Source organism: Corvus cornix, chromosome 2 (assembly GCF_000738735.6).
Source record: "Corvus cornix cornix isolate S_Up_H32 chromosome 2, ASM73873v5, whole genome shotgun sequence".
Classification (NCBI taxonomy): domain Eukaryota; kingdom Metazoa; phylum Chordata; class Aves; order Passeriformes; family Corvidae; genus Corvus; species Corvus cornix.
This window is the reverse complement of record NC_046333.1, coordinates 81,108,755-81,251,830: the sequence shown is the minus strand read 5'-3', so window position 1 is coordinate 81,251,830 and position 143,076 is coordinate 81,108,755. Positions and strand designations below refer to the sequence as shown.

The following is a 143,076-nucleotide window of genomic DNA, read 5'->3' as shown; positions in this document are numbered from 1 at the left end:
GTAATGTTGCTGAGAGAGGAGTGAGCAAAAGGTGTTTACCAGGTGATGGGTAATGTTAGTAGAGTAGTTAAGTAGTGATAAAATGCCAGTGGGTGAGAAGAAGCTGGAAAAAAAGAGCTGGAGGTTGGGGAAGCATAGAAGAAAGAGTGTGTGCAGGAAAGGGTCTGAGATGAAAAAAAAAGATGAGATGCTAGACAGTATAGTGCTGGAACACTGCATTTTTAGAAGTTAGGAAGCCCCTGAGGGTGGAAAATGAGTTGCGAATGTTTCCAGCAAAAGACCAGGTTAAATGGAGGAAGGGATTATTACCAACACCATAATCCTGGGGATTGGAAAGAGGTAGAAAAGTAAGAAGGGCTACTAATCCCTAATTCTCTCTTTGCTACCCTTTTTCAGGATTAAAATGTGCACCTAGGAGGATATTGAGGATTAGGAGAAGTGTGTGTCTAAGAACAGGCTAAAGAAGTGATAGGAAAGGGGAGAAGGAAGATCTTCTAGAGGTGTAACCAGGCCTCTAAAAGAGCATGAAGGACATTGTCTTAGGACCTGAAGGCAATACAAGGGAAGACATGTGCTTGGGCTGGCATGAGATAACCTCAACTCCATAATCATTCCCCAGCCACATGCTAGGGTCTCCCCAGCCCCTCCACTCCACCAGCCCAAAGCCACCCTCCAAGGGTCCTGGTGTAGGCCTAGGCAGCATTCAGAGATGGCCCCTGCCTTGGACAGCTTGTCCTGAGATGGCTGCAAGTTCTGACATGCTCCCTGCTCTCTGACAGCAGGTGGGTCCCGCCAGGCATTTATTATGAGGGAAAAAGAGCCACACAGAGAAACACAAAAGTGCATATTTTGCTCTATTTTGAGACAAGGCAGGTGCTGCTGCAGCCTAAATAACTCCCTGGAGTTCCTGTGGCTAGGAGACAAGTAGATGCTTCACACACAGACAGTCATTTCCAAGAGAAAGGAGGCTCCAAGCTGTGTTTCAAACTCCATGGAAACAAAAAGAGGTGGTGCTGGGCAGCACTGAGTCATGGGATGAGGACCATCAGCTGGGGAAAGAGCTTGACTCTGTGGCAGCAGGGACAGTGCTGCAGAGAAGTTGCTCTCTGTGTCACCATAGCCTCTTCACGGCCAGGCCACCACAGTGCCCCAAACCCTGAAGCCCCTTGCAGGGTGAGACCCTCCTTCCCGCCTGCCATGGGGAGCAGGCTCTAGGACTTCACGGCAGCCTCCTCACTGCGCCCATCCTCCAGCCGCCAAGGGCAGTCGACGTAGCGCAGCACCCCGCTGACGGGGCCACGCTTGGCGGGATCCAGAGCCAGCAGGCTCCGCAGCATCCCGGCAGCCTCGGCTGTCAGGCGCCTCCAGTGCCGGGGCACGTCCTTTTCTAGGCCTGTCTCCTGCCACTGCATGAAGTCCTCAAAGAAAGGGTCCTCTGGCAGGCTCTGCTCCCAGGGGAAGTAGCCGGTCAGCAGGCAGAAAAGCAGCACCCCGAAGGCCCAGGCATCCATGCTGGTGTCGATGGGCACCCCCTGGGCATCAGCAGTGTTGCTCAGCTCGGGGGCAGTGTAGGGGATTACACCGGCCACCAGCTTGAGCTTGGTACCCTTGGGCCGCGTGAGCCCGAAGTCAGTGAGTTTGACGAGGCGGCAGTCGGGGTCGAAGAGCAGCACGTTCTCAGGCTTGATGTCGCGGTACACCAGCCCCCGGCTGTGGATGAACTCCAGCGCGCTCACCAGCTGCTTGGCACACTGCTTTGCGGCCGGCTCAGGGATCCCGTCCTGCGCAGGGAGAGAGACGGGCGGGATGGCACACGGGGCACCTCGGCAGCCCTGCCAGCCGGCCTCTCACCAGAATGCTCTGCACTGGGAAAGACCTTCGCGTTTCTTGCCTTGCAAGCCCACGGTTCCTTCAGTGCTGCAGACCCTAGATGGACCCACAGCCCATTGCCTTCACCTCCCTCCCTCTGACCCAGCCAGGCTTCAGAGGGGCCAAATGCTACAGCCCCAGTCCCCATGGCCTTGTAGCAACACTCACGCGGGGTTTGATGATAGAGATGAGGTCTTTGTGCAGCGCTGGTTCGTAGAGGAAACCATAGTATTGGCTGGACTCGATGGCAATTCCAAACATGCTGATGATGGCAGGGTGGGTGGCTAGGGACAGTGCTACACAATATTCATACAGGAAGGTGTGCAGCTTTGTACTGGCTTTGGGTAGCAGCTTGAGAGCCATAGGAGTCCCTGGGGATGGGAAGAGTGGGTTAGACTCCTCTGAAAGTCACTCACACCAAGGCAGGACAGAGCAGCCACAGATCTGGGCAGTCACAGCCACAGGGAGATCTCTAGTCCAAAGTTTGTGAGGGTATACCCTGTGGACACCAGGTCTGGGAACAGGCAATGCCACTGGTATGACTTTGGAGCCCTGGGCACACGCAAGAGCCCTGGGCAGAGTAGGGACATTCAGGAATGTGGGCCCATCAGTCTGAACTGGGACTGCTGGGGAAGAGCAGTGTCAGGGCACTCATATGGCCCACCCTTCATTCATTCATTCACACCCTCTGTCCATGGGCCTTAGGGCACCACTTCAGCCCAGGCTTGGGGCTCCACTCCCTGACTGAGCCCTGGGGTGGGACTGCTGTTTCCATCTATATCACATCTGTGCTGGTGCCTATCTGTGAACTCTCTTGATCCTGACTTGTGGATTAACTTCCCAGCCTGACCTTGCTCCTGTCTCATCACTATAATCTTGCCAGATGTTCTGGGCTGTCCCCTGGCATCACCTGCTCCCTGGCTGCATGTAATGGGATGGTTCCTGGCTGGGGAGGTCCCCATCCTGTTGGTCTCCCTGGGAATCCTCCCAGCCATGCCTGGTTCCTGGCCACGAGGTGCCACCAGCCCACCCCATGCCCTGTGCCTCGGTGAGTGGAGAGGAGACAAGGCACAATAGTTCACAGGGCGCAGTTAGTGCCTTACCTCTCTGCCTGTGGGTCACCAGCATCACGTGGCCATACTTGCCCCTGCCCAGCTCCCGAATAACCTCATAGTGCTCAGCCACCTCAGCGTGCACCAGGCTCTGAGCAGTGATCTCCAGGAGCTCCTCTAGCTTGGTAGGTGCTGCTCTCCCCACTGCTGCTGCAGTCACAGCTGAGCTCTCGGCCATCACTGAGTGCTGCAGAAACACCACCGCCGGAGTCAGGAACAACAGAGCATGCACAGGGAAAGCCAATAGGACACGTGGCACAACCATGCCATGGCAGGGCATATTTCTGCCACTTGGAGCCTGAGCACTCCTGCTGCTGTGCTTGAGTTGAACTTGCACTTTTATACAGAACATCTCTGGGCAAAGCCCCTCCTCGTAGAAAAGGTTTCTGTATTGAAGGGAGCCTCCTTCAGTCCTCTAATCCTTTTGCCCAATATTAGACAACAGGCAAAACATTAGCAGAATCCCAGATTTTCAAGCATGACCCAGCCACCCACCTTAGCTTACTGCAGCAGGACCTTGTCTCTCTGCTCAGAATCCCACCTCTACTGCTTATAGAAGAAAGTCCTTGTGGTAGCAGCTGAGACAGACCTGTCCCTTAGGCAGAGGCACAGCTAGCACATGAAAAAAAGGCAGAGTGCCCTGAGGAAGGCAAAGGGAGCTCAGTACCTCACATGCCTGATGACATTTTTGACCAAAAGTCACTCATCTGTGCAGCCTTATACAGGAAGTAAGCTAGAACATCAATGGCATTTTGAACTGTAGCCGGCTGCTTCAGACCTATTTCAGAGAAGTGTATTTTCACTTTCCCAAGAGAGTTACAATGCAGCATTTTAAGGCCTCTGTGTCAGCACTCTCTGCCTGTCTACCTCCTTGTGCTCTGAACAAGGCACCTTGGGCCTGGGAGTCCCTCCTGGTTTTGGAGCAAGGTCACATGATGGTCAAGGCCAGAAGGTACTTCTGGAGACCACTTACTGCAACCTCCTGCTCAGAGGAGGGTTAGCTAGAGCACGTTGTCCTGTGCCCAGCCCAGTTTTAAATATCTACAAGGATGGAGACTCCACAGCTGCTGTGGGTAACCAGTTCCAGTGTTCATTCACCTCTGTGGTAAAAAAGATTTTACTTATGCTTAAATAGAAGTTGTGTTTCAGGCCCACTGCCTCTTGTTCTGTCACTCAGTATCATCTGATGCTGTGATACGCCTGGCTGTGTGTTTTTGCAGGTATTCATAGGCATTGATCAGAAGCCTTCTCTTCTTGAGGCTAATCAAGTCTTAGCTCTCTTAGCCTCTCCTCCTATGAGAGATATTCCAATATCTTAACTGTCTTCACAGACTGGATTTTTTCCGGTATGTCCGCATTTCTCTTCTGCAAAGGAACTCCACTGCTGCTAAATCCAGTCATTCTTCAAAATAAAGAAATTTGGAAAAAAGAATTATTTAAACCTGGGAAATCTACAAAAGGGCTGGATTTGTACAGGATCCTGGGACTATTTGTGGGAAGGTTCTCCTTCTCTTCCCTTCTTTCTCTCCTAGACTGCATTTCTAAATCTTATCCAATTCAGAAGTGCCAAGTAAATGGCCCTACTTTTCTGTAAAGGCTTTGGCTTGCTGTGAGAGTCAACAGCAGTCAAATTTAGTACAGTCAGTAGGGAGTACAACAATGAACAAATGTTTGCATGGGAGGGAATAAATGGAAGGCTGGGGAGAACTCTGGGAAAGAGTGTCTGGGAAGTATTTTAGAGATTTTGCTTTGATGTCCTCCTGTTTGCTCCCCAGCCAACAGGGCTTGTGAAATTCCAGACAGCAAGGGCATCTCAGAACCCACAAATGGACCCACCCTGCCAAAATATTTCCAAACTGGTGCTTCCACATTTAGGTGTTATAGAGAGAAAAATTTAAGTTGAATATAGAGAAAACACCTAAAATGTAATAGGCCTGGGAAAGGCATAGATATTAGATAAGCTAAAGCCACATTAAATAGTGGAGTGGAACAATAGGAGAGATGTCCACTTGTCATTTGAAGAACACATTATATGAGTATTTGTGGAAAAAAATATCAAAATAGCTTTTCTGTGAGGCAGTGTTTCTTCTATATCAAATTCATGGTCATATACAAGTTCTTGTCAGAAAATGGTTCAGAGTCTTCTTAGATAGCTGAAAATCTCAAACGTGAGTCAGGTAAAATTTCTTCCGTTGTACGCTGGCCACTTGTTACTGCTATTTAGCCCAAAGGTTAGAATCTTCCTGTTGCATCAACTCTACGTATTATTCAATAGTTATGTACTTTTTAGATAGATATTAATTAATGTTTTATTTGTATTCCATTATTTATAACATGATTCATCCATTTTATTAGGTGCATTACTTCTCTCCTATTTACTATGCAAACACTTGCTTTTGTGAGTGGGAGGATATGTTTTTCTGTATATCCTTGGTTCTCAGTTCACTTCAGGGAGTCAAAACATTTCAGTCCATAAGCTTTTGCAATAAAAAAACCCAAAACCACCCAAATCCCAAAAACTCTTGTATTCTTCCACTCCACAGTTCAAGTGAACTGCAATATAGCTGGAATAGATCCATACTTCCATCTGTGGCCCCAATAGCATGGGAGGGAAAATGGTGCAGGCTCAGAGGAGAGCACTAAAGTGAATGAGCCAGCTTGGTAGGACAGATCATCAAGAGGATATGGGTAAAGTTTCTTGAGGGCCTGTGACCTGTGGGTCTGATCAGGGCTCCTTATGAAGGAAGCCCCAGCTGCAGTCACTCCAGAACAGTTTGCAGACTTTGGCCCTTGCTGCCCTTGAAGTCATTAATTGCAAGACAAAGTCCATACTTGAGAAAATAGCCGGCGTTGTCAGGTCTTTCTTTGAGACGCCACTGCGACTAGCTAGGAAGGTAAGTGAGGATCAAGTCTGGGTCACTGCTGAGTAAAGTGTGCCTGGGTGATCTGCACTACTTCTGATACCTTCTAAAGTGTCATTTTCCCTGTGCAGATTGACAAGCACTGAGGAGAAGGTCTCCAGGGCCCTGACCAGGATGCATTCACCATTTGGCTGTGCTGTATTGAAGGCAGCAGGCAGAGTCCTATTCAAAACTGTTCTTTCCTCCACTATTCTTTCTGTGCTTCACCCCTGCTAGAGGTCTTATTTCCAGCCTGCTGACTTGTGAGAAACTGTAATTCCTCAAAAGAATCTCTAATTACAGCAGCAAAAAGCTCACATCCTTTACACCATCACAGGATACTTCTGAACCACCTGAGAAGCTGAGGGGGATCTAGCCTATGGAGATACAATGTCCTAGTCCAGGTAATGTTATTCTGGTTCTTCAACCAAAATGATTAATGTATTTAGTGCAGAAAAGCACTTCATACATGTCAAAAGCCAAAGACAGTGTGATCTCTGTACAACAGAGACAGTGCCATGATGACAAAAACACAGAGGTGTTTAGGTTGGATGGGACCTCTTGAGATCATCTAATCCAATTCCCCTGCTCAAGCAACAGCAATTGAAGCATCTTGTCTAGGAAGGTGTTCAGCCAGGTCTTCAATATCTCCACAGATGGAGATTCCCACCAATGATCACTGCTTGGAAGAGTCTGGCTCCCTTTTCTTCATTCCCTCTCAGCAGATATTTATATACACCAATAAGGTCCCCTCTGAGCCTTCTCTTTTGCAAGCTGAAGAGTTTCAGCTGTTTCAGCCTCTTCTCATATCAAAGATACTCCATTAAAATTGGCCTTGAGCATATGGCATGTGGAGTCCACTTTCTTGTCTGACCTTCTGCAGAACCTTAATACAAACCAAATGACAAATAGCATCTGGGGCATCTCTTACAAAAAGTCATTCAGGCTTGATCCAATGACAATTGGTCAATTATAAATGCCAGTGTAAAAATTCTTGCTGTTACACATTTATATGATACCCTAATCTGAATTTACCTAACCTGCCCATGAAGTTCCTCAGATAGAGAAAATAGGTTTTTAATATCTGTTAAATTTCTTGGGACTCTTGGAGGGTTTATATGCACTGTGGTCAGAGGTATGACCACAGGCTATGAGAACACATTTGCAGTTAATTATGTTGACTAAAACTATCAGACTGAAGCTCAGGCTATGCATTTAACCAATGCTTTACTTAGGCTTCACAAAGCACCTGTCACACTGTGCTTCTGTAGTGCCTGCACCAGTTAGCTGAAAAACAGATGTGATGCTTCCAGAAGATGTGGTCACATTTTGAATTGAGAATAAGCATCTCTATGCTCTCTGATCAAGACACCCCTCAGTCTTCTTATTGGTTCAATGCCTTCAAATAACCTTCTGTCTAATTGTCAAACCAAGCTCTCAGATTGTCCAGCCCGATTGTCCAGCTCTCAGATCTGCTTCATGGCCCTGTTCTAAAGCCTCATCATTTTTCTCCTCCCATCCCCCATGTTAAAACCCTGACTGTCTTGGGGAGAATGTCTCCTGTCACACACTCAGCTAGAATTCCCCTCTGCCTCATTCTGTGGCCTCAAGATCTCCTTTTGTGGGAACAACACACAGGCTGTACTACCTTATATTTCCATTATGAGTTCAGAGTTTTTCCCAGTTACTGGGGAATGTTGGGGGAAAAATTCACTTCCTCTTCCTGTCCGTTTACGGGTGCTGCCTACCTGGTTTTTACCTGAATATTTTTGCACCATGTTTAGTAAAGCACATTTTGCTCAAATGGATTTAGTGTACCAAGTAATTCAGATCACTTCATTCTGTTGTTATAAAACTTCTGCTTAGGGGCTGTGTAAGGACCCCACCTGCAGGCACTTCCCGCCATCCTCTAAACTGTTGGTTTGAAGCAGTTCTCACGCTGGTATTGGTTCATATAGCACCTGCTAGAAATGTCCCATTCTCTGGTCGTTTCCTGGAAGTTATCTGTACAAATTCATCCTGGCATTGGTCTAAACCAAGAAGCCACACATTTTTAATTAATTTCTGAAAGCCCAGTATATAGTGGAAAATATCATATTTTATTGGTGTTCTTACCTTAAACAATTTTTTTTTTTTTTTTAAATCCTGACTCTGTTATAATACTTTTACCTTTGTCAATGATCTAGACAAAAACACTGAAATCATCCAGAAAATTTTTGCAAATGGCACAAAAAGGGTTTGGGTAGACAATGCATTGCTTCACAAAACTAGTGCATGCAGATACACACATACAAAAGTGTTTCAAAGGACCAAAGAAGTCAGGATTTTAGTCTGGCATTAGATAGGTGACAGGAAAAAAAAGTAATATTAATCAGACACATCTAGATTCTTCATGCTGCTTAATGGGCACTATGTAAATCCAGAAATGTAGATCTGGTATAGCCTCACTTCCCTTGCAGGCTTTAATACATTGGATGATACAGAATGGCAGTAGGAATAATCTGCAGTGATAGAGATACACATCTTACTGATACAGATACAAGTCTAAGAGCATAACAGTACAAGGGTTACTGATGTTGCAGATTCCACTTTTGCATTCACTTTGCTGAAGAGAATGCCCAAAAATAATTAGACACAGAAAACATCAGCAGTGAGAGGCAAACTAGCATTTTCCAGATGCTAAATTAAGAAGGTAAGCTTCACTGTAAACAAAAAAGAGACAGCTGTTCAGCTTCACGTAGGCTGAGATGATTGTAACAAAAGAAGAGATCTGTTCTGAGGCGATGTGCCTCTTACAGTGAACTCCAGTTTCTGCAGAGGTTCCTACATACAGATGCCGTGAGGCAGTCTGAAATTTAATCTCTGAAAATCAGCTGAGTTAGGGAAGCTGTATTTCTGAAGAGCTGGCCACCTGTTAACAGCTTCTTCTCTACAATTGAGAATATCACACACCAGTGAAATTTGTATTTTTATAATAAATTAATTTTCTCAGTTTGCTCTGCTTTGTATTCTTCTTGAATACAAATGTTTCTTGAAATGTTAAAAATATACCGATGTTTCTTGAAATGTTAAAAATATATTGATGTGAAGAAAGCCTTGGTAAATTTCCTGAACTCTTCTGGAGGGAAGGTGATAGATCAACAGAACCAGATACTGGATGTTTTCTATCTTTTTAATGATACTGGTGAGCCCACAGTTCAGCAAGCTAGCATTGGTGTCCCCAGTTTGACAGAAAAAGGACCAGAGAAAGTCATGACAATGACAACAGGGTTGAAAATTACAGGGGAAACTTCCAGGGGAGCTGTCTTTATAGCTTATCAAACAGATAGTGAAGAAGTTACTCATCACCTGTATGTACCTTCCCAAGTACTGGAATTTCACTAAAAAGGGCTCTCCCAATTAGGTAGAATCATTATAATAAAACCAACAGAAGACGCTGAAGTGAGGCCACTTCAGACCTCTGTTGTGGTGCAGATTTTGTGAAGAAGGATATTTGCCCCTAAAAGTCTCATCAAATAATATGGAAGGATATCCTTCCATCCCCCTAACTTTTGGCTCAAGAATGGCACTTTTTTTTCCTAAAAGGTCCACTCTGGTGCAAACCACGTTTAATACGACAAGGGATAAGAACAGATTATCGCAATGTTTGCTTCTGGCCTTATTACTGGTAGATTTATGAACTTCTTTCTAAAACTCGTCAGCAGGCTAGTGCTTCATCTCGCTGCCGAGCATGGCATGACTGTCCCGGTAGCAGAACTGTGTATTGCTGTTCTGGGGCAGAGACACTCAGCAGCCTCCCCGGAGAGCCCCGTAAGCCTCTCCACAGCACGCAGCACACCACAACCTCTGCACAGCAGCCTCCTCGGACAGAAACCGGCAGCAATCCCACTGGGACCAAGCCACATCACCCGTTTCTCCCAGCCAACCCGCCAGTACGGCAGCACCATGCGGCCGGACACGAGTGGACGCAAAGCAGCCTCCCAGGGCAAAGCCACCAACGAGCTCTCCATCAGCCCGCTGTGGGAAATGGGCGCGCTCCGCATTGTGCCGGCACACCACTCTCAAGCCTCCAAAACCAGATTGAGAGGGGTGGGTGCCCTTTTATATGCCTGTCCAGTGTCTTTCATCCTGCCACCGCTGCAACTTCCCTTCCCACTCTCCTTTCCCGCCTGTACTAAGCCTCTCACCTTCTCCAGCAGCGCAGGACAGCCAGCCAGTCGCGACTGCCGCGCTCCCCTCGCCGCAGCCGCCGGGCTCAGCCTGCGCCAGCAGCCGGAGGGGGCTGCCAGGCGCTACGGGGCCAAGCGTGACGCTCCGCCCCGTCCCCATGGCTCTGGACCTGGGGGCACACTGCCTCCCCGCTGAAGGTGACCTTCGGAAGGGAAGAAAAGAGGGGGAAAGGGGGGAGGAAAGGACTATCCATCTACCGTCTTAATGGAGCGGGATGTGTTTCAGAAGTCGGGGTGGGATTGTTTCTGCTCTAGCCATAGCATTGTAAACCCACAGGGACCATTGGCAGACCCGCCTTGTTCAGCTCTGTGCTCCAGCTGAGGGAGCAAAGCAGCTCCCTGGGCTGGAACGTGGTCCTTGCTCTGGGGCTGTGCCAAGTAAGAATCCGTTCCTGATGGAAGCGATCAGAACAACCGTGGACTGCCAGTGCTTGTCCTTGGCTACCAAAGGTGCCCATGCCAGTGAGCATCAGAGACCAGGCACAAACCATGGCTGGTTCAACGACCCCTCTTCAGGCCCAGTGGGTCAGGGTCCTCGCACACACCAGGGCTGCAGAGCGTGATGGTGAGGCTGAAATTATTAATGATAACTACGATGACTTGCAAGCATTTCAGCTGTTCTCAGTACCTGACCCCAGAGTATACTCCTGTGCCAAGGTCTTCCTTCTTCCACTTGAGCATGAAGATGAAAACATCTCCTGGGTGCATGGACACCATGCAGGTCCTATATCTTGGCTCTTAAACACTGTTTTTTTTCTCTCAAGGAAGTGGATCAGTTTGTGTATCTGAAGCAGTGGTGCATGCAGCTGTGACACAGGTGTGTCACAGCACTGGCCTCCCTGTTCCCTAGAGCCAGAGCCATGCTGGACACTTGTAGTGATGAGCCTCAGCACTCCCTGGCAGAGAATTGGGAGGAAGACTGGGAGAGGTGAAAGACAGTCTAAGAGAGGAGAGAAGAGCAGCCCCCATAAACATAAGTACTCTGGGTCTCCAGCACAGGCCTGAACCTTTTCACATGATCTCAGAAGGGAAAATAATTGTATGAAGGGCTGTCACTCAGTGCTTTGCCCCACACAGGGGCAGCGAGGTGAGATGAACTGGTCTGCCCATACAGGCCTGTGAAGAGCCAGTGTGCTGCCACTCAGAGATGGTGCAAATCAGAGGGCAAGAGGAGTAGCACAGTCAGGCTCCCAGCTGTCCCTGTGCTTCTGGATAAGAGGTGGGGTGTGAGATTGTTGTACTGATGACCCAAAGGTCTTGTGCCATTCAAGGCTGCTCCTTCACACCCATTCTGGAAGGTGTGACTGGTAACAGCCTTCATGTGCAAAGTCCCTACAGGCAGGAACATTACAGCTAAGGGTGATGTGAGTGTACTGAAGAAATATATCCAACATCCAAGAACTCAGCACTGGGATAAATGGGGTAGTGTAGCCACTGCTCTCCGGGAACAGGGACCCTGTATAACCTATAGTCTTCTGGTGGAAAGTGTGAGACTGTTGCCTCTACTTGAGAGACAAGCAAGAACTGAAGAATGTCCCTGGGGACTTGCTACAATTTACAGTTACAATGTAATGCTGGGAAAGCAGCCCAGGTTCCCTGACTCCCCCAGTCCCTCTCTCCTTCTCTCCAATCACGATCTTATACATGCTTCCAAATATAGGAACCAAATACAGTAGCCTTCCTTATTTTCCAGTTAATTTTTGAGAGACAGAATCCCTACATTATCTATTTCTATTGAGATGGGCACCTGCTGAGGGGTTTGGTTTAGAGGAGACACCTCTTCCACAGCTGTACCTGGAGTGCACTGACAAGTAGCAATTTTGCTGAGGGCTTGCCCCTGATCTGCCATTCATCTGACGCTACATCTGCAGGGCTTGCCCTGCATTCCTCATTAACAGGGAATATGTCACGTACCGTGTATCACATGTGTGTTTGAGAATCCCTGACCTCCATTCCCTGAGCACTGGGCACAGGACAGCTGTTGGAGGCCCTAGGGCTGCAGCACGACTAATGAAGTCCACACCGGTGCATTTCAGGACCTCCGTAATTTAACACCTACACCTCTCTCACCAACGCTGCACACATTTTGTCCCACTGGCAACCAAGATGTTGGTCAAAGTCAACACTTACAAAATATGGAAATATGATGTAACCAGAATTGCCTTCATGTCTTGGAAAGTTTGATCCCAGGCTATGGAGGAGGTAGAACTGGGAAGGAGAGAGAGGTGTGGGGAAGGTGTTTTTTTAAGGTCTTTACTTCTCATGATCCTGCTCTGATTTTTTTAGCAATAAATTCCATTACTATCTCTAATTTAAGCCTGTTTTGCCTGTGACAGTATTGGTGAGTGATCTCTCCTGGTCCTTATCTCAACCCAGGAACCTTTTGTTATATTTTCTCTCCCCTGTCCAGTGGTGGAGGGGGAGTGATAGAGAGGTTTCGGTGGGTGTCTGACATCCAGCGAGGGTCAACCCACTACAGTGACACACACAAGCATTAGGGATGGCCTCTGATATGTAACAAATACTGTATGAAAATGCATCCCTTTCCTCCTCCGAATTATGGTTGGTTTAGCATGATGAATATCCTGTCTCTTGCATGTCTGGCTCAGAATAGGCAGCACAAAGAAAAATAACAGAACATTAACATTTCCAAGAGCCAGACATGGCAGCCAGTGTCATAAAGTCATAGCAGTGACAACTGCATGAGAAACAGCAGGACTGAAGTAGCTACAGTAAAGGGACATAATCAAGAAGGGCTCTCCTTTCCATCCTTCTTTCTCTTCCCTTATCACTCATTCCCAGCATACACAGAGCAGGCTGTTTCACTCACATCAGAACAGCAGCAGTTCTTCAAGCACAGCCATACACAGCCCTAAAGGATCAGGTTTGATCACTTAATAGAGAGTCCTCTATAGTCATGTGATGCCAGATGTATGGTTGCAAAGGAACACTGCCCTTCCAAAGAGAAATCCACCATCCTCCAGCAAGGACCCTAAGAACCATGGAGGGAACTAGCTGTCCCAACACACTTTCAGCAGGACACAGTTTCTCAAGTGTGAACCCTTTTTCACAATATCCCTGGCTGATGACTCTGATCATTTCCACAGGAGTTGGGTGAGGAGGTCTGTACTCCTGTTTCAGAGTTACCCAGCCCCATAGGGCTCTTTAATTCCTGTTCTATATTATCAGAGGCACCGACAGCACCTAGGGGAATGGAAGATTTGATGCCATTTCAACCCAACAGAGCACTCTTTGGAGGTGTGGAGGCTTATCAGCAGGGGTATGTGTGAGAGAAATTTGCTGAAATATGAACATCAGGCTCTTTTAGAAGGGCCTAAAATGGCATTGCTCTTTTAATGCTGAAGTCTATGGCAATGCTCAGTTTGTCTCTGTATTTTCAAACTGACCACAAGCATTTACTCAGAACGTTTCTGATAGCAGCTTTCCAGAGCAGTCCCAGTCCCTTAGTTTCCAGCATTAAATTTTGCTCGGCCTTTTTCAGATCCAGTTTTGTGCCCGGCACTGGGGTGGGAATCACTCTCTGAGTTTCCCCACTGCCCTTCTGCTTCTTCCGTTAATAATTCTGTGAGCTGCCAACAGTTTCCTCCCCCCCAGCCTCAGCAGACAGGCAGGCAAGCCAATCTGCAGGGTACTACAAGGTGGGGCCCTGAGCTCTCCTTGGCACAGGCAGGGTGCTCAGAGGAGTCCACCAGCTGCACAGACCATTTGTGCTCTGAGGTCATTCAGTGCTACCCCATCACTGAGGAATCTGCTGGCTGCCTTCCTGACAATGCCGTACAATGTCCCACCTCACTTTCCAGCTAACACAACAGTCATGCTGAGCCCGGGCCCTGCCCCCCAGAAGTGCTTCCCAGCTATGTTCCCCATCTTTGTCAATACCCCTCACACCTGAAAGCTCTGGTCACCCACTGAACATGGCATATGCTTCAAAGCATTCTGCTCAGCCCCACTTCAACCTACTCCCTCCATGCTGCTGCTAGGTGCATTGTGGGCAGAATGAATGCAAGAGGCAGTGCTAATCCAATGGAATCCATGAGCACTGATGCCAGTGCCTCAGAACAATGCTGGGGCAGTGCCCTTCCAACCCAGCACACGGACAGGGATCCACAACTGCTGTATTTTTAACCTTCTCCATCTCTCCCATCCTGTCCTCCAGGGCTTAAAACAATATAAAATATCCAGTAACCATGGTGTACATCAGCCTTCTGCCTGAGACTTAATGACTTATTTGTGACCACAGGTACAGCTAGGGACTGTTCAGGAGGCAACTCCGCTTGCAGCTCCCACCTAGCCTGGTAAGATGGTGCCATTGCAGGAAGCTGAGTTGGCCAGGGCTCCAGATGGCTTGGTGACAGATACTGGGAAGGGAAGAGTTGTAGTGAAAAAAGGCTGGACTTGCAGAAGAGTGGGACTCAGGGCAGGGACAACATGTTTTACTGGGAAAGCTTTCTTCTGTCAGGGCAGAGAGGTAGTCCAACTGCTCCTAAGCATCTGGGATCCAGAAGACAAGGGAGAAAAAGCTGGCAGGACAAGGTCTCTCCAGCCAAGTCTTGTCCCAGTTTGCTACAGGGTGAGAGCAGGCAGGCCCAGGGAGAGACTCAGGTTCCTCTGATCATCAGATGAGCTTGTGGTGGCAAAGCAGATCCAAGGTCTAGCTGAGAAACTGGTTTGCAGGTCAATGTCAATCCTGGTGGTGGCAGTCAGCGCCAGTGATTGCCAGGCAGGTATGAGGTCAAGCCAGGAAGCCTGGGTTAAGACAAGGAAGTCATGCCAGGGTTCAGACAAACAGTGAATACAGCCAGGCATAGCTGGGAAAGATAGACCACAATACAGCTCAGGCGGGCACTAAAAGCCCAGGGCTGAGGTGAAATGGGTTTCCTGGCCCCATGGGAAGATGTTGCAGAGGGAGTCCCAGGAGAGGCTGGTCAGGGCCATCAAGACTTATCAGTACCCTTGGAGCAAGGCAAAATGATGGCTCTTGCCTACCTCTCAATTCTTCAGCAGCTTCTTGCCTGCCTCTAGTAGTGGTCTGGAAGGCAAAAGATGCTCCCACTCCCCGAGAAAGGCTGATCCCTTCTGTGCTACCCTAGCTCATTTTTCATAGCTTCATCTGCACAGACAAGAAGGCCAGCACCCTGCAAGTCATCTTCCACCAACCAGCTCCTAGGGATCACTGCTGCTGGGACACTGTCCCCAGTGTTGCTGTCTGTCTAATGTCAAGGCATTGGATGTGTCTCTTCTGGGGCTGTCCAAAAATTTGTGAGGAAGGGAAGCAGGGAGTTCAGTCACTCCCCTAGCTCATCCATGAGGATGCTGAATAAAACTACTCCTAGGAGTAGTACATGGGCTATTCTTGGAGGGAAAACTCACTGCTCTCTCCAGGTTCCAATAACAAAAAAACCCTCAACCCATAAAAACAAAAACAAAACCAACCAACCAACTGAAAAAAAACCCCCAACCATTGCAAAATAGTAAGACCTGGAATCCACTGTTAATTTCTTAAAGGATCTTATTTCCTAGACAATTCTAAAGACATTTTTTCAAAAACTGGGGCAGTGGGGGAGGGGGGAGGAGCAAGAAGGGGAGTAGGAAGGCACTATCCTCAGACTTTCTAAAACCACAGAGGTCAGTAATTTCTGGAGGAACCCAGAGCACCTAGAATGACTGTGTACCATTTCCCAACCATCTAGTTTCCTGAGACATTGCTGCTCTCCACCACTGTGCACAGTTAGTTCAGTACCCGCTCCTTTCTACTGTAAAACCTCATAGCACAGCAGCGCTAGCAGAGATCACAGGCTTGCACTGCAGGAAGCTGGTCTTCCCATGTGGGCACATCTATATAAGTTCATTTAAGGCATCCCTATCAGCATTAGCTGAGGTGAAATTCAAAGTGATTTTCTGCACAGCCCCTGACTCAGATTTGTGACCATGGCCAGCTATCAGTGATGAATCAGGATCTGAAGTAGATCATTTCCTCCACTAGGAAAGACACTGATCAAAGTCTCTTCCATAATAGCCACATAAACTCCTTAAAAGCCATCTCTTGGGGTTCCTGCACTATACTCTGCTCTTTCTTCAGAGGAGGAAATGTCTGGGGTGTTTGTGATGATCTGGCTGGACCATGAGAGTGGTGCCTGTGTAATGTTGCCCAGTGGCTCTTCGCCACAGCTTGGAAAGATGAACACTTTCCAGCTAATGCGTTATTTTATTTCCATGATCTCATGTTTAAAGCATCATTTCCTTAATCTTAGGCTCTCCCATGGGGTCAGTAAATTCCACATTCAAAGAAGATTTTAATTCCTTGGTGAGTGACAAGCTGGAATGGCGATTTGAGCCCTAATCCCTCTTTTGAGTGGTGAATGAAGCATCTTGTCATTAGTACATCAGCAGATGATATCAGAGATATCATGGGAATAGCAAACACCATCAATCTGAGCCAGCTGGAAAGCAATAAGGCTTGGAATGGTACCCTCTCCACCCCATCAGCCGGCAGGGATCTGCCAAGCCCTCCCCACCTCCCTCTTACTGGTGAACCAGTAGAGACATCTTTCTTTTCCTTTCTCTTCCAGCTCTTTTCCTGCCTTCAGACTCACCATTCCCCAATTTACATGGGGGAAAGTAATAATTAATTGTTCCACCTTATTCATTCCTGATTCGCCTCCTGCTTTGAATTGTTTTCCTTGACTTTCTACAGAAACATCCTGACATGTTTCTCTTCAGCCCCCCTTGCATGTACCACTTGGCATCAGCCCAGCAGAAAAGGTCATTTGGAGAGGCAATGCAACTAGGGCTCAGCAAGGGAAAGGGGTGGGTGACAAAAATCCCAGATGGCAATTTTCCCCAAGAAGCTTTTGTTTTACTGAGGAATAACTTCCATCATCTCACCAATTTTGCTGATTACTTCCTGACATTATCTTGAGTTGAGCAATTCCTGGAAATTTCACTTTGGACTTTGGCATATGATCTACAAATCACCCAGCAACAGCCATGCAGCAACACAAGGCCACCTGTCTCCTACAGTGCCATTGCTCACAGTGTGATGGAGAAAGGCTTAGTGACAGCAAGAAGTGTTTATCTCCTCAAATCTCTTGGGCACCCAGCAATAGAAATGTCCCCTGCCTTGCCTCTCCAGTGCTGACTCAGTGCCTCTCCTTTGAAGCAGATCTCCCTTTATCTCTCTCCACAGAGAGGCTCTACCTCCACTTAGTACTGCTGGATTTTTGTTCCTCTCCAACTGAGGCACCTCTACTAACATTATATAGTGCTCACTCAGAGCTGATTCCCGGCTCATTAAGTCAGGAAAGTGGAGCAGAGGCATGGGATATCTGTGACTTTCAGGAAACACCATCACTGCCAGTGTTTTTCCCCACATCTGCATTTCCTGCATTACCTCTCCCTTTCACTTTTCTGTTTTCTCTTCTATACCACCTTTCATTTGCTTATTTGATTTTTCAGCTGGCTGACCTCACAGAGACTTATTCAACAGATTCTTAGTAAAGCAAATCAGAACAGGTAGGATGGACATGGACTAGTGAAAGTGATCTTCAAGGGTCAGTCTCAGATCTTCTTTTCTCCTGCTTACAGTGTCACTTTTGCTTCTCGCTGAAGTTCTGGAATGCTCTACTTTTCCCACAACTCTGATTTTCATCAACCAACACCACTCTCTGCTCTCTTCAGTGCCCACCTTTGAGGTCCCAGTTTGAGACCCCAGGACACCACCTCACACATTTTCCCTTTCACAGCCAACTATGTGTTCCCTCTTCATCCCACAGGATAACTCTTCACTCTTTGTTCCAGCCTTATCAGACTCCTTCTGCTTCCTTCTTCTCAGGCCTACTGGAAAGATCCTAAAACTGTGCCATCTCTTCCTGTTCTGTGGTCTCTGCTGCTCTGCACAGATTCACTTGCCATAGGTAGCTGCTCGCAGGTATTTAATCTGCAAAAAGTGACAAATGTGAAAGAGTGAAAAGTTATGCAGACAGATAATTAGGTCTGGGCCTCAGCAGTGTTTTGCAGAGGCAAAAAATACAGAACTAGATGCTCTCTGCCCTATTGCCAGTCAGTGCAGTCCCAGTCCCACTTTGCTATGAATAATGATTTCCACCTGACATAATCTGCTGAGATTGTTTAAGCAAAGCACCCATCTGACAAGGCTATGCAGCTTTAGCCCAGCTCAGGCTGTGAGCAGAACAAGTTCATGGTTGCTTGCAACAGCCTTGACACAGTTAAGCACAACAGTGCTAACCTCTGCCTTGGTGTTACAAAGCACAGAGACATCAGCAAAATTTGGGCTGGAAATGAGCAGCTACAAATAATGTTGCTGCAAGAGTTTATTACTCCCATTTTTTCCAGCTTAGAGGGATTTTCTTGATGTGATTTCACAGTTATATCAGCACAAAAAGTTCCACCGTTTTACTTATTTTGTTTTTCTTACACTGTTTTTTATACTTCACTATAGAGAGAGAACATTCTTCTTATCACATCTGAAGATATGTGTGTGATATACAACCTGTACACATCAGGAACACCCCTGAGCAGGAGGCCAGCTCTACTTTACTTTGCGCTGTGGAGCCAGAAGTTAGTTTCATCTGTAGTGGATAACACATATGACTCAGCCTGTCCTTTTAATTTTCACCCAGGGTTTCTCTGTGTCTCAGAAAGAAAAATTCTGAGTGAAGTTGGAGCTAAACCAGCTGGGTGAGGAAACCAGGGGAAAGGAGGGACAATAGCAAGCTCTCATTCTATTCAAGCCATTCAACAGGATCAACTTACCTTGCACTGCTAACCTACCCTGAGCTGCTCCCCTACTGCTGTCCTACTGACAGGGAGAGCTTTCACAGCTCACTGCTCTCCAAAGCAACATCACAGAGCACTACAGACTATAGTTCTTGCAAATATATACAAAATGCGAGCTTATCCCTTCCCCCTGCATCTCTTTCTTCTTGCAAACACCCGTGCCTAAATTTACCTTCCACTTTTGCCTCAGAGGAGTCAGAGGAAGCAAAAATGTTTTTTCTTTACTGAAGGACATAGGTTTTTTACTTGGGGTTAGCCAACCATCTAAAGTATCTTAGAAACTTCCTTAATTTTATAAGGATTCTGGAAAAAAAAGAAATAACTTTAAAGAAATTTTCAACAATCTGTAAGCTCAACACCTGGAAGTAAAACTGAAGAACAGTTTATTAGTGCAGTTGGAATAACTTGCAATCCCCCTAACGAATAACATTAGCATAGCTTTGCTGAAGTTCTGGGCAAACTACCAGCCCAGATGCAAAATTTCCTCACCAGCTCTTAACATAGTAGTGGCAGGAAGGGAAGGAAAGGAAACGTATTTCCACAGGTGTCACCATCTGCTGCACTGATGGTCTGAAAGGGGAACTTTGTTTTGGAGCTTTATTAGCCCATTCCGCTCCTCACTTTCTGAAATTCAGCATTCTGTTATTCACTGGGCTTTGATAAACTTCAGTGCCTAACATGAGAAACCAGAAAATAAGTAAAATGTGCTGGAGGCTTCTGAAGTTAAAGAGGAGATAGGTACCAAATTCCCATTGCTCCTCCAATGGGAGCTCTGACTAAAATGCTTTAAGTGGGTCTACCTTTATTTTTTCTAGCCTCAAATAAAATGAAACTAGATTTTTTTGTGTCTCTGAAAAATTGTGTTCTCAGTGCACCTTTCTAGAGCCTAAGCTACCACTCCTGGCCTGTGGTGAAACACATTGAAATCTCATTAGTTAAAGGTATGGAGTCCAGTCTGATCACAACCTCTGTAGGCAACTACAGTCCTGAATGGAAAACATAGTATGCCTGTGAGTGTGGCCAAAATTAGTTACAACAAGGCATTCAGATGAGCTGTAGTTATCTACATTGTGTAGTCATCTCTATCACATCTTCCGTCAATTCCCCAAATTCCATCAAGTTCAACTTCTGGTCAGGCTTCTAGCCCCGAAGCCTCACTAATCCAGCACAGCAATCATTCAGTTCCTTCCCTAGGGCCTGCTCTGAAGAAAAAAATAAGACAAAAAAGCCCTTTCAAGACCTAGCAGCAGAGTCAAAGGTTGCAGCTGAGGAAGGAGAACTGCTCCCCATATGACTGCAGCTGACACTGTGCAGAGAGACACATTTTTAAAGCAAGTGCACAGTCTCTTATAATGTACCATAAAGCATAGATGCCCTCTTCCCTGCAAGCCAAAAGATGGAGGGCATTTTTTTATACTGACCAAGTGCACATTATTTTATGGGAATTTTGGCACTGTTACGTATGTATGCACTGGGGGGATGACGGGAGGGGGAATGCTTTTCTTTGTCCTTGTGTATGGCCTGTACACTGAAAGCCCATTCCTGTTTGGAGTTTAGGAGTCAAAGAAGGTGAGGAAAATTAACAAGCTAAAACAGTGACTGTCTGGTTTAAACACCACGGTAAAAAACCACCCAGCAATAAATGTGAACCTGACAGAGGGCAATGCAGAAAAAGGAACAGAGCTGAAGAGGCATTTTGTGTATTAAAAATTTTTGCCATAAAGATTAAACTGAAACCCGTAAAACAGCTCCCATTCGTCATGTAATAAAAAAAGTAATCCAATTAAGGAGTAGAAGTCAGCATAATATTAAACTGATTAAAGATAACAGATGCGACAAAAATGCTTGTGCCAGTGATTGAGTTTTCTGAGTTTTTCATCTTAGATACTGTATTTCACAGAATCACAAAATCACTGGTAAGGTTGGAAGAGACCACAGTGGGTCATCTGGTCCAACCTCCTTGCTCAAGCAGTCATCCTAGAGCACTGCACAGGATTGCATCCAGACAGTCCTGGAATACCTCCAGTGAGGGTGACTCCACAACCTCTCTGGGCAATCTGCTCCAGTGCTCAGTCACCTGCACAGCAAAGAAGTTCTTCTCATGTTCAGGTGGAACTTCCTGTACCTCAGTTTCTGCCTGTTACCTCTTGTCCTATTGTTTGACGCCACCAAGAGGAGCCTGGCTCTGTGCTCTTGACACCTGCCCCTCAGATATTTGTAGACATTCATAAGGTCCCCTCTCAGTCATCACTTCTTAAGGCAGAACAGGCCTAGCTTCCTCAGTGTCTCCTTGTAAGAGAGGTGCTCCAGCCCCTTAAGCATTTTTGCTGACCTCTGCTGGACCCGCTCCAGGAGCTCCATGTCTCTCTTGTAGAGAGGAGCCCAGACCTGGACACAGCACTCCAGATGTGGCCTCACCAGAACTGAGTAGGGGAGCAGGATAACCTCCCTTTACCTGCTGGCAATGACCTTTTCTAATGCACCCAATTTTTTTTCCTATAAAAGCAAATATATAATAAAATGCAACACCTGTCCTACACAAGTGACTCTGAATTCTCCAAGGAAAATGAATTTTGGCAAAATACTCCTCAGTTTCACAGTCTTTCCCTGTCTCAGAGAAAATTTGGCAGCTCTTAGCCCTTTTTCCTAAGACATCTGTTCAATCACGTAAAAAACCAAGCTGGACAGGTTTGCCAACCAAGGTATTACCTTCACAGAAACCAAGGCTCTTTTATTTAAAATCCACATGAGAAAATAATTGTAGAGCGTTTGATTTCATCAAGTCTCTCTGTTCTCATAGCAACCCTGATAAATTGGGCATGAATCCAGAGCTGGGAATTGAATTTGCACTTTATAGATTACCTGAACCACAAACCTACGTTGCTTCCTTCCAGGAAGGTTTGTACATTGTTGTTCCCATTCCCTAGAGCTGGACAGGTACACACGAGATGTGCCTTTGCCAGTGCATGAAGGTGTCTGTAGTCCTCTCATGTGAAAGTGTTTCTCTTCTACATGCTGAGAACAGAACCATGCCAGGACTGGCAGGAAGCACAGAAGTCTGGCCCTTCCCTCTGTCTGTGTCACTGGGAATCTGCACAAATCGAGCACAAGGGCAGGATCAGCAAGGGCTTTGTGGAACTTCTCACCTCCAGTGTGGAGGGACTATTTCTACCAACATGACTCATAGCAGCAATGCCCTGCAGACCTGAAGAGGCTTTCCCTGCACTGGTTGGACCCACTAAGAACTGAAGGCTCATCTCTCCTGAAATCATTAAGCAAGAAGATGGAAACACAATCTGCAGTGTTCAAACCACAGAACAGCAATAATCACTGACCAAGGGCATGAACCAAGGAGCAAGGGAAGATTCTGAACTTTTGTCTCAGAGGTCTGCATGAAATCTTTTTGAAAGATGGGAGATTTTCTTTGATATCAACTCAGTGTGGTGCAGAGAAAACTATTTTCTCATGGGACATATACAGTGTATTGCAGGAGGGAAGGAGTGATGTGAAGAAGGGGGTCGAAATGGGGATTTGGGGCCTGAGGTGGGATCCATATGGTGGGAGGCTCCAAAGCCGAGACACTGTGGAGTTCAGACACACATGCAGCTACAGCTCCACCACAGACTGCTTAAGACTGGCCTGGCACACGCCCCCAGCTAGGAAAGAGCCAAAGGGAATGTGATTTCGTGAGGGAGATGCCAGGCATGGCTGGCAGCAACAAACTCAAAAAGAAAAATGTTGTGGGGCAATGGAAACCATGGAGGGGCTGCAACTTGAAAGGCAATATTCTGTGAGAGCTCCCTGGGCTCACACTTATTTCACTGAGGGGAAAATGGGCAATGTTCAGTACAATATTTTAGCCACATCTATTCCCTCAGCATCACAGACGCAGGCAAGACCTCACCACATGGTTATTGGGAATTGCACTGGGAGAGTCCTAAGGAGCTGAAACATGGTAATGTTCCCCCACTCACCAGGAATGGGCTGTGCCTTACCAGTAACAGTACACAACTAAATCACAGCAGAGAGAAACCTGAGGATAAAGGAAAGATTTGTGGAGGTGAGGAGGTAACGTTGGAGGTTGGTTTAGATTCAACTCTGAATTAGGTTCAGTAGGTAGGGCAACTGCCTGAAGCCATGAGAGATGAAGGATTTGCATCAAGATGATGGTGAAATGATGTGATTTTCTCTAGTCTCTTCAGTCATGGCTCCCAAACTTTTGGAGTTCCCCTCAGTTCACATACATTGATTTCCACTGTCTTTCTCCTTCCCTTTTCTTGCTCTCATTTCATAAATTCTGAATAGGATATTCTGTTTCCAAGAAAATGACCCAGCCTTCCAACCCAGAACTATATTTACCTAAAAGCTGAAAATCTTGGAGCTGAAAGTCTCACAGCTAAACAACTCTAAACAGAGCTTTAAGGAGAGAATTTCTCAAGCGTGGTCAGAGTTTCAATGATTTTTAATCATGTTGACATTGACATAAAAAACTAAACTTTCAGGTGCCAGGAAATATGCCACACGATATTCTAATCATTTTAAGATACACAAGACCAGTGTTAAAAACCTTCTTTACATTTATAGCTTTCAACATTTGAAAAGCCATCTCTAAGCCCCTACTTAGAAGGTAAGTGCAAACAAGTAGTGTTATTGCAGAAGAGTTATACAAAATATTTTCATGGTTGTAAGAACATTTTAAGCAATATAGTCTGTATTATTTTCTCATTTCCTACGACAATTGATTCTGTTTGTTGACATTAATTTAACCTAAAGATATTTATTCAGCCAGTTGATCATATCCTTTCTTCCTTCCTCAATATAAGGTTTATCTTGAGGATTGATATCTTCTCTTTTCCGATGCACAAACCCATGTGTCTGTCCAGGGTAAATTTTAACTTCATAATCAACTTTACAGTTTTGTTTAAGCTTCTGCTCCAGCAACGTGACCTGTAACACAGAACATTCTATGTTGGCTGAGCACAAAGGTAAAAAGTTCTACATTTACAGTCCCCAAATTGTCCTCATTTTTTACTTTTCTGAAAGACAGACATAATTTATCCTTGCCACCGTTTTCTTTTCTACTAGTTTTATACCTAAATGCATTTCTGTTGCTGCACTTGCTTTATTTAACTAGGCTTTTTTTCCCAGTAAAATATCAGTATGTGACTGTATAAAATGTAGAAAAAAATTATATGGATTACAATATTAATATCTGTAAATGTAAAAAACCTACTGCTCAGCATCATGAGAAGGTTAGCATGTAGTGAGCACTGTATGAGTTGCTACTGATAGACACCTCACATAAAATAACTGGAGCAAGAGTTTGAATTAATTTGAGGTTGGGGAAGAGGAGCAGAGACAAAAATAGCAGTTCAAAGTAACTGGAATTTTTGCCAGGAAAATTAAAGCCAACATCACTCAATAAAAACATGTTTCTCTTGATCCCCTTGGCAGATAACCATCTTTCTCCAATCATTCTACATTCAGGTTCCAGAGAAAGGCTGTTGACTGAGTAATAGAAAGGAGAATCTCTGCAGGACAGTGGAAAAAGGAGAAGGATAGCCACAGGGTCTTTTTAATTTTCCTGCAACAAGTGATTCCATTGGTACAGGTGGGGAATTTCTGCTGATTTTATGGACCATCGGTATCACTAAAGAGAGCCTCCTATCTTAAACTTGTCAGGCTTTCTTTGGATTCTTGCTCTTTTCCTAGGAACTGATGAAAATCAGCCATATTTTCAAACAGGAACAGAAAATATTTTTAGTGTCATGGTAAAACTTTTTGATTTGGGGATAAGCAGCATACATTTGTGTAGAAGTACTGTAAGAGTTAGTGAAAGAGAAAGAAAAGTGCAAATTAGTTTTCTACTGTCTCTTCATTGAATACCAAGATACAAAAAAAACATGAAAAGCATTAAAAAGACGCATCTGTGATGGGAAACTCACCTGCTCCAATGGGATGATGTCATCCTTCTCCCCAAAAATGAAGAAGGTAGGATGCAGCAAACTGTGTTTGTCTGCAAAACGACTGATCACTCCTAAGGCAGAAGAAAACATACATGCAATGAGTTATGCTACCTAAAGTAGCTAAACCACTACAAAATCTACAAAAACTTCAAGACATTTTCATCAGCTAATGATGATCAGTTTGTAATGGGATTTAACACACTTTGCTTAAAAGTCCTTTTTGTTGTGGAAAATTTGTGATACCATTAAAAAGGAAAAGACCGGTTCTGTGGGAAAAAATCAGGGAAGAATTGTTACTCTTGTCCCATTTTTGTGGTTTGCTTTGAGCAACTGCTTCTGATCACTGTCAGAGACAGGATTCTGTGAAAGATGGACACTTAGGAACTGCTCACCTCTGGCTTGGGAAGGCCATTTTTAAGATAATTGTAAATACTCATCATTCCACCTACATGGTTATGACTTCAGTGTACATATATCTATACTGATACAATTTCATAACAAATTGACATTTTAATTTTAACTACTCCAATATATTTGAATTAAAGTTACAGTAAAACTAACCAGCTGCTACCCTAGATACTCTTTTCATTCCTGAGATTATTACAACAGAAAAAGTTAAAAAATTAGCAAGTAACATTGTTGAATTGACTCAGCTGATCAGCATATCAGTGCAGCAAAACAGTCCCAATAAGCTTTCTGGAAAAATACCTTAAATCTTCTTTCACCTCTAACTAATATAAATTGCTCTGGTTATGTAGAAGTACAGAGGTTTATAAGAAAAATATCAAAGTTAGCATAAATATGTTGAGAATTAAAGTGTGAAGGGTTAAAACAGAGAGTTTAAAACTGTTCCTATTAGTAATGAGGGACCACTGTCTAAAAGATATAAAAGATGTGCCCAGAAGCCCTTTTGTCATTGCCAGCCAAGAGGAACCTCAGCCACAGTGAGGCCATGGCATTTGGCACTATGATCACAGATGTGATCCTGGTCATGCCACTCTTTAAATAAAATTTTGCTGGGTGCACTTAAGTGTAAAAATGCGAGTGTGAAAAAATCAAATCACTTACAGATTATTTATAATAAAATCACCTTCTTCCACTAGATGTCAAACTGAATTTTGTTACAGTAATAGTCCTAGAGAATTGTTTCCTGCACTGGCATCCTGCTCAGAATGTAGCAGGTCTTTCAGGCTTACCATAGAGGGACACTCCAGTCTTTAAATGAGGATTTTTCAGCATCAGATGTTGCACTGCTGCTCCACCCCAGCAAAAGCCAATGACACCAATCTTCTTCGCACCACATTGGTCCTTTAGATACTTGAGGACAACATCAACTTCTCTGAGACATGCAAATGAAAGTGAATTAAGGCTCTAGCCCTGTTTCTCTGGCCTCTTTGGTGGCTGCTGCTCAGAGACTGGCTGGGCATCAGTCTGCTTCTGGAATGGAGTGACTGTCTTGCATCACTCCCTGTTTTTCTTTCCCTTACTTATCAAATTGCCTTTATCTCAACCCATAAGTTTTCTTGCTTTGTTTCTCTTATTCCCCTGTTCCTCTTGTGGGAGCGAGTGGTGGTCCAAGTTATTGGCTGATGGCTGGGGTCAACCCACAACACTACTTTACTGTTATTAATTTCTAAAATACAAGACAAACTCCAGGGGAGAAGACAAAGGAGAAAGTCAGTCTTCCTAGATCATTGTTACTAGGACAGGAGGTGATTTTATGAACAGCAGTCCAATTAATTTCACAAATAGCAATAGTTATCATATAGGCTAATACAAATAAAGTTTGAGACACACTGCCAGTCAAGAGCATCTTGTTATCACAAATGTGACTTATATGTAAACTATATCCCACAAGGAGGACAAACGTTTTATAAAATCGTGTTTGCTGACTGCATTTGCACCCTAAAATCCATGGAAGTTGTGCCTCCCTGAGCAATCAAAGTGGCAGGAGTGAGCTGCATTTTCTAGCTTTTGCTGATTCCTTACTTTAGAGTCATTCATTTTGCTTCTACTCTCTGTACAGGCAAACACTGGGCACTTTTGTTCTTGTTCAAACATCTACTTTTATCTATAAAGCACCCCTCATATAACCACAAGCTTGTCCCATGAGCTGCATGAAATTTCCATTTGTGGACATCCAGCTTTATTTGACCCACTAATAAGTTAGGATCTAATGCCTCTTTACTGAGGCAAAAATTCCTATGAAATAAGGATGTCCACTTGCTGGTCAAGGAACAATGGTTGTACTTGTCTATTTTGCCGGCATCTCGTGTTTTCAGCCAGTCATCAAAAGATGCCCAGTCATTAGAAGGTTTCCAAGCTTCTTGTCCCACAAAAAAATCTGGGCAGATGGCTCTGCAAGAAAAATGAAAATATTTTATGTCCATGAAATAATACTGAAAAAGGATTAAAGGGAAGACCCTATGTACTACACAATGAATTCATTTTGCTGAATACATAGTACTTAACCCACATCAAAGCATTATACCAGCAACCCTCAATAATTTTCTATATCTAATATGAGGACTTAGTATAATTTCCAGTTACATTTTGCCCTGTTAAAATTAATTTCTTAATTTGATAAATAGTTAACTGTAACTGAAAATCCTTGGTGGTTTCCTACCAAACTTAAAAAAGAAATCCAAAACCAAACCAAACAAACTGCAATTTACACAGTACTTATGTTTAGGCTAGAAGGGACACTAACCCAGTAACACAGGAAAGAGGATACTCAGTATGCTTTTCACATATTTGAGGATTTGTTTCTCTATTTGGCACATGCTAGTACACTTTCCCTTCATAGAAAGATCTTCAGCTTCTTTGAAATTTTTACCATAACAGCCAAGTTGCACAGAGGGAGGGAGGAAGCAGGCTGTTTCAGGGTCATAGAGGATGAAAAATGCAGAATAAGAAAATTTTCTGCTTTCTCTCTCTTCTTTTGTGCCTATATACTAACTCATTATGGTAGGGTGACTCAATTATTTTAGACTTCTTTCACTGTTTTAACAGAAAACTCCTTGGAGAAAAGGATAAAGAAAGACTGTGGAATTATTTGTGTTTGTATGGTTTATATGAAAAAAGGAAACAGTTGGTTCAACAAACTTTCTTATTAGAAAGACGCTTTGAAAACAGTAGTATTTCTTACATGTATCCATTAGTTGTTAGCATATCAGCTATGTATCTGGTGTTTGGGAGTTGCCATCCAAATATATCGTGGATCACAATCACTGCTTTGTCGGCACCGGCAGGAGGTTTGCAGACATAGGCCTTGATGTGCTCAACTTGCACCTCCTGCCCACGGCCTCCATAGTCAAACCTGTCTCCAATATCACATGGGCAGGGACTCGATTCATTGGCCATGTGTGATGCTAAAGAACAAAAAATATTCAGCAATGAATATCAAAGTATGCCATATTGAAGAGTTTCAAAAGACGGCAGTACTTCAGACTACTGCATTTTTTAATCATTACAGTAATAGGATGAACATGCTCGTTACTGTTTGATCTAAAATGAAGCATTAGTCAATAAGCCCACCAGGTTATTTAATACAAATAAGACTCCAGTTAGATTTTCTTATGTTACAAACTCTTCAGCAGGGGCCTGGTACATGATAGGATGTCCATGCCCTACAGTAAGTAGTACAATTAAAATAAAGTTATGAGCAAGCAGCAAGGCAACCATCACAAATTATTTACATAGCGATGAAGCCAGTCCTTCCACTCTTCATCATGTGTATTTCCTGTCAGGAATGCATAGCTTTCTTTGGTAGAGAGTAAAGGCTTAATACCAGACCTAGCATTTTGAAAGAAAAAACCAACAGCTACTGTGTAGAAAGATATAATTACACATAGATTAAGCATTATGTTTTCATCCAGGGACTTAAAATATTACCTAACTGTAATTTTCAATGTCAATAAATCCTTTTTCTAAACAGCTGTAGCCTCAGATGTTGCAGACTTTTGAAGAAGGATACCTAAGAAAGGTGCCAAGAAAAATGTACCAGCAAAAGTAAGAGTATAAAATTGTATTTCTTTAATATTAAATAAAGAATGCATTAAACTCCAAGATAGGAAAAAAAGAAAACTGAACATAACCAAAATCTTTAAGTCGAGCCAAATCAAGAAGGTAGGTATGGTTATGGTATGGAGTAGGGTATGGTTAATTTTTTTCAAACTATTGCTTAAATTAAAATAAACAAGTAATTCACAAAGGTCAAAAAGTACCAGCAGAATCTAACACACATGTAGCTCCTTGGACTCAAGTTAATGATTTTCTGCCATCAACCCCAGGTTAACCAACTCAGTGGACAGACCTGAATAACTCCTTTGAATATTCACAGAATATCTACAAATGATTTAAGAACATGGAAAGAATTTAGATAAAGTTTTACCTAAGCTCTCTACAGATTAATCATGTGTACTGCCAAAGAAACTTTGCTAGCACAGAAACAAAGATCTTCAAACTTGACTCTGTCAAAAATACAGAGAGAAATAGGAAAAAGCATATAACTGAACTGTCCCTGGACAAGTAGGACTTAAAGATTTGTGGCTCTAAAGGGACAGCTTTAGGAAAGCCAAGAAACAACTTGGCAGCCAGAAAAATTGGACAGAATTTCAGAGACCGATATATTCTGGATTCGCAGATTTTAAAATTCAGAATATCCCAAGCAGTATCCCCAGGGCTAGATTGCAGATACCAGGAGATTTCATTTTTGCAGATCAGTTCAGATCAGTTCAAGACAAGCTACGTCGTATTTGAAAGCTGTATTATCTCTGGGCACACATCTATACAAGTGCTCTACCTTTTCTCTTTTAAATAAGCCACACCCACCCATAAGCGTCCTCTTTTCCCTACATGGTGTGGGCTCACATACAGGACTTCTGATTTAAAATAAGTACCAGTAAAAAATGAACGAATAAATGAGCATATAAGGCAAAATACAGTGCAAATATATAATAGGAAGAAGTTCATAACTAATTTTCCATTCATAAAGTATTTCCTTTTGATTAGACTAAATCAGAGAATATAACAAAACCAGGGACTGAATATTGAAGAAACATATATTTCAGAACTCCAGAAACACAAATGCAATGCCCTTAGCAGTATATCCTTACAGACTTTATTTGCAAACATTTCATATTATCTGATAAAATGTAAAGCAACACATAGAACATGAGGTATTTAAAGATGTAGATATATTCACTGATGAAAAGAGCTCCAGATACAAGACTGTGAGGGATAGCATTGGCTTGCATGGTTTATAAGCCATATAGATTTGCAAACTCTGTAGCATAGGCAAGACACTTCAGTGTTTCTGCATCTGCTGTAGTACATGCAAACAGCATCTTTTTCCATTTCTAAGATGCTATTGAAACATTACTTAGAAATTGATTCCCCCTCTCTTACACTCATCAAAGCTATTCTTTTCGGACTGCAAACCCACAGCCTTGGTGTACCACCATTTCTACCTGGAAGCACTTGAGAACTTACTGGAAGACTAAACAATGACTAATTTTCAGATACTTGTATCTACAGCCAGAAAAATATAAAGATATTGCTGTGTGGCACCATCACTTTCAATATACTCTCCTGAGTCTTCCTCCTCAGAGGCCTTCCCCACCTCTGGAGGGAAAATAAAAGGTTTCTGAACCATCATCTCAAAAAGACAAAAAAAGAAGAAGGAAAGTAACCCCCAATCGCATTTAAATGAGCTTGCACTCTGCCTGCAAATACAACGAAAGTCTCCCGAACATGCTGAGTCACACCTCGCAAGCACTTGTTCTACATTTCTGAGGAAAAAAAGCCATGAGTTAAAAAAACCCAAATAAACCTACACATACCTGGAGCCCAGCAAGGGTGCGAGACAGTAGGGGCAGGATGCAGGAGCGCAGCGTGGGTGGTTCCGGCTGATTGGGTCCCCACACAAAGCACTAACTCACAAAACGAAGGGGGTGAGCGCAAGGATCAGGCTCCTTTAAAAGAGAGTTACATAAGCTACTGCCTTTATCTTTGTGCCTGGCGGAGTGACGAAGGCCACTCTTTTTAAAGCCGTTCGTTTCACTGCGAGCGTAGGAGGGGTGTGCTGCTGTGAGGAGCTGCTGGAGCTGAGTACCAACCCCTCTTTTGAACTTACACCAAATGGTATTCAGCCCTGGAGGGCTTTTTCTTTCAGTTTCGGAATGTTAATTTAGCTGAACAATCCAGCTAGAAAATACTTTTTTTTTTTTAAAGGGTGTTTCTTCGTTTTTGAAGGTTGGGGTAGCCCCACCTTTAAACATTACATTGGCATAATTAGTTCCTTAGACTGTTCATCCATGGCTAAAAGACTTATTTAAAGTCATCAGCAGGGTGAGGTAGTGAAGTAGAGATGTCATTTCAAAGCTCTATACAAGGCAAAGCTTATATACTACAGGACAAATATTTTCTCTTTCAGAATGGAAATAAGTAGCATGTAAGGAAGTAATAGCTTTCTAGATTGCTGTACATACATGCTATACAATAAGTGTTTAAAATACAGACATTTTTATCCTCTCACAGGGTATGTTATACATTTTTTTTCATTTTCAGTTAAAGTCTCTGGCTGACCCTTGCTTCCTTCCCATTCTCCTGATTTTCTTTCTATGGGGTTATTAGGACTATTTCTTAAAGACCTTAAGCTAAATGTATTAGAAATCGAAAATTCCCTATTTCCTCAGATGCACATCTGAAACACAGACTAAATGCTCACTAGTCTACCAAACTTCTGCCTTACAATTTAGTCCTCATATATAAGCTGTTTTCTCATATTCTAAATAACTTTGTTAGTGCTCTTTGTTGGCAATCCCTAAATTAAAGTCAAACAAATGAAAAAAAGCCTATCCAAGAATTCCAGAGCAAAGTCATAAGGCTCAAAACCCAGCCCTTTTGGGTTACATTTTTGGCTCTTCCCACTTGTGTGCTACGAAGTACAGCGTTCAAGGACCTTAGGTACTCCATACCAGCTTAAGATAACAGCAGTCAAATAAATGAGAGAAAAATTGTGAGTTTTCATCATTCCTAGAAAACAAAAACAGCATCAATGCTTGCAGAACCTTCTCTGCACTACGGCTGTTTAACCACATTTCCACTTTCTCAGTCACGTGGTCCTGGAAATAATTCTTTATACGTAAAGAATTTATTCCACTTTACCTTAATATTAACGTTAAACTTTGGAAACTAAACTGCTTTTAATTTGATTTCCTGTTGTTTCATGTTCCTTGATAGGCAATATGTGCTGGTTTTTCACTTAGAAGTCAAAACTTAATGCAATGCATCCATGTTCTCCGTACATGCAGGTGGCTGCACTTCACACTGTAAACACACACCTCTTTCAGATCTCACATTTCCAGCTCTTACTCGGGGACTTACATTTTTATCATGAAGATTTGGCTGTACCTGTAGTAACTATAATAATATATGTTATATATAGATTTATTCATATATACATGCTTTTATATATGTGTGTGTATATATATAAAATAACTATGATGATACGGTTGGGTAGCTATCTACCCTTTCATTTCAAGAAAATGCTGCATCTCAGTTTGGTTTTTTCCTTTTTGCTTAGTCACAGTGTTAGTGTTGCAGTTCACATGCCATTCCAGAATTTATGAATGACTGCTATTCTCTAAATAGACGTCCTGATTGTCCTCTCCCACATTAACTAACTTTCTAGCGTTAATGGAACACCATTACTGTGGAGTTATCCTGGTTTGACACTGGGGTAATTAAAGCACAATACACTTCCAGACTTCTGCATTCTTCTCCTGGCAAACATGTGTTATGACAGCTGTATCACCCAGGAAACAGCTGCATTTATATATTACATATAGGTGGTGTCACATGGAAATCAACAGTTAATCAGCAGTTTCAGGTCAGAATTCTCTGAAGACATGGGAAAGATGGAGGGCCATTAGCAGCATGTAAAGGAGGAAAGCCTTTACAATCCCATTAACAGAAATACAGGTCATTAGTACTGTTGACTATCTTTACATGAGACACACCACAATAAATATTTCCCTGACAGTATATTTAATTTGAGACACTGTCATTAGTAAAATTAAGATTTCCCTAAATTACATTTTCACCCCATTTAAATTACATACAGTCTTTATCTGTAGCACTGAAAGGGTGAAAGGGGACATACTCATGTTTGGATTTCTTGCAGCTTTAGAAGTACCAGCACCCGATGAAGATACGAAGCAGCTGGTTTCAAACTAATGGTAATGAGCCTTCCTCCCTCTCTAATTATGAGCCATAATTAAACCATGGAAGTCACTGTCACAAGGTGTGCTAGAGATCAGCAGTTCAAGCAGGTTCCAAAAAGGTCTGGCAAATCCACAGACTCTTGGTCTACCAGTGGCCATTCGACACAGTGCGGGAGTGGCAACATCTAGCTCAGAAATCCCCTAAAGTGAAGGTTGCCAAGATGTTCAGCAAGGGGGGAATATTCCCTACAAAGCCACTGCTGGCCACAAATGGAGTCTGGGTGCTGAGGTGGATGCAATCTTGAGGTGATGCAACATGGAGAATTTTGTCATATCATTGATGGAAAGACGAGCTAACAAAATACACCATGCAAAAAAACATGGATTGCTTTTTGAAATGTAAGATTTCCTCTTCAGGCAGCAGCTGTGGTTGTAAGTCTCACATTAAAATGTCCTGTCTGCAGACTGCATTGCACACTGATCAGACTGATCAGTTTGGGAATCTATAGTGTTTCACAGAGCCACAGGTAATCTGAGAAAATAGTACCCCCTCTGAATAACCTTAGCCACAAGTTTTGAAACAAGATGTGCTCCATTACATCACCTTCTAAATACGCATCTGCCACCAGGCTACAAGCCCAAAAAGGCTTCATCTCTCTTAAATGAGCTTCACCAAACAATGTATTTGTGTTCCTAAATTTTGGACTTGTGATTTATGTGGAACATAGATGAAAAAGGGCCATAATACACAGATTAATTTACCATTAACATTAATTTACCATCAAACATTAATATGAATCTCAAGGAACTGGAGAATATTTCAAAGCATGTTAAAACACGACACCTGCTCTTGCAGTCAGATTCTAGAAAATCTGTTAAAAGCAGGTCTCACAATCTGCAAAGACATGGACATAACAAAAGTATTTCCTATATGTGAAATATATGACAGTGCTACATACACTATAACTGAACAAAAAGCCTCTGACACGTATGGATGCAATTTGTCACATCCTACATGGTCTATGGGTTCCTAGAACCAGTAGAAAAGAGTGTCATACAGCAAAGCTTAGGTGCCTGAGTAGATTACTCCAAAACAGCAGTGGAATTTTGATAAAACATTTTTACTTGGGTTAGTAACCATACTTCCACAAAAGAAAGACACTTAAAAATAGATATAGATTTCATTATTTGCCTAGGTTACATTAGCCCTTCTATGCCTAGTTCCATATTTCTGCTTGATTTTTTGATCTTCAAGCACTATTAGGAGGCTGAGTTTTGACTCACAGGATGGAAATTAAAACATGCAGAAATCAAAGATGATGGAGGTTATTAGCACATTTGATGAAGGGGAATAAAGACATCATTTTCAGTAAAAATGAAAAATTTAGAGTTCGTGAGATTGGATATATCATCTGAATCTTTGATTAGTCCTAGGAAACATGAAAACAAAATCTTCAACTGACATTTTAGGGGAAATCCAGACTCAAATAGAGCATTCTACTTCTGCAGTGAGAAATTTTCATAATGTGAATATGGCTGTATAATATGTAGCCATACATACTAGCTTTACTTTTGAAGTTACTGGAATCACGGCTCCTCAAAGAATACCTTTCTAGATTAAAACTCTATTTAAACCAGTTTCTTAAGATATAGACTGAATATCTGAATTAAGACTTCAAAGACGTCTTCTGTACGTACAAGCTTGAGTTCTTCCAAACTGACTGGGAAAACCAATGCTTTAGTTAGTAGTCCAAAATTTACATTCTGAGAACATCAGGAAAGGGCAGCTCAGCTATCCCAGCTTCTTGAGAAGAGCACAAAAGGAAATCTGGTTTTAAAGTAACTGCAATCTAACCTTACAGAGCAGCTACAACAAAAATAACACTCTCTGCTCCCGGGTGAAGTTCTGGCTCTGAAGTATGCAGAGCAGTAGTAAACAGGAAAAAGGAAGCTAAATTGGGAAAGTGACCAAAGGACAACATGTATGTCTGTCCAGATCCAAAATAAGGACATGGCTACTCTGACCCGTTCCAAAACTAGGAACGAATATCCTCTCCACCATCTTCTTTGCATAGTATCCTTCCAACTCTGCTGAAAATATCTCTCCTCATCAGGTGATAGCCTCACTTGAAAAAAAATGCTACCTCAAGTGTTTAAGCTACACAATACACTTATGCATGTGTGCCTGCTGTAGGACATTCTTGGATTTACCTACCATAGAGAGATACACTGGCCTTTAATTCCAAGTGTGTGATCATCAGGTGACCTACATCAACACCACCCCCTCAAAAACCAATGACCCCTAAATTCTTTGCACCACACTTCTCCCTTAGGTGTTTCAGGACAGCATCAGCTTCTCTGGAACATATAAGAAAATGCAAATCAAGCAACCATAGTAAAACAAGTATTAAAATATGAAAATATAGAGATGCATATGACTGTCACCTGCATATGCTGCTACTATGTTTTCTTTTGCATACTTTAAATAATTAATTATTTCAGGTAAATGTTAGGGGTTGCTAATCTGATATCCTCAGAAAGACAAAAAAAGAATCTCAATGGGATTTAATAAAAAAGTAACATAACTACATCAAAGAAAACATAAAAGGATGGATTGAAAAACTATGGATATTGATTACACACCTACCTAAGAGTTACAAAAGCTTACCATTCTGTGAGAAGCTGGATGAATTTTTGCTTTGTAAGTGTTGATAGAAAAGTAGTAAAAACCTCTCTAGAAAATACTATTTATTAGCCAGTGAAAATGCTGACAGCAACCGTAGGTTGTCATCTGGGATATTTGTTGCAGGGAAGTCAATGTAACAAACATGATAGATGTTTTCAGAATTTTCAGTGTAGCCTGAAATACATCTTGCCAAGATGCTGCGTTCTGAAGATACCTGTTTACCCCCGAAGCATGTGTCACCATGCAGAGACAGTAAAGAGAAAGTATTGGTGGGAACGAGGTGGCAGTTCAGGCTTTTATATCACCTGCAGGCTGCTCCCAGCCCCAGCTCCTCACCCCCTTGGACACACCAGTGAAATTCCCCAACACTGCAGCCTTGCAAACACAACATTATCTGCCAACACACAAACACACACAACAAGCAAATTAAGTGCCAAAAAATTCTTTCCTGACTGGAGCTGACACTTGAAATATGTGAAGTGCCTATAAGAAATGCCAGGCAGCACCCAACCCTGCCTTCCCATTTCAGCAGAGAGGAGAGAGATTCCAAGCTAAAAAGTTTCCACAACAACTGACCCCTCAGAGACAGGAGACTTTGGAAAAGATTCAGTTATGTCTCCCATAACCTTCTCACCAAATACCCAAGCTCAGCAACATTCGATGTAGCTACTCCCAAGAATCCAAGGTATTTGCTCTCCCTGGAAAGTTAATTAGTTTGGCCTCTAATTAGTCTGATCCCTCTCAGTGTTGTCTTGCCAGCAGCTTCCCTCTCTGTTATTAAGGCAGCAGAGCCTGCTAGTGACAGGTCTTTGCTGATAAATGTGCAGGCAGTGTTGCACACAGGAGGGGAAGATGTGATACTCCTCCTGGCTCCCAGCACCATATTCCCTAGGGAGCTGCTGCTGGCCCTCACTGTGCCTGATGATGCAGCCCTCAACTCCCTGGGGGCAATTACACCATGCTGGGAAAGTTCTCTGGCACAATCAAAAACTCCTTTCTTCTTTCCCTATAACCCCTTAAAGGATTAGTCTGTTACACTCAGTGAACCACCAGATCAGAATTATGGTTTCTCATGGTTTGAGTCACTGAGCACTTTTAAACTGGGATTTTTGAGGCAGAGGAAGCAACTTGCAGCCCATGTCACCAACAGCAGGTGACAAAAATTCTTCACCAAGCAACTACAAAGAGAGTTGTCCTTGAATTCTCTTCAAGGCAAAATCATTCATTCCATCCACTTCTAGGAAGTCATTTTAAAAGACTACTTCTGCTAGTGTAGCTAAAATAGCTGCATCCAATCTCAAACAAAACAAAACCAAAAGAAACACTAAATCAAACCAAACCAAAAAAAAAGTGGGAAAAGGCAGTATCTGACAGCAGCAGGCAGTGTGGTATCCAGCTCCTTGACATTTTACTTGTGTATTTTCCTGCCATCTCAAGTTTTCAGCCAATCCTCAAACTCAGACCACTCATCAGAAGGTTTCTAAACTTCTCTTTCTGAAAAAAGTCTGGGCAGCTGGCTCTGCACACACAGACACAAAAATCAAAATTAATTAATCACCACACTGAGATTTTTTTTGGCCCTTCATTGCATGGAAGGTTTCTATCCAGACATAATTTTGATATCTTTTCTCCTGATAAAGTAATGTTTTTAAATATCATTGTTAACTATTCCACAGAAATACCTATGAGCATTAGGAAAGATTTAAATGTATCTATAAATGTTGATTTCAATGACTAAACCACAAAATACATTCTGTGATAAAAATCTGGAAAATACTGATACTTTTATCCATACTATTTATATGTTTTTGCCTGAGTTTGAGTACATAATTTGAAACTATACACAGTAAAACAACAGATGATCTTGTAAAATATGATAAAACTATGTCCTGATTACAAAAATTTTACATTTTGCATACAACATACAGCATTTAACATAAATTCATCATAGATGGGTTTCATGTAAACGAAGATAATAAAGTAATTGTTTACTGCAGATCACATGGTGAGACTTACTTATGAGCTAGATAAAACCAAAACAACAGACACCTGATGGACTGAGGTCAGCAAAGAACAAGTGAAGGGGAACTGTGTGTGAAGAAAGGGAGGAGGGTTTTACTCATTTGGTGACTGGAAAAAGGGAAGTGCAGTAAGAGTCCACTCAGTACTCAAGAGTTCCTACATCACAGGATGCAAACCCTGGCTCAGGATGACCTCGGCTGAAATGTGTCGCATGACCAGCAGCAGAGTTGTGGTGGTGCACTCACTAGTGGAGGACAGTTTCCTCTTGCAGAAAGGAAACAAGCAGGGATTCTGGAGGCTGCCATCACTATGTCACCAGCAGGTGCTGCTGTGTGTTCTCCCAAGCCCATCCCAGTTGGGAGCAATGGGATCCCTAGGAAATGGCAATCATCTTTCACTTATTAAAATGTCTTTGGCTCTCTCGGTCCTCAGACACACCTCATGGATGTTACTGAACATGGTGAAATGACTGGATCCGTTTGGCCTGAATCAGACTGAAGTATGTTGCAAGCATTTACTTTCTTCACCTTTTTTGATCATTTCTACAATTTCTATGATAAAAAAACCCAACAATGACATCCAGACCATAACTGTATTTGGAAATGAATGGGCAAAACTGTGCAGTCTTTGGATAAGAATCTGTCAGAAACACACTGACTGCTTTGAAAGTGAACCTTTCCAAACCCATGCAGAAGAACTGTTTTTCCCACTCAAACTGATCTAATAAGGTGATACTAGACATCAGGCTTAATATGGTCTCTGAAAATGAGTTCCTATAGCTCTTCATCCCATGCCACAGTAGGAAAAAATCCATCTATTTTCCTCTCAGTAAACACAAATGCACCAGTTCAGCAGCATCTTGAAGACACATACAACTTCTCTTCATTCAGACACTGCTGCCTGAAAACACTCAGTTCTCCTGAAGCCTTCTTCCCTTGACCACTGCATTCTTAACAGTTCAGGTGGAGGGAAAGAAGGTATCCCAGAAACAAGTATGGCATAGCATGAATCATAGGGAAAATTTGCAAGGTAGTATGGAAAAATACCAATTGATCAGACACTGGGTACTTTTGACAGAGCAGATTCTTACTGTAACAAAGCAGCACATTGTCACACCAGTGATTTGCCAGCATCCTGCGCAGCATGAAGGGTGTGCGTCCAGTCTCATGTTGAGAACGTTTGCATTTGGTCACAAGACAAACATGCTTCCAAACATGGAGCAGAATAGGGGATGCCAAGTCCTCAGGAAAGACAGTAGCAAGGAACAGACAATAGATCCTTGCATTGTTCCAGTGTATCAGAAAACCCTAATGCTTGCAAAGGTAGTGTTTTTTTCTCCAGAGACACAGAGTTCCTTTCAAGTTCCACAGACAGACCTCAGCCACAGGGCAACTGTCTGCTGACATCTGGCTTCCCTCATGCTCCATAGGCTCAGGGCATTAAAAGCACTATGTCTCCAATCTAGACTTCTACAGGATTATGTGGAGGTTTGCTTTTTGGAACTGCAGGCCTGTTTGAACCCTGTATGAATGTCTGTAATTTATAAACCAAACTGAGTACATTGCACCATATCCAGTTGTTGCAAGATTTTGCTTCCTTTTGGAATTTAACTGTTGCTGGACATCAAAAATGAGTGTGAAAGGTGTGCAGGGGGGGAAGAAGATTGTATTTAATACCCATGTGTGCATATGAATCATTCATATGCACATATTCAATGTGCATATTCAATATCATATTCAAAATATATGACATTCATTCATATTTCTGCTGCTTTCTGATGGCAGTTTTTTAAAATCCCATCATATAACTCAAATTGAATGACTGCTTATTTTAAGAAGGCTTATAAAAACAGAATAGACACTTGTGTTTCAGAGCACACTATTTTTAAAAGCCATCTCACATTGCCGGGAAAATAGTCAGAATCACTTTGTACTGCGTTGTGTTTTCACTATTCTATGCATTCTATATGTGCAGGCACTTCTTCTGTAAACAGCAAAGAATGAAGGAAGCATGCCATACTCTGCCATGTTCCACAGCAATGTTCCTTTTTGGTTTTATACTATGGAAATATGTCACTCAAACTGCCCTGGTAATAGTTTCCTCTCATGTATGAGAATAATAGTTCTAACGTGAGGGTAGAAATCATAAAGAGTGGGATTTCTTGGATAATAGAAGATTTCTTACATGTATCCATTAGTTGTTAGCATTATCAGCCATGTATCTGGTGTTTGGGTGTTGCCATCCAAATATATCATGAATCACAATCGCTTCTTTGCCTGTGCTGGCAGGTGGTTTGCAAACATATACCTTGATGTGCCCAACTTGTACTTCCTGCCCCACAACCCTCATAGTCAAACCTGCCTCCAGTATCACATGGGCAGGGCCTCATTCATCAGCCATCTAGGAATCTGCAGGAAAGCAGAAATGAAAACCAGTTGTTATCTGCAATAACAAATATGATGAGTCAATCTTCATGCAGTCCTCCCCAACCCCTTCCAGACACCTAATAATACCCACTTGGTACTGTAAGGTTGGAAGGGAAATTCCAGGTGTTTATTGTAAATAGGCTGCTGACATGTTTATGCCATAAATATTCATGAATTTCAGGTCAGTCAGCATAACCCACAAGTATGTTAAGGCCAAGGAAGGGTTTATGTCAGTCTACCACTCCTAGCTCTGTGCCTGAAGCAATTCAGCATGTGATAACTACATTTCCATGTGATGTCCCCGCACACTGTCCTTCATAACCACTCTTCTCAGGTGGTCTTACAGTTCCTCCTCACAGGCTGGCACCGGGTAACCTCTTGTTGTTACTCCTGTGGGACCCCATTGTCAGCATGCTGATTTTCTGACTACTGTTCCCTTCAACCTTTCATGCTGTATGTCCCTTTTCCCTTCCTCTTTAGGGAATCCAAAGCTGCTGCTGCCTACCTACACCTTGCTGGTCTCTTGTATCTCCTGCCATGTATAATCCTTTCCCAGGGAACCCATCATTAACCAGCATCTCTAAAAGTTCTAAGAAATCAGCTTGAAGAAGGTAAATCAGCAGAAGGTTTCTTTGCAAAGTTATAAATTGTGCAATCTGAACCAAGAGTGGTCAGAAGAATAGAGACATACACCAGTGCTGTGCATACAACACATCCTCATACATCCCAGATACGTAACTTCTCCAGAGGTATGTATTTTAGAAGACAAACTGGAAATTACTCCATTTCTCCTCAAGTGAAGAAAGGTTTCTAAACAGTTCAAGACCTAAGAGGTCTTTTTAGAAGAAACCCTCAAGCTCAGTTTAGTTTCTTGTTCCTTTCAACAGGAGACAGGCCACTGTAGCATCTTTTTAAACCAAACATTAAACATTTGGTGCTTCCTACTCTTGCCCTTCACAGGCATTAGGTAGTCATACACACAGAGCATTTATTCTACCCAAGTCTGAGAAGCTGTTTAACCTTGCTCTGCTGTCACTCTTAACTAATCAAAATGGAACTGTTCACTTATTCCCATGTAAATGCATGTACTGGAACAATATTCCTTGGTCTGGCTGGCCCCCTTACTGAAGTGAAATGCAGCATGCTGCCAATAAAAATCAAATGTGCTCTTCAATGCTTGACTGTTTTTTGTTAGGAATATGTCTTAGCCATTTATCCCATTCTATATTTTCTAACTAATTCAAATAGATGTCAAATAAGACCTTTAATAACACTTCCAATAATCTCTCTTCAACTTCTCTGCTACAATTGTAATGTAGCAAATGGTATTAAAAAGAGTTTCAAGATTTGTTTTCTCACACAAGACCACCCCCCCCCCCCCCAGGAAAATAAAACCAAATAACAAAACAATTCAGATAAGACTCAGTTTGGGCAGAGTCTGATCTGTAAACTCCTAATATTGCAGCCACAGCACAACAGCATCTCTGTTGTTCTTTCACCCATAGTGGTGAGCCTGGTGTTACAGCATCAACACAGAAATAGGTAACAAGACTCCAAATAGCTCTAGTTTGAAATGCTTCTCTGCCTTCTCCTTCATCCATCTATTTATTCTTCCCACTGCTCATTTGTCCTTGTCCAGTTCCTTCTATGACATGTCATCAAGGTGGCTGCTCCCCATTTTCTCATGCAGCATAGGAGTGCCAGACACATATCTGTCTCCACAATACTCCATTCCGAAGTAGAGGTTTCTGCTACCTCTAGTGAGCACTGGTGATGCTTGGATGGCAGAAATTCAGTTTCACTAGCTGCTATTCTTTGAATACTACTTTTGCAGTGATAAATATTTGGGCTGCCCCTCTCATTTGAGCTTTATTTTGGTGATGAATTTTAAAGTGATTTTTCATTATTTGGCCAATCAAGTTTAACAGAGAATTGCAAGGAGATTAGCTCAGCATTTTGAAACTGTTTGCCACAGTTAAAATTCCTTTAAGCAGCTTAGTGTAACTCTATTTATGCTTGCTTATATAGGAAAAAGATCTGACTCATGATGAGCAAGCATAAAGAGAATACCCTTGGGTTAAAATTCAAATCATGCTTCTTCCAACTTATTGTCTTATCAAGCTCTAATGATATCCCAAGGTAATCTGATTTTGCTACGTACAGAAGATAAACTGATAAATATTCAGTACTGCAATATAAAATGCAGGGTGTGATGATGCTGTATGACAACCGGTGTTTTCTCTGAATAACTACTGACTCCTAAGGAGCAGGTGACATTCCACCTTTTATCACAACCCAGCAGGCTGGTGCCTTGCTGCACACAGAGACAACAACGTTGAACAGCTTTGCTTGCTACAGCTTCCCACTTACTAGGAAGCCAGGTTTCCTCTGACACTGGTGTACTTTTACTGCAGGATTTGGCAGGGACCATTCAGAGTGTTGATTGCTGTAATTAGAGCCAAACTCCCTAAAAGTCTTCTTCATGGCAGTCAAGGAAAGGGGCCCCATCTTGTGGACATTTCCTGGAGCAAGTATGGTCTGGCTGTGAAGCTGTTTACCACGGTGCTGTTTATGCAGTGCTGAAAACAAGCTGTGATAACCAACTGCACCAGATCTCACCTAAACTATAGTTACCTCTGGGCTGAGAAGTGCAAAAACCGCCTCATTTCCTTCTCTCAAGGCAAACCATCCTCCTGTTTCTGTAGGTATGAGGCATCCTGCCCCAACATAGCTTTTAAAGAAAGACCTGAAGGGGACTTCTACGTATTGCTTGCAAATTCCTTACCTGCTCACTGAGGAGGGAGAATGAGAGCAGAGGAGGGTGAGCAGAGATGAGGTCAGGGCATCCACCACCGGTGAGGTCAACTAACCAACCCAAGAAACAATTTCTCAGGCACCCCAGAGGCCATGGCACATGTGGCCACATGCTGTGAGCAGCAGGAGAACCTGGATGCCCAGAATGGCTGGAGACACCTTGTGCCAGCCCTGATGACCAATGTCTCGGTGCCTTTGGAGAAGAGTACAAGCAGGCTTTCACATCTCTCCTATAAAATCTGTTTACACAACGTGCAGCTGCATCCCACACACTCTATCCCACACCTACAACACCTGGATCATAGGGACAAGCGCCACCTAAAGAGGCTCCCCACTGAATGCTTATTTTTAAGAAGAGGCATAGTATTTGGGAAAACAGACAGGAAAAAGCTGTTGCACATGCAGTGCATGTTTCTAGCCCACTTCAAACAGGTTTTAACACCAATAACACAACCGGCATTTTGCACTTCAGGACGAGCTACGGCAGACACTGCTTTCAAAGCTCCCTCAAATTCCTATTTCCAAGAGCTTCATCACACTTGTCCCTTGTCTCCTACAAAAATGACATCATGTATAGCGCTGTCTTCACAAAGGCATGACACTTGGAGAATTTTTCTGGGGTTATGTAGGCACAGGAGTGGTGCCAAGGGCCTGGAGCTCTCCTTGGCACACATGGGAACGTTTGTGGGACTGGGACCTGGACATTTGGCAACACAAGATACATGTAGTGACCTGGTACAGCCCTCTGGGGACATGGGCTAACAGAGACTTGTGCCAAAAGCACCAGGTCAGGTCAGCATGGGGACTTTGGGGATCAAAGGAGGTTGGAGGTTGAAGGTGCCCTTGGAACTCACCTTGTCCAATCTCCCACCGTGGACCAGGATGAGACCATGACTAGTTTTACTATACCACCACTCAATGTTTTACTCACCCTGAAGGGTTTTGAAACTCTCCAAAGAGGGAGATTCTATCACTTCTCTGGGCAGGTTGCCCCAGAGAAGTTGTGAAACATCTCAGAGCTCCGTGGTTCCCCTGATGCCTACTGCCTCCTCACCTTCCCCTGTGCCTTCCTGACACAACCTTCTCCACTGCACCTGTGGAGCATGAAGATGGAGGCAGTCCCGCTGCCCAGCCACCCCTAGTCCCCAGCCTTGCCCCACTCCCACTGAACTCCAGGCTGAACAACCCCAACACTCTCATCCTGTCTCCACAGGAAAGGTACTCCAGTCCTCTCACCATCTTTGTGGCCCAAAGTTTATTTTGGCCTATAACCTGCTCCTGATGCCTTCCTTCATTCCTGAGAACCATGAAGGCAGCCAGTGGCTAGGTCTAGTGAACTGTTTGTTTTTGTCAGCACACTACCAGTCACCTTCTTCCTAGGTCATTTCAGGACATGTGTGCCCTTTTTGCACTGAATTAAGCCTGGTAGTCCTAGGACTCTAGAATAAAAATGCAAAATCTTAAGTGCTTGACTGTAGTAAATCCAAAAGAAGACAACTCTAACAACCCCTCCATGACTAAGGACTGTCTAAATGCAAGTATTACATAAACTAATAATGTCTTCAGTTCTGTGTCATGCACAACAACCAGTAGACCATGCTTATTTACCAGTACTGGAAGAAGAAAAGAGTCTCAATTCCATCATTTTTTGGATGTCAAATAGCAGCAAGTCACCCTGATGATAAATGTATTGTAGTGCACCTTAAAGTGAACATTTTCATGTACAGCAGTGACCTTGGTTGTGTAATTTTGTCAGTCCTTGAGTTTAAGAGATAACCACTTGTGTCACAAATCTCACGGTCCCCAATACAACTGAAAAGAAGAATGACTGTGCTCATATACCTTAAAATGCCCTTATTTACACACTCAAAAAAAAAAAAATCCTTCTTTCTTCTTCTGCTTGAAAACTCACTGACTGCAAAGCAGAACCTCAGACTTGGGAAATAAGCAGCGCAGATTCCCCTATTCGTTAGAGTCCATGGATATAAACATTTTCCATCTGAAGTGGTCTCACAATATAATTTTTAGGACTGTGGCTCACCATTGCCTTATCTTCACCAGAGATTAAGGCAGCAAGGAGTCTTAAGAGACGGTTCCCTGGCAAGGCAAGGTAACTGCTGCCAAATCTGTGCTTTGACACCGTCAGGTTTATATTCCAGAAAGAGGGAAGGTTCTCCAGATTTCTTGTGGCAGACTGGTGGTATTTCTTAACACACCCACACAAAATGATTGCATGTGGATCAGGCTGTGTCTGGGTAATAGAAGGTGCAAGGGAAAGGGTACCAAAACGTGAACCCTTTTGCAAGCAACAGAGTGATAGAGGAACTCCTGCTCGTGTCAGAAAGAGTAATTATCAAAAATCAGGATGTCACACAGAAATGGCACCCTTCCTGTAATTAAACAGGAACAGCTACTGACTTATTGAATAAGGACTCTGAAATGTATCAATGCATTAATACAGCTCGGCATGCAACTGTGAGAGACTGGAAGGATTGTCGGCTCGAAACATTTCAGCTGCGTGTGTGCGTGTGAGGGCAGGGGCAGGTTGGGCCTTGCCTTTGGTGAGGTGAGGCTGTGCCCTGCATTCCCCACCCCCAGGCCTGTATCCCAGCCCCGCCGTGGCCACCGATGCCCAGCACAGCTGAGGCAATGCTCCACACCTGCCTCTGGAGCCCCAGTCTAGCCCCAGAGTGGCCAGATGATGTGAAGGAAGGCCCCAGGAAAACCAAAGGCAATGCAGAGCAAAGGGTACTTAAACCGAGACATGAGGCAAGCGTGTCATGGCCCTACTTCCTCTTGGAATATCTGTCAGCTGAACACTGCTGCACTAGGAGTGGTAGCTATACTTGTTCTTTTCTATGTCTTTCCTTCTTTCTTCTTCTAATTCCTTCTTATTTTTTTTTGAGTTTTGAGTAATTTAAAATCAGATGGGCTTGGAGTTTGCTGAATTGAACAGACAAGGAAAAGACTTTGTGAGATGTTTTATGTTGATAGAATGCTGCTCTAAACCTTTTGCCAAAGTCCTCTGATTTTCTATAGTTGCCAGTGAAGGTTTTTTTTTTTTTTTTGGCCTCTTTAGAATACTGTTGGTATTTCTCCCATGCATCTAACTCAGAGCACATAAAAGAGTATAAGCCCTTTTAAGAGGCTCATCGAGCAAGTACTGTTTAACACGCTCGGTCTGTTGAGGTGTGTGGACAACCAGCATGCCATGACCATATAGCTGCACTGATAGGATAACAATGTGTGAAACTGCCAGAAATTCCTGATATCAAAGGGAAATTCATATTAATGTAGTTAGCTAGCCTTAACTTATGGCAACATTAACAAGGTGACAGGGTGAGAAACCAACAGATGTAGAAAATAAAAAGGGCCATGGGTTCCTTAGAGAATCTCTGAGTAAACACTAGCTGCCAAGTCATTACCAAGGCAGTGAAATAAAAAAACCACAGAGAGCCAGCATGTACGGGGGGGATGCTTATTTTTGTTTATACATTATGTTGTTGGGAGGATATAAGGGTGATAAAGGGGAAGAACTTGAGAGAGGAACAAGGATATAACACAAAGCAAAAAATATAATCAAGATTGAATGAGCCCTGTGCCTGATCACCACAATTTAGACCACGACAACAAACCCACTGTTTCTGCAGTGTTCATGTCTGGGTAACTTCCACAGGAAGGACTGTTTATGTTTTTTCTTGATGTTGATGAAGGAATACTAGAAATACCCTTCTTAATATCACCAAGGGAATACCTGGAGGGTGTCATCTAACAATATCATTCCTTCCTAACTCCTTAGTATAGCCAAGTGTTTGTTTCAGGCGTGGGAAATTTTTCCCAGCACAGCTGAGAAAAATACTTTGTAGATAATAAAAGAAAATGTCTGTATGCAAACGCAGGGTACTTCCATGTGAACACCTATGACCACCATCATATCAAAATAAAGCCTGAAATTACTCAAGTAAAGTCATGATGAAGTCATGCTCACTAGCAAAGGCAAATGGATAAACACTATCATTACTATCAGGGTCATAATGTAAAATAATGAAGTAAATAAAAAGCAAGAAAATTTCAAAAAAAATTTTAATGCCTAATCATCCTTTAGTCCAACTTTTATTTCACAATCTTCTGTAAATATTGTAAACAATAATTTAAAGCTATAAATTAAAATGTTCCTATTTTGGTTTGTGACAATTTTTAAAATATTCTTCCCTTGACTATTTTCTTCTCTCAAATTAAATCAATCACTGATCTTGAAGCCTAGCATTCCTTTCAGCTATTGTCAAACAAACATTTTGATCCAATCAATCATATCCCTTCTAGCTTCTTCAATATAAGGTTTATCTTCAGGTTTCATATCTTCTGGCTTCAGTTGTGCAAACCCATGAACTTGCCCAGGATAAACTTTAATTTTATATGGTACTTTACAGTACTGTTTCAGCTTGTCCTCCAATAAGAAGATCTGTAAAAAAAAAAAAAAAAGGCATTTTTTTCCATTACATTATGGGGCTTTTTTAAGTTTGCCTAATTTCTGTTTCTCATAGAGAAAATGCCTCTTTGGTGTAAGACCAAACTTTTTTTTTTTTTTTTTTTTTGTATGGATGAGTCTAAGAACCTCAACAGTTGCAGCAAAGATAGTTTGGTAAATCTCATTGCCAGATGTGTTAATGTTCTTAGGCTTGTAACCTACACTTTAAGTTCTGATCTTGAGAGAACATACTCCATAAACCTTAGTGACCATCAGTCCGAAATATTTTGATAGGCTTACTGACATGGTTTAAGAAAACATGAAGGGCTTTTTATTTTTTGGTTTACTGAACAACAAAAAGACATTGCCGCTGCACAATGTTTTGGTGATTAGTTCACACATGTTTACATGCAAAGTACTAATCCTGTGTTTAATCACCGTATACATTTTCCAGCACAGTTTGTGCTTATTTCTATTAAAAGTCAGAAAACAAAAGAACGAACACTTATTTTGCCCCACAGGTTTTTACTTCTACACTTCTACCCATTGTGCAGATTAGAGAGAGTACTGTGATTTATTTCATGGTTTTTTGTTGGTTTTGGTTTTTTTCATATGGAGCCCTTTTGTTTTTCAGTGCAGAAAACTAGGTATTTGAGGGGGGGTTTTTTTGGGGGGAAGGAATTTTTTCTTACACAACCTGCACAGAAAGAAAGCTTCAGGAGCAAAAGGCGTGGTTTCAATGTGTAACACATGACAGAAGAGATGCATTTGCCAAAATTGTGCCCCTGGGAAAAAGACACATTCATCATAAAATGAGGACAGGGAGTGAAGGATTTGTTTTCCTGTGTGAAGGAGGCACATATGAGGTATGGATTAACATGCTGACTAATGCAGTTAGAAGTAAATATTGAATTACTTCTGTATTCCCAGAGAACACTGCCAGTTCTCCAGTCAGACGCTACCCTAAAAAACAAGCCGTGCTGGAGGTGGTATGTTATCCTTGCGACTGAAGAAAAAGAGTTTATGCACAGAAGAGGGCACCAGTTTCCTACCCATATACTTATCCAGCCTCTCACATATGCTTACAGTAGGGGTTATATCAGAACACAGATGGCAGCCAGGAGTCAAAACATTTGAGTCTACAAGTTGTTATTATCTCAGCTAAAATCTGTGCCCACTCTTTTGACACAGTTCAGTTTGTCTCCTTGCAGCAAAAGCAATTATTCATTGGTCCCCATCATCAGAAAGTTCAGTTATTGAACTTCAGAAAGCAGCTGAAACTCCTTTTTTTTCCCCCTTTCAGTGTCCAGATTCAGTGGTTTAACTACCTGATTTCTCACCCATAGCAGTAGCATACAAGCTTTTGAGATGCTTGGCTCATACCAAGTTGGATATCCCTGCCCAGTTTCACACTCTGCTTATCTAGCCACTCAGAAGCCCATGACTGTTCTTTACTGTATTTCCCACCTCAAAAAGGAAGCTTTGAATAACCTAAACAAATAGGAGGGAAGTTGAAATATAAACAGAACCATCCAACCTGTCTAATTTTTTGTATCTGAAAATGGTTTCTAATGAGGATTTCTGTGTAGGATATATGAACTACGGGAAAAGAAGTCTTTCCAGAACAACAACTTACCTGATCCAAAGAAATAGTGTGGTCTTTCTCACCAAAAATGAAAAATGTGGGATTTAGTAAAGCGTATCTTTCTTCAGAGTCTCTAACTATTCCTATAATGTTTTGAGAAACAGTCTGTTAGTGAGGTTAGCATTCCTGCAAGATAAATGGCAAATTAAAAGACAAAATTTCTATTTAAGTTTACTCATTAGGTACATTACTTAGATCAGGACAGTGGCTATTTGGATGGAGAAAAAACATTTGGAAAGCATATTTCCCTGCTCTCCAGGTACCAAAACAAGGAATTAATTTTTTTCTTATTTACAGTATTCTTAAAATTTTTATACCAATATAGCCTGTTGCTGAAATAACCATAATTAAAATCTGCAACTCACCTTTGAGTTTTTATAGAAATTTGTTACAAAGGAATGAGTAGAATTACAAACTATGCATAGTCATGTGAACCCAAGTAAGTTTTCATGTGTTCTACACTACCATAGAGGGACACCCCAGCGGTTAATTGAGGATTTTTCAGCATCAAGTGATGTACTGCCATTCCACCCCAGGAAAACCCAACGATACCAATCTTCTTTGCACCGCATTGTTCCTTTAGATACTTCAAGACAACATCAGCTTCCCTAAGACATATAAACAAAAGTAAACTAAGGAATCTATTGCAGAACCAGTACTTGACAATTTAAGAAGTAAATTACAAGACATACATGATATTTTTTCTGTGCCTGCACCTCCAATCATTTAAAAGAGAGATTACTTTTAAAAAGCACATTTCAGGCTAGATAAGTGGCTTCTATTATTAAATGAGAGTTAACATCTCTGGTCCTAGTTTAGGGAAGTACAGGTGTAGGCACTTAAATACTTACCTGAATTGTCACCTGCTCCTTTGTTTTCAAAATTAGTAAATTTTTATTTGAATCACTTTGTCTAGGACAGGACAACTAAAGACAAGACATATCTGCAAGTAGAACAACACCTTGCATTATGGACTGTAGGAATAGATAAGCTTCACTGTACTATCTCTATAGAGTTCACCTATTTAGATAAAGATTTTTCCTATGTCATTCCTGTTGCACAAGTTAATACTAAGATATCCTACCAAGGCCACATGCAAGAATGTTATGCTAAAGAAGCAATTACTCAAAATTACACTGTCAGCAACTACAACGTTTAAAAAATAACTTTTGCGTGAGGTGTAATGAAAAAAAATATGAAAAATATTTTCATTGTAGGTGAGAAAAAGTAAATCTTTTTTTAATTGCTGACTTCTTAGGTCTCAATAATTTTATCTTCTTCATTACCTACAGAGTTTTAAATTAAGTTTAGATGCAGACTGCATAAACTATTAACTATGTTTTCAAATATTAGGTAGAGTTGTATGGTCATTCAGGTTTGGTAAGGCTGACCAAAAAAAACCCAGTATGAGAGTGACATGAAGAGGACATTGTGTCCTAGGCCTGTGGCCATGCTCTCTCAGATTTGGTTTGTTTGAAAGGGTACTAAGAAAGTCATGGGTATGTTGGATTCCATGTTCTCTGAAAGAGCAATGGATCTAAACTGGAAAGTTCACCTACAAGTGAACCCTCAGAAGACAGCAAAGGCATGTCCTGAGATTTTAATTTTTTAAGACAGCATCTACATATCTGCTCCTCTTTGGGGTGGGATTTTTTTGTAATTGTTAGTCATTTGTCTTTTCAAAAATTTGGTCACAGCTTCTGCAATTATATGGTCAAAAACTTTGCTGGGAGACACTGAAGATGTAGCTGCTGGAATGTCTGGACAGGGTCAGAAGAATACTTGTGGCTTGCAGGATGGTAGCTGAGTAATAAGGTGTCATTGCCTCACTATCATCTTCTGAAATTTTGAGCTGTGGTAAGAGATAAAGAAACAGTAATGCCTCCTGTAATTCAGGGAAGCCTTGTTACTGGCACTGTTAAGCTGTACAGATAATGATCCCTCTATTTCACACTGAAAAAAATAGTACAGTTGATCAGAGGTATCTTAGGTTTTGGTCAGTCTAGCAAATTTTTGTGTAGTGCTGCTCAGTAGAGTCTCATCAGTACCCTTCATAATCTGCAAGGTAGAAAGCAAGATGAGCACATGACAACTGGCAGATAATATCTGCAGTTATAGAAGAATTTTCCTCTTTATCTTGAGGAACTGGGGGCAGAATCAGCACTTGTGAGTGAGAGTACTGGGTATTTTGTTGCCTGTGAAACACTGTGAGCCTGTGTGGCCAGTATAACATAGTTAGAAAAGGGCCCAGGAAAACAAGATGGGGACAATAAGCAGCGATGGGCAGAGCAGATGATCCTTTTCAAATCCCAGCCAAGACAGTGCCCAGAACCACAGAAGAATCACCCAGAATAAGAAACTGTGGTTGTGCAGCCAGTTTGCCCTGCTGTGAGGTGCCACTTCTAATATTTCCTATAAATTCCCCTTATTTGCTGGATGCTTTTTAAAGTTCAAGTACAAATATGTATCTTACTTGTCTACTTTCATAGGATCATGATTTTTCATCCAGTCAGGAAAGTCAACCCAGTGATCAGTAGGTTTCCAGGGTTCTGTCCCCTTGAAGAAGTCTGGGCAGATGGTTCTGTGTGAGAGATGGAATTCAGTCAATTTTCATTGAATCTGTGCATGTCTAAATGTCTCCGAATATCTTCTAGTCCAGAGTACACATCTACATGATTATGGTCTGAATCATGTTTTACTCATCCTTTTCTGCTGATCAGCAGAGCTGAAAGTATATGCCTTCGTATGGAAAAAAAAGAAGACACAAATAAACGCTCATTGTTTCCTTAGACACACTTAATACAAAAGGAAAGGGATTAAACAAATCTCCTGATTCTATATAAACACATATATACTTCTTTGCTATTACAAGCTAAAGCAAATGTTCAAAAGGTTTGGTTCTGAAAAGGTTAAAATAGCTGTTTCTCTTTGGATCACCCATGCTGCTTCATAAGCACAAACACAGGCACTTCAAGAGTCCTTTGTGCTCAGGTAGCCATTTTTCCTGGGTCAGTTTTAGTATCTTTGGTGGCTCCATGGAAATGTTCTGTTCATTTTCTTTTTAATGTGCTCAGACTGAAATGGCATGGTTGCCTTCTGTATATTGGAAACATCATATGCCATGCCTGGTGATCTACCAGTTCATTTAAGGTGAAGATAGGAAAGAAAGTTGCTTACATATATCCATGACCTGCCATCAAATCGACTATGTATCTAATATCTGGGAACCGCCATCCAAATACATCATGAACCACGATCACAGCTTTGTCCGTGGAAAAAGATGGTCTACAAACATATGCCTTAAGGTACTCAATTTGTACTTCATGTCCAAGGCACCCATAGTGAGACCTTTCTCCAGTATTATATAGAAAAGGATCAGCCATTTGAAAACCTAAAAAAAAAGAAGAAAAAGACAGCAAGAGTGTAAAAATAATTTGTTGAAAAAAATTTTACTGGGAGCAGTTAGAAAAGAACTACGGTATGGATTTGTAAACTAGATTCCAATGCTGTGTGCCCCTATGCCCTTGAAAGGGATTGCAAGTAAAGCATATGTGCACGCCTCATTCAGAATATTTGAGAGTGTTTGGTTTTGTCCTTTCTCCAAAAGTAGCAATTAGAGACAATGAGCCAGTAGATGTGCTAGACAGATTAAAGTCAAAAGTTGTTCTGACTCTCTGTGTCAAGAGCTTGGAATGGACTCTGTGCAAAAAGTAGATTGTGATCCTGTAATTAAAAGTGGTGTTACAATGCATCTGTACAAGGAATCCAATTAAGTCTGCAGGGGCAGTGATAATAGTAGCATTTCCTAGTCATGTGCTGACTTTGTCCTTGGGGGTGCAGTACACAGGCATGTACATTATGACTGTCTCTGCTTCATCATTTCTACATCAACCTCTTATTTCAGTTTACGTTGTAACATGTACTTCATAAAACCATCTAATCTTCATGGAAGAGCAGCAAATTCCTGTAAAAATACATGCCTTCCTCAGGTCTCCATTAACTAGAGCAGCAGAGGGCTACACTTCACAGAGTAATGGGAAATTTTGCCTAGGCAATACGGACACATTCGGAACCCTGTTATGGACGGACTGAAGAACAGAGAGTTGATGCCACAGAGACTCACTGTTTGCTTATGCCCTACACAACACTTCCCAGTTTGCATGATTCACTCCGGCTCAATAAAAGAATCCAAATTTTATGTGCATTTAGACTGCTTTATACCCAAGATAATCATCCTCCCCAATGTACAGTGTAGAGACGCTGTTCTTCACCATCCTCTCCCAACCCTGGGGCTGCTGTCACCAGATCTGGCAGGGCCAGCACTGAGTTTGAGCAAATACACTTGATTACAACCATAACCCCTGACTGATAGTGGCGTAGACATACAGGAACTGGGCAGACATGTCTTTACTGCTCTAATCAAGCTCATTCAGATAAAGCCATGAGATGGATGATCTCTCATCATCAGTAATCCCCTGTGCTGATAACTGAGAATTGATTACATGTGTTAACTGTTATCTCACCTTTCCCAACATCTGAATGTCAGGCTTGGTGCTAGGAACCATGAAATAGCCTGATCTTCAGAATGAAACCTCGATTGTTTTGGCATTATGTGAAAGTGGAAGCTGTGACACTCATGGGAGATTATCTCCTACCATAAGCCCCCCATAATGCTTGAAATGCCTGAGAATGCTTGAGAGAGGTCTGTTCATACAAAAGTGCTTCCTACCTCTCTTCTTATAACCTAAGATGAATGAGCTTGTTGAAGTACAGGAGGCTGCCTGGAGAAACCACAGGCACTCCCAAAGATAGCTAACACTGCTGCCTTCTGAGATGGCAGCCACAGTCTTACGCCACTGCAGTCTTTTGTTCAGAAGGGCACAACCTGTGGTGTCCCCTTCAATAAATGTAGTGTTTAGGAGGCATTAAGCTATGCAAATAGTTGTGAACCAGCCTACTCCCTATCCATCAGTTGCTTCCCAGAAACCATTTCTTTGGCCTATGCTGGCTGAGGCTGGGCCAGATGGCTTCTTTCCAGGCACCAGGCAGTGGAGAACGTTAGTAAATAGTCAGCCACACCTGAACCGCTTAGAAGTTTGATGGGATCCTGTTCAGTCAGAAGCTTTATGTGCTCCCGCCTGCTTTGTCCTACGCAATGTGGTGTGGCAAAGCAACACGCCAGGATATTTCCAGTCTCACCTCATTCCCTCTTCCCACCAATTTCAGCCATTACACTTTTCCTTTTCCTGCTTTCCCTGTGGCACAGTTCCAAGCAGGCAGCATCTCGCCTCTATGCCCCACTCCTCATCACTGAGCTCCAGCACAGAGGAGATAGAGGGCCTGCTGGAAAAGTGACTGGTGATAATGGGAAAAAAACCACAGATATTGATGAATCTTGTGTCATCCTACTGCTCCTTAAGAGAAAGCCTTCTTAGAGCTTCTCCTTCTCTCCAGTGGTCCTGCTCTTCCTTGGGTGTCTTGATATCATTCAGCTTTCGTGCAAGAAACCTAAAAACTGAGGAGTTATTTACAGAACGAAAAGGTGGGCTCCACCAAAGGTGGTAGGACAGACCTGAACTATTGCATTTCTAGGAGCAACAAATCACATAGTTATATTCTGCTGAGTCTTAGTTTTCATCAGGAAAAAACGAATCTTTACTTGGAAAGTGAGGTTAAAAATCTTTTTAAAAACAATCAGGTTAAACCGAGGCAAAGATCCTGCTAAGGACAATCTCCACTTCTCAGAAAGTAAGTATGAGCATGTGATCTCAAAGTGCTGTGCTGTTTGGCAGGACCTTGGACTACTGATGCCAAGATGTGACATCTCTGCCCTTTTCCCAGGTCGAGAGATAACATTTTAAGCTACAGCAGCATTTCATTTCAATGTTAAGGGTTCAATATACCAAACAAGGAAAAGAACGGAAATTCATTACCATAAGGGCAAAAAAAATTATTACGGTTCTTTAATGTGAACTTGGTACTTGATGAACATAAATAATCAGTGTCCTCAGAACTATTGCTGTGCCACAGCTTGTAGCAAAGACTCAAAATGAAATTCAGTCTTTCCCAAAGTTGACAGCCTTTATTTTCTCCTTATCTTATCCCCTTATCCCTTGATACTTGTCTTTGTGCAATTTTTTACTGAAACCAAAATAATAGTCTCTCTTTAAAGAAGTAGATTTGCTGATTGTTTCATTTCTTTTCAAAGAGCAATATCTACTTGTTTAGCAATTTCAGATTTTCCCTTTCAGCACAGGTAAAAGTAGCTATCCTTTCCAGCTGTCAACTCAGTCTGTATGGACCAGTTTGCCATAACATACCTGGAGTGCAGGATCCTGTTTCAGCCCAGCTCGCTTCTTCTGCTCAGTGAGACACCAGCTAGATTGCTCTAAACTGAAAAAGAAGAAAACCAGTTCTTGCTGACTGTTTTGCTCCTGGTGCTGCCCACCCAGTTTTCAGGTGCTCTTCAACTCTTCTGCAGATTTTGGGATTGGGAAGTGAGGAGGAGAGGCTTCGCTTGAGAGTCATCCTGAACGGAAGGGGTGGGGACAGATCATGCAGAGAGGCAGTCTGCAGCAGGCTCCACATCAGTTGCCTTTACTCTACCTTTTATTTATTTATTATCTAAGGAGTTTAGAAAGAAAGATGCACCCAAACACTGTACTACACTATGATGTATGTGATGCAGCCATTTAAGACACTGCAGAGGCTTTAGATGTCAGTATTTGTAACTGAGATATTTAGCATCAGTGGTGTGTTGCCGATGCATTTTCTTGAAGAATATTCATATACTTTATTGACTATAATAAATGCCATTAATGAAATTTGAGGCGAATTAAGATGAATCTGTCCTGGCAAACTTGCAGCTTAAAAAACTTACTAAGTCTCCCTAGCACACACATTAAACATATTACAACCACACCCATAAGTATTCTCAACAAGTCGAAAAGTGTTCCATGTTACTTGTGATTAGACTTGCATTCGACAAGCGAGAAAGACCTGAGTCTGTGGTGGCTCATTGAAATTTTCCATTCCTATTTCCACAATGGCACTGTATGCAAGGAACATTAACTTAGCCCTCAGGCTGACATACACTCATTTTCTCTGTGTGTACTCATGGTTTGAGAGTGTATGCATTTTGTGGGGAGGGAGGGCGTGCAAATGAGAGAGACAAAAGAGCTCAAAGAAACTTATAATGTAATTTCAAGACAATATCAATAAATAAATTTTTATTCTTAGTATATATGACAAACAAGTTCCCAGTAGATTCTCAGGAGTACTCTGTGTGGTAGGGACCGCAATCTGAGGACTATGTTAAACAGGTGACGGATGGACCCAGTTCACTAAACTTCAGATATTTACAGTGATGATGTCTACATGTCAGCAAAGTGTCTACACTCAAACAGTGTCATCAATATTTAGAGTATGATTCACACTCCATGGGTGTCTTTTTTTGAATGAAAATAGGTAGTCCCCTAGATGACCCAACTAGTGCAATAAGATTGCAGTTCTGTGTGCATAATAACCCAGGCACAATGCGTCCTACCTTTCTGTGCTGTGGGAGCTGCACAAATCTCAAAATTAAGGTTTGTCATGACCAGAAAGAGGGTGTTTGTCCTGTCATACCTGTCAGGAGATTTGCACATCAGGAATGTACGAGAAACCATTAAAAAGATTGCTTGTGTTGCAAGGGATGGAGGGGGGAGACTTGACTGAAAAGATCCAGTTTGTACTTCGATATCAGTGGCATCTTGCTTGACCTTGTGTAACCCCCCCCGGGTGGGTACCTTGTACTCAGATCCACAAGACTGAAGTACTGTCTTCCTACCTTGCCCCCACGGAACTTGGATTCATCCAAGCTGCTGTCCCCTGGAACAGACCAGACCAGCAGAGGCATATATCTGATCCCACATGGATCTCACAACTGTAAACCCTGTGTTGGTGCCCAGCCTTGGGGGTGGTTAGGGTGAAAGGAGAGCAAAGGAATCACTTTGCTCTAGTGCAAGCCTTTGCCTGCACACTGTGTTTATATTTGATCTGCAAACCCTCTATCATTCAGATCTCTCATACTTGATGAGACTGTCTTTTTCTCTGTAAGATACAATCACCTCTGCAACGGACTCAGGATTATGGAGATCATTGCACCCATGAACTTCTTACAGTCTCAAGAATCTTGGGCATTTAATTTTTTATGCCTGCTGTGAACATCTCTATTTTTGGGGTTAAAAAAAAAAGAAGGGAGAAGACAGATAAGAGTTGGAATGAGCACAACAGATTTACTTGTTCAAACACACAGTGGTGGAATTTCTCCTTCACCTGAGACACACAGCTTGTTTTTGTTTGGCTTGATTTCTTTTTTTCCTGAAGGCTTGCACCAATACTTCTCCAACTGCTCCTCCTGGTTTTATAGAAATGGGCCTAGAATAAAGCCCAAAAGTCAATCACCACAGCTGCTGGCTGCAATTTTAGCTGTATATCAGTAAAAGAAACAAGATCCTATAACATGCAAGCCTGCTGCCCTGAGGCAAAATAGAAAGGTATTCTCTCCCAGATGACTACTGATATCTAAAAACCCAAAAAGGCAGGTACTCTGGTGGCATCTAATGCAGAAGTGAAACACTCAGAGGGAGAAACCAATGAGCAAGCTTAGACATGCCTGATTTACAGTCACCTCATGCAGTATTTGGAGTGCTGCTGGTAACAACAGACTCGTCAGAAAGTTGAAGTCATTACAAATGTTACATTTATGTTGTGAAAAAACCTGTTCAAAGCATCTCTGTTGAGTGATAGGATTGCAGCCTAGAAGCTGCAGAGGAGGCAAGAGGGACAGCAGGGCTCCCCTCTCCTCTTATGAGGTGCCAGCCAGCAGCACCAGATTTGTTAAGGGGTTACCATTGCCAAGGTACCTTGTGAGGAACTGGTAGGGAGGCTCTCAGGAAGGACCACAGCAGACGCACAGTGGGATGGGGTCAAAACGCAGCTCTGAGGAGCCAGCTGTAATGCCACTGGAGACTCTGTACCCAACATCTGACTTCATAGCAAGAGGAATGCTTTGGGATTTGGGTCTCTTCAAGAGAGGGGCATAGCTATTCCCTCTAATAGAACTTCACTGAAAAGACAGCCTTAGTAGTGAGCATGTAATTTGGAGCTTGGTTTGGTGCTTTTTTTCCCTGTGTGTTATCCCAGTTCCTTTCTCTCCATCCAGTAAAATGCTGCATACCTAAAGTTATCTACTGAATCATCATTTGGGAGGGGAGCAATATGTTTTAACAAATCTGATTTAATACTGCAGGTTTCTGGCTTGGGTGTCCAGTCAGTGTTTGAATAAAGACCCTTGGAAATCAGGTCAGCTCTTCTTACTGCAAATCAAGGCTTGGCAGGAGGTTTACATGTACAGACACTTCATTTGACATAGGTGAAAACTAGTCTTACACTTACAATTTTGTTCTTTACCATTTACCTAGCATGGTACTCTGGAGCTGGTGGCTGCCTTTGCCTGGAACATTACAAAAATTCTCCAAGGAACCCTCTGATTTGGTTAGTAGTGAGCCATATCCCTTACTCTTTCCCATGCTTTCCCATGTCTCTAAGAAGAAAGGCTCCGATGTCTGTCCTCTGTGGGAGTGAGTGACCTTATCTACTTCATCTGGTGCATCATTGGCAGGCATGACCATGTTCCCTGGGCTGATCAGAGCACCCGCTGCTCCTCACAGGGCACGAGGACCAGGGTGATTGCTGCTTCTTCACTATAAATCGTCACATCTCTCACCATGCTTCCACTCCCTTGTGATTTTATTTGCTGCTAAAAAATAATAGACTCCATCTGTCGCCATCTCTCCCTTTGGCCATCTCCCCATTGCATCCACCCCCTCGCCCTCCTGTTCCACTCTGTTCCATTTATGTAAGTTATTTGAAGCCACTGGTTTCAACTGGTTTCTGGTTATCCCTTTTAGTGTGCTGGGATTTTTCTGGGGTAGCCTAGGGTCAGCTCTCAGAGTATACAAGTACTTATCTACCTAAAATCAAAATTATTACTTTTACCACAGGGATAGAAGGATGATCTGCAAATTATGGTTTTCCACAGGTATGTTGCTAGTTTGCTTGTTGGCAATGTAGAACTGGTTGACCCAACAGGTTCTGAGTTTCTCATGCCTGGCTTGGATTAATTTTTACTTAAAAATAAATTGTGAATGTTTATTCTCAAATTTCCTATTTTTCCTGAAAGAGCTTGTGGGATTTCAGAGGCTGTGCTTTGTGAACTTTATAGAGAAAGGGTGGAGTATAACTTTAATTATGCCACGCAATAACAGGAAAACTATTCTAATGTTGTGAGTGACATGCAAAGAGGAGGATTAAAATTCCTTACCACTGTCCAGGTGTTTCTAGGTTACTCAGTAGCTCTTCATTTTATTAAGAAACACTTCTAATGAAATTTCAGTACAAGGAAAATTATTCCAAATAAGAATGAATATTACTGGCAGTGTGTAGGGAAAATACTACATTCTGGTGCAATGGCTCAAAAACAGATCAAAGGCGGCATCAGTTTCTCACTGAACACTTTAAATACGGACATGAGCAAGACAATAGAATTAAGAGTACATGGATAATTGCATGGAACAAGGGCTGATTTCCGTCTCTAAAAAATGAAACATCTATTTTGAGCATGATTTAAGATTGTGCCTATTGTCTTTTTCTTACCAAATATTTTGTCTTCTTCTCTAAAACTACAAAAGTTAAAAATCCAGTAATTACTAAAAACCACTTTTTTTTCCCACTTATCCACCACTCAGAGTACTACTTTCAATGATTAATTCATTCCATATGGTAAGTCATTGAAACTGAATTTTGTATGCAGAACTGTCCTCATAAAATGTTGATTTAAAAAAACATATATTTGGTCAGTTTTATTCCAGGGCATAGGTCCTTTTACCTTTTTTTTTTTCTGTTGCTTTATTTGGTATGTGTTGTCTCATACAAAACTCATCTAATGCTCATTTTATATTTCAGAAACTTTCTGGGATTAATCAGCTGGAAAGGAGTGATTTTGTTTCCTTGTAATTGAGGACATATTTGCACTGAGATGTAAATACTATTTCAGCCTTCAGTACAAATAAGCTGTCCTGGACAAAAAGCTGCACCTTGTGCCCATAGAATTTATCCTGCTTTTTGAAAGAGGCAACTTTCACGTGTAGAAATTTGGCTTCTCCTCTGTAAACTCCCAGAGCGCAGTTGAACAGTTTCATTTCTCTGAGATTTTCCAAGATATCATTTTAGAGCCAAGAGGACCCCAGAATTTCCACCTACATATGGTCCCCCACAGGTTATACATCTTCCAGATGAACCTTCAGAGGTTTTTTTTCCTAACTGAAGGAAGGGAAACTGTTTGCTACTATCCCTGATTATTGAACAAATTTGGCAAAAATTACTATACTAATCAGTGTTTTAAATTCCAAAACCTTAAACAGAGTGCCAGGAAAAAAATTTAACCCATGTTTGCTCAACTTTAAAAGCCCTGTTTTGCAAATATGTCTATGCATTCGTAATCTTGGAAGGTATCCAGACAGCTTTGGACTGTATCCCACAAAGTAATACAGACGCCCAAGTACAACATCAAAGCAACGAGTTTAAGGAAAGTATATATAAGAGCTTCTAATTATATAACAAGATAATTACCATACATAATTCAGAGCAATCAAGGGGCTTTATTAAATATGCTTGCAGAGAGCACCTGTCTCACCCATTTTCTAAAATGAAATAATGAACTTTGCCCTAGCAGAAAAAAATTACGTTTTGGTGTAATCTTGCAAATGGTTGAGACTGTGCTAGAACCATCCTAAGTCTGTGCCAGTTGAACAAAATTAGTTACTAAGAGTCCCTGAGCTGGTGTAAACATATAATGGAACATCCCATAAGACAAAAGGGGTCCAGGCAGGAAGGGGGGGCCAGCCCCCCGTGTGAATCCTGCCCTGCTTCCCAGTGCAGGCACAGGAAGGCACACAGGCAATGTGCATCCCATGTGAAAGGGAACACTTGGGCCAGGTAGGCCAAGCAGAGTGCAGTCGCTGCCCACCCTACCTGGTTCAGACGCATGTGGCATCAAACATCATGGTGTGGAAGAGGTTCTCTTCCCTTGCCCACCCAGACAGCTCAAACTTTTGCTAGCACTGTGTGTGCAGAAGCAGTGTGCCAAGAGTGAACTCCTAGGCTTGCTCTTCCACAGCTTCATTGTGAACTAGTGAGTTTCAAACTGGACGCTTCAGCAAGCAGAAAGCATGAGCTTAAGCCAGAAACTTCAAGGCCTGATCAGATTTGCCCTAAATGGCTGATATTAGCACTTCCAGAATTCACAATTCCCAGCATGCTGCTTCCTTCTGGTCTGAAATGGATCTCAGTCTCCTGATAGACCCACAATGAGATCTCAGAGAGCTGAGATGTTATAGGCCATGAGACAAAAAGTTTAGGCCCACCTTATTCAATCCTTCACAAGGTTCATCTCCTAAGGTGCTGTGATTTTCTCTTTGTTCCCTGGAAGCTGCAGAGATGGTAGCCTGTCTTTACTTGACATGGCAGGTATCATAAGGCAAATCCCTTCCAAAGACCTGTCTTGAGCTGCAGCTTAGACCTCAGGACAAACTCAGGTATTCATTACAGCCTGTTCTCCTGGTTCAGGGGGAAAAACCAATCCAAACCTGAAGCCTCAAGCTGAAATCAAATCCACAGTCACCTGCCTCTTCAAAGAGAACAACAAGCTGCACACAATTTATTAACTTCCCCAGAGCTCCTGCCTTGTTTATAGGTTTCCCGGGGAGCTGAGATCCATTTTTTGGAGTGAAATCACCACTTGCTTCTACCAAGCTAGACTCCAGTGAGTTTCTTTTCTTTATGTGCAAACCTTTTCACAAGTCCAGATACAAAAAATAAACAAGTCCTCCAGGGTGTGGATCACCTTCTGGCTTGTTATCTGGATAGGGAGGTAAGGAAAAAAGGGAAATTAGTCATCTTCTCTGTAGAAGGAATTCATAGTATGTCTCTACCATCACACACTCCTTCTCATGAGTAATAGACTGATATTAATTGGAAGCATTTGTCTGAATGTCCATACAAAAGGTAAAACTCAAATATAAAGCAGGTGGGAGTAATGCTGGGGAGGAAGTCTTGGACAGGCTGGTTCTGAAAGAAGGACCCAGGACTTTCTACCTAAGACATATGCCCTCAGTGTAGACTTGAAGATTTAAAAAAAATATGCTGGATCAGAGCTCCGTGCTCAAGCTACTGCTCCACCAAGCTCTTTTGTGCAGAAACTGCCATACCCACATGGCCACTTCTCTGCCTCTGTCTTCTCTGGATGACTCTGCCTTGGTACAGCCACTTCTGTTTTTATGTGAGCCAGAACCAGAAACCTGATTCCTCTTGTTCCAGCCAGATACCAGTGCACTATCAGCTATTCAAACACTCCCTCTCTGGTTTTAAGCAGAAATTGCTGCCTGCTGCAGATCTCTTCCCCTGAAATTTCTTCAAAAGTGTCACCAAAACTGAATTTTGATCACATGGATTTTTCTGCTGATATGTATTTATCCTAATATAATCACATCTAGATCATTTCAATTCCTCAAGAGTTAAACCCCATGATTTAGCTGAGCACAACCATTCCTGTATGTTATTCAACAATCGTGATAATTTCTTCCCTGTGAGAAAAGACATAAATGCCAATATGTTCAAACTTAAACCTCTGAGAGCTAAATGAATTTCCAAGGACAATTACATATGTGAATTGAGAGCAAACAGAAAGCATGGCCTGACTCAGAAGAACAGCAATGAAACTACACGCTCCTCAGTGAACTTGTGAATTATGTAAACAGAAAATCAGAAATTAAACAACAGGCTCCTTCTTGGCATGGTAATTAAGGCTCTTGGTTACCATGCAAGATGCTGTTATAATAAAGGTTTGTTAAGAGGCCTATTTTTGTTTCCTGCTTTGATGGGATAAAAACATTTTGTGAAGTTTGGGAAACAAATGGCTTCCCTAAATGCAATCTATATCTAGCACATTTCACCTGGGTCCATTTCAAAGTAATTTTTGCTGTGTTTATGTTCATCTTTCAGCCAGCTGAACTACTGACAGTTGTGTTGATTAATCCTGGAAACCTCCCAGAGAATCTACAAACTTCTTTCAAAGGTCACTAGGAATTCTTCTTCTATTCTACCATTCTTTAGGTATGGTATCTTTTTGAGGAACACTTCTTTCAGTGATCTCCCAACATCAGCTGAAAATCAACAACTATAACCTCCTCATCATACTTGTAATTTTCTTTTCTCTTGTACTAAATGGCTCTCCATTAAATGGCTCTCTGTTTATCTTAAATGCAAATTTTACAAAGAAGTAAATATATTTTTCTGATTTTTATTATGAAATCAAGCAATATATGGAGTTTTCCAGTTTGTTATCTCCAGATTTTAAAAAAACACAAACATGACTGGGGTGCTGAAGAAGAAGCCATGTTCAAGCCAAGCTCAGAAGAGCCAAGCCAGTACAGGTCCCAGTCCTACAATGCACACCACTTGCCCAAGGCCCCAGTCACTTTATTCCCTGTATTCCAGGGGGAACTTTGATTTGTTTGTGAGCACAGCACTGAATATATGTGGCAAATTTCTAAGTACAATGGATCCAGGTGAGTAAGAATTTTTTACTTTCATCTTCCAACTTTTATTAAAATATGGTCATATTAAATAAATTAAAATGAGTAGGCAAAGAATCTTATTAAATATATGTGATTATAGTTTACTATATATACTCAATATTAAAGCATAGGACATTAGTTGCTCTTCATATTATAAATATGAGTTCTCAAAAACAGAAAGAGATCTTTAATGTCTCTCTTTTCATCTGTCTTCAAGAGACAATCTAAATTCAAACCTTTTCTTGGTTGTGACAGCTGCTCTGGAGATCATCCTACATCCAAAAATTTACAAGCCAATACGAAGTATGCTGCAGGTCTAAGAATATTTCAGATACAATCATTAAAGATATGTTAACATATCTAAATCAGAGTATTTAACATAAGTTTACACTTTCAACCCCACGTTTTGGACTGCAGTGAGAAAATCTGTAGTAGAAAATCAAGCACAAGCTCTTGATGTACAGATTTCTTGATTCACAGATCCTCATTGCTCAGACGAACTGGAGAACTCTGGGTCACCTCTCCTGGCCTCTTGAACTTCCTCCTGTTACTGCAAGGTGCAGGCTGCTGGTGAGAACACATTGATTCACACAGGTACGCTGCCCCGTAGGGCTGGGCTGATGCCGGACTAGCTCCCATCCTTTATGTCCAGGCTCACACAACAGGCTCCTTGCATGAGCCCATTCGGTGTGTCAGTGCTGAAGCACTCCCGTACCCCTCCCTGCTCCCTGTCCCCTTCCTGGTGGAGAGCTAAAGCATATCTCTTTCCTCTTGGCTTCAGACTGCCTGATACTGCAGAGAGGATATTTTAGCAGTTAGCATTTTGCATAGAATTTCCCAGATTTGGACCAAAAATTCACTGAATGTCATTGGGGTGACAGTTATCCCTACCTGGTTCCTCATCAATAAGGCCAGGTTAGAAATTTCTGACATGTTCTTCCCCACATCCCCCTGAACAGAGGGACAAGGGACTGGTTACCACCAGCGCTCAGGGAGTGCAGCACTTTCTGCAGCTGAGTGGAGGCAGAGATCATCAGCCACTGTCGTATCACTCCTGTGCTCCCAGGGGAAGCCCTAAATCCCCACATCTTTCTCCCAAACCACCTCCAGCCCCAGCTGAGCACAGGCAATGACTGACCCAGCTCAAGGGACTCTGGCAATCATGGGATGTGATCTGGGGACTATTCCAGATCATTAATGAAGATACAGGAAGATATGGCAGCCTGAGACAAGACAGCAGATTGGCAGCCCCCGGTGACTCAGTCATTCAGCTGCCACCAGTGCTAGTACCAAGGTGCAGGGCAGCTGTTCAGGATGCTGGTTCAGATGTTGAAGACTTCAGACACCTGGAAATGCCCTGGGGCCCCTCAAGTAAAATTCTTCCTTAATCAGCTGACAGCATTCAAGGCAATAGTTTTCCAAAATCAGCAGGTGCTTGTTTCATGTCGCCTCAAAGTAGCAGGTGGCCCCAGCTGGGTGCAAGCCACCACAGTCCCTGCCTGACTGGCCACTACGGGCCCCAGAGATGCTCCATCTCCTCCGCCACCTTCTTCTCAGAGTCGCCAAACCACCTCCTGGGCCTGGAGTAGAGGTGCCCTCTGGTGGCACCCTTGGAGCTCTGCCACCTCTCCGGATTGGTCCATGCTCCTGCTCCTGGTGTCCTGGTCTCTGTTTCCATGAGATTCTTTCAATGCACATTGCATAATCTTGCCGTAGGTTGAGATGACGCTGACTGGCCTGTAGTTCCCTGAATTCTCTTGTTTTGCCTTGAAGATAGTTGGGACACTTCCCTTTTCCCCGTGTCCAAGGATCTCTCCCTATTACCATTTTTTTACTTCATAGAATCATGGAATGGTTTGGGTTGGATGGAACTCTAAAGATCATCTAGTTCCAAACCACTCCCCCCACCATGGGCAAGGACACCTTTCACTAGACCAGTTTGGTCAGAGCCCCATCCAGCCTGGCCTTGAACAGCACTTCCAGGGATGGAGCATCCACATCTTCTCTGGGCAAATTCTTCTAGTCTTTCTCTTAGCCCCACTTACATTCCTCCCATCTTGCGCTACTCATCTTGGCCATGCTATTCACCATGATCCTTTCCACCAGGTATCTCTCTAGCTCCTGGCTGTTCCTGCATTCCTGCATGGTAGGACCCCTGTCCAGCAGAGAAACTGTATTTGATCAGCCTCAGTTTACCCTCATTGGGAGTGAGTTTGAGGGACAAAAAGAGTTGTCCATGAGCCTTTGCTCTCATTGAAGCTAGTGTGAAGCTGAGGCCTCCCAGCAAACTCCCTGCCCCTTTACTGTATAAAATTCTTCCCTGCCTTTCCATAGAAGCAGGATCAGGAACTTGGCCCAACAGGACCAGGAGTGTGTAAGGAAAGCAGAGATAAATCATCCCCTCAAGAATCTATAAATAATTTGAAGACTCCTGATTTCCTTCCTGTAGAAGATGAGTAAAAGAAGAGGAAAAAGGAGTGGAATGAAAACTTGGAGAGCCAGGGAAAAATGAAAGAGGAAAACCCAATTTGTCGTCCTGAATATATAAGACCTGACTGGAAATTTTGGTACAAGCTTTTGACAGCAGTTTCTACTTTCAGGGCTCAGGTGGTAAGTAATCAGAAAGGTCTCAGGAGACTTTTCTATCTTAAACAGTGATAAACTCGGACTGACTTTTAAAGTAGGAACTTTCCCAGATGTTCTCCACTGAAAAGTACAGATTCCAAACAAGGTTGTTCTCAGAAGCTGAATGGTGATGCTGAATGCAGCTGCTTAAATAGTCTTCAGAGCCTCTGAGGACAAGGCCATCAGAATGAAATACCATGCACTGCCATTTCTCTGTGTGTTGTCATCTTTGTGAGATTACTCTTTCTTTAGCACCTCTAACCAGACTGAGGCCCTGGCAGAGGCCCATCTTATATGACTGTGTTAAAACATGAGTATAAAATAAATGTTTAATTGATACATGAAGGAAAGTGGAGAGAAGGTACCTTTTGAGTAATAAACATGTTTGACATTACATGTCAGTCACCCAACTGAAAATCTACTTCACTGAGCCAAGCATTTTTCTTAGAGATCAAAAGCATTAAGTGGTTTCTTCACTATATTCTTTGACCCTGCATTGAAGGCAGTACACACAGCAAATACATTCCTGCCATAGGGAAAGGAGCAAAAGCTGGGGGTTATGCCCCATGATGCACATTCTCAGTGTGCAAGCTAAAGTGGAGTAAAAGTTACTACAGAAATCAGACAACCTCACAAAACAGAGGTCATTGACTCCAATTAGCCTTTAGCTCTGACCTTTACACTGTGGCTCACTTTCCCCAGGACACTCTTTTTCCCGTTGCTGCAAACATTTCAGAAAAAGCAATGAAAGATTTGTTACAAATGCAAGCCCTTCTGTATTTCTTTCCCAGACCATGCAGAAGCACAGGCAGTAACATAGGTGATGTTACGGAAAGCGACTATAGTGACTACGTGGATCATTTTCCCTAACAGATACATTTTCTTTTTTGGCAACACTCATGGTTTTAAATGAAGTAAAACTGAACCTTGCCCTGAGGAGTTCAATTTAATTTGGTTGGCAGTCATAACCTTTAATAACATCTGGAAGGTCAAGATAAAGGCTTCTGGCAAAATAAGATTGTTTCTGCTAAATACTGGGGAAAATCCCTAACTGCTGTCATCTGCAGGGATATTTTCACAGAATTTTAAAGACACAAGAACCAACATGTCCTCAGAAGCACTTATAAGCAGTTACTTGACAATGGTAATGTTTCACACCACACCCTCCATTACCAAGGAGATCAAAGTTCTAGAAGTAGGAAAAAAAAATCCTTCTAATCTAATGACACAAATATCTAACTATCTAAAAGGTTCGCTTGGACATGATGAAAGTGTTTTAAGTAAAGAACTGTATACTTCAAATGATATTACACTTCTTAGGAATGGGATGTTCTGAAAGATGAATACAGTTTTGTTTGGTTTTGTTTAGTTGTTTGTTTAGATTTTTTAAATTTTTTTGAATGCAGGAGGCCTCCACCAAGTAATCACAGCCACAGAGCTCTGAATCCCAAGTAGATTAATAACAGCCATTGGCTCCATTCTCAGCATGACAGCAGGATCCCAACCAAGCTGATAGGGCTAATGTTTTAAATAGAAAACCCACTGCAATCCACATGTGAAAAGATCCCTGCTGTGTTTAAGAACTATAATTTGGGGAAGAACATTCTGCAGATCTTGAAAAGAGCCATGAAGTTCTGCAAATATTTCTTTACTCCATGGAAATGGTTTGTTATAATTATCCAAGTATTGCCTAAGTTCTTGAAATCTAGACTTAAAAACAGCCTTGACTGTCTTTTCAGTCAGACTCATTACTGTAGTATCATTTAGACTAGGTTTTTTACCTCATCTCTCACCTAAAATGCTAGCAGGCATAATTTCTTTCTTGGTTGAAATATTAATAATCCATGGAACAAACCCCAGTGCATAGACAAAGCGTCTCCTCAGAAAGAGTTTGTAAAAGAAGCAGATCTGGAGCCTATGTCATTGCTGTGTCTGATGATGCTCAGACATTATGCCTATCCCTTAGTTTATGTTTGGTGCAATACTGCTACACATTTCATAGCACAAAACATGAACCACTAATCACATATTCATTCAGGAAGTTTGACTCTTCCAGTAGCTACTAATCATAGCCCAGCTTTAGTAAGAAGCAAGCACCAGCCAAAGGAAAACACATTGTTCAGTACTTCATATACTGAGGCGTCAGAGTTAGTATTTAGCACAGTGCCGCAGCCTGGGCCAATCTCCTGGTGCAGCAGCAAATGTCATTGCATTCAGAGCACATCTGAGAGTACTTCCCTCCACGTTTGTTCCAGGAACCCATAGCCACAGCAGCTACCTACTGGTGAGGGACGGTTCAGGAGATGTCATGGCAGAACAGCCACTGGCCAGGAAGCGCATGCTCTAAAGGCCCTGCAGTGCACAGGGAAAATCCAGGCTGGCAGTGGCTTTCACTGTGTGTTTTTGGAGTCCACAGACCTCTGTGCTTTCTGATTGTGTCTGGCCAGTTGTCTGTAGGCCATACTTTGTGCCACACACCAAAGAGCCTGTTCTGACAGTTTTTCTCTTGCCATGGAAGCTCTGGGCCTCCCTAGTGCTGGTGCATCACTTAGGTACCAGATTGTCCACATGTTCACTCCAAATACTGCTTGGTTTTTCAAGATAAGCTGACAGCCACTTGGTTTCATTTAAGATAATCCATAATGTTTTCCACATTTCTGCAACTTGCTGTTTGTAACTAACTGAACCAATTTTGCAGTGAGAGTCAAGTGAACAGCTGAGGGAAAAAAAAACCTAGGACGGCACTGAAAAAAAACCCCAAACAACTGGTTAAGAAAATACATGCATTTTGAGATGTTCATCTATAGAAAAGCTGAAAACCAATAGCTTTTGCTGTTTGGCTTTTTCAATGCTCTGAACTTTCAAAATGACTCTAAAAACATAAGGGAATCATTTTTTGAAGCCATTTAAAAATGTGAGGGTAGATGGAAATGTTGTAGTACAAGTGCTGGATAGTTTCCATTCTGCAATTATTATTTTGTATTCTCTTAATAGAACTCTTGAATAAAATGTATTATCTAAACATTTAAATCATATAAAACCAAAATAAGACCGTATTCAAAAGAACCTTGTCTTTTTTCCCACTCTTTCTATACACACTTATAAACATGCCTTTCCTTTTGCCATAACCTTCTGTAATTTGGGGTTATATCTATTACTGTCTTCAGTTTCTACCTGTAAAATTACCATATTTCCTCTGTTATCCAGATGATAACTTACATGGAACAGAGATTTTTTTTTACAGTATGTTTTTTCAGTGTCTGTTGGCACTAATTCTTGAGTCAGAAGCTAATAATAGCCTTCTAACATCCTTCTCTACCAAAAATTAAAAGCTACTTAAGTCATGGGTATTTCTTAGGCAAAAAGCACCTAAAGTATTATTAAATAGACAGGGATTAATAACATGTTCACCAAAAACACCAAGAAGGCTGAGAGATATTTCATTTAATATAACTTACAACAACATCCAGTAATATGTATTTTTTTTTCTGTTTAAATTATAATGATCTGCCTCCAGCTCATGTTTACTGGAAAGCTATTGTATAGCTTATATTGAAACACAAAGTACGAACAAAATTTTGGGATCAATTCTCTCTAGGTGCTGAGAAGATGGTACACATGCAATGTTCGTTAGGTAACTTAAATGGCTGAATAGACAGATACAGACAGGAATTAAATTATTCACTGGCAACATACAGCGACTCCTTTCAAAAGTTTTAATGGAATTTAAAGAAGCCTACCATGAGAGAGTGAAATTGGAGAATTTTATACATTAATCTTGCCGTGGCCTTTGAATGTGAATTATAATTAGAGACTTTTATGCCACAGTTAATTTATATTTATCACATCAGAGTAACAATGACGTAACCAATAATGGTTACGTGTTTGGGAAATAAAGAGTGGGAATTAGGAATATACTTGAAAATTGAAATTCTCCATTTCTTGGCTTTTTCTCCTCTTTTTTTCCATTGATTTTTCCTTGCTCTGAAGAAATCAGTATTACAGCATTTCTCATATCCTCAGTACTATGCTGGCAGTTTTTAATAGGCCAAGATAATTTGCTGACACAAAAACGAGCTTATTTTTCAAATAAACGGGGGGGGGGTGGGGGGGGGTGGAGGTGGTATTTATAAGTGGGAATTTTTCCACCTTGCCTTTCTGAGTGGAAGGACACAGAAGAGCTGAGTATGGTAGTCTAGCCCAAGTGTATTTTATTGCAGGACTTCACTGTATTTATTCAGCTTGGAGAGCCATATGAAGCCTTCACTTTTTCCTTAATTTTTTTTGCTTACACAGGTAAATATCATACACTCCACCAGCTTGAAGAAGGTAATTTTGAAGGAACTAACATGGTTACGGTTTAGGAAAAGAGAGTTATAAAATTGCAAATTGGGCATGTGCCACCTCTGCACTTTAAGTCCAGACTTGAACTACATCCACTCTGCTGCTGACACGAAGCCCGAAGGCTTAATGCAAAGGATTTAATGACTGGCTGGACACAAAGGTTCATACAGTAAAGAGAGATGAGAGTTGCTACGACTCATTGATCAGCTGGAGGGGTTAAAATAGCTGCCACAATGGAACACTAAAACAATGCACGCACACATTTCATCAGGATGGAATTCCTCTTTACCATGAATAAAATTAAATTGTTTTCTTCCTTAACAATGTTCCTGCCAACTCAGCAGAGCCTGAGTGACTGCTCTCTGTGCACGTGTCAAAGTTTTAATGCGTGCTGCCCCGGCTGTGTAGGGCAGCAAGATATGGAAACATAAATGATTAAGCTAAGAGAGATTTTTGTGCTTTACTGAACGCTTTATTAGTTCTGCTGGAAAGTCCCAGCTCTGGAAAGCAAGGTGAGATTTGAAGAACAGCACAGGTGGCCGCTTGCCACTGAGGAGGAGGACGGCTGTTTCCAGGGCTTACACACTCCTGATCCCTGGAACACTGACCCTCTCAATAGTCTGGCCGACTTCACCTAGGAACGCAGCGTTTCTCTCCGGTTTAGAGTAGAATTTAGAACCGATTTCGGCTACATTTTGTCCGACTCCCGCGCCCCTCCCGGTAGGATGGCCGCCCTCAGAAAGGACCCGCCCGCCCACCGCCCTGGCTCCGCCTCCCGCCCGAGCGGCGGGCCGGGTCCTGGCAGAGCTTCAGAACCAAGTGCTGCGTCCTGCACTTGTGTCACAGCAAGCCCAGGCAACGCTACAGGCTGGGGGAAGAGTGTCTGGAAAGCTGCCCAGCGGAAAAGGACCTGCGGGTGTTGGTCAACAGCTGCCTGAGCATGAGCCAGCTGTGCCCAGGTGGCCAAGAAGGCCAAGGGCATCCCGGCCTGTATCAGGAATAGTGTGGCCAGCACTAGTGTGGTCCCCAGGACCAGGGACGTGATTGTCCCACTGTGCGCGGCACTGATGGGGCCACACCTCGAGTATTGTGTCCAGCTCTGGGCCCCTCAATTCAGGGAGGACACTGAGGTCCTGGAGAGTGTCCAGAGAAAAACAGCAAAGCCGGTGAAGGGTCTGGAGCACAAGTCCTCTGAGGAGTGGCTGAGGCAGCCGGGGTCGTTTAGCCTGGAGAAAAGGAGGCTCAGGGGGACATCATCACTCTCTGCAACCACCGGAAAGGAGGCTGCAGCCAGCTGGGGGTCGGCAACTTCTTCCCAGGCAACCAGCGATAGGAGAGAGGACATAGTCTCAAGATGCGGCAGGGAAGGTTCAGATTGGACATTATGAGGAATTTCTTCACAGAAAGGGTGATTGAGCATTGGAATGGGCTGCCCAGGGAGGTGGTGGTGTCACCTTTCCTGGAGGTGTTTAAGGAAAGCTGGATGTGGCACTTAGTGCCATGGTCTAGTTGACATAGCGTTGTTCGTTCATAGGTTGGGCTCGATGGTCTCGGAGGTCTTTTCCAAGCTGGCTGACTCTGTGTTTCCGTAGCTGAGAGCTGTCCCGCAGCAGCGGACGCCCTGCCCCAGCCGGACCCCGCGCTCCCGGGCCTCCCTGCGCGCGTGCCCGGCAGGCGGCGCTCGCGCGGCGGGCGGCGCTCTGTCCCCGCGCGGCGCTCTATGGCCGCGGGCTCGGCGGCGCGGCCGGTCCGTCCGCTCGGCGCGCGGCCCCGCCCCGCGGTCACACCACCGCCCGGCCGGCGCTGCGTCAGCCCGGCAAGATGGAGACCGCCGAGGAAGGTACTGCGCCTCGCCCCGTGACCCGCCGCCAGTCCCCGAGCGGGGGGCTCTGCCGGGGCAGCCTCGGAGGGCGGGAGGGGCGCGGAGGAGGAGGAGGGTGTCGCTGGGCCCGCTGGGCGGGCGGGGGGCTGTTCGCGCCCGGAGGGGCTTCTCGTACCGGGGCTGCAGGTGCCCGGGCCCCGCGCCCCCCCCCCCCGCACCGTGCCGGGCCCGCCGCGCCGCGGGGGGCCGGCCGGGCCGAGGGGGGCAAGTTGTGTGAGGCGGCCGCGCGCGGGTGTCCCTTACATAACCACGGGAACGGGGAGCGGGGGGGAAAGGGGGGCGGTGCCGGCAACACCCGGAGCGGGGCTTGCCGTGGGCCGTACTGGGGCACCTGGGTACCGCGGTCGGCCGGAGCCTTCCGCTGGCTGCGGGCTTTCCTTGGGGAAGTGGGGGCCCGGGGGCGAAATGAGATCCGGGACGGAAAGCAGCAGGCGGGGTGCGTACGCTGGGGCAGCGTGAGAGGCGGCGAGGAGGGCACTGCCCCGAGCTCCCTCCTGGCCGGCGGACCTTGTCGGACCCGGCCGGCCCTGTAGCACAGGGAGTCTTAAATTTCCGCTTTTGGCTGAATAGTAATAGCTGCTTCTTTCGCAAAGCTAACTTTGTTATGTGTGCTGGACAGTCTGTCTGAAAAATTGAAATAGGCGGGAGCTGACATGTTTCTGTCTCTTTTACAATAGACTAATACGTAGTCATTTATCTAATTAAAAAAATTGTCGAAGGTATCATAGTCATGAGGGTTTTTTTACTTGTAGTTGCTATTTTTAAGGGAATTGCTTTATTTGAGATTAACCATGGGTATGTTTTGTCAGCACTTTTGTTATGCTTAGATAACCACAAAATCACAGCATTGATAGGGTTGGAAGGGGCCTCTGGAGACCATCTACTCCAACCCCCTTGCCAAGGCAGGGTGACCTAGAGCAGGTGACGCGGGAATGTGTCCAGGTGGGTTCTGAATGTCTCCAGAGAGGGAAAGGGACTGCTTTGTAGTTCAAGCAGATACCGGAAAACCTTGGTAGATCAGACCTTCATATTGTAGCATAAACCAAACTAAATAAAGGATGTTTGTAGTGCTATGTTTCTTGCAGTATTTGAGCTTTGTCTGTCATCCCAAACAATGAGTGCAAATACATATTGCAGTAGCAAGGCAGTTCCAAGGAAGGCAGTTTTTGTCTTGGCTTTCGATACTTTGGTATCATTTTGAATGTAGCTTTTTATCAGGTGTCACTTCATTTTCCAGCTTGAGAGGATTAAAAAGAAAAAAAAAAAGCTGGAAAAACATGAACCACTGGATGAAGTAATACAGCACCTTTGTAGTAGTGTCCTTTGGGTTGTGCTGGAGACATCTTTAATACCCATGAACTCTGATGCTTTATCAAAATATTAGTGTTTTTAAAATCTAACATTTAAAAGTGCTTGCTGCAACTCTGTAGACCAACAGTCACTCACACCGATGAAATCAACAACAAACTGAAACTTTGATCGCTTGTCCTCCGCTTACCCAGAAAACCTGGATTTTTTGCAAGCTGTGAAGTGGATACTCAGAAATGACCTCCTGATTTTCCACCACTCCAGTAGCTGGTAAATCCATCTCGGTGGATTTAACTCAAGCAGCATAGTTGATAATTTGTTACAGGCTGTTACCAGTGGTAGACTTTGATCATACCTGACTTAAGTAGGTGAAGAAAAAAGACCAGGAAGGCAAAGAAGAGGAGGTTGTTAATTACATCATTAAGGCATGGTCTTCTTCAACCAAACCTTTGTGTTAAGTTCCACACTTGACATTTGGACTTTTTTGGTTTTATATATATAAGCACACACAAAGGCACATATATCTGCAGCTTTAGATATTATATTGTGGCCTTATCAATGTTGCCCTCAAAAGCTCCAAATGGTAGCATGAAAGTAATCAGTCTATATCCTCACTTTCCATAAATACCACTAGAATGTTACAACTTCTTCTACAGTTTCAAACCTCAGATCCTACTATTAGAACTTCATGCAGCTTGCCAGAATGCTGAAGAGGCTTCCCAAGGTTAGGAAGTTTTGAACATCAGTAGCAGCAGCACCAAAGACTGTGTTAGTGCCTTGAAGAAGAGGAAATACTATATAATTGTGTGCTTGAACTTCTGCTACAAAGTGTCAGATGGACTTTCTGAACTGATGATTGTCTCATAACAGTGTGATGGCCATTTTGGTTCTGATGGGTTTTGTGCTTGAACTGTATTGTGGAGCTACAAAACTGAACTGCATGGTGAGAGCTTAGATAAGAGAGGCAGTCTGGGATCATGGTCAGACCTAAGTGGAAGCTGCTTCACCTCAGAACAAATGTGAAAGTTGCTTCTCTGCAGCACCTGAGAACACCAGATACCAGGTTGTGCTGATGAGAGGTCATTCTGGTTCTTTCTAGTTAAATTAGTTTGTTGCTAAATAATGTAATCTTCACTTTTTGATATTCCAGTGTTGAATTCAGTTGGCGAGTTAATAGGCAATGAATCATTCTCAGGGGAACAGGAAAGAACTTATTATTCAAGGTCATTTTTTCCAAAATACGTGCGTGAAGAACAGGATGCAAAGTGTGTGTGCACTTAAAAAAATAGTGACTCTTGCACAGTGGAATTCTCTTTGACCGTGGCTGTAGGTCATAAGGTGCATAGCTTTACACATTGACCCTCAGCGGACTTTATTGGTTTGAAGCTACCAGTTGCTTAAGAGTCCAAACAATTACACTCATAATATGTTTAGTTGCATTTATAAAACAAGTGGGAATATCTAGAAATTCTCATAGCTTTGAAAAAGTAAAATATAGGTTTAACTTACTTTAGTAAGCTAACAGTCTTTTCTCAAGTAAAGAATTCATTTGCTTACAGCAATGCAAATTGGTTTTTCCCAAAAGTTTTGAGAATAAGTGAATAGTTTGCTGTGAGAATCAACAGGCCATTAAATGAGCAGATTCAGAGAGCAGTGGACATCTTTCAGGGAACAGTGTGCTTTTAACTTGCTTTCATTGGTGCCAGGGTATCCTTAAAGCAGTGGTTTCATGTGCTGTCTTGTGCTTGTCTGACCCTTTGTGAGGCTGATCCAACCTACAAAGTTGTCAACTTGCTGTAGTGAAACAGCTCTGTTAGAAAGAATGCGGGAGGAGGTGGGCATGCCACAGCGAGTGGGTAGGGCCTGCCTGTCAGTTGGAGAGACCTGTCCTGTGCAGCCGTCTGGAAGTGCTCTCTGGGATAGAGGAGTCATTTGTTAAGAGGAGTGGTAGTTCTGGTCATTCTCATCAGCAGAGGAGCCAGAGACTCCTGATGTTTGCAGCAATACTGCAAATCATTGCTGCTCAGTATGGCAGTGATGGAAGTGCTCTTTATGTCTCTTTGTAGCATCACTGATGTGATACTGAATACCTGTTTCTGTTAATTCTAGGTTTTTGTGCTGCATGAATGAATTCAATCAAGCAACACTTCCATAGATAGAAAATTGTTTGGGTTTTTTTCCTTTTGAATCATCTGAATTCTTTTGCTTTATGTGTAGGAACTGTCATAACACTGTATAAACTGTGGATATGGTCACAATGTGACTTCTTTAGAGAAAAAAAAATTAGTCTTTGGTGCCTTTTGGAATGTTTTGTAGAAGAGCATTAACTTTTGAAGATTTTGGCCAAGAACAAAGATAGGCGATTCAGTCTTGAAATTGCATATTTGCTGTATTCTTGCATCAGTGCTTTCAGTTGGTATTTTTCTGACAAAGGTTTCTGATATACAAGTGTTACGCTCTTGCAGGTTTGCTGGATAGTGGTTGACAGGGAAATAATTAACAAAATAGAAAATCTCAAACTCACATATTCTACAAAAATTGATATTTTATGTTCATTTCCTTAATAGATTTAAAAGGAGGAGTCAAGGCAAGATATCATGCATCTGCATGATAAACAATCAATATCAATAAACAGATAAAATACTTGATTTTTATTTCCATTTGATTGTGTGTTTAGAGCTCTGGCTAGCTGAATGGTATTAAAATAGACACCTGTTCTTTGGAGGGAGAGGCTTATGCTCACTTCTTTATCCATAAAACCTCTTGCAACCTTTAGTTGTAAGAAAATGTCAAAAATAGGGAATAAAGAAGGTGTGGGACCTATTGAAATACTACTGAAATGATGAAATAAGAAATAGAAAATGTCTTTTCTTGCTAGACTGTAGACTTTGTCCAAGTTGTGTAGCAAACTTGCAGAATACCTATGTCTGTTATTTTGGATTTTTTGTCTTTCATCAAGAGCACCAAGGAAACATCTGTGTTAGGTTCAAGAGTAACAAATTACTTAAGTCATTGTTGGACATTATTAAATATCTTCTGTTCAGCCTCTCTAATTTTTCCAAACTCAAATGGAATTTTTCCATTTCAAAGTCTCCACTTTCAAGAAAATTATCTTTAACAGTTTGTATGTTGTTTTAGTGATAACTCTTCAGGTAGAATACACATCCTCCTGTAGTTTTACTGTGTGTATTTCCTAGAAACTGTAAAATTTTGTAAGACGTGTTTTGAGTTTATGTAACATGATCAGGTAGATAAAGTTGCTCTTTGTGGTGCTCTCCCTGTCTCTGTCTTGCATCAGATGAAATCAGTCTTTCATCCTCTTTCATTTTATTCTGGCTTCATTTTGCTACATGGTAAAGTTTCTAGAATGTAATTGTGTAATTTGTCTTGTAAATTCGAGTTCTTTAAGCAGTAGTGTAATAAGCTTTTTGTCCTTGTCAGCAGATATATGCAGAGTCTGTCGGTCGGAAGGAACTCCTGAGAAACCCCTCTATCATCCATGTGTGTGTACTGGCAGTATTAAATTTATTCATCAGGAATGGTGAGTTCTGTGTCTGTGGATTTCTTAATTTTTTTTTTTTTTCCTAATGAAAATATATTAACGTGTTTCTAAAAATACTTCAAGTCTTTAGGGTTAACTAGTGAAAAAAATCAAATTTGCAGTGGAAATGTGTTAGGGGTTTTGATGTTTTTTATATGATGATTCATTATAATTCAGGAGCAATTTAGTAATTATATATGGAAAGAAAGTACTGATAATTATTTGTGTTTGGAACTGCAGTTCTGATTGTATGTCAGCTTTATGAAAACTAAGCAGAAAAATCAGTATGTTGGGGCTTTTTCTGCCCACTTATAGTTGTGAATAGAATGAACATCTAGCCTCACAGAAAAAAATAAAAATGCCCTAGTACTTTTTAGTCATTTTGAGGTGTGTTTGATCAGGAAGTGCTAAAGTAAAAACTGTAGTTCTGGTCTGTAGCACACATTCCTTTTGATGGTATTTTAATAGTCCTTCTTTCACAAATACAACAGTTCTAAATCTTAGCTGTGTGCATCTATATGTCATATCTTGAAGTATTTATAAGAACTGGTGTCACTGGTGGGTGTCTGTGCCAGGATATCTGCTTTGGTCAGTAACGTACTCAAAGAATGTACTTTATCGATACTGTGACGTATGTCAGTTTATCTTTTTCTGCTGTTTAAAACTTACTTGATGGCCTAAAGGGACTTAATAAATATGCTTATTTAAGTCCTGCTTGACAGTACAAATACCCTGATTTAGGAGTAAAAGCAGAGAATTGGTGTGTTTTCCTTAGTGGAGGGATAGGGCTGAGAGATGTATAGTGTGTGTTAATGTGATCACTTTTTATTGCAGCTTAGTTCAGTGGCTTAAACACAGCAGAAAAGAATACTGTGAGTTATGTAAGCACAGATTTGCTTTCACACCAAGTAAGTATGTTTTACTGCTCCTATTTTTTTTCAGAATTTTTCTCACTTAGTATCTATGAAGTGATTACTTTTTCATTCAGTGTGATGGATTCAAACTTGTGGTTTAAATTCTGTATTCTTGTTTGAACTGCAATTTTTATGCATGTTATTGCAGACTGTGAATTGCTTAAATAATGGATAATTTGGTTCTTTGATAATCTTAAGTGAAAGTATTAAACGAATAAAAGTATAAAAAAAGTATTAAAGGGTAAAAAAAAAAGTATAAAAGTGTAAAAGAAAGTATTATTCTGTACCTTTTCTGTCAGCCTCAGTCCCATTCGTTGCCATCATTACAGTGTGTGCCATGTTTTCAGCTTCACTGATAAATTTGAGTGTTTGGAAGTCTGGTAAAGTGAAACCACAGCAAAATTTAAATTTGAAAGGCAGTTTTCAGTTACCTTTGAAGGATCTACCTGTAACACTAACACTTGGCTTCTGTCAGCTTCAGTTCAAGTGATCTTGACAGATGATGGAAATTATGATTATTCCACTTACATTTCAGTCAAGATATGCTGACTACCCAGTATTAAATTGCCTTTTATGTTACATACAACTAAATAGGTTAGGCAACGTATGATGAAGAATTACTGTATCTTCATATAGTTCCCAGAGGATTCTTAATTACATTTTAACTGATTATAGTAGGAATAGGTGAGGTCCTTTGGCTTGGTGGCAGGCTAGTATTATTTAGTGTTGTCAATTTATTGCCTGTTGAGCAGGTAAAGTGGGCTTTATGCTACATTTTTCTCTTTAAATTTACTGATTTATTCCTGCTCCCCTTTCGCCTGTTTTTTTGTGTGTTGGGTTTTTTTTCCTCCTAGTTTTCTACTTTGGTAGAGAAAACTGAGGCTAAGGTGGTTTAATTCATGTTAACCCTTAATCCACCTTCCTCCTCTATGTTGAACCTCGGTATGATGTATTTCTGCCAACAATTAATTAAACACATTAGACCAGCAGTGAAATGCGTGATATTAACTCTGTCTTGGGAGGGTAATAGCATATTTTATGTTGAACACAGCAATGCTTTCCGGTTATTATTCTTAAATACTACAGTGACCTGTGTGAGGAATGCTGCAGGTTTTATTTATTAAACATTTTTATAAAGGCATTATATTGCTTCTGTGTGGAAGCTTTTGCAAACTAAGTCTGATACAAGTTAATTAGCCACTTTCAAAATTGCATTCTGCAACTAGGTCCTCTACCGAATTTAGTGTGCAAGACCAGAAAATGGCATTTCAGTGATATATTAGTTGTTAAGAAAGAAGACTTTCTAGCTTTGAATGGGAAAAAAAAAGTTCATAGAATTTTCCTCGGGCTCTAGGCAAAAAGAGGATGAGACATCCTAAACTAAATACACTTTATATGCGTGTTACTATTGATAAGAGGAAGCTTAGTTACTGCCCTTATCAACAGAGGTGTTCCTGCAGAAGTTAATTCTTGACTGACAGTGCTGTTGCCAGCACAGCTTGTAAGGTACCTGCAGGTTATGGACAGGGGAGAAAACTTAGTTGAGTTAATGTGGCTCAGCAAGTCACCATTTGTCATAGCAGCTTTGAAATTGGTAATAAGGAACGACTTTCTTCCTCATGCAATAGAGTGTATCCTCCACATTCAGCCTCTAGTAAAGATCTGCTTATCCTCTACCACACACTTGTCACTCCCCTGACTGAGCAGGCTCAGCTGATAAGATTTTCTTCTTGGCTTTCCACATTGCAGTGTGCTTTTTCCTACCAGGCTTCACTTGGTGGTAGCACGTCAGGTACCCTGCACAAATTCCTCCTGCCCTCCCTACCCATTGGGTGTTGTTTCATTGTTTCCCTCACACCCAACACTTATGCAGTTATAGTTTCCTTAGTTTCTCTTACTTATCCCTCTTTCTTTGGAAGATATTGTGGCTGTCCAGTCTGGAAGCTGGATCTGCTTGTGGAAGCTGGGAAGGAGTCACAGGGGCTGGAGAGAGAATGATAAGGCAGTAAAAAAAAGGGACTGGTGCATATGCCAGTCGTCCCAAGCAAAGTTGGATCTGGCCTGTAACCATGCCAGGTATAACACACTTTCAGATAAGTTGATTAACCACGGGATGTGGTCAAATAAACACATGCATGTAATTAATATCTGTGCTTCAGCAGACAAGCACTAATAGTGTAATAGAGTAATACTGCAGTAATACCAACAACTGCTCTCTCGTTTAGCTTGGTTTGCTTGCTAAGGCTGTTGCTGTCATTCTATCAAAAATGCTCCCTTGCTAGTGTAACTTCTTGTGTATGGAGTACTCATAAACTATTTCTAGTGCATTTCTTCCCAAAGTTCTGTAACATTTTGTGGGGTTTTTTTAGCACCTGAACTGCTAGTTAAGTTACTGTTTGGAAGGAAGGAAAAAGGAGAAGATTCAACTTGCATTTTGGCAGGAGTACAAAGGAACAAATTTTTCTTTTGAGTAATAGCATCATTCTCTAAGTGTGTTTAGTCATGTAGGTAAATGACTCAATTTCAAATGCACTCTTTAAAGCTAAATTTTTAATGTTTTGAAATTAATTCCTTTTCTGCAGTTCTTCAAGTTAGGAATTAATACAACTATTTAAAAAAGTAGCTTTTGACTTTTTTTAATTGTCAAATGAATTTAATTGATTTTTTTTAATATCATAATTTTTAACTTGTGAGTTTTCTTTCTGAGTTTTTAAAGAGTAAGTACTCCGTATTCTTTTCCTCCCCACGCATGTGCTTTCTTTTGTCATGTGCAAGGATGTGCTTCTATTAATGCTACACTAAACATTCATAATCACTGACACGTGAAAGAAGGTGAGGCTGTATTTCCAAAGAAAATACAGTTGTCAAAACTTTTCCATTCTGTAGGAGGTAACATTAACATAAATACTGCCAAAACCACAAATATGGAAGCAGACAAGGCTGATCTTTGGCTGGAGATCGGGATGGGTTCATTTCTCCACTTCCTATGCAGCTTCACTGCTGGTATGTGGTACATACAAGGTCACAAGCTTAGTTAAAACAAAGATTGTAAAACTAAAGGAAGCCATATGGGTAGGGTGTTCATTATCATGTAATTTGGATTTTATTGGAGGATATATTAAACTGATTTCTTTACCTGTTCATTTTGATAAACTTCTAACACAGTAGTCCATACCTTCTGCATTTCTAGAAAGTTTAATTTGAAAAAATAAACTTCTGGAGCAAAATATTACATGCCTGCACAGAATTCAGCGTGTCTTCTGCCATCTCCAGTGTGCAGAGTATACACACAGTTGAGATTTATATGAATGTTATTTCATATATTTGTTAGAGCTGGGCTTGCCTGGGAAGGAGTGGAGTTTTTTTCTCCTTTTGCCTTAGTGGTCTGAAGTGAAGTCTGCATATGTTTGAAGGGTGTAAAACACAAAAGCATGGAATGGTTTGGGTTGGAAAGGTCTTTGAAGATATCTAGTCCAACCTAAAGAATAACTCACAAGCCCTGTTTTACCATACCAGTACTTTCACACAGCAGCTATAAAATACATGTTTTTTACTTATGAGTTACACAGTTTTATTTCACAATCAGTACATGAGGATGACTGAGGCAGCATATAAATTGCTTGCAAACATAGTAGTAAATAGGAAATCTGTGGGTGATAGGGTTGTAAGTGTGATGATTCGGTAAGTAGGCTAAATGGCAGCTTCTAAGGGTAGCCATGTGTTTTTATTACCTTATTTGTGTCAGTGTAAGAGCAGATCTTTGTCATGCCATCTGTTTTGGAGAAGTAAAATTAATAATTGTGTTCCTAGAAAAGTTAGGCTTACAGGTGGGGAGTGAAGGGTAGAACAAAAAAACCCCACCTCCTGAAAGCAACCAACCAACCAAAAAAAACCCACCCAAATTTAGGATTCACAACTAAATTAGCAGTTACACTGCACAGGTGTGACCTAAGTATCCAAAAAGCTTTCTGGTAGTTTTTCCATGACCCGTACAGCTCGAAGAAGTTGAGCTAAACCTATGAAAAACTCAGCCAAAGTCTGTTTGAATTTCGTGCTGTAATAGAGAAAAGACCAACTATTGTTTCAGCTGGTCTCTAGTAGAAGGATTTTTATTTGGAGGAATTGTGGTAAATAATGCAGGAATTTGGTTTCTCAAACTGAGTTAGGAAAGATTACCGGGATAGAAGGTAAGGGATGGAGATGTGGTGAGGAGGATGCGTGTACAAGTGAAGAGGATGTATGCTCTGGTGGCAGCAGTCAAAGTCTCAGGCCTCAAAGTGATAGTGGGGAGTGGATAAAGGGAGGTGCAGTGTGGGTGGAAAATGGCACTAGATGACAGACACAAGTGGGACTATAAGCCGTGAAAATCACTGCCAGCAAGCTTCAGTGCTGCAGGTGTTCCTGTCGTGCTAGGAATTCCTGCATTTCATGCACCTGAATGGCACAGGACACAGAAGGATGTTACCTTATCATCATGGTATAAAGCTTCTAGTGGAAGAAGTTTTACATATTTTGAGGTCTGACAGTGGACAGAAAAAACAGCTTTCCTCCCACCCCCAGCTTCTGAAATCATCAAAAACCACCAAATAGTTAAAATTTGGGGGATACAGGTTATCTTCTCTGAGAAGTCATTGTGCTTTTATTTGAAAAAGCTCAGCTGTAACCCGAAAACCTAGAAAAGTGAGCATGCAAAAATGCTAGCTTATATAATCATTTCTGCTTTATTGAGGTATGATGGGCATTCTTTCTTACAGTTCCTTGTGTTGAGTGTTCAGTAATTCCTGAAAGATGCATTCTGAGTTTTTTTTAAAATTTCAAGTCCTTCCAACTTAACAACTTGTCCCTAACAAAGAAGTCATTAATACACAGTTAATGTTTTCTGAGTAGTCCTTGTTGAGTTTCAAATTGTTGATCAAAATACATTTTTTGAAAATGAGAAAGATCTCAAAGTATCTGCTGGGTTGTCTGAGTGGTACCATAAATATTTAACAGATATACTCTAAATATATTCTTTTGTGCCCTTGACAAAGGTTTTTTTGTCTCCTGTGGCAGAAATTTTCCAGAATGTTTGTTCAGTGTGAGCTGAGAGATCATTATTAAGACTTCAGTTGGCATTTTCTATGGTTCCAAATTGTGTACTAAGTCTGTTTTTGTAACAAGACAATTGTAAATTGGTAGAAGGTGTCAAAATATGTTTGTGTCCTGCTTTCAATTTACTGCTCTATGTTCTCACAGCTGCACTTCCCTAGTGTTACACTTTGAGTGCTTTCTTTCATGAATTCCAGTTCCTTGCCAGATACCTGGCGAATAACAAGCTTTTAAATTTCAAACCAGTTACTACTTGTCTGAGGGGTACTATTTTGTTCTACTTTGTGTCAAATATAATCCACATATTGTTGAAATGCACCAGTTTCTCCCCATTCTTTGACTACTTCTGGATGTTGATACTGTTTGTCTGTGCTCTTGAGTTCTCTTGACAATGCAGAAACTTAGGGAAATAGCCCTAGAGAGAAAAGGATTTCTTTCTCCAGTAGAGGCTTCTTCTCTGAGACTAGTAAAAAGATGATTGGGAATGTAAGAGAAGGGGATGCAGGTAGATAGCATAAAGCAGTATTTGTTAGACTCTTAAAGGATTGCTCATGAGAGCAATGTAGAAACTAAGTACATGTAATGAAATTGTTAGATGTTTTCTAATTGTTTGCAAAAGACGACCTCATTACTGTTTTTGTTGGCTGTTGAGATGGGCCTGTGCAACACATAGGTGTTGAATTTAAAAAGTCAGGAAAATTTAGTGTTATGAGGATATCTATACAGGGTGAGAGATTTGCATTGTGCTCTGTAATAGGAGCATCCTTAAAAGAAATTCTGCATGATATAAATCATGAAAGTCAGTCGTGTGTAAATTTCAGTGTATGTGGATACTTAATCAGTTCTCTTCAGTTTTCCTCCCTGTGTGCTGCTTTTATTTTGCTGTGGGTTTTTCAGTCTGTGCTGTTGGATGGCAAGTAGAATCTAAATTATCTAGCACAAACAAATGGAAAGTGTGCAAAAATTGCTAATTGCTCTTGTTCGTTGTGCTCTTTCCATGAACTAGGTTTATAAATAACAGACAGAAGAATCTTTGAGGTTGTGCTGAGTGAGAGGGATACTGATTTTAGAATCTGCTTTTTCTTGAGCTTATTTGTAGGTAATCAGAGTTTACAGTTAATAAATGAAGCTGTTAAAAAAATTTCTCTTAAGTCAAAAACTAGCATGGAGCTTATTAATTTTCCCATTCCACCCACTACACAATGAAACAAATGTGTTTTATGAAATGTTTTTCTTTGTTTGGAGTCATCTCTTGAGAACATAAAATATGCTTATTCTTGTAGCAAGCTTTTGTGAGATACAAACAGTTTGTAGTTGGCAGGACTTTCACATAAATGCTTCTTTAAAGGGCAAACTGTTTCATAAGTGCCTTTTCTACATAGTTTATTCCCCAGATATGCCTTCACGGCTTCCAATACAAGACATCTTTGCTGGACTGGTTACGAGTATTGGCACAGCAATACGATACTGGTTTCATTATACACTTGTGGCCTTTGCATGGTTGGGAGTAGTACCTCTTACTGCATGTAAGTATTAATTTTTTGTACATAATACTGTTATACACACGGAAATATGCCCCTTCCTTCAACAAAGTTTTGTGAGACCGTTATTGGTTTATTAAAAAAAAATCAAAGACATTATTTATTTTCACTCAGAAATTCTACCCATTTGACTCTTAAGCCAGTAGTGCAATGCAGAAAGGTATTAAGACATAGGAGAGAATGCATGAAAGAGCTTTTAAATGTCTTACTTCAGTAAAATGCCCCTTCTCAATTATCTTCTTTAAAATCTACATGGAAGGTTTTATTTGATGCCGTTTATTAATATTAGGATAGAAGAGTTATCCTATTTTTTCTAACCATCTGTAAAGGAAAGTGCAGGGGGTTTTTATGTGAAAAGTAAAATTCTTTACAATCATGGACAAATTGATTAATAAAACTCTTAAAAAATCTCAAACAAAGTCATGTAAATAGTAAAGGAATTCAGTAGAAAAGAGAGCACACATTTAAATTATTGTAGTATCCAGTTTGAAATTCACTTTCGAAATAGGGGTGGAAAAAGAACTATGGATGTTTCAACAAGCTAACAATACAGAGAAAATGGAGAAAGGCAGAAGTGATAGAGTGTTCAGTCAAGGAAATCATTGGAAGTGCATCTTTGCAAACCATAATATGCACCTTGAACAAAAGAGCAAGGGAGTAAATGCATCTCCCCAGACAGTTTCTCAGTTGAGAATAGCACAATGTTGGCATCACCTGATCTTCTGAAGTCAATCATATATGCTGATGGCTTACTTTTTAAGTACAAATCATGATAAAAAGCTAACATTAAAGCATCAAGTATTAATCCATTAAAGTTATTTAAAACACATGATGAAATGGTGATGATCCTTGCTACATGATATCATAATACCAGAAGTTTATACACATTCAAAATATGATTGAACAAATTAATGGGGAAAAAATTTCATCAAGCATCAATTAGCTGTGAGATACTTTGGTATAGGAAGTGAAGCGTATGAGAATGTACTGAAGAAGTATCACTGCAAGTATCTTTAACCTGCCTGCATATTCTTCCTTAGGCATCCATTAGTGTGACCAGTGCTGGAGACAGGTCTAGATGAATCTTGGGTCTAACCTAGTATGGCAGTTCTTGCACTTTGCACATGTACTTTTAAAGATGTGCAGCTAAAATACAGCTTTGTTCCATGTGGTTGTATATGGTCTTGAGTTCTGTTCATGTACTGAAAGTTGAGATTTTCTTCCATGTCATGAATTTAGTTGGACACCAGGTGAAAAGAGGGTACCTGTGGTCCTTTCCAAGTGAGGCTATAGCCAAAATCAGATTTATACCAAGCTTCTGTTTATTCATGCAGGTCGTATCTACAAGTGCTTGTTTACTGGCTCTGTGAGCTCACTACTGACGCTGCCATTAGATATTCTTTCCACGTAAGTACTTCAGCAGTTTGATACAAAAACCTGGTTTAGTCAGATTGCCCTGGAAACAGTAATTTTGGGACTTAGTATCCCTTTCATCCAGTTAACACTTGTTTTCTTCCACTATCTTAAGTAAGCTACTGCCCGTTAGCCTTTGTACAACCAGATGTATGGACAACAGCATTACAATAGAAATCGTTTCACTTCAGAGTTCCATTATTCAGGATCTTTGGAGCTGGAAAACCTACTTTACAAAGTGGGCCTGGTTAATGAAGATTTGTATTTGATGTCAAGAAAACTTACACTGCAAAATTACACTTAATAATTAAAAAAAATTAATCTCCTATGCATAGGAGCTACACTGTAAAGTTATCTGAATGTTTCTTAGCCTGTTTTTAAAGGTTTAGCGGTCCCAAATGTAATTCTTATCTAGAAAATATATTTCTGACTTTTTTAATTAATCTCAGATGCATAGTAGAATATTAAGAAATGAGTTGCTAATAATGTCACACTCTGTTTTCTTTGTTGCATTTTTATATTTTGAATTTAATTTTATCCATTCTGAGTCTCTTACGTGAGAGGGATTATTTTTTATCAGATTTCCTTCTAGCTGATACTTGGATTTTTAATGCTTCAATCACCATCTGCTATTGCACATTGTCTTTCTTTATCCTTTTTAAATCAATTTTGTCTAAAGAATCAATAAATACCAAACAACAGAATTTCAAGCTGCTTCTTACTTTCTCATTATCTTGAATGTGAGGAACTGAAACTGAGTTTGAGTAGAATCAGCTGCACATCAAGCAAATTGTGGTTCAGTTAAGTCATCTCAACTGGGCTATTTGATTTATCAGGTCAAGTTGCATTTAACTAATTTTCATTATTGGAGAGAGATGCTTGTTTCAGTCTAATAACAGTATTTTTCCTGTTATCTCTGTAGCATAGATTCTATTCTTATTTTTTGGAGAAGAATCTGATATAACTGAACCTAGAGCACATCATGTGTATTACAGTCTAGGGAGATAATAACGGACTCAAGTATTTGTCAGATTTTAATGGTGTGTGAAACTGTGTTTTGACATTTATTTCTTTGGCAGAGTCAATTACAGTAGCCTTTTGTGCCATCTTTTCATTTTGGACTTCATGTCCCCATGGTATTCACTGTGCTGTGCAGGCACAAGTGTGCAGCTGCAAGGAGGGCCAGACTGATGCTTCTTGAAGGAGATGGCAGACTACTATGGTGCCATGTCTCTTACTTATTTTAAAGAACATGTTGTAGTTTCCAAGGAGGTACCTGAAATTAGGGATGAGGATTGCTTAAGATGGTTTAAGTATCTCTTGCATTGCATGAAACCCTGGTTTTGGTTGGCTGGCTGAACTTTGCTTTGCTGCTGCTATACAATTATGTATGACATAATTAAGATTTTTCAGGTATACAGAGAATATCTGAGGTAAAATGCTACCTGAAATGCAGAGCAGTTGAAGGGAAACCCTACAGTTATATTCTTCTGGTTCGGGTAGCTCAGCAGATAAAATGCTTCGGTGGACTGGATATTGTGCATTTAGCCATTTAAGTAAACCTGTTACTGTATCAAACCATTTACTTTAGTGACTGTGTAGTGACTTTCCTTTGCTGTTCTGGAAGATTGTTTTTTCTGAACTACTCTGTAGTCTTACCAGCAAAATACTGTTTTCATTAATACTTTTTTTTTTTTTTTTTAACAGGGAGAACTTACTGGCTGACTGTTTGCAGGGCTGTTTTGTGGTAACATGCACTCTGTGTGCATTTATCAGCCTTGTTTGGTTACGTGAACAGATCGTCCATGGAGGAGCACCACAGTGGTTGGAACAAAATCAACAACAGCCGCTCAATGGTGTTGGTCAACAAAATGAGGTAAAACTTACTGCTCCTTAGTTCACAATTAATGTAGAAAATGTGGTTCTTTGAATAAATACTTTATCAGAACACAACAGTAATGTTATTTTATTGCAGGGTATCTTTATTTGTTAGCAGAAGTTGAACACTTGTTCCTATATAAATTCAATGAAAACCACTGTTATGTTTTTGAAGTTGTTTTATTGTGTGGCATTGCACAGATTCTTATCTCTATATCTTCACCATTTTTAAAGATAATTCAGCACATAAAGCGGAATTCTCAGGCATCGTCAGTGAAGATGCAGCTTGTTTTTATTTTGTCTTTTTCATAAGTGTTTCAGTAGTTCATGGGGTAACAATTCACTGTTCTCAAAGCAATTGGAAGTTTTATTGACACCACTGAAGTTGGAGCTTCTCTGCCCTCCTCCCACTCTCAACACACACATGCACTCCTTCAGTGCTTACAGGAGCCTCTTGGGTGGGAGAAGAGATGATATAAGCAATCCATGCAAAGGGAAGAAATAATTCAAAATGTTGTTTTGGTTTTTTGTAAATGTCAGCTTTTAAAGACAGAGATTCTCATCTTGGTGACTGACTTGGGTTGGCCTTGAATTATCATCTTTCTAATATAATGATAGTTTTCATAAGAGAGTTCCCCTCTGCTAAGCATTGGTGAGACCACATCTGGAATGCTGTATCCAGTTTTAGGCTCCCCCAGTACAAGAGAGGCACGGACAGACTGGACTCAGTGCAGTGAAGAGCCAACAGAAGGACTGGAACATCTGACATGGGATGAGAGGCTAAGAGAGCTGGAATTGTTTAGTTTGAAAATGAGAATGCTCAGGGTGGACCTTATCAGTCTGTATAAATAAATGCCTGATGGAAGGCTGAAAAGAAGACAGAGCCAGAGTTGTCTTGGTAGTATTGAGTGACAGGACCACAGGCAGTAAACTTAAATTAAAATGCAGGAAATTCCATTTAGATTAAAAAAAAAAAAAAAGGTGGGTTTTGTTTGTGTTGGGTTTTGGCTTTTATTTTTATACTCCTACTGTGATCACCTACTGGAACAGATTGCTCAGAAAGATTGTAGAGTTTCCACCTCTGGAGAAGGTGGCTCAAAAGCCAAGTGCAAACAGCACTGAGCACCCTGCCATGGCTGACCCTGCTCTGAGTAGTCGGGTTGGCTAGATGATCTCTAGAGGCCCTTTCCTACCTCAGCTACACTGTAAAGTTATCTGAATGTTTCTTTGCCTATTTTTAAAGGTTTAGTGGTCCCAAATGTAATTCTTATCTAGGAAATATATTTCTGACTTTAAATACTGTTCAGTTTCATATACATACAGGATAAAAGCATGAAAAGAGCTCGATCAATTTAACCAAATACTAAATCCTGTTTCTGCAGGCTCAGGCTGCTGTGAATGGAGGTGTTGAAAATGCTGTGCTTGATCAACCTGCTAACCCAGCTGCTGAGAATGTAGTTGTAGGTGAGAACCCTGAAATTCAAGAGGAACAAGTAGATGAAGAGGAGGAAGATAACGAAGATGAAGAGGATGCTGTAGTAGAAGATGCAGCAGATGCAAACAATGGAGCACAAGGTAACAGGTGACTCAAAACATTAATGTTCTAGTTCTTATTAAATAGAAATTAATTGAATATAGAACTGTCATAATTGAAGGAAGCTGTGTAAATTCCTGCTTCAGCTTATTTATCTTGGCTTTGCAAATTTCATGTATTTTGAGTGTTGAAGCATCTGCTTGCTGAAAAGCTACTGACAGTTACAAGATGAATATTATGCACTCAAGTCTTTTTGTTCATTTAGAACATAGCATGGAGTGGTTACATCTTGTTTTGAGTGATCTAACAGCTGTAAAAATGGCCACTGTCTCCTCAGATGACATGAACTGGAATGCTTTGGAATGGGATCGAGCAGCAGAAGAGCTTACTTGGGAGCGAGTGAGTAAGAATAATTTTCTTGAATTTAATAATGCAGGCTCATGCTTGACATGATTAGTAGTATTGCTGTGTTAAAATGCATTTGGGATAGATTTGGAAATCATTCTTTTGTTAAGAGCCTTTAGTGACCTAGAAAAGTTGTTGTATTATAAACAAAATGTTATTGTGTTACTTATTAAGTATCAAAGAAAGCATTTCTTTGGTTTTAAGTATAGTAGCAGCTTAAAACATGTTTTAGTATTTTAGAACATGTTTTAGTTTTCTGCAGTCTTCAACGTGGTGAGGTGTAGAAGTGAATTGCAGCTTGCTTTGAGGACGCTGAGCCAGATTAGAACGCACAGATGTTGCGTTAGATGTAGTTTAATGCTTAATTTTTGTATTTATGAAAGCATTAGACTAAAGAAAAGAGAGAAATGGAAATTTAGGTTTCTTTGCAAAAAGCAAATGTGTTTCTCTAAAAATGATGAAGCATTTTAATGTAACGTGGTTTCTGTATTGTTTATGGATCACAAATTCCATAACTAGAGCATGGCGTGCATGTACACTGTAGTCATAGAGTAGTGTAGAGACTCAAGAACTAGGTTTTTGTAGCTGGTTTAGAAGTAGCCAACATCTGAGTTCAGAGCTCACCACATGCAGCAAAATCTGCCTGAAGGTAGGTGCAGCAGCTTCATGTGATTTACCAGCACCACTACACACTGTATTCCTAGGCTGTGATATAGTTGTTGCCTCAATTGCAGGATAGTAGAAATAGAGTTTTCATCATGAGTGGCAAATCTTGATATTTATTTTGTATCTACTGAAAGCTTCTTTGTGTGTTTTGAAAGATATTTCATGAAAAAGGACATATATAAATTCAGGTTCCTGAACCATTCTGTTGTTTATTTAAAGATGAAAGTGTTATCTTTCTGAACCCAATTTATTTGCTAGAAAGTGCTGATGTATTCGTAATTGGTAATATTTTGGTTCCTCTCCATGAATATAGAAATCAGTTTCCGCATGCTCTCATAACCACTTCCAGTGTTATGTGCTGACATAGGCAAGAGATGTGTAGTTGACATTTAGTATCAAAATCGGGGTAGGCTCTTCTACTATGTCATCTATGTGAAAATACCACTCAAATTTTCTGAATTTTCAAAAATTTTTGCATCTTGGTTTAATTTGTAAAATACGTTCAACTTTTATATCTTCGAACTTAGTGCAAAGTCCTTGTACAAAAGAGCCTTGAACCTGGAGCTTTACAGCAGTAATTGTGGAGTGTCTGGATTGAAATCGTAAGATACCGTTGAAGTGAGGGAAAAGGAGACTTTCATTTTTTTTTTTAATAGATGCTTTATATTTGGCTGCTCTGTGGGTGCTTCCCATAACAGCTGTGCTGAGTGATGAAGAATTTGTTTCCCATCTTCCCTAGCTGTAAAACAATTCTGTTCAAAAGTTAATAACATATATTGTAGCAAATAATCCTTTTAGTTGCTTTTATACATCAAGGGTAAAGTACTAACTTTTCTCAGTGCAACAGAAACTGATAGGATGAAATAAAATGGATGAAACAAAAATTTGCTCTTGTATTGAAATACTGAGTTGATTAAACATGTATTTAAATAGCCATGCAATCACTACAATATTTTGTAAATACAAAATCTTAGTCAAAGTCTTGGAGAGAAACAGCCTATAAAGTAATTGATTCTATGTTTGATGCATATAGATACATGTGTATTCAGATATTCCACATGTATATCACTGCCTTTGCACACCTGAGTTTACTGTGTTGAATGAGAACTTAATTTCTGTCTTCATCTGTAAGAATTTTTGTTCCAGTACTGTTGGTTGAGCCATAAAAAAAGCTTTTGACTGTATTGAACATTAAAGGTCAATGTGAAAGAGGCATATTTTAGATTCAAGTTGCTTAGTTTTTCTAAGTTTCTAAGTTTTCTTAGTTTTACTTTCTAAGTAAAAATGACTTTCTTATCTTCACAGATGCTTGGACTTGATGGATCTCTAGTTTTCTTAGTAAGTGCAATCCTGCTTTTCAAGAATTTCTACAGAAGGATTTTTTTAAGATCCTGCACTTTTAAAAAATACATCATTGTATTTGGGATCCTAATACCACCATAACACCACTAGTGACTTTTTAGTGTAGACTAGATTTTAAATTCTAAGATCTTCAGTTAGCTTTGTTGGGTTATTTTAATCTTCAAAATAGTCAGTCTATATTAGAATCATTACGTTTGTAAACCTAAGACATTACATTTATATATGAGACATTGATGATGGAAGTCTTTTTCAATTATGTTATTAGTCATTAACCTTAAGTAGTAGTATCAGAAGAAGTAAAACTCCAGTGTGCTTGTGGCTGAGGTCACATGTTAGCTAAAAGTAATATTAAAAAATAGACACGTGCTGTCATTTCTGGAGTCAGAGCTGTCAATTTTGGTAACGCATTTGTTGTGACAAAGACTAATTATTAAAAGTTCAAATGAACATTTTCTCATTCATAAAAAAATATCCACACACATTTCATGTAAGTCTTTTTAAAGATGGAACTGTTTGTACTGATTTTAAAATAAAAGCCTATTTTTACAAAATGTAAGCAAATGTAAGTGCACTTACCTAGATAAATGTTTGTGAATGTAAACAGGTGCTTTCACAAACTGTCCTGCACGTTTCTGTCTTTGTGTTAGAGCAAACTTCCTGGCTCTAACACGAGGTGTGCAAGTTCTGGTGATAACAGACTGTTGAAATAAGTTGAGATACAAAAGTTAAGTCACTTGTTTAGAAGACTGACATTTATGTACTGTTTTCTTGTCATCTTCCCTCCTCTTTCCCCCATACTCCTTACAGGAACATGTCTTTTGGGTGGTGTCTTTAAATACGCTGTTCATACTTGTCTTTGGTAAGTATCATTTGCTCTTAGGTTTTAAAATTATCCTTCTTTGTGAAGTGATAGTGCAGGTCAATTTTAAGGCTATTCTGGAAAAATGAAGATGTGACGTCTAAAAGTAGAACCAAAAATTAATTCGGAATATGAATAACAAATCCTTATTATTTTCTAGTTTTGTAATTTTAATTTCTTTAAGTGAATAGATATAAAATAGGAAATCTACTAAAAAGCTCAACCATGTCAGACAAAGCACAAAAAATAATAGTTATTTGTAATATTGTTAAATTAAAGGAGGAACCTCATGGCATTTAATTTGTGAGTAAATGCAGTGCTTTGAGGAATGGCTAAGATACTTTTTTTTCTCCTGAAAGTTTTTACTAGACAGTTATATCACTTTTTCCATCATGAATCCATTTTTGGAGCTCAAAATTGGAAGGAAGGGAGGTATGCAAGAACGTAGCAGTTTAGTGACAAGATGAAGCATATTATACACTTAAAGAGATACCAGCCAAAAATAACACAAAATTTCACTTGCTCTCAATGATCAGTTTAGAAAATAATTTTTTATGTTGCTTTGGTGTTTTTTCAGTGGTCTTGGCAGAAGAGTATGAGGTTGAAAAACTGAGGTTGTACTGTAGATAAGTTTTTACTGGCTAAGTAAAGCTCATAATGCTGAACCGGTGATTTGAGCATCTAGATATTGAAACAAATCAGCAGATCAAAAGAAAATAAAAATGACTACATTGTATGTTTAATTCAGAAGAAACTAACTGTTCTAAAATAGGCGTTGGAAAATACTTGAATTATTTCTTATAATTATTTTATTTCAATCTGTAGTTGTCAGAAGTTAATTAGGTTATTTTAACTGCTGTAAAATGTAGACTTTTTTAGTAAGTAGATCATAACCATGAAATTTCTAAGCCATAGATTAAAATTCAATAATAAGTAAGTAATAAGAATAATTAATGAGGTTGTCATATAGAAACATTTTCAGTAGCTGCTTTGCCAAGTGGGAAACTCACAAACAGAGAAGAGAATGACTTTCCTAAGCAACCACAAGGTCTGGGAATTTAATATGTGCCTCTCAAGCCTATTTTTAGTATCTTTCCCATTAAGTAATGCTGCTTAATTTACAACTGCCAAATCTCTAGTAATTATACTACTTGTGAGTTCAGATGTCACGGGAGGTACTCATAAAAGATAAAACAGAAGGAAAGCATTTGTAACCTTAATTAGTGGTCCAGAAATTCTCCTTGGACAAATTAACTCATTTCAACTTAATTAATATTTTCTATAGTTCATTTTAGTGCTCACAGAGGAGCTTGTACTCCTTTATGCTTCTTTTTTTAAGGGATCTGTTAGAAAATCTCTTTTAAATAAAGTTGTTTAAAAGACACGATAAACTGTGTACTATATTCTCATGAAATTGTCAAAAATACAACTTTTAAGTCATTAGTGTAGTATCTGTAGGAGCTGTGAGCGTGATCTTTTTCATCTCAGTTTTCTTTCTCCTCTTCTTACTGGGCATGGAGAGCTCAGTTCCTCCCTTTATCTTTTACATGTTTGAGCTTCCCAGTAACTGCTGATTTTCCTGAAAGGGACATAAATTAAAGCTCTTTTTATCCTTGGTTAGGGTAATATGAGTCCTGTTATATCTTTTCTAGTAGTTTTTTTGTTGGTTTGTTTGTTTGCTTCTTGGGTTTTGAGGTTGGTTTTTTTTATATGTTGATTATACAGAAATGAGGAGGAGAGAGAAAATCATCACACTTTTCATTTGCGGGAATGTTAAGTCTGTAGACTTAGTCCCACAGTGGACTATCATGACATAGTGAAGACAATATAGGTGAAAATAAAAGCTTGCCACTTCTGCAGACCCTTTCCTTTATACTGATGCTCTCCACTCCTATAAAAAATTGATGTTGAATTCTGTAGTCCTTTGTAACTTGGTTAGAAAACAACAGAGTGAGATAAAATAACTAAAAAAAATATTTTCTTGCAAATGCACAGGTTTCTAAAAATAGGGAAGTGCTGTGTTTTTTCATCTATTTCCCCTGAAACCTCAGAATTGTCAGGAGTGAGTTATCAGGAATGATGAACAGTTTTCAGTACATTAATTCAAAGTAAAAGACTTCAGTTGCTCCTCATCCCTTCACTGGGTATCATCTTTCTCCCCCTCCTCTTCCCTTTGCAAATTTCTGCAGGGCTTGCATTTTTCACAGTATTCTTAAGAATTAAAGCATTAGAACTGAAGCCTTGCTAAAGCAAGTCTCATCTGACCAAGCTGTAGAATGGCTGCTGAAATCCTTTAGTGCAGAGGAAAGAATGAATATACAGCATAGGCTCCTACAGCGGCCTGAGGGAGATACCAGCCTAGGACATAAGACTAAGAAATTGAATTAATTTACACAGTGCAAGGTGACGTAAGAAGGAAAAGACTGTCCTCTTATTCTCTGTGGTTTTATGTTGTTTTAGTCTTTAAGTGCAAATTCTGATTTTCAGGGCTTGTAAAATTATAGAAATCAAACACTTGCAAGTATTTGCACAGAAATTAATTTTTGTACTTTTTTCATAAAATTTATGAGAAGTAGAGTAATACCATGTTAAAATATTTGTCCTCCAAATAAGGCTCCACCTAGCAGTTTTCATGGCCTTTTTTTCTCCTTTCTGCTTACGTTATACAGCATTTTGTCCATACCACATTGGTCACTTCTCCATTGTTGGCCTGGGCTTTGAGGAATATGTGAGTACTGTTTTATAATTTCAAAATGAAAAAGAAACTACCACTGTTTATTCAATCACAATATTTTTGTAGCATCTTTCCAGTTGTGGTTGCAAAAGTCACTTGGAGTATGTCTTCTTATTAATCCTTCAACCTTTTTGAATCTATGATTAAAAATGATTTCCCACTCTTTTCCACTTCCTCCATTATTTACATTTCATTGAGGTTTCCTACTTTTTGTAAAAACTGTGTATGTCTTCAGGGTTTTTTTAACAGCCTCTTGTTCCTTGTGTACATCTTTTAACTTGTGTACTAATTTTCATAGAGGATGATAATAAGTAGGGAAAACTAGGGGATAATGAAATAATGTAAGGTGACACTTTTTGTTTCATATATTGAAGTTGTTTTGAGTTTGAAAAAAGTAGTTGTAATGTAAATGTAAACAGTATCTACTCTTGATGAAGATACAAAAATAGTAGTAGATTATTAAAATATGTAAAAACTAGAGAAACTTGGCATTCTTGAAGAGTTGAAATTTGGAATTTTTCTTAATTACATAGAAAGGAGATATAATCTTCTAAGAGACTGATAAACTTTCCCCTTTTTTCCTCTTTTCTCCAGGTCCAAGCATCTCACTTTGAAGGCCTGATTACGACTATAGTTGGATACGTTCTGCTAGCAGTGACTCTAATTGTTTGTCATGTATCCTTTTGGCAGTAGTTACCTGGTTCAGATTTACATGTAAATAGTTTTTCTGGCTGTGCTTTGAGGAGGCAGAGACATGATGCAGGTGCAATTAACTTATCATTTTTCTCTGCTCTTTTGGTGAAATGAGAAGGAAAGGTCTCTTCTGTTCCCTTGGACATTTAGAAGTTGTCAGTGTGACTGCCTGCTTTCAAATACTTGCACATGTTTAACAACACAATCAAAGGCTTTTATGCTTACTTGAAGGTCTGTCTGAGGAGAAGAGAGTAGATTATGCTTCTGCTGTGGACTGTAGTTGGAGCAGAGAGATTATGAAAGGAGGGATTATGAAAATATGTGAGGTATGATGGGAAATTTTTTCAAATATTTTTGATCCTGACAGATTTTTTGAATATGAATTATTTTAGTTTCTTTGTTATGTCTCTGAACTACTGAGATTTTGCAGCAAGAATTTCCTTCTCATAATTACTTTATTAGAGAAAACTTTCTCTTAGGTGTAGAAAACTAAGTCTTGGAAGCTGGAAGGATTTATTTGGTCACAAGTAAGAAGGCTGCATTCCAGCTGCATGGTTTTTTACGTCAACTTCAATGTGAAAGAATATACATTTGTTAGCAGTTTTCTGTTCAAAAGTACACAGAGTTAACATCAACTTTCTGCATCAGTATACCAATATGCAGTGTAAATGTGGTAAAACATTAGTTGATTGGCATGTGGGTTTTGCCTGCTAAAAAAAAAAAAAACCCAAAACAAACTCCCAAAGTGCAATATGCATCCAGCTTTTCTTGGAAAAGGTGAGAATTTAATTTAGACTGCAGGGAAGAGAAAGTTACTATTTAAAGTGAGTCTTCAGTTTTTAGACTTACTTGTTTGTGGCAGATGTTTTCAGAGACAACTATTCTTGAGAAAACTTCTGGTTGCTTAATTTAAGAAGGGTGGTATTGTCAATAATTATTTATTTAATTTAGGTGCATATTTGGGGGTGTTACCCAGCACAGCAGATCGTAACTTCTAGAGTGACAGCCAGTTTTGAAAATAGAACCCTGATAAAACACATAATTACTAATTCATTTTTCTCTTTTATAACATTTCTTGTTGCTAAAAGCACCATAATACAGTGTTTGATATTAATTAAACTGTTATAAAGTGTTTTCCAGTATTATTTTCTTGACAAAGCTATTCAGGGTTTGGCAGCACTTGTTAAGTTCCAGCGATCACGTCGTTTACTAGGAGTGTGCTATATTGTTGTCAAGGTAATCCTAACATTTTGTGTGGGGGAAAAAAGCCATCTCAGTTTAAGCTGACATTATCGTTTTCTTAGAAATTTTTGTTGAACTAGTGAGATGTTATTTTCTCTCTTTTCCTAAAGGTTTCCTTGTTAGTGGTGGTTGAAATTGGTGTGTTTCCTCTCATCTGTGGCTGGTGGTTGGATATATGCTCCTTGGTAAGAACAGAAAGAAATGGGAAAAAATCTTTCGTAACAGTGTTTATATTTGAAGAAAAAAAAAAAAGTTCTGATGAGAAGAGAGTTGTTCATACGAGTTTGACAGCACTCTTCTGTTTTCATAAGCAGCATTCCCAGAGGGAATGGGTTTTTTAGATACTCCCTGATGCTAGTTTTGGGGGTTTTTTATGTAACTGAATACAAATTAACATGCTGTTACTAAAATAACAAGATCCTAATCCTTTTTAGTGCAGTTACAAGACCACTGCGATAATGAGTTTACTTACAGGCAAACTTGTGCACTGAATAAACATCTTTATGTAGCCATCTTACGTGAAATGGTGATGGCTTCGTATTTTAAGTGGTCCAGTCTCTTTCTGCTTTGGAAAAGATCCATGCTTCATTTGCTTGGAATTGAGGACAGTTTTTCTGTCCTGAAAAATATGGAGTGATAAAATTGAAATGGACAAAATTAATTTTTTCCAGTTGTAGTAGAAATAGAATTTTACTTAGGAATTATTTGCTTCCATCATAGTCCTACTTTGTTTGAATTGATTTGTAACTCATATAATTTTTATGTAGGGTCTGTTAGTGATAAAGTTGACTTATTTCTTCTCTCTGTCAGAAGAAATAAATTGATCAGAAGTTAATCTTTATTTGCTGTTCTTATCATAAGTAATCCCTTTTTTCTCTAATTAAATGGTGTAATGATTTATGTGTTAAAGCAAACATTTAAATTATGCTTAGTAGTATATATGAACTAGGGTAAGCAAACTGAGTAGTTGTGGATGTTTGCCAAACTTTACTCATATTTGTTTACTACTGATCTTCTAGGAGATGTTTGATGCCACTCTGAAAGACAGAGAATTGAGCTTTCAGTCTGCCCCAGGCACCACAATGTTTCTGCACTGGTTGGTTGGAATGGTTTACGTCTTCTATTTTGCATCCTTCATTCTTTTGCTAAGAGAGGTAAGGCTTACATACAGAACTGTTAAATCCTTCATGTGTGGGTATTACTGCTACCATATTTTGTGTGTATATTGGATTCAGTTTTACATAAAAAGTGCCATGCTGGTACTTACTGCAGTGGAAAATTACGATTTTGAGTATATTTTACTTAAAAATTTTTGGTTTACAAATAGCTCTTAAATCTGAGTGTTGCCTTCAAATTAATCCAAATATGTTTTAGTTGCTTATGATCAGTTAGTACTTGAAAATAAAGCTCATGTTTGGTTATTGCTTCTCTGTGATAATACTTTCTTTGTTCTATTTCTGTGCAATTTTGTTGAATCTTGTTCAACGAATATCCCTGTTACATTAAAACTTACTTTCTGCAGCAGTGTTGTTCAAAAGGAAAAATAAATACAAAGATGATGATTATTATTCTCCTCATATATTGTTTTCTATTTCCTACTTCAGGTATTGAGACCTGGTGTCTTATGGTTTCTCAGGAATTTGAATGATCCAGACTTCAATCCTGTGCAGGAAATGATTCATTTGCCCATCTATAGACATCTCAGGAGGTTTATCTTATCAGTGGTAAGGACTTATCTCAAAGATTTCTTTATTTGGAAAGAAAGCTTCATGTGCTGGCTCCCATATACAGTACTGTTTATTTAAAGAAAAACATTTTCACCATGGAAGTGAACTGATAGTGGAACAGGTTACCAAACAGAATCTGCATCTTTTGGTACTCAAAACTCAACTGGATAAGGTTCTGAGCAGCCCGATGTATCTGGGTCTGCTCAGAGCAGGGGTTTGGGAGAGTTGGTTGGACTCCATAAGTACCTTAAGCAAAGTCACAGAAATTAAGTGGTTTTTATTATGGGTATTGTAAATCACATAACTCTCATAATGCCCTCAGTTATTGCAGAAAATGTTGTTTGTCCAGTTCAGCCAAAATAGTGCAGCAGGGGAGAGTAATTTTCTAGCTAAATTTTGGGTTGGATTCTGCTGCTCTAGCCAGTGGTGATGTTTCCAGATTGTCATTGTAAGATACTGAAAACAATGAGAGATTTTTTCCCTTTGCTTGTTTGTCTGAGGTTTCCTGAGCATGCAGTCAAGGAAGGGTCTCAGGCTGTCTTTGACATAATTGTCACGTCAACTGTGTGAACTGACACACCAGAAACATTCTTTGATGTACTGTATTGTTACACCTGAGGTGCTTTAGCAGTGAAAGCTCAGAAAGATCCTGGTTCTGTTAGAGAGCCCTTCAGTATCTGAGCAGAGCTGGCCTTTCCACCTTTCAGAGCATTTTATCCTTACATAATTGTAATTCTTCAGCTGCCTGAAATTTCGTGGTGCATCAGGTGGCCCAAATACAAGCAGAGATCTACTGGTTGCTCATGGTCTCACTTATGTTGTCACACTGTGTTGGAATGGGCAGTTACTTGAACTACGGCTTTTGATTTGTTCAGCTAATTAATTCAGAACTTTCACTAGCCTCATGCTAGAATATGGGACCCAGAATGGTAATCATTTACCATTTCAAAGAATAAATCACACCTTTCAAGCTCTGTTTATTTCTCTGTATTTTTAAGAAATGTCTTGTGTAGAACATAAACTATTAATTTTCAGGAAGAATGGGATTCAGTTTTTCTTTTTGACATAGTTAAACACCTTTTTTTTCCACCTTCTTAGTCTCTGGTGGTGCATTTATATGAAGTGTAAGAATGTGTTTAAAATGTACTTAAGTTTTCATCTGGTTCCTTAAGGAAGCAAGATTCATAAAAGTGCATTGTCTTCAGGCACTTGATGTACCCTACTAAATTTTGGTCTTTCAGTCAATTTGAAATGTGAGGAAAGAGGAACTGAAAGGTCTTTGACGCTTCAGCAAGATGCTTAAAAAGTCAGCCACTTAGAAAAGAGAAGACTACAAAATAAGTAATGCTGGTGTTGGGGGCAGGGGAAGAAAGAACTGTCTGACATTGCTCTAGCTGTCAGCAGGCTTATTGAGGTGCTTATTCAGCTGCAGTCCTATTTGGCGAGGGCATCGTAGTGTGCTGGTCTGCCTGGGATAGAATTGATTTTTTTCATAGTGGCAAATGTCCTTCTGCACCTTGAATTGGCACCTAACACAGGGCCTGTTGGCTATGGCTGGACAGTGCTTGCACAGCATCCAGGCATTTTCTCTTTGCTGCTCTGGCCTGCTCCCTCACCTCCAGTGAATAAGGTGCAGGTTGGGAAGGAGGATGGATATGCCTGGAACAGCTGACCCAGACTGACCAAAGGGATATGACGTCATGCTCGCAGTAAAAACTGTGAGAAAGGAGGTAGGGGTGATGTTCATGGTTATGGTGTTTGACTTCCTGACTTCCCAGGAAGTTGCTGATTGTCTGTCTGCTGATGGGAAGTAGAGACTGAATTCTTACTGTTTTGATTGCGTGCTTGGTGCTTTCTCTATTAAATTGCCATTATCCCAGTTTTGCCTTTGGTTTTGCCTTCTCCTTTGGCTGCAGAGGGGAATGAGCGAGCAGCTGAGTACGTATTCAGCTGTTAGCCAGGGCTAGCCCACCACACCCAGGGAACTTGCCAGAGATGGGTGGGGAACTAGCTTTGGTTGTTTCTACTATTTGGAGTAACTTGTTTACTTTCTTATTGCAGATTGTCTTTGGATCAATTGTGCTGCTCATGCTCTGGCTTCCTATACGCATTATTAAGTATCTCCTTCCTAACTTTCTTCCATATAATGTTATGCTCTACAGGTGAGCATTTATTTCTAAAATGATGGGGTTTTTTCAGTGTTTCTATAACTGGAAGAGGTGTATTTGCACTGCTTGAGCATTTTTTGACTTTTTTTTGTTGTGTTGCTTTGTTTTCAATTAATCTAATCTTAATTGTTCTAAGAGAAATAAAGGGTAAAGGACGTGGCTACATCATACAATGTTACAAATGAAAAGCTACTTTAAAAAAAAAAAGCATTTTGTATTACTTCTGTAAAAATAACTGTTTGGGGCTTTATGCCCTCAAAACACTTCCCATTTCAACTTTCTGATAGTGAAGTTCCTTTCATGTTTGCTTTTTTAACACACACATTCCTGATTATCATTGCTTCAAGCGTAAAAGAGTATCTGTAACTGCATTTTTTTAATGATAGCAGTTTTTTTTCTATTTCTGAATAATAATTGAAACAGTAATGATAGCAGCAAATAAAGGAGCAAACTCTATTATTAGATATAAACTTTCTCAATGTTTTTTCTTAAATTTCATAAATGCCAAAGTGCCTAAATACTTATGAACACCTAACCTCTGCTCAGGGTTATAGGGAAAAATGTTTGCAAAAAACTAAGAATTTTCCTTTTTGGCATCCAATGTATTTTTGTATCGTGGTGGCAGTAATAGGATTCAGTGTAAAAGACTCCTATCAAAATGTTCCTTGTGTTTGACTTCCTGCTCTCTTCCCATTGTTTCTAGTGATGCTCCAGTAAGTGAACTTTCCCTAGAGCTGCTTTTGCTTCAGGTGGTGCTTCCAGCTTTGCTAGAGCAAGGACATACAAGGCAGTGGTTGAAAGGTCTTGTACGAGCATGGACTGTTACTGCTGGATACTTGCTGTAAGTACAGAAATCCAAAATCAGCTACAACCACTGTGCCCAGTTTGGCCTTTAAATATATAAAGACAGCTTTTGAGAAAGTTATCCCAACAAGCAGGTTTAATAGCTCTTTTACAGCTAAATACATGATGAAAAACTTCTATAGCGATTGCTTTCTTCTAAACAGGAGTTGTATCTACTTCTGGACTAGCCTTTGACAAGTCATTCTTTTGGCACACTATTACAGCATTTGCTTAGTGAAAGAAATCTGTAAAAGTATGACTAACATCATCTTAACTCCCTATTATAAGGAAATAAAGAGATAAATGTCAGCAGAGTGTTTCCATGAATCATCTAAATAAAATATATGTGCACTTCTTGTATTTCTTATTTATAAGAAGGAAAAAAAAAGAAAAAGTATTTAGAACACTGAGCTGAAGAAGTGAGCAACTTTGAATTGGGGATTTGAAAGGTAAAAGTTCAGAATCTAGAGAAGGATAAAACTGTCCCTTTGTCAGATAAAGTAAATTATTGTACTGCCAGGCAGAGTTCTAGCACTTGAAATTATTTTTTAGTTCATCTGTTGTTTGCCAAATTAGTCAAGAAAAAGTAAGGTTGATTTTGTTTCTCTACCATTTTAAGTGTAACTTCAAAGTATATTGTCATTCTCCCACCATGTTTTGGTCATTGTTGCACTCTTAGGATCAAGATTTATTCTTTTCCAAGTTATGTCTGAGAAACTGAGTGAATGAATGAAAGACTTTTTTTCTTCACTGTAATGCAAAATATTTATTTTAGTTTCTCATAAGGAAACTCTCCTCACCCCCTCTTCTCTTAGCTTGCATTTTAAAGAAGTTTTTAATTAATTTTTCAAGTTTTGATTGTGTTTAAGTATGGTGTAATGAGAGTTTTGGAGATAATGATATAAAATAGGTTGATTTTTTTTCTAGGACTGGTACTCTTAAAAGGTTGTGAACAGGTTTTGAGCAATTTAGAATCTTCTTGAAAGACTCTGCTTGCCCCTGTACTTCTGACAGCACGGCCGTAGCAGCGCAGCACTGTCGTTGTACAGTTTAGGTTTGAAGGGCCTTGTTTCCAGTAGAGCTTAGTGACAGTAACATTCAAGCTGTCAATAGAGCCATGTGCTTACATGAACTGAAATATCTGTGCAATTTTCCTTTCACGTGCACAGCAACCTTAATACCAGGTGATACTTTTAAAGTAGTCAGACAGATAAGTGATCTTTCCTTGTGGCTGTATTCCAACTTGCATCTACACCAGCATTTTTCTTCTAAATTGTGTTTAAGATGACATTGAGTACGTTATCAAAAAAGGTTTATTTTACTTTATTAAGATTCTGCCAGTACTCCTATATTAGTTTTGTACAACCTCTATGCATTCTGAGTAGGCCTGTATTTCTGTAAGTTTCTCGTTCATATCAAACAGAACAAAACTGAAATTTTGATTGCTACAGGGATCTTCATTCTTACCTACTTGGTGATCAGGAAGAGAACGAAAACAATGCAAATCAGCAACCTAACAACCAGCATGCTCGCAATAATAATGCTGTTCCAGTTGTGGGGGAAGGTCTCCATGCAGCCCATCAAGCCATACTTCAACAAGGAGGACCTGTGGGTTTCCAGCCTTATCGTAGGCCTTTAAAATTCCCACTCAGGGTATGTATATCTAACACATTAAGCAAAAAGAAAAAGGCATTTGAAAAAAAAATGAAATATTTTTTCCTAAGAAAGATTTGGCCCATGTTATCAGAAGTCAAGTGGTGGGGTCCTGTTTTGTATGGTTTGCAGCTTTCTAAAACGTAGAGTTGCAGGTATTCTCACATATGGCTTTTTTCAGCCTGTAACTTAAGACCTTCAATTACAATTTTATTTATAGACCCCATATATGTTGAGTATTATCTGTCAGTTGATGTCTTGTTTTCTTCATAGTTAGTAATGGAGAGAAAGAGAATAAGCCCCCCCTCAAACAGGTAGTTCAGGTGTGCCTCCGACAAGGCATGGCTTTCAAGGGGGCATACTTTGGTCTTGTAGCTGAAGTGTATTTTAAACTATTTTGCTTTATAAGAAAGTAAACAGAGAACTTCTGTTACTTCTGCATCTGTATTAAACATAGAAAGGCATTAAATAATACTTGCAAGTTCTAAATCCTTAAAATTAGAAGGCAAATTTTGTTGGCAGATACTTGTATTTCTAGAATAACATACAGCTTAAACTAGATAACTGTTTTGTTGTTACCAGAACTTTGAGTTAAATACAAGCTTCACCACAGCTCACTTACTGTGGTTTCAGGTATAGCTCAAGAATGGAAGTAATGGCTAACATTAGGCCACTGTGGTATTGATTCCTTCCTTTATATCAAAAAGTCTTGTCAAGGAAGATGTGCGTTCCAGATTTAACTTTCTCATGGTAATATGTTAGAATAAGATGTTAGCTTTCCCATAGCAAGCTTGCTTGTTGTGTGGCTTTGATGATAAGTGAAGCAGAACTTTATAACACCTGGTGCTTGAGACATATTTAAAGAAGTTAAGTACATGGTAATTCTCTGGTGAGATGTAAAACTGACTGAGGAGCAACCAGCTTCACTGGCAGCTTCTGAGCACAGAAACCTGAGCACATCTGGAGGAACTTTGTCAGCAAGATTTTCCTGTCTCAATTTTCCTTCCAAACCACTGTCTTGCTCATATGGCATACAGGGCTAGAAACTTTTCAGGATTATTTGAGAGTCATGCTAATCAGTGCAGAAATTAAGAGATGAACTTTTTAATGTGACATAACAAAGAACTTCAGTCATTCTGGATTCAAATGTTATTTTTTACTCTTGGAACAGCTGATGGAAAGTCTTAGAAATACACAACACTGTAGGTGTTCTGCATGTACTGTGGTTAGGTTTCTTATTGCTGATTTATTTATACAGTGAAACATCAGTTAACATTTGAACATCCTAGTTTAGCTGCCTTTCTAGAATGATATATTTTTTTATGCTGGGGCTTCTTGGGGTTTGGTTAAATAACTTTCTTATAAACTTCCCCTCCTTTTTTTTCCCCCTTTTTCAGATATTTCTTTTGATTGTTTTCATGTGCATAACATTACTGATTGCTAGTCTTATCTGCCTTACCTTACCAGGTGAGTCTATTACGGTAAACTGTGATTAAAAACAACTCAGTATGTTGCCATGCCCAACCATGGCAGATGTTTTGAAACCACTGTTTAAAGTTAAAGGGCAAAAACATGGAGACTTGTCTCATTTTTAATCATTTTTCATCAAATTGTAATAATCTAAAAATATAAATGACAGAGATTGCCATTCCCTTTTTGTTGCAGAATAATTTTCCTCTTAAGGACAGGGCTTTTGGTGCTGAGACAATCTCAGTAGTATTGAGTGAAAAAGAGAACTGAAACTCTTGCACCTATTTTACTGTTTAGAGAAAGAAAATATGTACATTGTTTCCAGGTCTTCTACAGTATTTTCTTTAATTAAATATTCTGAAGATGTCATTATTAAGTCCTGTGAGGAGCAGGGAGTTGGACTCAATGATCCTTAGGGGTTCCTTCCAACTTGAGATTTCTATGATTCTGTGATCTTGACAGGTCACTAGGAAATTTTGTGAAGTGGTATGTATATCACTTTAAAATGTCTGAATAAGTGCTTCAAATCAAAAGCACTTGGTATTTTTTAAAATAATTTGTAATAAATGAAGCCATGTTAACCAGCTTCAATTTCATAACCTGTCTGCTGTAATACCTTGTAATTTATACCTTCTTGTATTAATGATCCTGAAGTCAATAATGTGTTGAGATCAAAGTTATAAATTCTGTGATTGTTTTAGTAGTAGGACATAAAATAATTCCACTGTAATACTAGGGAATGAAAACACTATTAAGAAATGATCTGTAGCAAATTAGTCTCCCGTTTTTGTCAGACAGCTTCAGAAGCCCCATCAGTAAGTCTTAAAAAATTATGTGAGGCAGTGAAACAACCCAAAGATAGCTCATACAATTTTAAGTTCAAGCTTATGCACTAATGCATGATTGCCTTTTGCAGTTCTAAAGATCAGTGTTTAGTCTCTGAACAGGGCAATATTCAGTGCTTTGTTTTGCTGTAGCTCAGGTCACACTGCTGTCATAATGAAATTTTAGGTGCCAAAGGATTTCTGTGTTTATTTGGCATCATTTCTGAAGCTATTTGCGTAGTGCTTCACACATTTATGCATTATGGGTATAGTACCAAAAGAACTGTTTTATGATTAATAATATTTGTGCAGGGGTATTTCAGATAAATTTGATAAATATTTTTTTGATAGGCATCCTTCCCTAATAAATCCAAAAGCATTACTGTATTTAACAGTGTTTGTGTTTTCAGTGTTTGCTGGCCGGTGGTTAATGTCCTTTTGGACGGGGACTGCCAAAATCCATGAACTGTACACAGCTGCCTGTGGTCTTTATGTGTGTTGGCTGACTATCCGAGCAGTGACAGTGCTGGTTGCCTGGATGCCACAGGGTCGTAGAGTGATTTTCCAGAAGGTCAAAGAATGGTCTCTCATGGTGAGTTTTGAGAAAAATTTCTACTGAATTATCAATAAATTAGCTAATGGAACTTGTTTGATTTTTTGCTTGCAGGCTTTCTTCTGTCATGTATTCTACATTTTCCTTTTCAGACCATTTTGAAGCTTTTGCAGCTTACATTCCCATTGCATAGGCTAACTATTTTTGGAAGGCAATTAATGTAAATACGTTTGTGTGTATATATGTTTTTATATATGTATATATTTCTCTGTTTTCCTTTAAAGGCAAATATATTGTATTATTATCCCATGCCTTATGTGTTCTCAAAGACATTTACATTTTTGCATAAACCTGGAAGCTTAACTACTTACTTGTTTAGTAGCGTGAAATTATTAAATGAAAAAAACCTAATAAAGCTGATAGATGATGACCATGTCTCTGCAAAGTAGCTTGATGCATATTTTCAGAAAGATCTTTATCAGTTGTTGAACTTGTGTTGTTCAAATAAAAGATATTTTCATCAAAAATATTAATTATGAGGAGTACAGATTCTCAGCATGAAAACAAATTTATACCCCACCTTTTTATCTTGGTTTTGATTTTGAGGACTTCTATGGTAGATTTCTTGCTACTTCCTTTAAACATCAATAGCATAAATGGTATCTTGTTATGGACATTTTAATGTGCTTAATGAATTGTTACACTGCTCTTCATGTACTACCATGTTTCCCAAATACCTCGTCCATCATTTTGCTTTTAGCTTCTTTAAGAAAATTCAGATCTAAAACGTAATCTCTACTTGTTCTTTGCCCCTTCTCCTTAGCATATTAATTAAGTTAGGCTAGTTTTGTATGATGCATTTAAATTAAGAGAATTCCAGAATAAATAAAGATTCAAGCATGGCATTCTGAGTTCTCCAATTTTAAGTCAAATATTCTGTAATGACTGAATTTTTAAGGTTTGTTTTGCTCCAGAGAAAAATTGGTGGTTTTGGAAAAATTCTTCAATTTCCCAACATATAAGAATACCCAATGTATTGAAGTGCCACTGGATAGTATTCCCTATTGATAACAGTCAAGGGTGATTTTATGATTTAGAGCTATATGAATACTAGTAGGCACAGTCATGTTTTCTTCTGGAGGGGCATGGAATAGGACCCAATCTTGAAAACTTGCATTGCAAAACTATGTATGTAGTAAAAATTACTTCTAGGGGTGTATATGCATGAAATAGAGGTCTGTGTAGGTTTGGGGCTTTTTCACCAGGGCTGTATGTTTATGTAGTTTAAGTTACATTTTAGAGTTCAAACAAAGAATCCTCTGGTAAACACATTAATGAAATGTCTTGGGTTTTTTAGATAATGAAGACACTGATAGTGGCTATACTGCTCGCTGGTGTGGTTCCGCTTTTGCTCGGTCTTCTGTTTGAACTGGTCATTGTCGCACCTTTGAGAGTTCCTTTGGATCAAACACCTCTCTTCTATCCTTGGCAGGTCAGTTGCTCCCATTCTTTTGCTGCTGTTGATGTAAGGAGTATGGGCTGCCTTGTTTCATGTGGATTCGGTGGTTCAGAGCATTTTCCACAAGTATGTTAGTGTGTGACAGAGAAAAGGCAGCTAGTCTGGATGTGAGGATTATTTGAAGCAAAAGGACAGGCTGAGGAATTTAAACTGTGAAAAGGTGAACTGTTGTGAGATGACATCAAAGGACGCATTTCAGTGATTAGCTACTTTTTCAGTAGCATAATTGTAAAGTTATATATATATATATATATATCTATATATCTGTATGTATGCACAGATGTATGCACTCTGATTGTTTTGGAAGGCTTTCTGCATACACTTAAGCAGCAAGAGGTTCAGGCAATTTTGTTTTGTGCAAATTTCTGTCCTGCAAGTTGGGAGACAAAATGAAGGTACAGTGGATTGAATGACAAATGCTCCCATCACCTAGGCTAAAGTATGAAAGAAGTCATAACTCAAAGAAACCCAACTGAGGGGACCATAACACAAAACATTTAGAATGCCATTACTAAATAACAAGAAAGTGTTCAGGGTCAGTGACTTTCTAAGCTGCCCACAGACAAGCTTTCATTTACTTTCAGTATCCAAATGTTTGAAAGCCATAATATAAAGAAGAATTTGACTACTAATTTAATTATTCCATTATTTTAAAATCCAAGTGTATTTTTGAGCTGAGTAGATGACCAGAAAATCAGGACATAATATAATTACAGTGGTAGATTACAGATCATGGCTTCCAAACAGCTTTGGAAAGAATTTTTAATGCTAGAGATTATAAAAAGTCTTTACTATTGCATATTAGTCCTTTAAAAGTTTTAAAAGAAGTATACTGAAAACTTTATTTTCATGTGGCAGAACTTCTTCAAAATACAGGATAAGTGGGATTTGAGACTTGTTCTAAATCAACAAGGAGCTATCAAAATTGAGACTGATTTCTGTTTTTCGCAAGAGAAGAGAGTTATACAAAGGTTACATCCTTAAATAAACATGAATCAACTTTAACACTGGCTTTTTTTGTGACAATTTTTAAGATTTTTTAGAATTGACATTAACAAAAGTTATCTTTTTAAGTAATCAGTTAAAATGTATTTCCCCAGCAGTTTAAGAAGGTTAATTAGTCTATGATGTCCTAAGTCTTAGCAGTTCTGTAGCTGTTTATTCTGCCTTATCAGCCTATATTTTGCATACTTTCTTTGGTGGATTTTACTGCAAATCTCTTACAAATACTTGTAATCCACAAAGGATGGACTTAACGATGTGTTTACTAGAAGCCAGTAGTTACATTGTCCTAATTCCATGCCATAATAATTGCAGTTTATGTTAAAACATAAATTTTCCTCTAAATACTATGACTTTTTCTGTGAAGAGTGTTGCCTTGCTTTAAGCTTTCCTTACATCAGGTAGGATTTTGGGAATAATTAAACTTCAAAAGAAGAAAAAGAACTTGTTTCCTGATGCGTGTGAACATCTTCATGTCTTTTTTCTATTCTTTTATAAAGAAAGGAAATTAACTTCCATTTATGTAAATTAGTTGTACCAGAATGATAGTCTATTGCTTTAAGTAAGTCTAATGCTTTTATTTTGTATTTGCCCTTGGTTTAATAGTGGTAGTGATTTTCCTGGTCCCAGGGAGCTAAATTTACAGATGTCAGTTAATCTTGAGAGCATCCTCTTTTTCATAGGAATTTGCAGATGATGTCACCTCTTTGAATCAATGTCCCATGTAAATGGAAAAGTAATTATATTTTCACTTATAAGTAATATTAACACATTGCTCTTAAAGCTTCTGGTTGTCTGACCTTTTAAAGGTAGGGTAATGCTAACACTATTATTTTTTTTACAAAATTAGGACTGGGCCCTTGGAGTTCTGCATGCCAAAATAATTGCTGCCATAACACTGATGGGTCCCCAGTGGTGGCTGAAAACTGTTATTGAACAGGTAGGGAAAAATTGTCCATGTGAATTATCTGTATAATTACTCTTACAGTAATGGAGTAATTGAGTAAAATTCCAGTAGTCTTGTAAAAACCTTTTAAATTGTGTAGCCTAATCCATTAATGTACACTTAACAGTAAAAAAACAAACTCAGAAATCTGAATTCAAGAAAATGCTGTGTATACATATAGACATTTTTATCAGGTTTGTAATAAAGTGAGAAAGAAACATGATTATTTCTTCAGATTAAGTCCATGTGTCCAAATACTTGTCCAAATATTGGATATTATCCACAACTTGAGAACATAGAATTTCGCCTTCTCTGCAGCTGTAGGGATTACCCCATTCATAGATCAGTAGAGATGAATGACACCATTTCTGTTTCCCTTTGATTATTAAGCAAAACAGGACAGTTTCTCTGAGCAGTTCAGTCACATGGCCTGTTGTTCTGTCAGAAGCATTTTTTCTTGGTTATAAGCTTTAAATTCCATGGTTGTCATCTCGATGAAGTATCTCAGTTGTTTGTCAGAAGGTAATTTTTCAGCCCTGCCCTATATGTGATGCCTGTGGTGCACAAGGTGCCTCTCCTGAGTACATTTTAGCACATAGTCCCAGTTATTAAATCACTTCAGCTGTCACACTGCAGAAATATAGTCTTAGTCTGGGAGTACCTTTTGTGCATACCACGGCTCCCTCTTCCATTTTGAATGCTCTCCACTGGCTGTTTGCACATTCTCCTGGGCCTTCCAGGCTATGGGGCAGAGGCCATGGTTTAGCTGTAGCTGGTAGCCATTCAAAACTGGTCTTTTCCCATGCTTAATCTGGTTACGTTTTGACCTTAGCTTCTGGTAGCAACTGCAGAAGCTTAAGAATTGTGGAGGCCTTTTTTCAGGCACAGACTCTATGTGCAGAGGCTCTAGTCTGCCCCACCAAGTACAAAATAAGATCCTATTTTCTGCCCATTACCAAATTTAATAATTTATTCTATTAGCATGTACAGACAGAATCCTCTTCTAGGAAGTTAACAGCCCAAAGTGATCCCAGGTCGCCCATAAAACCATTGTCCACAGCTCTATTAAATGATCTTTCAGAAGGTCTCTTGCATTCCTGCAACTGAATCACAGCTCTGTTCTGGATTAAGTTGGTCTCTTGGGCATTCTTTAAATGATTTTCTGGAATCCTCATAATGTACATTGGCAGAGTTTTTCCTTCTTCAGCTGTGGCCATGGGAACACCCATTTCCTTTCATAAGGAGAACTGTGTAAAACCTTGTAATTATTACTGTAAGTAAAGCAAGGCTTTCTTGATTGATCTAACTTACTCTATTTTAGGTATATGCAAATGGGATTCGTAACATTGACTTACACTTCATCATCCGTAAACTGGCAGCACCCGTAATCTCTGTCCTCTTACTTTCCCTGTGTGTACCGTACATCATAGCTTCTGGTGTTGTACCTTTACTGGGTATGTATGCATTCAGAATACCTGTTTATCATCTGATGGGTTACAGCAGTGTAAATATATTTGTGGAAATAAAATTTCAAGCTCTGATTTATTAAAAAAAAACCCAAAACAACAAACCACAACAACAACCAAAAAAAAAAAAAAAAAAACCCCAAACAAACAAAAAACACCTTTTCTGCCAACAAATGTAAATGTTTAAAGACTTCCAAGAGTCACACCACATTCCAGGAATATTGTCCAAACGCTTCTTGAACTCTGTCAGGCTTGGTGCTGTAACTGCTTCCCTGGGGAGCCTGTTCCAGTGCCCAACTACCCTCTGGGTGAAGAACCTTTTTCTAATATACAACCTAACCCTTCCCTAACACAACTTGAGGCTGTTCCTTGGGTCCTATCACTGGTCACCACAGAGAAGAAATCAGTGTCTGCCCCTCCTCTTCCTCTTGTGAGGGTGAGAAGAGGGGGAGACACTGATTTCTGCTCTGTGCATTTTAGGTATCTAGCTAGCTTGGGAAAGGAATGATTAATGCATTTCTTCTTTACACAAACAGCCTTTGATTTTAGTCCCTCTAGGAGGTATACTGAGCTGAGGCCATCTTTTTCTGACTTGTCAAATTCTAAATGAAGCTTAGAACAGGTGAAAATCCTGAGTTTGTTTTGAGGTTTTAATAGTATTAAAATGTAAATTTTAAATATATAGGGTTTTTTCAGACTTTCCTATCTCCTCATAATTGAGGTAGATAATTTGATGATGAGCTTTTTCATCAACACTTGTCTTTTACTAGTTAGTTTTGATGTTAGCAACATGTTCAAAAAGTCCCATTTTATTCTTCGGTCTTGCTTGAATGCCGACTTTTATTGCATTGATTTTTCTGATACAAGGAGAAGTCAGTAAGCAGATAAACAGAAGTTAATAAGCAAAAAGAACTGATAAGCCCTTTATTTTTTCTACTGTGGATTTTCACTCTTGTTAATGGAAAACTTTCCACTCTTAGTGCTTCAGATTAAAAAGAACAGCAGCTGTCATGTTAGATCTTTGATGTAAGTGGATGTGTAATTTATTTCACAGCCCTTCTACTGAAGTTACAGTATAACAAAAAGTATGGAAGCAAGTACAGAAGCAGAAATACATGAGTTAGTTCAGCAATATTAGAATATCTAAGGGTTGTGTCTTGTTTTGTAGGAGTTACTGCTGAGATGCAGAACCTAGTTCAGCGACGGATTTATCCTTTTCTGCTTATGGTGGTGGTTTTGATGGGAATTCTGTCCTTCCAAGTCCGCCAGTTCAAGCGCCTTTATGAACATATTAAGAATGACAAGTGAGTATACAGTGGGGTTTTTTAAATTTTTCCCCTTTATATTATGATAACTTCAGGTTGAATTCAGGTGTTGTAGATTCCTAGGACTAAAACAGGTTTTAAGAAGTTTTCTAGACAAATGACTCTAAGACAAACTGTTCTTGGGAGATGTTTTATCTGTGGTTCAGGAAGATAAACACAGGAATAGACTGTCTTCATAAAGAGAAAACACTCCCCCATGTCTAACATGAGTGTGTTTTCCCACAAATGAAGCTGTTTGTCTCCTCTGTAGTCTTAAATGACAAATGAATGTCATGAATTACAACATATCTGGAAGTTAAAATCATGTCTCAAGCTGCTGCTTATAAAACCATTTCTTCAACCTTTTCTGCATAACTCCTTTTCTTACTCTTCCTACTCATTTGTCCAACTAACCTGTTAAAGAATGTTCAGTTGATTTGATAGTTTGTCCTTACCAAATTTTGTATGGTTTTCTGATGTTTTTAGTGATTATTACTCTGTATTACTCAGATGCCTGATAAAAATAATAATTTTTCTATTATTTTCTGGTTATCTTGCTTAGTTTAACCTTTTTTTGTGTTATTGCATTATTTTTGGTGTTACCCTTATTACCTTTTTTATTGGTTATTAAGAAGATTAACAACTAATCTTCCTAGGCTTCTTTTGTGTTGAAAAGGAATAAATGAGTTTGTTGTGTTCATATCCTGAGTTGTCCTACAAGAGTTTTGCTTTCCAATAACTACAAAAGGAGTCAAACCTAAAATAGACTTCTTTGAATCTTAAATGTTAAGAAGCGACTGATAAGTTGTTTGGTGTAAATGTGAAATTAATAGCATCTGGCAGTATTAAGAGAGTTGTAACTAAAATTAAACTCTCGGCAGAGCAATTTATATTTTAGCACCTTTTAGTTGATCAGCTGATTTGTATCCTGTTCCCCACCTGCCTTCGTAGTGTGTTCTGTAATATTTGGCTTCCTGTAGTATGTATAGCTGGTGTTTGTATTTACAAATGGGTTTAGAGCTAATTGTTAGTATCTTTCAGGCAGAGTGTGGATTGAATTGCAACTTCCATTAATGTAGCAAGTTGCTTTCTTGTGTAAATAAGACACATAAATGGTACACAAATCTATGAATATATATCTTGAGTGAAAATTAGTTTGATATTAAATGAGCTTATTAAATAACATCCTTGTAGACAAGAAGTTTGTATGACTTAATTGTCTCATTTCAGGAAGTAAGCAGACACAGTAGTGCCAGCCAGTAGAGATTTGTGCTTTAGAAAGATGCATAATTAAATCTTTCATGTAACAAATTTTAAAAACATACACAAGTTTTTGTGATATTCTAGAATGTACAAAGAATGTGCGATGGTTGTTGGTTATGGTACTGTGAGAAAAGGAGCAGTGGTGAAAAAGTTCCTAAAGGAAATGGCAGATCTTAGGGGAAGAATTCATAGGTGTGTAGGGTTCTTGTACACACAGAACTAGCATGCAAATAGGAAGCATGGAGCATGGAAAGGAATTAAGGTGGCAAAAAGTGTGAATCAATGATACAGAGCAAGAAAGGAATAATGTGAAAGGTATGAAAACTGTTAAGCTGATGAGATAGTTAAATTCTGTTTCAATATCACACTAAAGGAATCTTGCACCCCTTAAGCTTTCCATGAAGTAGCATCAGGGTGTTTTCTCTCTCTTTAAGCAAGATAAGCAGCAGCTGAAGTTCTTCCTTTATAATTTATAGAATAACTTTTTATCTAAATGAAAAAACAACTTTGGCAGCAAAGGAGATAGAGTGGATTTGTGTTACAAAATAGTATTACCTTGTGTTAATTTCTGGTTTTACTGTAATCCCAGGTACCTTGTTGGACAACGACTTGTGAATTACGAACGGAAGTCTGGCAAACCAGGCACATCAACAACTCCACCTCAGTCTTCACAAGAATAGATGGTCATATTAAACATCTTGACCTTCCCTTTGCCTTTACATGTCCTTTTTTCATAGACTCTTCTCGTCTTTGGATATCTCTCCCAATAATACTCTCAGCAGTGTTTTGGCTTCTGTTGGTAGCATTCAGATAGCAGTTAAGGCTCTGTTTCTTATCTGCATTTTCTGATGTTACAAATGCTGTCTGAGGTCTGTATATGTGTATATAGAAGTGTCCTGACACCCTAAAACCTTGGATTAAAAAGAATGTGCATTGTACATCTTTAAAAAGTATATTAATTTATTAAATCTAGTTGTCACTTTATTTTGGACTGCTGTTCTGTTGACAATGTGCCACAAAGCAATAGTGCAAAGAGGCAAGATGTTTTTATAAAATTTGGAGCTTACTTTATGGTTGTTCATAACAGTTCTTAGTGTAGTAATACAGTATGATTTTTCATGAGTGGAAAGGCCACGTAGAGAATATCAAAAGTAAATAACTGTCTTACAGTCAGCAATGAAGTTGCTGTGGTGAGAACATAATGAACTATGTATCTTGCTGTCCAGTCTTTTTTATTATTTTGTATAACACCAAAGCTGTTGTACATTTTTCTATTGCCTGATTGTTTTTCATGTGTCAGAGTTTGTAATATTGTACAGTTGCTGTTAAATCAAGAAAATATTTCCTCTTCTGAGAATTCAGATGTACTTGTTGAGGCTCAGCTGGATTTTTCTGTTTGTTTGAAGGGGGTAGGTGGGTGTTTGCTTTGGGATCAGGATTTCATTAATTGAAACAGTAAGTATAAATTTACTAAGGCTAGGTGATGGAAGCATTTAAAAGTACCAATTAAAATTAGATAGGTTTACAACTTAAATTGTAGCCAATTTCTTATCAATACTAGAATTTTTCAGGATCTCAAGAAAAGGGATGAACCTTAACTGATGTGCTTGCACAGCACAAAGCATAGTGTAAGCAACATCCTGACCTGATCCTTAGTTAAAGAGCTTGAAATCTTTTTTCTGTAAGTTACCAAAGTTGAAAATTGTAGTATGAATTTTATATTGCACAATTACTTTTAAAAAAAACAAACCCAACCAAAAAAAATTCTCTCAGAATTGGTCACTGTGAATTTTTATGGGAATAATACTGAGGAAGTGATTTATCATGTACCATTTATGGCCCTGAGGGGCAGGGAAATACATATGCTATTAAACAGGCAAGGAAAAGTTAGCAGATTTCTTTGCAAGAACACAGTTGAACAGGAGCCACCAAATCAAGTCTGTGTTATATGTAGATAAGAGTTCTTTTGCAGTAATGTGTGGGGGTGGGGGGTTATGTAGATAAAGAAAATCCATAACAGTATCACAGAGCTTTAAGTAGCATCAAATCAATGCTTAGATTGCAGTCTCTTTCCTGGACCAATGCGGAAAATGTGAACATCCATTGCAGTAATGAGAAAATTGATGGAACATCTAACTTGCTATTCAGTACACTCCCCTTCAGTATTCTGTACTTTACCATGTGTGTATATAATTAATACTTGAGAATCTGATATGGTATGAGCTAATGTGATCCAGGCTGTGATGGTGGTAGTTCTTATTTTTGGTGTCTGGACTCATGCTCTAAGGCAGTGAGCACAAGCCAAATGCATCTGAATGTAGTGGCAGGATGATTGGGCTGTCACTCTCAGATCCATACTATTTTACAGAATTACTGTTGTCCTGATGGTTTTGAACCACAAATATTACCCTTTGGAGTGATTTATTAGGAAATTTCCAGTGAAATGAAATCATTGAAAAATAGCCAAAATATTTCTTTCATTCACTGTTGCTGATTAAATGCTAAACTGAGTATATATTCGCCCCATATATTTTTGATGTGCATAAATACTGCATTTGATTATTTATAGTGGTGTACATTGTGGGACAGATATATTTTCACAATAATCAATTCACTGGTAACATACATTCTTACTTATGCCAAGATTCTGTTTTTGACATACCTTTCACAAACAGTTCCAAAATGATCTTGCCACTCAAATATTGCGAGCACTACTGTGCGTTATGCAAAACTTGGTACTTGGTTACAAGGTACTTGTAACTTTGTGTTTTTATCCAGACAAACTGGTCTTAATATTAAAATCTATTAAGAAAAAGCCTTTGTGCGGTTTCTTACTACTGGTATTTTACAAGTCATGAAAGAAAATATCAAATCAGGCCAGTCATGCAATGTGAACTGCAGATATTTTGATATAGCTTACATTATCTGCTTTTGGTTTTTTTTATGGAAAACTGGTTTCAAATCCAACTGTTGTTCTGGCTTTTGCACTGCTTTACAGATCCCAGGTGAAATTTGTTTCCAGAACTGTCCATTGTGAACTTTTCGGAAATCTCATCTCCTCACTCCTTATTTTTACACATTTTTTTGGAAGAATATGGAGGCTGTAGAGAACAGAAATTAAATAACAGTCCTTTATACATTGTTCTAAATTTCAGTGGTTTGCCTTATTGTGTGCTGTGTACTCCCCTGGCATAGAAACTTGGTAAGTAAGCATGTAGGTTAAGTGGCTGTTTCTGAGGCAGCTGATGAGCACTGTACCAGTGCTTCCATCTGTGCTGGATGGATGCAGAATGGTGTGGGCTCCTATTACTTTTCAAGTGGGAAAGACTGTGTGTGTGCGTGTGTGTGTGTGTGTGTGCTCTTCCACCACAAATTGTGTTGACCTTGGTCTTGACTGGAGGGGTTGGAGGTGTGTACTGGCTCAATTGTATCCCCTTTGTGTGTTGAGAATCTAATGCTGTTGTTAGTTCTACAGGCCTTCATGCAAGAACTGTCAGATGGCTCTGTAGCTATCTTGTGCATATTGAAAGAAGTTAATTGCAGCATGGCTTTGACTGTTTTTACACAGATTATTTTATATTGATTAAAAATAGTTAAAACTCTGCATCTTTTCTGTCTGCCCCCTCTCTATTGAGTGAAGCCAAAGTTACTTGATTTTGTTTCTGAGGGCCCTTTGGTACCTGTAACTGCTTTGTGTCTGACTTCCTCAGTAAGATGCCATCTCCAACCTATTACAGTGCTCACATCACTTTTCAGCTGAGTGCATTAATTCTTTCCTTGCCTTCCCCTATGTTTGCATAATGGTCTTCATAAAAATCCTCACAGCAGCCACACGGTTCTTCAGAGAACTCTGTAAAAAGCCTCACAAAGGCCTGCACCTTACAAAGCACAAATGACTGGGTTTTGATTGCCTGGCATGCTGATCAGCATCATTTTGTTTCCTTGGATGTCACTGTCCATTTTTTTACATCTAGATTGGAAAGGTTTTGTGGTAGGGTCAAGGTTCTTGTTCTGCTTGCCTTGGGAATAATGGCCACTGTACAGCTTGGGCAATGAGTGAGGTTCTTGGTAGAAATGATGAAGATAGTAAAAACATTAAACAAGGAATTGAATCTTGGTAGTGTAATGAAGTTCAGGATGCAAAATAAAGGATGCTGTTTTCTGAAACAGATGAGGAAACAACTTTTATGAAGCATAATGGTAAGTTGGAACTCTTACTCTGGCATTTCAGTTCTTAATTAGGTAACTGGAACCAAAGAATTGCTTAGGTAACAGCAATTTTTTTAAAGCTGTGCTTCTGGTTTTAATTTCTTCATTAAGAAGTCACTGTAAATTGAGAAATTATATGGTGAAATAAAAGTTACTCAATAATGGAAAATTCTAAAAGATTGTATTTCCAGCCGTTAAATACAGTTTCAAAATAAACTGAATGTTTTGAGTTCAGTATAACACTGAGAGATGGAGCAAGGCAGGATTATTTCACAGCTCTGCACATCAGTTCTTCTGCTTACCTGCTATTCTCTCTTACCTGTTGAATAGTGGCCAACACCAAAGCTGCAGAGGCATTTTCCCCTGTATAAGGTGAAGTCAAACACCTGGAGGTGTCTGACATCACGTGTGAGAGGAGAGGGTGGTATTTAACATTACTTGCCTTTCAAAGGCTGTGTTCCTGGAAAGGGCATTAGTTTTATTTAGAATTCCTCGTTGCTTACAAAACCAGAGACCACTGCAAAGCTGTTATTTATATTGGATAGAGTTTCTGTATTAGAACCTAAAATAGTGCAGAGCTGCACTGCTGTCCCATGTTCAGCAGATACAAATTGCATAATTGCTAGAGTTAGGTAAGGAATGTGATGAAAGAAAAATACTGCTGGTTTAGAAGGGAGAGTGCATGGGATATTTTGACTAGTTGTGAGCAGGAGTTACACAAGTTGGAAGCAGCAGAAATTCTAAGCGATGCTGCTATACAGCAGCATTTCTGGCTGTGCTGCTATAAAGCACCAATTACGTCCGTGGGTATACTTTTAAATGTTCTTTACATACAAGACTCGGTATTATACTGTGCGGGGAAATACTTCTAGGAAGCAGCACGGCTTCATATAAAGAGACTATTTACGAGAGCATGTGACAGGACAAGGGGGAGTGGCTTCAACCTGAACATAGGTTTACATAAGATGTTAGGCAGACATTCTTTACTGTGAGGGTGACGAGGCACTGGAACAGGTTGCCCCTAAAAGATGTGGATGCCCCATCCCTGGAAATGTTAAAGGCCAGGTTGGATGGAGCTCTGACTAACCTGGTCTAGTGAAAGTGCTCATGCCTGTGGCAGGAAGGTTGGAACTCGGTGATCTGTAAGGTCCAACCCAGGCCATTCTATGAAAATACATTTCATTAAATACGGCAAAAAATTTCCACCTACATGCTGCTGTTTCTCAGTGTGGCAGCTTTATGCATGATTTCACTGCACTGGACCAAACTGCTGGAAGAATTTAGAGTATGACGTTTACTTTTTGGCCTTTTAAGGATAGTTTTGAGTGTATGCAAGGACTGCAGATGAGAGATAATATGAAACTTGCTGTTTATCTGTTATCACTAGACACCTTTGAAAAACTGCATTGAGAAATCAACTTAATTTAATTCTATTCTGTAAGCTCCTGCAGGATGATGTTTGCTTCAGGTTTTTCTTGCTATAATGTTCTTAAATGATGCTTTAAAACAACTAAAGGATAGGTATGGCATTACATGTCAGAAGTTTGCTGTTTTCATGTAGTTACAGGAGTCTGCAAAGTATTTTGAGGCCAAATAATTAGCCTGTGGCTTATGCTAAGTATTCATGTTTAATGAAAGATTAAACAGTTAAAATGTGGGCTTTTTGCTTTCCAGAGCCTACCATTTTATCTTTGTCCTGGATGGCCTTACATGTTCATCAGTGGGGACATAATGTGGATTAAAAAGGCCTGGCTTCAAATAAGATTGTGTGCTTCTGCAGTAACTGCTTGGCTTGTTTCAAGCATGCAGCACCCAAGTTTCTTCGGAGCAATGGCTTGTGAGGGGTTTCTGAAGCGAATAATCCTATTACCAAGTTCATTTGAGTGCTCGGGCTATGTACAGTCCGTGGTAGAAGGCACAGGAGGGACATTGCTTCGTAACCAAGAGATGTGCTGGTGTCTTTACAGAGGATGCCAGGCAGGTTATCTCCAGTGCTGTTTTTATCACAGTGGAAGGAATATTTGCAGCTGTCCACCAAGACTTTGTGGCAGGGAGGGCACTTTGGATCCTTGGCATTCTGGAGCAGCGGGAGAGCCCACGTTGCCTCGTGGTGTCAGAGTTGGAGCAGCAGGTGCTGAGAAGAAGCTGGCACTGGCCCTGCTGCTCTTGGTGGTGGCAGATTCTCAATGGTGCTCCTGTCCTAAATGTCCAGGACTGTGGAGCCTGACCAGGAGAGGTTGCTTGTGGCTGAGCTGTCCTTGGAAGCAGCAGCTACTGCCAGTAAAGGGAATTTTTGGGGATACACTGCCCTCATTTTCAGCTCAGTCAGCGTTTTTTCACATTTCATCCAAGTCAGGAAATGAGGTGCGAGAATGCCAAAGGCAAGATGGACATGCCACCCTAACACTGCTCACCCAGCAGAGTATCCTTGTGGCCAGGGGCCATGCAGGGGCCAGTGGGCTGTAGTGAGCCCAGGCACTCAGGGAGCAGCCTCCCTGCCATGGGCTCTGCCACTAACATGGTGCTAAGATAATCATAGAATCAATTAAGTTGGAAAAGACCTCTGGGATCAAGACCAGCCTCTGACCAAACACCACCCTAGCAACTAGACCATGGCACTAACTGCCCCATCCAGTCTTTCCTTGAACACCACCAGGGATGGTGATTCCACCGCCCCCCTGCATCGACCCTTCCAATGTCTAATCACCCCTTCTGTGAAGTAGTTCTTCTTAGTGTCCAACCTTAGTGTGTGCCCACATCTTGATGTGTACCAAATCTTGAGACTATGTCCTCTTACTCTATCACGGGTTGTCTGGGAGAAGATGCCGACTCTCGGCTGGCTACAGTCTCCTTTCAGGCAGTTGTAGAGAGTGATAAGGTCACCCCTGAGACTCTTCTCCAGGCTAAACAACCTCAGCTTCCCCAGCTATTCCTCATAGGACTGGTGCTCCAGGCCCTTCACCAGCTTCGTCACCCTTCTCTGGACACCCTCCAGGACCTCAGTGTCCTTCCTGAATTGAGGGGGACACAGAATTCGAGGTGCATACATACCAGGACCGCATACAGGGGAATAATCGCTTCTCTTATCCTGCTTGCCACAGTATTGCTGATACAGGCCAGGATGCCACTGGCGTTTTTGGCCACCTGGGCCCACTGCTGGCTCATGTTCAGCTGCTGTACCCTCCAGCCCATTGCGACCCACCTTGCTGCCGTCCGTGAATTTGCTAATGGGTAGACTCAATCTCCTCATCCACGGTTTGGGTCTTTTCGGAAGTTTGCACAAGACAGGTGCGGCACTTGCGCTTTAAACCACGCCGCCATCAAGCCTCTCCGCCCCGCCGGCGCCCGCCTTCCCCCGCCCAGCGCCCGGGCCGCCCGCCCCGCCCCGCCCCGCCCCGGCCCGGTGCTCCGCGTTGCCGGGGCAGCGGGTCGCGGAGCGTGGCAGGTGAGGCGTCGTGCCCGGGCCTTCCCCGCGCCCCGGGGCGGCCCCCGCGGCGGTGTCCGGGGGGCTGGGGCCGTGGGGCGGCCCTTGGGCTCCCTCCGGCCTGCGAGGGGCCGCGCCGGCGCTGCCTCCCCACAGCCCGGGGCGGGTGGGCTGCGGGCACCCGCGGCTGGGCCGCCTGCGTGTTGGCCTTAGCCTTGTTTCATGAACACCTGGGGCTGGTTTAGGGTGCGTGAAAGGAAGAAAACAGAAAATAAGAGCTAACATGAAGTGAAAGTGATCAGCTGGTCTTTGTCTCTAGCGAGAGTAACGAAGGGGTGAAGGGGTGCAGAGGCTGCCTGCCCTGGCTGTGCTTTTCTTTGCTCATTAGGTGTGTGTATATGTACAGGAGGCTCCTTCTCAACATCAAGAAATCCTTTTTCCCTGTGAGAGTGACCAAGCACTGGCACAGATTCCCAAGGGGAGTGTGGAGTCTCCATCCTTGGAGATACTCAAAAGCCACCTTCACATGGATCTTTTGCACTCTTCTCATAGGTTGTGCAGGGGGTAAGACCAAGAGGTCTCTGCCAACCAAGGGTACATGCACACACACCTGTATTCCTTCCTCAAAGTTTTTCTGTTGTCCTGAAATCCTCAGCTTGTTTGCCTTTGGCTTCAGTTCCTTGGCTAGAGCTGTATTTTTGAATCATTACTGAGAGCGCATGACCAATGTGGTAATTAAATGCACACTTTGAAGTCTATTCCTGATGCAAATTGGCTGTGTTGCAGTGATGAAGATGCTGTACCCTGTCTGCATTTCTCCGTAAATAAAGTTCTAAGTACGGTTTGATCCTCAAAGGAGCCTTGAGTCACAGCAGTTCCATTGCTCTATCACTGACTTTTAATTTTTTCTTTTCCACTACAGGAGAATCCAGATGAGAAAGCCACCTGCCAGGTACTCTTATTTTTAGCTTTAAAAAGTCTAAAGGGATAGAGGATTCTGTTACATTGATTTCTTTCTTTCTTGATGCTGTTGCTTTCACTGCTCCTCCTTTCTGCAAATAACTAATGGGTTTTCAGTTCTTGTTGCTAAATCAGCTTAAGCATGCCATATTTGTCCTGGAAACGATGAGGAGAGTACTCATTTCCCACCAAATGTGCCCTATTGCTATGATGGGAGAAGGACCATACAATAGCCTGTCTCTGTCCCATCTTTTGGATCCTGGGGAACAGGACTCCTTGCAACAAATGAGTTACATCCTGAATGAGTCAAACACACCTGTAAAGCTGTATGAGCAAAGTGCAGTGTGTGCTTGCAGCACACATGTGATACCATGATGATTGTTTGCCTTTTCTTTTATACCCCTGTTATACCTTTTTTACAACTTCTGTATTCTCAGTGCTTTTTGCCTACATTCTTCAACTTGTTTGTCAAGCTAAGAGACTAAACATTTTAGAAGCTTCGTAGCTAGGGATCAGTGTGCCCCAGACCCCAAGGTCTCTCCAGAACACATTGTGTAAACTAAGATAGAACCATCCAGGGGAAGGTTCCTTGGGGAGGGGGTCTCACTTAAGCCTCTCACTGGGGAATCTTTGATAGATATGCCAATTAGTAAGACCTGTAATGTTATACCAGATCTTTTGAGGGGTGTGCATTTCAGTGTATTCGACCTGGACATAGTGCACCTAAGGATCCTTAAAATAAATACCAAGGTAAAATCCCTTTTCCCCTTCTAACCGTGTTTGACTCTTGATTTTAAGACCAGGAAAAGGCATCACATGAATATTTTGTTCATCACTGTAATTGTTTGATGTAAAATCTGTCAGGAGCAAAAATTACTAACTTTTTGCTACAGCATTTTTGAATACATAAGCACAGTAGAAACTTGGTCATCTGCATACTCTGGCATCTGTACAAGAATGCCAAGATTTTCCTTGGCGTGCAGTAGGGACTTGTCAATGTAGATACCTTTCATGTTGGCATGTGTGGTGTGACTTGTCTGGACTGCCTGTTTTACAGATTTGAGGAGAAAAATCAGTTTAAAGCTATCTGAAGATACCTGTTAAAGTAGTAGTTCTCCTCACCCGGAGCTGTCATTGGTGCCCAAGCTCCAGTGTTTTACTTGGTGTTGCCGCCAAGTTAAAGTTTTTTAGAGCCACGTGGGGCTTGTCTGTTTACCCTTCCAAGTCTGTCAGCTCTCCAGGAGCCCCTATCAAGTAGGACAGGAGGGAATTTGGGGACAGGCACTGTTCACTCCCATGTGCACACACAGTTTTTCATTCACATCCTGCATCTGTGAACTGCTGTTTTATTTCTTTCAGGTCCTTGTGACTGGACACCATGCCTCTTCCAGAAACCATGTTTTGTGCTCAGCAGATCAAAATCCCCCCAGAGCTACCTGATATTCTGAAGCAATTTACTAAAGCTGCTATTAGGACTCAGCCTTATGATGTTTTGCAGTGGGCAGCTGCGTAAGTATGATGTTCACCTAACAACAGAGAGCTATACATAGGGACCCTCAAAACCTCACTGCCTCTCTTTATTATGTAGTGGCCCTGGCTTTGGTTGTTAAATCAGCATGTCCATTGCACACACACTTCTGTGTATTAATGCAGCATGTAAGCCTTTTAAAAACAGTGTGGTATTTTATTTATTTTCTGTTTCCTTGAGGTTTAGGGCTGGCTTACTGGCTTATTCTGAAATAGCTGGATTTCCATACAGAAAAATGCATCTTAATTTGCTTTTTGTTACTAGTTTTTCTATCTGAAAGACCAACCCTTTTTCCTTTTGGTTTGGTTTGGTTTTTCTTCTCTCATGTGAGATTTAATTCTTGAAATTTAAAGGCAAAAATATACATTAGCTTTCTAATTCTTAAGCTTGGTTAGGTTCCCCTTCTTTCTTTCTGGGGAAAGTGCCTGAAAAATTGCACCTTTGAAGTGATAATCCACGTAATAAATCTCCCACTATAAAGTTGATTTAGATGTTTAAATGTTTCTTCTTTAGCATCTATTTTGTTTTCTTTTACCTCAACTGCTCACTGTAATTTTTTCCTGTCCTATGGTTTGCGTGGGCAAGCTCTTGAAAGGTACCTGTGAGATGTTCTCAGCTGGGAGGATTGGAAAACGTCTGTACTGTGTACATGAGGGAGGGGAGGCTGTTAACAAAGCCAGGCTGCAGTCTGGCTTGTCTGCTAAAAAGAAAAGAATCTGAAGCTGAATTGTTATAGCTGCAGTGTTGGGGAAAGCCGGCAGGACCACCTTAAAATGGTGTGGCATATCTCTGTGGCTGGTGCCTGCTGGGACTGGCGAGAGCCGGGGCTGCAAAGGCCACGCCACTGGCCAGCCCCCGACCTCGCCTAAGCACCGCACCAGCTCGGCGGGAGGAGCCCCGCTGATGGTGGGCGGCTGCTGCTGATTGCACACCCCCGTTCTGGAACATGCTCCGGTGTACCTGAGCAGAGCAACATCTGTACCTGGGAGCCATGCAGAGCAGAGCCGGGTGGTGGCTTCACGTGTGCTGCCGGTGTTGTAGCGTTTGTCCCTGTGAATAATCAGTTGGGGAAATGGATCTGGCAAATAGGCCGGGTGTTATATGTACATGCATACCGTGCATCTGTTTCTATACAGTCGCACTAATTCAGTTCTGGAGTGCTGCCTGCTGTGTATTTTAGCAGGTATTTGCACAGCATGGGATAGCCTGGACATGGACATGGGTGACCAGGGCGGATGAGACAGGACAAGTGGAGAAACTTTTAAATTAGATGCAGCTGAATGAAAACTGAAGTTTTCCTTGCACAATTCAGATTGCTGGCCAGTTAAGGCAGAGGCAGCTCTTAAGGTTGTGGCAGCCTCATAATTAAAAGGATGTGTATCTAGTGTCCTTTATGCTCTACTCTTAGATTTTGTTTTGGAGTGGACAGAAAGAGCAGAAATGCTGATGAGAGAGTTGCAACGTGAATAGGCAGATGTACATTTTGGGTAGTGCGTGAGGGGAATGTTAAACAGGTAAGCCCTCAGGTTCATCAGTCAAAAGAGCTGAGTATATCATGCAAAAAATAAGTTAAAGGCCTTAAGAATTACTAGAGTGTCATGAAAAGGAACATGTACAGTCAAAAGATTGTGGTTTCTGGGCACAGGAAGATGGGAGCTGTGCATGAAGGCAGCTTGCCAGGTGCTGCTGCTCCTGTGGGGGAGCCTGCAGATTCTTACACTGAACTGTAAGAGCATTTACTTCTGTGCAGTTTGTACTGGCCATAGGCATTGAGGTTTGTTGCTCTTCCCTTTCACTTAGGTATTTTTCAGCCTTGTCTAAAGGTGAACCCCTTCCTGTGAAGGAGAGGATGGAAATGCCTTTAGCAACAGAGAAAACAGATGCTGGTTTGACCCCAGGACTCCTTAAGGTCTTGCACAAACAGGTACAAGCTGTTCTTTATCAAATGCACAATGCTATGGAGGAATGCTGATGTGGTGGAGATGGTTGGGGAGAGAGACTGTCAAGTAGTTGAAGTATTTTGGGGAGACACTGTGTTCTTAAATTCATTCTGGTTTTTTGAATTCTTACTGTGGTACCATGATTTCGTTCAAAGCTTTCTTCCAAAGTCATGGTGACCATTGCAGACCTGAGGGAAAAATGGAAGCATTTGGGCTTGCCAGAGGAGCAGCTGGAAGCTATCCTGCAGCTGGACAGTTTTGGCGAGGAGGTGGAATGGATGAAGTTTCTGGCACTTGGGTGCAGCGTGCTTGGTGGGGTACGTTCACAGCAGGAGCCCTTGTATCCAAACACAAGTTGTTGTCTAGGATCATATAAAAGATAAACCATAGAACAATGAATGCAGATGGATTTGGGGTATAGTGATTGCTTTTGCAGCAGCTGGAAAAGTGGCTTGCATGTTTACTTCTGTTGCCCATCAGATTTTGGTCTGGGGAACTTAACCAGAAGGATGGCTAAGTCCTCAGTTTACTGGAGTGGCAGTAGAAGAGCAAGCATGTCTGCAGGGAGGTCATACTGTGTGAGAGAGGATGATAGAGGAGTGATGTTGATGGCATCAGTGTAAATGTCCATGGAGAACTGGAGGGAGAAATTAAAGAACCAATTTTTAATTGATTGTGTAGCAAATTAAATTTTCACAGCAGCACTTAATGTTACTAAAGCTACACTTAATTCTTTTAATGTCAGTAATAAAATCCAGCAGAGCATTTCAACAGAATGAAAGATTATAAAATGCATTAAGCTGATGTTCTTACAAAGTATAATACTTTTAATGATTTCTACAGTAGGGAAGAAGAGGTACTAAAAAGAAAATATATGTGACATAATATTTTGTGAATGTTGCAATATCTGGAAACCCTGAATGTTCATCTGGCCTGGCAATGCAATTGTGTGTGTATATCTGTATGTCTGTCTGTCTATCTATCTATCTATCTTTATTTCAAATGTGTATTTCTTGATTACAGTCTCCCTCCCAAAATGATCTTGTAGTTTACGCTCTTTTCTTCATTTAAAAATAGTGACAGCAACATTACTTATCTAAAAAACAACAACTGCTCTCTCCCCCCCAAAAAATCCCCAAACAAACCAAAATCAAAAACGGAGTCACAGGAACATCATTCTGATGGAGCTAGACAGACTAAATTTCACCACCTCACCATCCTTTTGGATAGTAAGTGAATGGTTTGATTTCAGTACTACATAATGAAACCTAAACTTCAGTTTCCTAAACCAGAGAGAAAGACACACACAAGAAGTTTACATTCACTTCCTGCAGCTGTAAATTGTGTTCCCAGTCAAACAGGGTCACAGCTGAGATAGAAGAGTAGTCAAGTATGAACTTCTTAAGAGTATCTTTTTTGTATAGCACTGATGCGTTTTTACAAAAGCCTTGGAGAAATGACCACACAGGTAGCCTGTTAAATTGTCTGTCAAAAGTGGCAAAATGGATATGAATAACTTCACTGTGTTGTGAGATAGAGACCATGGCAGCTTGGAGTGGCAGGACCAGAAAGGGCAATAGAGGGACAGCCAAATGAAAAATGTAGAGTTGGCCATCACAGAGTCAGCTGCCTCTCTTTTCCCTGAGAAGCCTCCCAGGGGAGGAGATACATTAAGTAAAACTGTTAAAGGATTTTAAGATGACACTTCTCTGGCCTGTGTTCTAGATCTTAAACAGATACTGTATTTATTTTAAGTATTGCTATTCTACTTTAGGAAATGCTGTCTTTTTACACAGACATTGCTTGCTTGCTAATGAAATTTTAAGAGGAAATCTTGAAAAAGTTGCAGTGAAAAATATTAAGACTTAGGTTAAAGAAAGCCTGTGTGGGTTTGGTTTGTGCTTTTATATTGTGTATGTGGTTTTGTTTGTTTCTTTAATGGCATCCAGCCAGTCTTTGACTGAATGAAACTCAATGCTGAATTTTTCCACTTTTCCCCATATAGCTCAGCATGCATATGGCACTGGATTGTCAACACCATATTAAATAAAGGATTTTTTCAAAGTAGATTTGGAACTAATAATTTGAGGCATGTTTTTTAAAGGTAACTCAGATGTTATTGGCCTTTGACTAAACTGAAATATTCTTTAAATACTTTTTGCCTCAGCGCTTTTTCTACTATCTATTAAAATGGAACTTGCAAAGAGATAGGGGAAACAGTAAGTATCAGCTAAAATATAATCTAAAAATTATATAAAATCATGAAACCTGTATTCATTTTCTGAGGGTTGCAGATTTGTCTGTCTTAACTGCTGCTGAGAATTCACTTAGAACCATTAATATACACACACACACACACACACAAACATCTCTTACTAGATACAGTGATGTTGGAGCTTTTACAGTAGCAGAACACAGAAATTTGGCCCTACTGGAGACAGAGCTCAGATTACCCTATGCCATCTTTAACCATCACAAGATTCTGGTATTTTTTCTCCTGTCTCTACTAGAACTTCATTATTGTTTCCATCCTTGGACCTGCACTAGAGAGTAAATTTGGGGTTTAAAGCTAGGCAGCGATGGTAACACCTTCATCTCATTTACCCTCACTTGTAATGGCTTACAGTGTGGATTTGGTCATGGTATGCAAAGGATGTTCATGGCTCTGATACTTTTCCTTTCATTTCTTGCTGGAACCCCCTGCAGTCCTTACTGAGTTCAATGAAACAGGCCTGCGAAATCCTAACAAGAGACCCAGAAGGTGGAGCAGCTCGAATTCCCTTTGAAACGTTCTCGTTCCTTTATTCATATTTGGCTGGTATTGATGGGGAGATATCAGAGACAGAAACTAAAGCATTCCTTCAAGGAATTAAAGAACAAGCGTAAGTAAAAATCTGTGCAAGGAATTTTAATGTATCAATTGCCTCTGGGTTCTTCATGAGCCTTTAATTTCAGGTGAATACTCCATCTTCATTTTGGGCATAGGCATGATGACAGAAGTAAGGATTGACTGAGATTGTATCAAAAGTATGCATAGTTATTTTTTGTCAACTTCACTGTTTGCACTGTTAAAAGATAAACTGTTATTTATCCATCTTCCTCTGAAATACTGAAGTCTCTATCTGGTGGTAGAATTTTCCCTGTAGGAAGCTATTGTATACAGGCGTGTAACATCTGCATATTACTGGCTCTGGAACCAGCAGCAGCTTCTGGGCTGTTCCTTTGAATTAGCATAGATCATAAACCAGAGAGAGAGACTGGGAGTTCTCTCATTGTATCTGTGGTCACACATAGATCACCTGAAACGCACTTTAACCAATTCAAGAGGATCTGTAACAGGCTTGTCCTCCGAGTGCTGCCTGCATAGCACGTTTGCATACAGACACTAAACTCTTCCTACATCTCTCTGCAACTGTTCTTTCTGTGCATGGTGGGCTGACACGACCGCAGAGGTGCTACCACCATCACTGCTGCGCCAGCTCTCTGAAACTCACACAAGGCGCCACTGTGGCCCCCACCTCCCCCCAAAACACACTGCCATGTGAACTCCATACAAACAAGAGCATACAAATGAACTGTTTCATTATTCGTTATCAGACTGACAATTTTTAGTAAGAAGCACTTTTTAATCACACCCCTTTTGCTTGCAATTCATATAGCCCTAAATTGTACCTTGTCCAACACACTAGGATTTACCATGTGAAAGTGTCATTTTAAGAAATTTGGTTTATTCCTTTCCAGGGACCAACACTCTGGCATGGTGCTCATCAGACACTTCCTGCCATACTCCTTCATATTTTATTGATCAATCCTACTCTCCAGCATGAGGTGGGAAGGGAAAAAAAATGAAGGAATAAGTAAGTTCAAGAACATAATTTGTGTTCCAAAGTACCATAATTTGCACGTTTCAGAACAACATGATCCTCTTCTCTGGCACTTCCTTTTCTTTGTCCTACTCTTGAGATAGCCCTTCAGGGGATGTCAACTGAAGCCATGGTTATACTGTTCTCCTGCGTCTCAAATACTGATGGCCACCCCTAGGGTGTGACCCCTTCACTTTTCTGCTTATATTGAGCAAAAGTTGTTTTGCTACCGAGCTTTCTACCTACACTCTGTAAGTGATTGTTAAGTAAAACATGGAATTCAGTTAAGACTGGGCAGCTGTAACTGGAGCATTTCTCATTATGTTTCTGGTAGCACTGACATCATTTTGACTCTGGCACAAATACAGCTGGTCCTTAGACTCCTTTGTCTGCCTGGACATCCTCTATTTAAACAAAGCGTTTTACCAAGCCCAACTGAAAGAACTTAATGAGAATCCTGTGGCTGAGCTGGTAAACAAAACCAATGCAAGGGCTGCAATGGTTCCATGTTGTTTTCCCTCTAATTAGAGCCCTTTCAGAACTTAAAACTTTTTTTCATTTTTGTATAAACTTGTCTAATAAAGATGTTTTAAAACATGTCTTGTTTTCTGACAGGAAAAGCTACTGCATTTGTCACGTAGGTGAGGAATACCTGACACAGAGTTGTTTGGTTGGACTGCTGTAGCAGGTATAGAAGCATAAATCCACCAGAACTAGACCAAGTATTTAGTGACAGACAATCACACTTAATTGCAGAAACAACTAAGGTATGAAAGAGGATACTAGTGGCTACAGTAAAGCTGGAAAGATTCCCTTTGACTGAAAAGGCCACAACCAGGAGCAACATAGAGTGCCCTCTCCTGGCACATTGATCAAACAGAAGTATTTAGGAAAGATGGATCTGCAAGCTTATTCTTTTATAGTTGCTTACTTTGTTGATGCAAGAAGCTTGGCTGCTGATGACTGATCTTGCTGAAGTAGACTGTGTGAGGAATTAACAGAACTGCACATCCTTAATATGTACCTGCATGTTTTAAGTCTGTTTTATCAACCTCTATCACAAATATTTGTATGATAGTCCACAGGATGGGAAGTCGTCCTAGTTATTGCTGGCAGGAAATGCACCTGGTGTTTGAATATGGTACTCAGCAATAGCCCAAGTGTCCTTGGTGCCTCCCCCCTAGCTTCTGTGGAGACCTACATTCTCATCACCTTTGCCAGATGATATTGAGCCGAACTTTCTTTGAGCATTAGCTTGGGAACACTAACTTTTGTGTTACTGTCCATTTAACAGCAGCTGCAGTTGAAGATGTTTTAGCCTGTTGGAGAATTCTGAAATCTGCCCTCTGGTACGTGCTGTAATTAGGCAATGTCACCTAGAGGTGACAGTGTTAGGTAGGAGGAGGAGCACTCTTCATGCCTCCCCTGTTTGTAACTCATCTGGACTCCAGGGATTAGCTCTGTTCGTTGTCCACTAGGGGGCAGGAAGGCCAATAAATACAACCTCTCATAGATTTTATTCTTCAGCCTTGTCAGACTAAACTCAAACACATGAGAGATCAATACAATTTATTAGCAGATGTATAAATGTTACAGATTTACACATTTTCTGAAATCTACTGCTTCCATCCTGACAACCATTGAAACTTTTTTGTCTCCGAGCAGCACAGGTGTGATGCTACACCAATATTATGTGCACACCTTTACTGTCCTCGCGCAAAACAGCAGTAACTATAGTTCTTGTGCAAGTTATATTTTGAACAGCTGATAAAAAAATCATCAGATTCTTGTTTCTACTTTCTTCTTTTATGGTTGTGATACTTGTCTTCATCCCTGAAACAAAAACATAAACATTGTCTGGGCTGTTAGTCTCAGAGTGACAGAGTCTGAAGAGAAAAAGCAACTTGGAAAGCTCTCATTAAATGTAGTCATGTCCTCCTCTAAGTAAAGAAAGTAAACTGCTTTTGGACATTTATTTTCCATGCTGCTTTAATCAAAGCCTTGTCAAGCAGTGTCAGAGTGGCAATTAGTTTAGGATGAATGGCACCACAGTGTAATGAAGCCAGCTTCGAGACAAGCCATCACTGCCATCCACGCAGTTATGTAATGCATTTACCCAAACACATGAGGGACAAGACAGCATTTCTTCTGCACAGCAGTCTTCATCTCTGCTCAAACACAGGTCGCACACACCTGTGGTCCTGCAGATGTTGATGGTATTAGAAGGTGTGGCCTAGATTTGTTTTCTTTTGCTAAATTGTATTTAGTACTGAAGAGTGACAGCATTGTTTTGAAGCATCTAATACAGAAAGGCTAGTGTATGCATATTAGTGAAACAAAAAATCCTATTTATTAAGGTCTAGAGCAAACTAGAGCAGAAATCAGCATGAGACAGAACAGGCACTTAGCTGTGGATGAGGAACTGTCCATTTAACCATGTTGATCAAGGAGCAAAATAAATAGCCTGTTACACTACTGTTGCAGTCCTGCAGCGTGCTGCAGAAAGTGCCAGCTTTCAGATGTGAGAGTAAATTCTGAAGTCTGGATCACAGTTTATGACCTCACAGCACGTTTTGTTTAGTATTAATAGCCTCACACCACTGGCTTGTCATACTGCACGTGAGGTTAGCCTAGCTTTTTAGTTGGACTAGATATTCTCAATCTCTGCACTAAATTCTCACAGACTGATTCAGAAGCTGGAGTCAGCTGTCACTATGTCTGCTCACCTCTCTCTTTTTCTCCGAGAGTCTCTGTCTTTGCCTCTCTCACGACTCCTTCTTCGTTTACTTGGACTCCTGCTGGTGTCTCTCCTGTGTCTCGTGCATTCCGTATCCTTACTGCTTCCCCCAGACTGCCGGGAATCCACTGAAGCCGACCGCCTGTCTTCCCTTCTGAAACTTAGTGATTTTAATCAATAAAAATAGTTTCACAGTCACTGTTTGCATACCAGTTTTGTAATATAATGACCTACTAATGATGTAAGACATACCTTTTATTAAGCCTCTCTAAGAAATACAGTACCTCCCAAAAGAGGCCTGAAGACCATGCTCTTACAGGTGCATATCTCAGCACGCTATTCAATCCAATTATTTCCTATAAACACAGCTCCTCAGTCTTAACACCTCTGCAGTATAAGGGGTTCATTCTCTTTTGCTTTAAATCTTTAACTCTTCAACCACCTGTCTTAAGTTGCAGCCTACAGTGGAGAACCCAAGTCCTGATCTCAGAATCACAGAATTGTTAGGGCTGGAAGGGACCTCTGCAGATCATCTACTCCACTCCCCTTGCCAAGGCAGGGTCACCTAAAGCAGGTTACACCAGAACGTGTCCATGTGGCTTTTGAATGTCTCCAGTGAGGCAGACTCCACGACCTCCCTGTTCCAGTGCTCTGCCACCCATTCATCTTCATTTTAATTCTGGGCACAGAGTGCCACTCTGTAGTTTGTTTCAAAAACATTCTCCTCTCAAAGGCCTGCTGAAGAGGCACAAATAGGCTATCACTAGGTCATGACTCCACACTTACTTCAGTGACAAATGTTTGGAAGGGTGCGCGGTGTTGCTTGACACAGCAGAAATAAGTACAGCTAAAACACACTCCCAATTAGCACAGCAGCATTTGCAGGGATAAGAACTGTAAAGCCTCCCCATATTTATTATGTTATGGAAACCTTTACTCTGAGGTTTAATATAGCTAACACATGTCATGTGGTAGGGAAGGGTAAGAAATTGTGTACTTGTATTTCCAAGTGTCCCTCTGTAGCCAGCTACAACATATGCACACATTTGGGCACAGAGGAAGCACTATTCATCACCCAGATCCACCAGAAACTACCTGTTCAGCTGAATCACTTGCAACTAGCCTACTTACCTCTGAAAGAAAGATACTTAATAATTTTTCCCCATCCTTCATGCAGGCAGAGCTTCTCAAGCAAGACTTAATAGAACGAGTATAAAATAAAACGTGCATATGATTCAGATAAGGCTGGTATGTGCTATTAGAAGAAAGTGGTAAGGTAGAATTACAATCTGCTCCATGCCCGAAGAATCTGTCAGCTGTGGCATACCTTCCTGAAGATTTCGACTTCCCTCCTTCACATATCTCTGCATTATCCAACCTGTTCTCCTCCTGCCACTGATTGCTGAGCTCTTCCAAATGCACACCAATCACATCCCGAATCACCTGGAGATTAAGATATGTTAAAAACAAACATGTCATGGTAGGGCCTGAACTAGCACTAGACAAACTGTGAACATCTCAAAAAACCCAAACCCCACAAAAATCTCCCCCAAACCCTGTACATCAGATGTTTGAATGGGAAGTCTTATTTGCAGAAACATGTTTTAGCATAAATTTAAATAGCACCATTTTATGATAGTGAGTTATATCTTGCTGGCATTTTCATATTCAAAACTCAGCAGTTAGCAATGCTCATTATTTGTAACTTGCTGCAACAAACCAAAAACATTCCTCTATAGTTTGCAACAATAATGAAGCAGGGTACAAGAAGCAGGGAAAAGACACATATTCTTTGTCTTTGAAAGAGTATATAATTGTTTATGCAGATACATAATAAGCACTTTTGTGCGAAAAAGCCTTCCTTTTCCAATCTCACCTCAGTGTAGGACTTCTTCGTTATATGAACATTCTTAGCTCTGTATGACTGCCGCCGCCTTTTGTAATCTCGCATTTCAGCCAGAATTTCAAGATGGGACTTTGGACCTTTCTGACTATCATCTAGCAAAAAATTGGGAGTAAAACAAATGGTCATGAGCAGGACATTAGCACTTGCAGGTATGCAGGCCTCATACATTCAGGAACATTAAATACGTTGTGTTCTTTCTCAAGTTCCTCCTGTATTTACTAACTGTGGTGAATTTATCTGAAGCTTCCTCCCCAGCCTTCTTGCTGGCTGTTTACACACAACTAAAAAGCCACCAAGAAAATGCTGTTATGTGATCTCAATCTCCAAACTGCGATCCAAACCAATATATGGGCTTGTGATTTGGTCAAACGCCTTCTAAATATACGTCATGTTTTCAAAGCCAGTATTATAGTAAGACACAGAATGGGAAAGCCAGATTCTGTAAAAAATCTACCTGTGTAGATGCCAAGCACTGTCTCACCTAGGCACAGCAGGGCCTGCAGGGTGACTCAGATGCTTTTGCTGCACTTGGTACAGTTACAAACCAGCGTGACTCAACAGGGATGTGAGGCCCCAGACCAACACCAAAGTATGTTGCTCAGGAGCTCCACCTGGATGACTGCCAACCTCTCCTGTTCAGCTTTTACTCTTAAGCAATCTTGAATCTCATCATCTCTTACAGCAAAGAACTGTTCTGAGCTGCACAACAAGTTGGCAGCATTCAGCAACCTGAAGTCAGCTGCAGCAAAGACAGAAGATCCATCCACTGAGATGCACACAATACATGTGCCAGAAGCAGAGCAATGAGGCTTTCCCAGAAGGAAAACATCATGAAGGACATCAAACTAGCATTCTGTGATGCCAGGTCTTTGCTGTGGCTCTTAACCGTATGCTTTCCGCAAAAAAAAACCAAAAAAAACCAAAAAAAAACAAAACAAAAAAACCACAACCAATTCTGTTCGGCTTTCAACAAAGCTCATATAACTGGACAAACTGAAAGTTCTGAGCCATAAATTCAACAATAGATCATTCTTCAAACCTTGAGTGATTTTTGCTGCTAAATCCACAAAGAGATCACTGTCATTTTCTGTTATCTGGGATCTAGACCTCTGTTTCTTTGTTTCCTCAACAACGTAATCGTAAAGAGCAAGGCGGTCAGCTTGAGTCAGGTCACAGATGAAACGCTTATGGTTTTGAGGAACTTCTATGGGCAGTAATGAGTAAGATCCTGGAGGTTGGACAGAGAGCTGTTACTTGTAAAGTAGCATCATTATGCAGGAAAATACCAAGAAGGTCAACAAACAAACAATGCAGTAAACTCCCATACTGTTTTCATCCTTCCCCTATGTATCTGTAAGAAGTTTCAACTTTCTTAATTAGAAAAGATAAAAACTGCTCAAAGATCCCTCCCAAGCCCCATGCAGGCTGTATAACCCCTCTTGATTGCTTACACAGATACCGGTTTTCATATGCCATTAAGGAATCGTACTAGATTAGATCAAAATGACACTCTGTAATTTCCCATGAGTTTCAGCTCTTGACTTAGAAGGTGAATCAAGAGAGGCTGCAGCTCTAACTTGTGGGTTTATCTTACTCCTAAAATGTTGAGTAAAGTACTAGCTGCAAAATATGTGTTCTGCCAACAAGAATGAAAGCTTCTAGGAGACTAGATAACTGAGCACTGTGTAAATCAGTCTCACTCACACTGTCACCTTCTCTGCAGAGCTTTTGTAATAGACTGCCAGAGGAATTTACAGCTAAAAGGACTACAAAGGCACTTTCAAAGTGCTCCAGATCAGTTCAGATAACTTACTTAAAGTTATGGAAACAAACATATTGCCTGCACACTCCTCTTTCCCTGACCCATCAGCCTGGTACTTGTTTTTCTCATTCCCCAGTTAAAACACATATGCCTCCAAACAAATAAATCCATTCTCAGTCCATTGCAACTGCAGTAAAGTGACTTTCCTAAAGATACAGGATGCAATATTCTAGGACATTGCCTGCAAAAAAGCATTTTAGTCAAAACCACTCAGTTTTCCAGCAAACATTGACCCAACCTCCATAATCCTGCTTCCCCCAACACAATCCCACACATCTCCAGGTGGACAGAAAAGCCAACACGTAAGAAGGGTGTAAGCAACGTCCTTCACAACAGCAAACGTAGAGCTTCTCCAGATTATGCAGCTCTTAACAGAAGCTGGGCAATCTTTCACATCCTTCTTTCACTAAAGACACCAAAGAAGGAGAAGAGGAACTGCAGTAAGTCTACCAACAAACCTAAAATACAAGATTTCATCACTACTGCACTTGGAACCTAAACCAGAACTGTTCTAATATGAACAAATGGATTTAAACACAAAAACTAGAATTCTGTTTATAAAATGCACTGTTCTTACAGGGTCACAGAAGTCCATAAAAACGCACTGATAATTACATGCTTGTGATTTACAACAATTACACAACTTGTGATTAAGACCAATTTTTCTGTTCTACAATGTAGCTAGGCTAATATTCTATATATGGTTAGAATTGAAAAAAAAAAGAAAGAAAACAAAGAAAGAAAATCACTTCCTTTGATACAGTGAGTCAAAAGGAAATTTACAATAAAAAATTATTTTTCATTTGTTTCTGTTGCCAAAGACCTTAAATTGAACAAACAAGTCAGTAAATCTCACAATAGGCCAAGTTGCCACAATGAAAACCACCAATCCAGCTTTAATGTTATCTTCAGAGAAAGGCAAGCTTGCAGGGGAATCTGGGCAATGAACACTGGCATCTAGTGGCTCACTGGTGCACCTTTGCAATGAACCACTCCACAAAGCGTTTATCTGTTGCTACTCTACTTGGATGTGCTTGTGTCAAATTAATGAGTTCCCACTTCCCTTCGGAGGGAGTGCACCTGATGTGCTCAAAACACAGTGCTCATCCCAGGAAATGTCCTTCCCAAGCAACTGTCCTTTAAGCCTCTATTTGCTATGCCAGAGAAACAAAGACAACGTGAAAAACTGTGTGAGTGCTGCTGTATTTCACTATCAGAAACGTTTCAGTGTCACCTTCCCTTCTGCCCATATGTATTTAAGAAACCAAAGTCTACAGAGAACAAATGCTGTATCTTTCAGGTGTTGCAGTAATTTCTCAATCATACACCAAAGCTCTACAGATTCCATGGGGAGCCCTATTTTTCTACTTTGTCTAAGTCTGAACCCTCAAGGCCTCTGTCCTAGGCTCATCCCGTGGCTGGTCACAAAACCCACCGAAAAATGAAACGTAAAGGAATTACTGTGCTTGGAGCAGTGACAAAGGACAACATCACGTTTGCAGATGTGCCAGCATAGTTCTTATACAACTTCTTAGATCAGTCCTGAAACAGTCCCACATAGTAATATGCATGTTGTTTGGTTTTTTCAGTCCTGAAGATAATAGAGGTATGAACACAACAGACTCAAAGTCTCTCATCTAGTTGCCCCAAGTATATAAAGTAATCATGCTCCAAAATATGCAGGGGAAGGAATATTAAAAATAAATGAAGTGAAATTCCTCACAGGAGTTCTCAGTGGAATGAAGGAAGCAGCAAGGAGGGAGACAAGAGCAGTTCTCCACTGGAGGCTGGCGAAGTCACCTTGGTATTTGCTTGCTCCTTACCTTCACTGTAGCCTGTACCTTCCTTCACACTTTGAGCTCTAGCCTGCTTAACAATATGAAACTGTAGATCTTTATCTGCAGGCAGAGAAGAAAATAAAATCATTAACTTTTACATCAAGTTCTCAGGTACTTGATTGGGTTAGCCTTTATTCCCCAGCCTCTATTATGAGACTTATGGTATGGTACAGAACATCATAGTTTCATTCATGTACAAGGGGACATTTGAACTAAAAATGTAATTTTCATCTATTCCATATTTGAAATGAGGGGAGAAAATTAAGAAAAATAATATCTATTTCTGGATTACAAGGATATGGAAAAAGAAATGTATGTGTATTGCTCTCTGTACCATTGCTTTATCGCCAGATTCTATGGACAGTTTTCACCTTCTAAGCATGCATTTTAATAGAGTGGGGACTGAGAACATAGGAAGAAACTCCTAAGAGGAGTTCCTAAGTTTCCTAAGAGGAAAAAACATCCTCCTTGGATTTTAAGATGAAAATATAAAAGTGACCTACAGAGTAGAATTATACAGTGATAGAAGCATAAAAACGGTAAATTAAGGCAAATTGCAAATTACAATTTGAGAAAACTAACTTACTGATTGAAACACTCAGGGTTTTCAGGAAGCCTTGGGGAGTTTGCAGCTGACGAGGTAGTGGGGTTGTGCTACCGTGAGGACCCAGACTCCTCAGACCCACATCTCTGCCCCCCAGGGATGTCCTCTCAGCCCCTCATCCTCGGCACCTCCCCGGGGTCTCTCCTCAGCCCCAGCGGTGTGTCCCTCCCCGTCAGGCGGAGTCCCCGCTGCCGCTCACCCATGGCGACGGACGGAACCTTCAGGTTTTCGTAGAAAAAGCTGGAGTCGTACATCTCGGCCTGCGGGACCAAAGGGCTCGGTCAAGGCCCGGGGCCGCCGAGGAGCAGCGCCGGCCCCGTGTCCCGCTTCCCGAGCCGGGCTCCCACCTCCTCCTCGGCGGAGTATCCCATCTTGCGGAGCCGGCAGGACGCCGCGTGCCTCTCCAGCGACGCACGGGGGACGCGGTGATGGACGTCGTAGGGGCACGGCACCCACTCTACCTGCGAGGGGACACGGGTCAGCCTCGCCCCGCCAACCCCGCCGCCCTGCCCCGCGCAGCCCCCGCCGCCTCACCGAGCCCCCGCCGAGCCACACGGCGCTGAGCGCCGCCATCGCTGCGCCGAGAGGCCCCGTGACCGCGCCGGGGCGGGGCCGGCGCCGCGTTCGCTGAGGGCGCTCCCGCCTCGGAGGGGGCGGACACCGAGCCCCGCCGGGCGTGCGGAGGGGTGCGAGTCAAGCTTTGCCTTTTATTCTTTAAAATGAGTAGCCGGTGCCCGGACAGTTGTGATTAAGCAGTTGCATTGTGAGCATCGGATGCTTGGTTAGTCTTTTAAGGAATAGGGAAGACAATCCCAAATTGGATGGGCTCTCTGGATGAGAGCCGCCAGGAGCGAAAGTCAGCGGGGCTGAGCAGTAACTAGGGAATGGTAATTCCGGCAGTGGGCGATCGCGACCACCGACTCACTGGCCACCTACTCGGAACAGACTCCAGGCTCAGATGGAGGGAAGGACCGCGCCTGCGGACTGATTAACATGAGAAGCGAGAGACACAGCCAGCAAATGGGGGTTGAATAGTAATTAATACAGAGGTTACATAATTTGCAGGCAATGAATGCTGATGCCCTTGCTTGTTGAAATGTGTAAACAGCGTGAAGTTTCGATGCTTGGTGAGGCAGCCTTGTGCGGGTCAGCCCCCGCTCACTACCTGGCGCAAACGGGAACAAAGCCCGGGAATGCCCCGGTGCCTGAGGGGCGCGGGCGCCGCCTGCCGGCGGGAGGTCGCAGGAACAGCCCCGCCCGCGACGGGCGCGCCGTGCGCCGAGGGGCCGCGGTCTGCCCTCGCCACACACCGCTCCGACCTGCTCGCCAGCCTCGCCACACACCGCTCCGACCTGCTCGCCAGCCTCGCCACACACCGCTCCGACCTGCTCGCCAGCCTCGCCACGCACCGCTCCGACCTGCTCGCCAGCCTCGCCACGCACCGCTCTGAACTGCTCGCCAGCCTCGCACGGGTCGCTCTCCTGAGCGCAGGGCGTGCCTGCCTGGGCGCCCAGAGCCCCCAGAGCGATACTCCTGATGGTAGCGGGGCAGGAGGAGCATCAGCCACCGCCGTCGCCATCGAGGCCGTGAGGCCCGTTTCCCTCTTGCAACACGAGGAATGCGGTGCGAGACGGCAGCAGCGCCTCCAGCAGGCTCCTGCCGCAGGATCCGTGAGAGGATCCCTAAGGACCACGATAGGCAGTGCAGAACCAGGATGGGTTTGTCCCCTTGTGGAGAACCGGGGTGTTGTCGGGCTGTGGGGGGGTTGCGTGGCTGCACAGGGATACCCCAGAGATCCTGCCCAGTACTTGGCCTTAATTCTGAGAGCATTTCCCCGAGGGGCTGAGGGAGCAATAGGGCTCAATCAGACTGTAAGGCAGGATGAGGAAAGAAGGACTATCTTAAGGGATAAATTTCACATGATTGACATTTCTGCTTGCCTATTTCTGTCGTCTATGTGAAAAGCAAAGGCTGGAAGGAAGAGTGGGTCTATCAAGGCAGGGTGGGGGAGAGGCAGCATGACAGATGCAGCTGCCAGAATGACTTTCATACGTCTGCTTTTCTTCAGCAGATTACAGCCCTTTCCTGCACAGTGAATTTGAGACTCAGCTGGGATTTTAGCCCTTTGAGAGATCTGCTATCTCTAGCTACGTTTGCCTGGGGATCTTTGACATCACATGATACAGAATACTTGTGAAGACTTTCCCAGCTGCCCTTGCATTTTCATCTATGTTGTACAGAAGTACACTCACTAACATTAGCACACTTTTATCAAAAGAGACTAAGAACAGCTCTGCAAAACTGGTCGACCATCTCCACTGGAAAATACCATTTCTTCAAAGTTATGAAAGTCAAGTTCAATAAAGTATCCAAGCAGATTTTTTTTTAGACTAAACAAAAATTTGATTTTGTTTACTTATAAGTTAAACTGATAAGAATCAGGATAGACGTTTTGTTCTGCTAAACAGCAACATTTTGAATGATTCAAAATTAACTTAGGGGTTCCTTTTCCTTTTAAAAAAACCCAGTTCCTGTTATCATGAAACAATCATGTGGCTATAGTCTTTCCAGCAGCAAACTGACTGGATGGGAGACAAAGATCAACAGCTTACAAAAGTTCATAGCACCACTTTTCTTTCCAGGCAAAATCACACTTACGTTGGCTTCCCATCAAGTAAAGCGTGGGATCATCACAGTCTTTCAGCTAAAACTCTTTCTCAGCTGTTGTGTGCAGTCTGTGGCACATCCTCTTCTCCTGAACCCAGCACTGTGCTGCTGCTGCCCAACAGCATTGTGACTTTGTAATCAAACAATGTGATTAATAATGTATATTTAACACATTCAGTCTCATGGTCCCTTCTGAGAAGGAGAGAGGAAGCTCCACACCTGCATTTCCCCAGGCAAGAATGCTGCCTGGCTGCAGCATCCTGGAACAGGGTATGAGTATGGTCTGGCGCCTTTGCAGAGCTGCAATTTTGAGTATGCCAGAAGTGTGGTGCTTTTGTAGATGCTCTTTCTGGACAATGTTGATGTTTGGAGAAAGTCTCTGTGGAAATCAGCCCCACAGTGCAGCAGAACAGTCCTAAACTGTGGGACAAGCAGAAGGTACAACAGGGAATTGGTGTATATATTAAGCCAACATAAAGACCATACAGTGCTTCTGGAGAACTCCTTAAATGTATCACCTTGTGTCTTCCTTCAGATGGCATTTATATCACTAGATACCCCAGCTGTTGGCACATCAGGAGCACCTAGCTTAAGACCATACCCTGGGGCACAAAGCTTAACCTAGACTGAGTGATCCCAACCCAACAAAGCCACCTGGTACCCCCAAGAGTGCCAGGTTGAAACCATGCTGAAATCGCACTGCTTTTAAGGTCCAAACCTTCCTAATGGGTGTTGTCATAGGTTAGCAAGCATAGTCCCGGAAGGGACGTCCTTGCTAAGGGGTGCTTACAGTTTCCTCTGGGAACTGACAGAACCTATCAGCTGGCCAGTTTGAATATGGACAATTCTCTAAGCCACTTAAAGTTGTGACCACCTCTGTGATCCACATTTAAGAATAGGCAAACTCCCCCTCCAAGCTCTCTCTCGTTTCCGGCACTGGGACAGGTGGCT

General features: G+C 40.9%; 6 protein-coding genes across 9 annotated transcripts; 2 read left to right on the top strand and 4 right to left on the bottom strand.

Moving 5' to 3' along the window:
* Positions 1 to 601: 601 nt before the first annotated feature.
* Positions 602 to 10,304, bottom strand: LOC104685927 (serine/threonine-protein kinase SBK2-like). The gene is given in 6 exon segments (XM_010394026.3): positions 602 to 1,781; positions 2,038 to 2,240; positions 2,973 to 3,168; positions 10,069 to 10,161; positions 10,163 to 10,288; positions 10,290 to 10,304. Coding segments are annotated over 6 exon segments (1,203 nt in total). The 3' UTR covers positions 602 to 1,211.
* A 13,067-nt stretch (positions 10,305 to 23,371) lies between these two features.
* Positions 23,372 to 30,974, bottom strand: LOC104685881 (carboxymethylenebutenolidase homolog). The gene is made up of 6 exons (XM_010393977.4): positions 30,737 to 30,974; positions 28,042 to 28,264; positions 27,144 to 27,251; positions 26,090 to 26,232; positions 24,873 to 24,964; positions 23,372 to 23,874 (listed from the first exon to the last, which is right to left on the bottom strand). Exons 2-6 carry the CDS (start codon positions 28,254 to 28,256, stop codon positions 23,695 to 23,697), a joined length of 738 nt encoding a protein of 245 aa, XP_010392279.1. The 5' UTR covers positions 28,257 to 28,264; positions 30,737 to 30,974; the 3' UTR covers positions 23,372 to 23,694.
* Positions 30,975 to 47,134: 16,160 nt separating this feature from the next.
* Positions 47,135 to 55,703, bottom strand: LOC104685882 (carboxymethylenebutenolidase homolog). Its single transcript, XM_010393978.3, has 6 exons — positions 55,503 to 55,703; positions 52,360 to 52,573; positions 51,656 to 51,763; positions 49,648 to 49,790; positions 49,174 to 49,265; positions 47,135 to 47,531 (listed from the first exon to the last, which is right to left on the bottom strand). Exons 2-6 carry the CDS (start codon positions 52,563 to 52,565, stop codon positions 47,352 to 47,354), a joined length of 729 nt encoding a protein of 242 aa, XP_010392280.1. The 5' UTR covers positions 52,566 to 52,573; positions 55,503 to 55,703; the 3' UTR covers positions 47,135 to 47,351.
* A 16,888-nt stretch (positions 55,704 to 72,591) lies between these two features.
* MARCHF6 (membrane associated ring-CH-type finger 6) lies at positions 72,592 to 118,231 on the top strand. 2 transcript variants are annotated; one of them, XM_039548924.1, is made up of 26 exons: positions 72,592 to 72,669; positions 77,461 to 77,560; positions 78,395 to 78,468; positions 84,945 to 85,088; positions 86,438 to 86,510; positions 88,224 to 88,392; positions 89,777 to 89,969; positions 90,266 to 90,327; positions 92,305 to 92,337; positions 93,169 to 93,220; positions 95,890 to 95,948; positions 96,549 to 96,629; positions 97,815 to 97,883; positions 98,000 to 98,074; positions 98,909 to 99,043; positions 99,494 to 99,613; positions 101,678 to 101,778; positions 102,488 to 102,625; positions 104,079 to 104,280; positions 105,678 to 105,747; positions 106,985 to 107,166; positions 108,485 to 108,619; positions 110,499 to 110,588; positions 111,916 to 112,048; positions 113,229 to 113,364; positions 115,217 to 118,231. In XM_039548924.1, exons 1-26 carry the CDS (start codon positions 72,651 to 72,653, stop codon positions 115,305 to 115,307), a joined length of 2,736 nt encoding a protein of 911 aa, XP_039404858.1. In that variant the 5' UTR covers positions 72,592 to 72,650; the 3' UTR covers positions 115,308 to 118,231. The 2 variants fall into 2 exon arrangements, with proteins under 2 accessions (XP_039404858.1, XP_039404859.1); XM_039548925.1 differs by having other exon boundaries at positions 72,598 to 72,669; positions 77,464 to 77,560.
* Positions 118,232 to 122,216: 3,985 nt separating this feature from the next.
* ROPN1L (rhophilin associated tail protein 1 like) lies at positions 122,217 to 133,486 on the top strand. The gene is made up of 7 exons (XM_039549280.1): positions 122,217 to 122,281; positions 123,183 to 123,212; positions 124,580 to 124,729; positions 126,549 to 126,672; positions 126,844 to 127,005; positions 129,395 to 129,570; positions 130,430 to 133,486. Exons 3-7 carry the CDS (start codon positions 124,599 to 124,601, stop codon positions 130,491 to 130,493), a joined length of 657 nt encoding a protein of 218 aa, XP_039405214.1. The 5' UTR covers positions 122,217 to 122,281; positions 123,183 to 123,212; positions 124,580 to 124,598; the 3' UTR covers positions 130,494 to 133,486.
* SNRNP48 (small nuclear ribonucleoprotein U11/U12 subunit 48) lies at positions 132,101 to 140,055 on the bottom strand. Of its 3 annotated transcripts, none has more exons than XM_039549279.1 (9): positions 139,993 to 140,055; positions 139,806 to 139,919; positions 139,658 to 139,718; positions 138,840 to 138,914; positions 136,234 to 136,422; positions 135,165 to 135,286; positions 134,616 to 134,731; positions 133,278 to 133,442; positions 132,101 to 132,384 (listed from the first exon to the last, which is right to left on the bottom strand). In XM_039549279.1, the coding sequence occupies exons 1-9, from the start codon at positions 140,029 to 140,031 to the stop codon at positions 132,345 to 132,347; spliced, it is 921 nt and encodes a 306-aa protein (XP_039405213.1). In that variant the 5' UTR covers positions 140,032 to 140,055; the 3' UTR covers positions 132,101 to 132,344. The 3 variants fall into 3 exon arrangements, with proteins under 3 accessions (XP_039405213.1, XP_039405212.1, XP_039405210.1); XM_039549278.1 differs by having other exon boundaries at positions 132,104 to 132,384; positions 133,278 to 133,448; XM_039549276.1 differs by lacking the exons at positions 132,101 to 132,384; positions 133,278 to 133,442 and having other exon boundaries at positions 133,486 to 134,731.
* Between the last annotated feature and the right edge of the window lie 3,021 nt (positions 140,056 to 143,076).

Excerpts from the sequence above, each read along its gene's own strand:
- LOC104685881 (XM_010393977.4), bottom strand. The coding sequence starts at position 28,256 with ATGGCCAATGAATCGAGTCCCTGCCCATGTGATATTGGAGACAGGTTT. Across the intron at positions 27,252-28,041 it reads CTAACAACTAATGGATACAT|AGCCATCTGCCCAGATTTTT; the intron begins GTAAGAAATACT and ends TTTTTCTTGCAG. Across the intron at positions 23,875-24,872 it reads ACATCATCCCATTGGAGCAG|GTCACGTTGCTGGAGCAGAA; the intron begins GTGAGTTTCCCA and ends TCTGTGTTACAG.
- LOC104685882 (XM_010393978.3), bottom strand. The coding sequence starts at position 52,565 with ATGGCTGATCCTTTTCTATATAATACTGGAGAAAGGTCTCACTATGGG. Across the intron at positions 51,764-52,359 it reads ATGGCAGGTCATGGATATAT|AACCATCTGCCCAGACTTCT; the intron begins GTAAGCAACTTT and ends TCTCTCACACAG. Across the intron at positions 47,532-49,173 it reads ACACTATTTCTTTGGATCAG|ATCTTCTTATTGGAGGACAA; the intron begins GTAAGTTGTTGT and ends TTTTTTTTACAG.
- MARCHF6 (XM_039548924.1), top strand. Across the intron at positions 77,561-78,394 it reads AAATTTATTCATCAGGAATG|CTTAGTTCAGTGGCTTAAAC; the intron begins GTGAGTTCTGTG and ends TTTTTATTGCAG. Across the intron at positions 92,338-93,168 it reads ATGGATCTCTAGTTTTCTTA|GAACATGTCTTTTGGGTGGT; the intron begins GTAAGTGCAATC and ends TACTCCTTACAG.
- ROPN1L (XM_039549280.1), top strand. The coding sequence starts at position 124,599 with ATGCCTCTTCCAGAAACCATGTTTTGTGCTCAGCAGATCAAAATCCCC. Across the intron at positions 124,730-126,548 it reads GTTTTGCAGTGGGCAGCTGC|GTATTTTTCAGCCTTGTCTA; the intron begins GTAAGTATGATG and ends CCTTTCACTTAG. Across the intron at positions 126,673-126,843 it reads TTAAGGTCTTGCACAAACAG|CTTTCTTCCAAAGTCATGGT; the intron begins GTACAAGCTGTT and ends TTTCGTTCAAAG.
- SNRNP48 (XM_039549276.1), bottom strand. The coding sequence starts at position 140,031 with ATGGCGGCGCTCAGCGCCGTGTGGCTCGGCGGGGGCTCG. Across the intron at positions 138,915-139,657 it reads GGTTCCGTCCGTCGCCATGG|ATAAAGATCTACAGTTTCAT; the intron begins GTGAGCGGCAGC and ends CTCTGCCTGCAG. Across the intron at positions 135,287-136,233 it reads AGCAGCAAAAATCACTCAAG|ATGATAGTCAGAAAGGTCCA; the intron begins GTTTGAAGAATG and ends ATTTTTTGCTAG.